Source organism: Episyrphus balteatus, chromosome 1 (assembly GCF_945859705.1).
Source record: "Episyrphus balteatus chromosome 1, idEpiBalt1.1, whole genome shotgun sequence".
Taxonomy (NCBI): domain Eukaryota; kingdom Metazoa; phylum Arthropoda; class Insecta; order Diptera; family Syrphidae; genus Episyrphus; species Episyrphus balteatus.
In genome coordinates, this window is record NC_079134.1 from 108,951,248 (window position 1) to 109,095,426 (window position 144,179).

The 144,179-nt window shown below is 33.4% G+C and overlaps 1 protein-coding gene across 2 annotated transcripts; it reads left to right on the forward strand.

Annotated features, from left to right (window-relative positions):
* The first annotated feature begins 1,991 nt into the window (after positions 1–1,991).
* LOC129906394 (CDK5 and ABL1 enzyme substrate 1) lies at positions 1,992–62,862 on the forward strand. Of its 2 annotated transcripts, XM_055982152.1 has the most exons (9): positions 1,992–2,287; positions 2,390–2,526; positions 36,333–36,674; positions 36,730–36,853; positions 36,914–37,059; positions 49,272–49,383; positions 62,138–62,331; positions 62,389–62,593; positions 62,653–62,862. In XM_055982152.1, exons 1-9 carry the CDS (start codon positions 2,138–2,140, stop codon positions 62,791–62,793), a joined length of 1,551 nt encoding a protein of 516 aa, XP_055838127.1. In that variant the 5' UTR covers positions 1,992–2,137; the 3' UTR covers positions 62,794–62,862. The 2 variants fall into 2 exon arrangements, with proteins under 2 accessions (XP_055838127.1, XP_055838126.1); XM_055982151.1 differs by having other exon boundaries at positions 1,992–2,526.
* The last annotated feature ends 81,317 nt before the right edge of the window (positions 62,863–144,179 follow it).

Below are 144,179 nucleotides of genomic sequence, written 5' to 3' on the forward strand. Positions count from 1 at the left end.
CTCGGAATGGAGATTTTCACCACACCAATACATATGCAATCGACTTCGCGATGATTATAATTTCCATACTAATTTGAGCCGCCTTCGAGGTCGGACTTGTTTGCTTGAAGGGGGTGAGCTGCCATCTGTCAAAAATAATTTTACTCTATTGTATTTTTATTTTGCAATGGGTCTAGGGTATAGCAAAAGTGCAAGACTGTTGTAAAAATTTAATCCGTATATTTTGTTGTTGTAGTGTTGTAAGATTTTACACTTTTGCACTTTTGCAATGATACAAGACCAGTTGCATCGGATCGTGAATACCCCTATTGTTTTTGACAGATGAAAGAGCTCTCCTCCACATCGCCCTTGATATACAGATTATCTTATTTATTCTAGCCTGGTACGCTGCTCGCGCTAAATTTTAGCTGAGATAAAATTCCCATACAAGTTATCGATAACTTGTATAGGATCCATTTTATCTCGGCTAAAAATTTTCGATAATTTGTATGGGAGCTAAAATTTAGCGCGAGCAGCGTACCAGGCTTCAAAAATGGAAAACAAAGAAGAAACAACAACTTTAATTCCGTTTTCCCAAAAGTAGCCGAATGTAACATACGACAATATTTTATTGAGGCGACGATTTTTAAAACGCTTTACAAAGTTAAACAACACAAAAAAAAAACAACACTCTTTAGGTCTTCACACAAATGATTTTTTATTTTTTTTTACTTTTTAGTGCACACAAAAATTTACTTACCTTAAATATTTAATAAATGTTACTTAAAATAAAAAAAATAAATTTAATTTAAACAAATATTATTTTACTTAACCACGTGACACAAGAAAAGCAAGGAGCTTTAAATTTTTTTTCTCTTGAAGCCTGGTACGCTGCTCGCGCTAAATTTTAGCCGAGATAAAATTCCCATACAAGCTATCGATAACTTGTATGGGATCCATTTTATCTCGGCTAAAAATTTTCGATAATTTGTATGGGAGCTAAAATTTAGCGCGAGCAGCGTACCAGGCTTGAACCAAGCTAATGTTTGTGAATCTGTGGAACGGTAAATACAATTGTTTTCTTGTTTTGTTTTTTTTTTTGCTATTCTATTGTCTGAGGTTTTACCTTTCATATGATACCAATTTTGTTGGATTTGAGAGACATATATTTTTCATTAAAGTACAGCTAGAAGCCTGGTACGTTGCTCGCGCTAAATTTTAGCTCCCATACAAATTATCGAAAATTTTTAGCCGAGATCCCATACAAGTTATCGATAACTTTGTATTTCAGCTAAAATTTAGCGCGAGCAGCGTACCAGGCTTAGATTGCGAAAATTGCACACTGTGCGCTGCTCGCGCTAAATTTTAGCTCCCATACAAATTATCGAAAAATTTTAGCTGGGCTAAAATGAATCCCATACAAACTATCGATAACTTGTCATTGAGGCGATTGGTTTTAACTATCGATACTATCGATAGACTATCGATACTATCGATGCTTAAGCAACCTCAGTTCAGCCAGCTCCAGCTCTTCTTCACTACACAGGTTTCTTATGTCGTTTTCCAAAATTCAAGGAGTGACACTCCTAGCTATATAATCACTCCAAAAGGAGTGATTTCAAATTCCAAAATTGAAAAAGGAGTGAATTTTTGGAGTGAATTCTTCACTCCCAAAATTTTGAAGGAGTGACGGAGTGATTACCAATACTTCTACATTTGACTTCATGGACTGCTTGTCAAATTGTTGGGTGGTTGTTTTAACTTTTTTTTGTGAAGGAAATTATATTTATTTACAAAAAAAATTCAATAAAGTATTGTAAAAATCACTAAAAGTGAATTTAAAAGATTGTGTTATTATTTTATTCATTATTTCGTATTACAAACACATGCAAAGCAAACGTCAAATCACTCCACTTGTCAAATTCTTCGTGAACAAATTCCAAAATTGCACGAAAAAGGAGTGATTCACTCCCATAATTTTGGAAAACGACATTACTTGTTATTTATTTTAACACTGAAATCCGTGAAAATAATCAAATATAATCGAATATAAGCAAGCACAAATAAAAATATTTGCTATTATACGCATAAGGAAGACACATTTTTTTAACAATTTATTCTCAGTAATATAAAGGTTAGAAGTTTTTAATCACATCCAATGACAAGTTCTGTAGATAAAACGAGATACAGGCGCAGACTTGCTGCTATTTCATTTTTATCAAATATTTCCCTTGATGGAACACAACGCGATATACGTATTGGATCTAATATCTGCGCTTTGCATAATGGATCTTCCTCCGCAGGAAAAGTTGAGTTTTGCACGCTTGAAACTTCACGATTCAAAGCGTCGGAAAGCCATAATAATAATAATAATACGCAAGAGAATGAATCTAAAAATTTGATAATTCAGTTGATTGCAGTTCAACCGGAAAAAGGAAAAGTAAAAATGCTTTTTGGCAAAAGTTCTGAAGGCTTATCGGAGAGTAGTGATTCGGATAGTGTTAAAATGCCGACGAAAGTTCCATCTGCAGTACATTATCGAGAAAGGTAACTTTATATCAAATTCGATAGGTATCTTAAATTTTATTATTAAATTAAAACCATCAACCCGACTATCGAAGTCGTTTTTATTTCGTCTTCCATTTGCCAATAGTGGGTTCACATTATATGTGTTCAACGACGCTGTTCTTGACTGTTCCGGACAGAAAAGAACAGCTTTTTGATGTTCATTGAGGTTTTTCTGTTCTGATGAAAATTCACACAACTTATAATTTGTTGTTTTTTTTTTTTTTTAATTTGACTGACGTTTAAATGACTGTTCTAACGGCTCGCGTACACCAAATCAGTCATCGGCCGAATTATGCTCGGGCGTTGTCGGCTGAATTCGGCCGATAGAACCAAGCACATAGAAAAAAAAAGAGAGTGCGTACACCAATGAAAGTGACATCGTCCGTTGACGTACGTTGACGCCCGATTATAACCGATCAACCCATGATACAACTAAACAGATAGCGCACTCGCGTTTATAATTTTGTTTCGTTCTGCGCATCTACGTCACAGACTCTCAAAGAGCTTGACATTTCTTCTTCAGCATAGGAATTCAAAGCAATACATGTCAGTATTTTGGTTTGCAGTTTTCTTTTTTATATTAAAATGTTAATATACATTTATTTTTTCATAAATGGATTTAAAAGTTTAAAAAATTGTTTTTTCTTGTCGATTAAAGCAATTTTATGTTGTTTTTATCAATTAAACGCACCTTAAAAGTAAATACTAAATGCAATACCAACAGGAATTAGAGTGAAATCGCGCCAAAAATACCTACTTGCCTCAACTCAGTGACGTCATCGACGAGCACAAAATTGTGAAAAGCAACACCAAACATGCGCAATGCCATATCTTTAGTAGTTGTATCATGCGATCAACCGGCATAATCGGAACTTGTTTGGATTTTTCGTCCGTTATCGGGTTGATTTATACATACAGTAGCGAGCAAAAAAATGCAAACGATAAAGGTTAAAAGAGTTTTACATGATAACTAAGTTATTTTACATCGTTATACTACCAAATTTGGCACACAATATTGAAAATGTTTTATTTTCACGAAACAGAGTCGATTTGTGGAATATCTTACTTCAAGACAATTATTTGGTCAAAAGTCTGCCTAAATATGCGTTTTTAGCCGAGCAAAAAAAATGCAAATGTGTAAAAAACAATAAAGTATAATGATTTATTCATATTTTTTGTTTATGTTTTTGGTTTTTTAGGTTCATATTTTATTAATATTTTGTTGGGAACCCTTTTTTTGGTATTGAGTCTATTAAAGACTATCATAAATTTTATGGTATTTGTTCACATTCTGATCAAATTTGCTCCATCATAACTGTGCATTTTGAATGTTTTCGCTTTCTCATCACCCGATCTACAAGATCCTACAAATTTTCTGTGGTATTGGGGTCGGGAGATCGCGTAAGACACTTCAGAACAGCAAAATTGGTCATTTTCAAAAAGCTTTTTTCTAACCGGCTGGTGTTTTTGGGGTCGTTATCTTGTGTTAAAGTTACGTAATAACATATTTCCAACTGAAAGGCCCAACCCACAGAATCCGTTGCGTCCGTTGCGCCGATGTTTTCAACTGACAGCTCGATAAAATACACACGTTCTTATGGGAAGCGACCCATAAGCGACGGATCGGACGGAGGCCGACGGATTCGACGGAAGAAGTAACCCAAATTTCTACTTTTTCATCCGTCGTATCCTTCGACATTGGTTGTCAAGAAGAAAATGTAATAAAAGTAACATTTAATGATATATCTAATAATGTATATCAATTAAATATCTAAATTCTGTTGTGGAGTTCAATTTTACAGTGCCACAGTCATACCTACAACTAATAATTTGTTCTTAAAAATTGTTTTTAATTGAAGAGGAAGTACCTACATGAAATCTAGTCGCGCATTTTATTTTATTAAAAAAAAGAACGACGATAATAGTTAACAATTTTTGCATCAGAACTTCCTTAGTGCACATTCAGAGATAAATTATCGAACACACCTTGGAATTTGAAGTGAGCTGTCATAAAGCAATCCGTCATACGACGTATTCTATGGGTCACCCCTTGCTGTCCCATCCTTCAACTTCAACGGATTGGTTGACGCAACGCACGCAACGGATTCTATGTGTTGGGGCCTTATGGGTATCCCCTTTCTGTCCCATCCGGCAACCTCAACGGATTGATTGACGCAACGGACGCAACAGATTCTATGGGTTGGGGCCTTCACCTCCATGATATGAGTTGAACACTCATGAGATTGTTGATGTGTCAAAGTGGATGTTTTGTTTACAAAACGAACACAAAGATTTTTTTCTTTTGAAATAAGCCTAAAAAATGAAAATAAAAAGAGATTTTTGTAATTTTATGATGCCAGAGAATTTATTTTGATTACAAAAACATAATTTTTTGTATTCTCAAAACAATTTTTTTTGATAGTTTGACAGTTTAACAATATCAAACAATAAATCGTTCTTAAATGATTTGTAAAAAACCGTACAATTTCTAACAATGATACATTAACAATATTTTTTGATATAACAACCATAGTTGACTATTTTTAGAAAAAGAACGCATCTCTGCTGTTCATAAACGTCATTTATGTCGTCAACGTTGCGTCGGGCAGATTGCGCGGAGCGCAGCCAAAATTTTATGACTGCAGAACTCGCGAAGAAGTTTATTTGGCTTTTGTTTTTATTGTTAATAAATGTAAATATTGTAAAAACAAAATGCAAAGCAAACATATTAATTAGGTTGGTGCAAAAAATGTTTCTTTTTTCATTTTTCGAAAAAATTTAGATTTTAATGATACAGACAATTTCTAAGTCGTGTTTTTTGATACAACGAGTTTAAATTGATTTTATTCGTATTAGGGTGACTAAAAAATTTTAACTTCTACAGTTTCTTGTGAAATTCGAACAAATTCGGCGTGGATATTATTTTGACCAAATTATCGAGGAAAAAAAATGTACATAAGGGTGGTTCATTTTTATTGAAAATAAAAATAATTTTCACTACATAGAAAGTTTTTAAGACATGGTTTATGAAATATAATGTAAAATTGAGTAGGCATTTTCGCATTAGGCAGCTCAGAAACATTTTTTTTTTATAATAAGCGCGCACTAAAGGGATTAATGCACCCTTAATATGGTGAACACAGTACGAGCATTAGGAAAATAGGGAGGGGTTTGAAAGGAGATACCGATGAAGTTTTGAAGTTTTGAGTTTTGAAATGGGTTGGGAAAACAGAGGCGGGTAACGCATTCCACATTCGTGTAGTGCGGCTGAAGAAAGAATCTCTGTATTTGACGGTACGTCGGAAGTTGGACTCTAGGGTAAACTGATGAGCATTCCTTGAAGCGCGAGTATTACGGTTGAATTGTTTCAGGGGAGGAATGCAACTAGCTATTTCATCGGAGCACTGCTTATAAAAATAACGATAGAACAACGTGAGACATGAGACGTTACGACGGTGCTCGAGAGACGTAATTGTATCAGTTATTGATCTATCACCTATCATTTTTATAGCTCTATTTTGTATTCTATCCAAGAAACTCAACGAGGTTATTGGAGCACCTGCCCAGATGTGGGAGTTATATTTAAGCTTTGGACGAATGTACGCCTTATAAATAATTGCTAGATCAAGGGGCAGAAAAATTTCTTGCATCTTCGGAGGAAACCTAAACATTTCGCAGCGGACTTAGCGGTGTCGAATATGTGTTCATTCCACAGTAGGTGGTTTGTAATACACATACCGAGGATGGAAAACTTTTCGGTTTCCTCGATGCAAGTACCACTCATGGATAGTGGCATGGGAGACATGTTCCGCTTTAATGATAGTAAGCAGCATTGAGTTTTGGAATCATTAAATTCCAAGCTATTTCTTATTTCCCATTGGACAATGCTATTAAGATCAGAATTTAATGAGCTTATCATATTTAGCCGTTCAAGATCCACTTCCGAAGAACTTGGGCGAAAATCAGGAAACGAATATGAAAAACTGAGAGTACTATTATCAGCAAAACAGTTGAGTGGATTAGAAGCTTCAGACAGGAGATCATTTATAAATATGAGAAAGAGAGTCGGAGACAGAACGGAGCCCTGTGGCACACCAGCATTTATTTTGTGGGTTTCAGACTTGAATCAATCCAATACGACTTGTATTGAACGGTTCGGAAGGTAATTTCTAATCCAACGAAGAAGAGACTCATCGACGCCAAAAGCACGCATTTTCGAAAGAAGAGCTTGATGCCAAACTCTATCAAATGCCTTTGAAAATTCAAGTGCAACAATCTTACTTTCTCCGAAACGATGTAAAGATTTGTTCCACTGCTCGGTGAGATAAACTATCAGATCACCAGTGAAGCTTTTGTTTCTCTAGATATTTCTTTAGTTGAAAATGAATCAACTTTTCCATGACCTTGGAAAGAAGGGATGTAAGTGCAATCGGTCTGTAATTTGAGGGTGAGGAAGATCGCTTTTTTTAAGGACAGGCTGGACAAATGCTGTTTTCCATCCACTCGGGAAGAGACCAGTAGAGTAGGACAGATGAAAAAGCTTACGCAGTGGTTTTGCCAGCGTAGAAGAACACCTCTTCAGAAATATGGGAGGGATACTATCCGGGCCAGCGGATTTGTGTATGTCAAGATCTTTGAGAACTCTTGCTACTGTACGAGTTCGAAAGAAGATTCGTCCCATGAATCCGATCAGATGAAAAAGCTTACGCAGTGGTTTTGCCAGCGTAGAAGAACACCTCTTCAGAAATATGGGAGGGATACTATCCGGGCCAGCGGATTTGTGTATGTCAAGATCTTTGAGAACTCTTGCTACTGTACGAGTTCGAAAGAAGATTCGTCCCATGAATCCGTTTACGCGCTCAAGTACTGGCGGAGTCATTACACTATCTGGCAATGTGGAGTTGGCAGCAAACTGCCTCGCAAGTAGGTTAGCTTTCTCCAGAGAGCTAGCAAAAGAAGTGTCATTGAAGACGAGCGTAGGAACTGACGACGAGGTAGTATTGCGTATGTTTTTTTGAAATGACCAACAATTTTTACTACCTTTGGGACATTGTAGTATTTTTTGTCTTAATTCTTGATCATGCAAAAATTTGGTTCGTCGAATATGGACGTTGCTGGCCTTTCTAGCTTGTTTGAACTTTTTTCGGTTTTCCTCAGTGGGATTGGCTTTATAACATCGAAAGCTTACCTCTTTAACCCTGATAACCTCTTTGCAGCTCTAATCAAACCATGCATTCTCTTTCGGTTTGATTGTTTTAACCCTATTCGGGATAAAATTTCTCATTCCGGAGAGAATTAAATTTGTTATTATATCAGCACATAGAAAGTTTTTAAGACATGGTTTATGAAATATAATGTAAAATTGAGTAGGCATTTTCGCATTAGGCAGCTCAGAAACATTTTTTTTTTAAAATAAGCGCGCATTAAAGGGATTAATGCACTCTTAATATGGTGAACACAGTACGAGCATTAGGAAAATAGGGAGGGGTTTGAAAGGAGATACCTATGAAGTTTTGAAGTTTTGAGTTTTGAAATGGGTTGGGAAAACAGAGGCGGGTAACGCGTTCCACATTCGTGTAGTGCGGCTGAAGAAAGAATCTCTGTATTTGACGGTACGTCCGAAGTTGGACTCTTGGGTAAACTGATGAGCATTCCTTGAAGCGCGAGTTTTACGATTGAATTGTTTCAGGGGAGGAATGCAACTAGCTATTTCATCGGAGCACTGCTTATAAAAATAACGATAGAACAACATGAGACATGAGACGTTACGACGGTGCTCGAGAGACGTAATTGTATCAGTTATTGATCTATCACCTATCATTTTTATACCTGCACAGATGTGGGAGTTATATTCAAGCTTTGGACGAATGTACGCCTTATAAATAATTGCTAGATCAAACGGGGAGAAAAATTTCTTCATCTTCGGAGGAAACCTAAACATTTCGCAGCGGATTTAGCGGTGTCGAAAATGTGTTCATTCCACAGTAGGTGGTTTGTAATGCACATACCGAGGATGGAAAACTTTTCGGTTTCCTCGATGCAAGTACCACTCATGGATAGTGGCATGGGAGACATGTTCCGCTTTAATGATAGTAAACAGCATTGAGTTTTGGAATCATTAAATTCCAAGCGATTTCTTATTTCCCATTGGACAATGCTATTAAGATCAGAATTTAATGAGCTTATCATATTTAGCCGTTCAAGATCCACGCTTATCATTCCATTAATTTGATAGAATACAGTACCTTGCCATATTATTAGGCCCAAGCGAAAAAAATACAATTTTTCGGTTCAGTTTTTGCTCAGTTTTTAAAGTTTTTGTCGAAATATCTTGAATTTTTTTGTCCCATTTACTTGCGCATATTATGTAGATACGGATTGACTTGAAAAAAGTTTAAAAATTCATACTTTTTGATAAAAATAACGAACAAAAGGGGATAAGCTCCAAAAAACGTACCCTGTGGAATTCACGCCCGGATAATTACCAAACCGGTCCAATACTTAATTTCTTGTACCGAGGAATAACGTGACATTCTTAACTTTATGGCAAGGACCCAATCTTGCATAAATATAGAAGCTTAGAGCCTCGAGCCTATTCCGAAATCGTAGAATCAAAACGTTCCCAAGCTCCTTTTTGTGTTGGTCTGCAGCTATGACGTTTTCCACAATATAAAAAGAACTTCATCCTATCCCTGAGATAGTACAACAGCCAATAATGACTAGAAGATGTTTTTTTATTGGAATAATGTACTTTGAATAGCTGTGCTCGTCTGGTCTTATGAAAAAGAAAAAAACTACCCCAAATCTAAGAACATTTTTTACTTTCCAGACGATCAGAGCTTCTATATTTATGCAAGATTGGGTCCTTGCCATAAAGTTAAGAATGTCACGTTATTCCTCGGTACAAGAAATTAAGTATTGGACCGGTCTGGTAATTATCCGGGCGTGAATTCCACAGGGTACGTATTTTGGGGCTTATCCCCTGTTGTACGTTATTTTTATCAAAAAGTATGAATTTTTAAACTTTTTTCAAGTCAATCCGTATCTACATGATATGTGCAAGTAAATGGGACAAAAAAATTCAAGATATTTCCACAAAAACTGTAAAAACTGAGCAAAAACTGAACCGAAAAATTGTATTTTTTTCGCTTGGGCCTAATAATATGGCAAGGTACTGTAGCTTCAAACCAGGTAGTAGAAAAGAAACCCCGCTCCATCATATTTCCTCCTCCATGCTTCATTGTTTTCAAGCAATAAGGTGATTTAAGAAATCTTCTAATGTAAGGTTTTTCACCAGTGCCCATGATATTAAGTTACGATTCATCGCTAAAACGGGCTATACTCCATTCCTCTACCTCTTTATCCCAAGGAAGATGTTTTTTGTAAACCTTATTGTTTTTTTTTCTGATTCCGAATTGAAAATATGGGTTTTTAGGAGGTTGATAAGTGCATAAATCAGCACCGGCTAGTCGAGTAGTTAAAGTTCTAGCACTTAGTGGTAGATGGAACTCTTGAACTTGTATCTTGTATCCAATTAATGGAATAATGGACCAATACGGTAATACTTTTGAAAGTTATTGTTGCACTTTGTGGAATGGGAAATGTCATATTGTTGGGTCTTTCAGCACGACATTTTGCCAAACACACAGTAAAAACACGTTTAATGATGACAATATTATAGTTATGGATTGCACACTGCTGTCACTCGATTCTAAGCCAAAAGAAAATCTGCAAGATCGTCAAACGCAAAATTAATCGAGAAAATGTTAGGACTGCAGAAGCCATTAACTATTTTACAAAATTTAATTGCGCCAATGCTTCGTCGCACAATGCGGCATTTCGGTCTAAGACCTGGCCAAAAATATTTTGGGACATTTTTCACATCAAATAAGTACCAAATGACTAAAAAGTTATTTGGAAGGAAAATTTTTCATTTTCTTGGTACAGTGAAACCCACTTAAGTGCTTACCTCCCGATTGGCCGTGAAAACGGACATTCCGGTGGCGCATGTGTTTCAAAATTTGTCAAAAAATGGCAAAATCATATTTTTACTATATTTTTTTCTTAAAAACTATTATTACTATTTCTTATAAACTATTTGTAAAATTATTATTTTTAGCAAATATGAATTTAAAATGAAGTTGACATAATCAGTGAAAGTCATGGAGTTGCTGAAGATTTAAAAATCTTTCAGTCAAGAACGCTTGGGCTTTTTATTATTCTCTTTGCCGCACAGTGGTGCCTTTGGTGTTTTTTGGCTTCAAAAATCATTTTTACGGCCATTTCTTGATGAAAAGTCAAGAAATTTATTACACTGAAGTATACAAGTATAAGAAATACGAAAAAGCTTCCAAATTTTGTTTTTTTTACTCAAAATGGTGGTCCCAAAATACCAGAAAGAATGGCGTTTATAGAATCTTCTTTTTCCAAACTTTTTACAAGCTAAAAATTTAGCTAAATTGATGTAAAACAGATGTTTCGACTTTTCAAAATGTGCCAAAGTAGTAAACCGCACTTTTGACCTTTTTTTGTGCTATTTTTGGATTTTTGTTTATAAAGGCCAATTTTTGACATCTTTACAATTTATTTTCATACAAAATTGACTATTTTGGTTTAATATAATTCACTACAAGCTACAACTATGTTTAAAAGTAGTTATTAAGAAAGATGAAAAAAAAAAACATGAAAAAATTGTGCCAACTTAAAAAAAAAAAAACAAAAAAAAAAAAAAATAAAAAAGGTCAAAAGTGCGGTTTACTACTTTGGCATTTTTTGAACCTTGTTTTAAAAATGTTTGAATTTTTTTTTAATTGAATATTAACAGTTGTACCTATTTCAATAGTCGAACATCTGTTTTACATAAATTTAGCTAGTAAGAAAAAAGGTTGGAATCTTTGTCGTATTTCTCTTATAGTACAGGTAAAATATGCATTTTAAAAATAAAAAATTGTTACACTCATGAAACATGACAAAAAGTTTGCTTTTGGCATAAGAACCAAGGACAAAAAAGTCTATAAAAAAGAGGGAGGGGTGAAGGTCAAAAATATAGTGAGCAAAATTGTTTGTGGAATATCATCATAATATCATATTATGAAACATGTTTTTAAGGTATTTTTTGATGCTGAATCTAATGACATACATACATACGATTGCTCTAAGAAAAGTTATAGCCGATTAAAAACAAGGGTGCTTGTTTTTTTACTTCAACAGGTATAATATAACCGAAACTCATGTGACAAACATGCTACACTGATGAAATTCGGGATGAAGGTTTAAAATAGAGCAGGGACAAAGAAAGTTCTTAACAAAATTTTTGGTGAAAGAGTGTTTTTTTTTAATGGGTTGAGTTGTGTGTGAAAAAGGTGTCATAACAGCATGCATACATTTTGTTAATTTTTTAAACTTGGTGAAGAAGTTATGTTTATTTTAAGAACAAAGAATCAACAGAGTCTACAAAATTATTCTGAGTTAGAGGGTTTTTTTTTTTTTTAAGAAACAATGAAATTCGGAATTAGTACCACAAAAACTGGGAAAAAATTGTTACACCAATGAAAATTGGTAAAAATGTTTCATTTATAACAGAAACCAAGAACCCAAGCAGTCTATGCAAATATTTTAGGTGAACGGGTGTTTTTTGGGGAAATAGGGAAAATCAGCGATAAGTCCGATCAAATCTTGTCCGCTAAAAAACACCCTTGCACCCAACTTTTTTGTATAGACTTTTTTTTGTGCTTGGTTCTTATCCCAAAAGCAAACTTTTTGCCATGTTTCATGAGTACAATTTTTGTTTTTTATTTGTTGATTTTATATAGGTACTATTTTACCTGTACTAATACTTATATACTTCAGTGTACTAAATTTCATCAAGAAATGGCCGTGAAAATAATTTTTGAAGCCAAAACACACCAAAGGCACCACTGTGCGGCAAAGAGAATAATAAAAAGCCAAAACGTTCTTGACCGAAAAATTTTTATATTTTCAGCGACTCCATGACTTTCACTGATTGTGTCAGTATCTTAAGAATATGATTTTTGCCATTTTTTGACAAATATTGAAACTCATGTGCCACCGGAAGTCCTTAACCAATTTAAAGCTATTTGTTTTCTACTTAATATACAGGGTGTCCCGTAATGAGATAAGAACATTTTGGGGGATGATTTTTTTGTACAGTGCGGTTCACATGGCTGGAAGATTAAGCATCAAGAAGTTATTTTTTAGTGATTTTCATTCAAAATCTGTTAAAAAAAGTTCTGAGCGCGAAAGAATAAGGGAAAAATGACGCGTTGGATTCCAAAGGTCTTTCCATAAGCCCCATTGCCAAAAAAATAGGATGAAGTGACTATTTTGAAAGAAATTATTTAAAAAACAGTGCCTCCTACGAAAAAAACTTCAAAGGAGGAACAATAGAAGCTTTAACATCTCAGGAAAAATGAAAATGTATGAAAAAAGCGTCGAAAACAGCTCTATCCCCGAGCAAAATTAAGGAAAAGGCTCGGCTAACGGGAAGAACATCAAATTTTCGGTGATTTTTTTTTAATGCTGAACATCCTAGATTAAAATTAAACTTAAAAATAGTTAATACTTATGATGATAGAAACTTCAGTAATGTCTTGATTTTTAGAAGAAATGCTATTCTTTGTTACTGCACTACTACAAAAATAAATTCATAATTCTTTGTCAAAAAACTACGTGTTGCAGGTTTTCCTAAATATCATAAAATGTTCGAGTTTTCTGGCAAACTTGTATGTGACTTTTTTGTTCATTATTGTTTTCTTGATAAGAATAAATTTATAAACAATATGTTTAACATGCATTTATCGAAGAAATTTGGCCCAAAAGTCAAAAATTATCATGGGTAAGAAAAAAAGAATTCCCTTTTAAAAATTAATATCTGAGCAATAAAAAAAGATAATAACATTTTTTAACAAAGAATAGCATTTCTTCTAAAAATCAAGACATTACTGAGATTCTGTTTAAAAAAAAAAGAACGAAAAAATTGCAATTTTTGAATGAGTACTTCAACCCCTCCGTTTGAAAAATAGAGTCGCATATACAATCATTTTTGTTTTTTGAATAAATACCTTTACTGTCAATATCCATACCAAAATTTTTCACCAAAATCACTTTTAAGTTATAAATTTTTAACGCCCCTCTTTTATTTGTGGGTCTTATGTCCAACCTAATTAAGCCCCACATTTAATTTGGAATTCACTCAAATGGGACTTAACATTCCATGGGCTTTATGCCCCTGTGCCAAGAATATGGCATTTCAATACCAAACTGCAGGTGTTTACATAGAAGTTTTTCCTAAGCTCCACTTAGCAGGATTTGCCTCCTTGAAAAAGAGAAATAATGCCAAATCGGCGTTATTTCACTTTGTCATTGTGAAATAAGGCCGAATGTTGAAGTTCGGTGTTATTTCGCTTTAAATAACGCGGAATTTTGGAATTCGGCGTTATTTCACCACAGGGGTTTCGGCCTTATTGCATTTGTCAAAGTGAAATAACGCCGAGTCCAAACTGAGAAATAAGGTCGAATGTTAGAAAAGTGAGCATAAAAGCAGACGCAAGCTAACCGGTATGTTAACCTTTTTTTTAATTTTCAGAGGCATACAAGGCCCAAATTTATTAAGGCACAATGGCCCAGTTTGGAACTTGTGTCTATCCCATCGAGGTATTGGTTCCAAAAAAGGTTTGGGTATTATGTGCCTCTTAATTATTCATTAACTTAGATTAGTTTCAAGAAGTGTTAAGAACGTGGCGCAGGGACATAACGCCCACTTTTTGTTTATGGGAGTGATGTTCCACTTGAGTGGGCCGACATTTAATTAAAGGCATTTAATCCTCGGCAACACTCGTTGTGAAAGTTTAGTCTCGTTAAATTAAGTTTTTCTCGTTGTGTCTCTGTTTATGTTGGTGTCCTACCTATTCAATCAAACAAAAAACAAAAATAAATAAATAAATATTAAATTAAAACCCATCCATCCATCTAAATTAAATTACTTAAACCCTACAAAAATCGCGCCGTGCAAAAAAAAAAAAAAAAATAAATAAATAATTACATTAAAGTGCAAGTGCCATATGTACAAGTGTATGTGTACAGCAAGATCATATCACCTCCATGCAAACAATATAAAAAAAAAATAAACCACTGCAATAAACAACAACAAACAACATTAAGCCACCACATCACTCTCCATCATCACACACAAAAAAAATAATATCAACAACAACAACATCCACCACTGCAATAACTGCTCATCAACAAGCAGCAAAAACAAATCATCCACCAGTGATCATGATGAAAAAAAAAATTGTGTCGCGATGTGTTAAATGGCAATGAGCACAGTGAGTAATCCTTTCTTTTTCCCTCCCCTTTCTTCTTTCACAATTAGTTTTTTTTTATAATAACTGTGGTATTGTGAGTAGAAACTCTTCTTGCAATGCCAGTGTTATTATAAATCTGACTCGGATATATTATTTATTTTTTTTACTAAATAGCCAACAGGGGCGGATCAGCTCAAATTGTCACTTAGGCATAACACTAGTGACAATTTGTTTTTGTGAAGTTTTAATTGGGATTTAGTTAATTAAATCATTATAGGTAATTGTCCGAATAGGTTTTAGATAGTTTTTTGAGTTTTGAAATGGTTTACGAATTCAGGGTCGACTATGCCAACGTTCGTGGGCTAAGATCCAATTTCTGTGACGTGTACATTTATACTGTACAAAACAGGCCAGCTGTTTTGGCATTGAGCGAAACACAAATAGGTGAAAATACGGATTATTCTGAATTTAACCTATTTGGGTATAGCTTGGTACCATTATTCTTCTCCCACCATGGTCTCGCCGTTTATATTAGGAATGATGTAGCATACCAACTTCAACCACAATACGGTCCATGTGTAAACACAAATTTTAATTTCATGTGGTTTAAATTCACAGTAAATAAGCGCATCATCCATACATGTTTTATTTATCGGAGCCCCAATTTGGACAGTAATTCAACTTCAAACGAACTTGACGCTCTGTCCGACTCCATTCAAAGGATTGTTTCCCTTTATCCTCGCACTGAAATCGTTGTTACGGGCGATTTCAATGTACACAATTCTTCGTGGCTTCGCTTTTCTGGCCAGACAACACCCGAAGGAAGGTATGCCGAGATCTTTGCTGAGTTAAACCACCTAACTCAGCTCGTTGACGAGCCGGCTCGAATATCGGACGTTAATGGTCGAGCTGAAAACACTCTAGACTTGTTTCTTACCTCTGACCCTGATAAGTACACAGTTAGTGTATTATCGCCTCTAGGTACATCAGACCATTGTGTCATATCTGCAAATTTCTCATGTCAAACAAACCCAGTTAAAGAAAAAGCACCCAAAAGAACTGTCTGGCAATATGAGGAAGCCAACTGGGAGGGAATCATTGAATTCTTCAAAAACTTTAACTGGTCGCTATGCTTCCTCGATAGTGACGTTGATTCCAGTGCAGATATCCCTTATTTTTGAAAAATGTGTCTATAATTCTTTGATTCCCAATATTCTCCCGTACTTAAATGACTGTCAGCATGGATTCGTTAGTGGTCGATCAACGGTGTCAAATCTTGCATCGTTTTCGCATATCGTAGCTGACGCATTAGACAAATGCAAACAAGTTGATGTAATTTACACCGACTTTTCTAAAGCCTTCGATAAAATAAGTCACACCACAATGATGATTAAGTTACGTAAGTTTGGATTTCACAAAAATCTTGTGATGTGGTTCGAAACTTATCTAACGTATAGAGAAAATACTGTTGTTTTAAATAAATGTTCATCAAGGCCATTCTTTCCAACTTCAGGGGTTCCACAAGGGTCAATTTTGGGCCCAATTTTATTTAACATTTATATTAATGATATAACCACTAATATAATATCTACTTCCCTAGCCTACGCTGATGATTTAAAAAATTTTCAAACAATAAATAATGTAAGGGATTGCGTTGTGCTTCAAAGAGATCTAAATACTTTATTTGAATGGTGTCTCAAAAATAATTTACATCTCAACATAAGCAAATGTTCAATAATGACCTACTCTAGAAAACTGAATACAATTAAATTCGATTATGCCATCAATACAAACTATTTGAAAAGAGTATCTGAACACAAAGACTTAGGAATATTATTTGACTCAAAATTCCTTTTAAAACCCCACTATGATTTTATCGTTAAAAAATCATCAAAAGCCATGGATTTCATTTTTAGAGTGGGTAAACATTTTAAAAAATCGGAAACCTTCATCCAACTCTTCAACTTGTTGTGCAGAAGTATCCTGGAATACGGGGCAGTTGTATGGTCTCCCATATATAGTACCCACTCACTGTCTATAGAATCTGTGCAACGAAAATTCACCAGATATTTACAATACAAATTATATCGCAATCACAGCAGCTATGAGGATAGATTAGATCTTTTTGAAATTTATGCTCTATCTCAACGCCGATTAATATTAATGGAAACATATTTAAGACAAATAATTGTAGGAAAGGTGCGATCGTCTTTACTGGCAAATGAAATATATATACGTTTTTCATCTCGACCTAGTAGACAGCCGCTGCAATCATTTTTACCACCTCGCGCTCGTACTAATATATACTTAAAGTCACCAATCGTAAGAATGCAAGTTTATCACAATCGCTACTTTTTCTCGTTTAATGTATTTGACATTGGTGTAAGTGATATTAATGTTAAATCCCAGTTATTGAGAATCGTACCACGTCATTCTTCCTCGACATCATTTCTCCACTTTTAGTTTGCCTTTGCTTTATTTTTCCTTTTTTACTTTCTCACAATTAATTTTTTCATATTTAATTTCTCATTTTTTCTTATTAAAAAAAAAAAAAAAAAAAAGTTACTTTTATAAAAATCAATATGAAGTAAACATATGTATTTAATGAAAATTCTTTTTGTACAAATTATAAGTATTATGCTTAGATAAATTTTTTCCTTAGTTTATTATTTGAATAATATTATTATTATTTTTTTTTTCTATTAAATTTACTGTGCTTAATTTATTGAATTTTAATGCATCTTATAATTGGTTTTATTAAACTGTTAGTTGCATATTATTATAAAAATAAAAATAAAAAATAAATAAAATAAGATATGATAACAAATGTAATTCTCTCCGGAATGAGAAATTTTATCCCGAATAGGGTTAAAACAATCAAACCGAAAGAGAATGCATGGTTTGATTCGAGCTGCAAAGAGGTTATCAGGGTTAAAGAGCCAAGCTTTCGATGTTATAATCGATGTTATATCCCACTGAGGAAAACCGAAAAAAGTTCAAACAAGCTAAAAAAGGCCAGCAACGCCCATATTCGACGAACCAAATTTTTGCATGATCAAGAATTAAGGCAAAAATACTACAATGTCCCAAAGGTAGTAAAAATGTTTGGTCATTTGTAAAAACTATTCGCAACACTACCTCGTCGTCGGTTCCAACGCTCATCTTCAATGACACTCCATTTGTAAGCTCTGTTGACAAAGCTAACCTACTTGCGAGGCAGTTCGCTGCCAACTCAACACTGCCTGATAGTGTCATGACTCCGCCAGTACTTGAGCGCGTAAACGGATTCATGGGACGAATCTTCTTTCGCCCTCGTACAGTAGCAAGAGTTCTTAAAGATCTTGACATTCACAAATCCGCTGGCCCGGATAGTATCCCCCCCATCGTTCTGAACAGGTGTTCTTCCACGCTGGCAAAACCACTGCGTAAGCTTTTTCATCTGTCCTATTTTACTGGTCTCTTCCCGAGTAGATGGAAAACAGCATTTGTCCAGCCTGTCCCTAAAAAAGGCGAATCTTCCTCACCCTCAAACTACCGACCGATTGCTCTTACGTCCCTTCTTTCCAAGGTCATGGAAACGTTGATTAACTTTCAACTTAAGAAATATCTTGAGGAACGGAAGCTTCTTAATGACCGGCAGTACGGCTTTCGTAGCAACAGGTCCACTGGTGATCTGATAGTTTGTCTCACCGAGCAGTGGAACAAATCTTTACATCGTTTCGGAGAAAGTAAGATTGTTGCACTTGATATTTCAAAGGCATTTGATAGAGTTTGGCATCAAGCTTCTCTTTCGAAAATGCGTACTTTTGGCGTCGATGAATCTCTTCTTCGTTGGATTAGAAATTACCTTTCGAACCGTTCAATACAAGTTGTTTTGGATGGATTCAAATCTGAAACCCACAAAATAAATGCTGGTGTGCCCCAGGGCTCCGTTTTGTCTCCGACTCTCTTTCTCATTTTTATAAATGATCTCCTGTCTGCAACTTCTAATCCACTCAACTGTTTTGCTGATGATAGTACTCTCAGTTTTTCATATTCGTTTCCTGATTCTCGCCCATCTTGAACGGCTTAATATGATAAGCTCATTAAATTCTGATCTTGATAGCATTGTCCAATGGGGAATAAAAAATCGCGTAGAATTTAATGCTTCAAAAACACAATGCTGTTTACTTTCATTAAAGGGAAACCTTCCTTCCATGCCACTTTCCATGAGTGGTACTTGCATCGAGGAAACCGAATAGCTTTCAGTTCTCGGTATGTGCATTACAAACCACCTTCTGTGGAATGAACACATATTTGACACCGCTAAATCTGCTGCGAAATGTTTAGGTTTCCTCCGAAGATGCAAGAAATTTTTCTCCCCGTCTGATCTAGCCATCATTTATAAGGCATATATTCGTCCAAAGCTCGAATATAACTCCCACATCTGGGCAGATGCTCCAATAACATCGTTGAATTTCTTGGATAGAATACAAAATAGAGCTATAAAAATGATAGGTGATAGATCAATAACTGATACAATTACGTCTCTCGAGCACCGTCGTAACGTCTCATGTCTCACGTTGTTCTATCGTTATTTTTATAAGCAGTGCTCCGATGAAATAGCTAGTTGCATTCCTCCCCTGAAACAATTCAACCGTAATACTCGCGCTTCAAGGAATGCTCATCAGTTTACCCTAGAGTCCAACTTCGGACGTACCGTCAAATACAGAGATTCTTTCTTCAGCCGCACTACACGAATGTGGAACGCGTTACCCATTTCAAAATCAAAACTTCAAAACTTCATCGGTATCTCCTTTCAAACCCCTCCCTATTTTCCTAATGCTCGTACTGTGTTCACCATATTAAGGGTAGACTAATCCCTTTAGTGCGCGCTTATTATATATCCCTTTTGAGTGGGACATAAGCTCCACATATTTTTTATTCAATTGGGACATAAGCCTCACAATGTTCATCAATTTCATCAAAACTACACTTATCAGCCTGATTCCTTAGTCTTATTAGAAATGTTGCATGCCTCTTAAAAATTTTACTTTGTTGGGGTAGAAAATATTCATCAAATTTCCTAATAGCTATTTCTGTATTTCATATACATTATTTTCATTAGTGGCATCAACATTTGTTGCCGGTGAACTATAAAAAATTTCTTAAATCCCCAATCCGCCATTAATAGTAAAACCGCTCTCTTTTTTGTATAAGATTCAATACCAGCTTCCAAGTATATGTTTAAAGCCCGTTTCAACTTTTCCCATCTAAGAACCAATGAAGGAGTTTCCCCTTCAACAACGAAACTCTCCAAAGATTTTAGATTTTTCTCCATTTCTGTAGCAAGAAATACGTAATAGTCCGGTCAATTTAGACATAAAAATAGTGGTCAAATAACAAAAACTGCCGGAAAGCCAAATTTTGTTGGAGAGCTAGGGTTTACCATTACAAACAAAGTTTTGAAAATCCCCATCGATCCTATGTGTGCAACAAAAGTTATTCGGGGTCAAAGGTCAAAATTTGTGTTTTTTTTTGTTTTTTTTTTCGAAAACGGTAAGTTGTATCAAACAGAAAACTTGAGCTAAAGTTGCACATCCTAACAAATGGTCTCTGTGATTTTTCCTTAAGAGTTACTATTCGTGAGATATCGCGATTCTTAGAGTCACATTATACAGCTTCGAGCAAAAAATAGCAGCGCATCGAAAAATATTTTAAATAATGCATTAACCATAAAAACAGCTTTGACTTTGGAAATTATTTTAAGTAAAACTCCTTAGGTTTCTTCTTTAATATTCCTCCAAAGATTGTTGCAGAGATCGAGGTCAAAACTATTCGCTTTTTCAATTGGTGCACACATAATTTTCTAGATTTATATATCTGTAAATGCCTAAAAGTTACATACTCCTGAAGACGTACTTTATAGAATTTACTACTTTGTAAACAAATTCCGGTACCTTGATTTTTTTAAAACGTTGGTCTAAAGAGTTCAATAATCCATATGTTACAAAATCCCTTTACATTACCTTTGTAATGTTAGAGTTTGATAATTTAATAACATTTATACTTGCTGTTTGTACTACTTTGCTAATTTATAATAATCGATTTATTGTTCATTTATATGTTTGTTTGTAAAACAAATTTTATTCCTAAATACAAATTCGTTCTCATCACATTCGAAAAGCCTTTTGATAAAGTCTTTTTGGTTATTGGCCCAAGACGTTTTGAATTAATAACGTTTTTAGTAATTTATCTTTGAAAAATGAATAATTCATGTTCATTAATTACAAAAACGGGTATTCCACTTTTCGATGGAACAAATTTTAATAACTGACGCCAGTTCTTAAACATCGCATCGAAATCGCTCTGGATGAAAAAAAATTGGGAATCTATGTACATTGAAGAAAATCTGGAAGAGCTAGTTGAGGCTGGAAAGGATGAAGCAGAAAAAACAAGAATTCGACAAGAAGAAAAGAGGTGCAAAAGTATAATTGTGCAAATTTTTTTAATTTTCAATTTTTATTACAAGCTTAGTACAAGCTACTTAAATCTATAAAAAATACATTAAGGTATATACAAAATTACTTAAATATTAATAGTTAAATATAAAGAAAATTAAATAAATAAATTATGAATAATATACTTATGACTAACATTCAAATTACTTAAGCCTAAATTAAAATTAAAATGGAAGTTAGGATGGTAAATTCATGAAGGCATTTTTTAAGGAAGATTTGGAAAGGTGTAGGTCAGTTATTTAACATTCTAGTGAGGGGTTCATTTTGGCCATATTCAGTGCGGTGAAAGGGAAGTCGAAAAAAAGATAAATTTCTCAGGCGACGAGGATTTGTATTAAATGAGATCTTTTCAAGCAAATATGGGCAGTCAATGTTACCAGTAAGTAACTGATGTACAAAGACTATGTCAGCATTATTACGGCGAGTGTGCCGATTTGTAAGTTTAAGGCGATTTTCGTATGGAGGAAGATTGAAGGGATCAACCCACCCCAAACCACGCAATGCGAAACGTAGAAATCTTCGTTGCACAGCTTCAATACGATTAATATGGACCTGCTGATACGGAGACCAGACCTGGGAAGAGTACTCAAGGAGAGGTCTAACAAAGGTTGTGTACAGGGACTTTGCTTTATTTATTATGCTATCAATGTGGGACAGAAAGTTGAGCTCTTTGTCACAAATGACTCCCAAATCACGTATGGAATCGACTAATGGCACGGTTTCGTCATTAATATAATATGGTCGGGGGGGGGAGGAACTATGCGCTTACGTGAAAAAGTGATGGTGTGACATTTACTTACGTTAAGCTCAAGTTTATTTTGTTTGCACCAGTAGGAAAATATATTGCGCGACTTTATTGCCTTGATCCATTGTTGAAAGTATATGAGAAGCGAAATCTACTAAGTGTCCGGTAGAAAATGGATAAGACTAAAATAGCTGATAGGTGCACTTTTGACTGTTCTGAAACCGAATAGAAAAAGTTTCTATCGCAACCAGTTTAGAAAATATTAGCTTTTTTTCGTTCAGTGTACTTTAAATTTCATCATCTTACGTTTTCTTTAACCACAACCACGAATGAATGAATTTTATAAATTTCTTATTTTTATAATTTTCTACAATAATTGGCTCACTACATAAGAAGTTAAAAGTTTTTAAAACTGTTGCATCTTTTCTTTTAAAAAATTTTGAAGTTAGTTTTTCGATGCAAAATGTAAAAAAAAATATTTTATGAAAATTTTCAAACACCTGTGGTATAAAAAAAATCCATAGGAACGTAGGTGGCCAACTTTTTTAAAAATATGCGCTTCCAAAGGGGATTGCAGAATGGTAAAAGTTTTTATCAAATCTGGAGTTACTAGCAAGTTATTGGGTGCCAAAGTGCAAAAAAAGTCTATTAATTTAATAAAGTATTTTCACTGTAAAATCTTAAGTTTTTCACATTGCTGCCACAAATGCATGGATTCCATCAGTTTTTTTAATCAGTCATATTTTACAATAATTCTTCTGTAGTGAGCCAATTATTGTAGAAAATTATAAAAATAAGAAATTTATAAAATTCATTCATTCGTGGTTGTGGTTAAAGAAAACGTAAGATGATGAAATTTAAAGTACACTGAACGAAAAAAAGCTAATATTTTCTAAACTGGTTTCGATAGAAACTTTTTCTATTCGGTTTCAGAACAGTCAAAAGTGCACCTATCAGCCATTTTAGGCTTATCCATTTTCTACCGGATACCCTGTATATAATTACTGTTCAATAAAAATATCGTTAAATCGTTAAAAATCGATCTGCCTGTGACAAAGCCGTGTTGAAGTGGGGATATAATAGGTTTGCAGTGGAAAGATATTGCGTCATATATAAAGGTTTCAAACAATTTAGGTATTCATGACCAGACAGTGCAAGCAAGCAAGTCAGTGCGAACGGACAACTTATCAAAACCACCGCCATTATTAAAATCAACCCCCAAAAAAGGGATTTAAATCCGGACTACCTGCCAAGTACCTGGACGGATTAGCCAAAAAAGGGATCACTACCCATACTAATTAACTTAATCCCTAATCGTAAAATATTTTACCGATTAGGATTATTTTAATAACTTTGTCAACAAGAGGATTACCGATCCATCATAAAAATGGGTAAGAAAGAAAAAAGGAAAAAGGAGCTGACCTTTTCACTTTAGTGCAAAAGGCCAAGCAAATAGTCCCAAGCAACTACGCAAGCCTGGACGATAAGGCAAAAACAGTAATAATTGGCCGTCTTATCTGCCAATTATGTATATAAAAACCATAAAAATTTTAACTTACAACGTAAACTCTATTTAATTCATAACCAGACGGGTTTCTTTAAACTTGTTTTTAAAGTCAAAGAAACCCGATATTCTTTTCTTACAGGAAACTAATTTACAGACGAGGAACAAATATCACCCAGAGGGATACCAAATCTTCAGAGAAGACAAAACCAGCAACGGAGGAAGAGGAACCGCCATACTACTGAGGAAGCTGTTTCAAGGGGAACAGTTGAAAATCAACGGACTCAACGCCACAGAAGCTACCTGCGTCATCATCAAGACATCGGAATCAGAAACCCTGATTCTGATGTCAATTTACATGAAGGGAGCATCTTCTAAAGGAAACATCGAGGAGGATCTTAGAAGACTAATGGACATCGCAGACTTCAACGCCAGGCACCCCAGATGGCAGGACAGCATCAGCTCACAGCAAGGAGAAACCATTGTGGACTGGCTGGACAACAATCCACACCGACACTCACTGGCCATCATTTCGCAACCAACACCCACCTTCCCGAGGACACCATCAACGCTGGACTTTTTCTTGGCATCAACGAGCATCATAAACATTCTCTCACAGTTCGAGAACTACCGCTGTGTGACACATCCATCGGATTCGGATCATCTTGCTGTGGAGCTTGATATTCGACTCAGACAGAGGATATTGGCACTCAACCTGATCCGGAGTTTCACATCAGGTATGATCGAGTCAACTGGAGACAATTCCGCGATGACACCGAGGCAAGACTTCCTGAAGTGACCAACATCACCAACTTAACAAACACCGAAATTGACGGAGCGATTCACGGATTGGAGATTGCAGTCAACATCGTCTTGGACAACCAGAAGACCCAGAAGACATCAAAGGATAGATTCTCGAACCTCCCAGAGAATATCATCGCCATCAACAACCACAGGAGAGGCTAAGGAAAAAGCTACAACGGATACTGCATCGGACCTACAACACGGAGAATGATGAATATAGAAGGACCTATTCGGAACTCAAATGCACCCAAGTTATGTTTGACCGGGCGGTTAAACATTTCCAGGACTCCCAGCTACAGAGAAGACTCCAAGATAACAAACCTGGACCAGACTGCTTCAAGAAGATCAACGCCATCGTAGGAAGAAGACGACAACTCCCAGATTCTATCAGCCATGGACAGACAACAGCACACACCCCAGCAGAAAAAGCCGAAGCGTTTGCAAACCACTTCGAGGGAAACTTCACGGTCAATCCACCAGTTCATCTCCCGGAATTCATGATGGAAGTAGAAGCAAGAGTGATTGAAGGACACCAGATATCACTAACTACATTCAGCGAAGAAAATCCTGCCCACAACCCCATCAACAACGACGTTTTCACCAACACCGAAGACATCCGTGAGACCATCATCACAGGAAATTCAAAGAAGTCAACAGGACCAGACGGCATTTCCAACTTTGTCTTGAAAAAGTTGCCGAACATCGCCCTCTTCCTGTTGACAGTCATCTTCAACAACTGCCTAAACAACGGCTATTTTCCGGCAGCATGGAAAACAGCAAGGATTGTTCCAGTACCAAAGAAGACCGACAGGAACACCGTGGAAGGATACAGGCCCATCTCACTACTTTGCTGTGTTAGCAAAGTACTTGAGAGTCTACTACTGAGAAAGGTAAAAAGTTTCTGCTTAGAAAGAAATATAATACCAAACTTCCAGTATGGATTCATGGGCAAGCACTCGACAATTCATCCTCTTCTTGGACTTCACAGCAACATCACCGTGGGATTGAACAAAAAGGAAACCACCGAAGCATGCCTGATAGACATCGAGAAGGCATTTGACAGCGTCTGGATCAAAGGACTCATCTTTAAGCTAATGGAATTTGGCTTTCCAGGATATCTGGTAAAAATTATCAACAATTTTCCTACTAATCGTCTCTTCTTTGTACAGGTTTCCAGCGACAAGTCAGGACTACGACCCATTAAGGCCGGAGTTCCGCAAGGGTCAAGATTAGGCCCTTTTCTCTTAAATATTTTTACAGCAGATCAACCCGAAAACCCGCCAGGCACGAGGACCAAACTGTACGCAGATGACTCCATCACATACTCAACATCATTATCACCGGAGATAGCAGCCCGTAGAGTGAAGGAGCACATCTACAATCACTGGAACTACTACCTCAAATGGGGATTGAAGATCAACGCCAGCAAGACGGAACTAATTTGCTTCAGACCACCACAGACAAGGACGAGGGCCCGTAGAAGGATCGCTGAAAGGAGTCGGAACATTACCATAGGATTTCCTGACAACACGGTAGTGACTACAAAGGACAAAGCCAAATACCTGGGAGTAAACTTCACCAACCGGATGAAGTTTAACAAACACGCTGCAGCCATCTTGACGCCAGTTTTTCGTTTCACCTGGTACATCCTCTACTTAGGAAGCAGTATGGACTCTCAAAGAAGACAAAACTACTCCTCTACAAGCAGCTCATCAGGCCCGTCATCACCTATGCCTGCCCGGTCTGGTTCACAATTTCACCATCAGCCATGAAGAAGATCAAATTCTTCGAGAGGAAAATACTCAGAGTTTGCACTGGACTATATCGGAACCCCCTAACGAGGAAGTACTGGCCAAATAAGAAGCTGTACAAGGCAGCTGACATCATCCCAATCGACCAGCATATGATGGAACTATCCAGCCGAATTTTGAGGAACCTCGAAGGACATCCAAACCCGGAAGTACAACAACTGCTACAGGACGAAATTCTCACCAGCCAAAGGTACCTACACCCAAGAGCGATAATCGATGCCAGATTCCAGGATGTACTCTTCAACGAAGGAAGACCATTCTACGAAAGAGCGGACAGCGGACACGACAGGGGATAAAAACCTTGAGTTATAATTAATTTTCTTATTTTATTTAACAAGATACTTTTTTTCAATTTAAAATTTCATGTATTAGATTAAGTTGACAAAAATATGTATTTATATTTTATAAAACCATCCTTTTAGCCAGTAGAAATAAGTTAGGCCCCTTCTGAGCCAACAATCTAGTAATAGTTAATTATAAGCCTAGTTTTAAGTCAATTGTATATATAAAACTTAAGCAAAATAAAAACAAACCTTAATCTAAAAAAAAATCTAATCTAGGTATTCATGACAGTTTTGCTATGGGACGATAGTTGGAGACATCATTTTTAGGTCCTTTCTTGTGAAAAGGAATTATATATGATACTTTCCATGACTCTGGAAAAATGCCGTGCTTTAAAGATAATCTGAACAGGGTGGTAAGCGGATGAACCAGGTGAGTTAAACAGTTTTTTAAGACTATGGATGGTATACCATCAGGTCCAGCAGAATAATCATCTTTCAGTTTGCATATTTTTTCACTGACCATGGTCGTATCGATGTTAATGTTTGTATAGGACGTTTGAGATGATTTTTTCAGATAGTGAAAATAATGGATATCGGGTTCAGAGTCACAATCAGTAAATGACTGTTCAAAAAAGCACCTTAAGAAGTTACTGATAACATCAGGATCTGAAGAAGTGGTGTCATTGAACGACAGAGAGGAAGGGTAACCATCGGATTTTCTTTTTAAATTTATGGATTCATAAAAACATTTAGGGTTCGGTTTGATCGAAAATTGCATGCGAGTAATATAGTTTTTATAGAGCTCTTCGCAGAGATTAGAGAACTGTGTAAAGGTGGTTGTAAAGATATGATAGTCATAACTTGATTTTGACTGTAACGCCATAGTTTATTTCTTTGGATACGAAGGGACTTTAGCTCTTTATTATACCATGGTGGGGAGGTGGAAAAGTTCTTACGAGGCAAAAGTGGGACAGAGTAAGCAAAACATTTGAAAATTTTAGTGTAGAAAATCGTAAGTGCATCGTCAATAGTTTTATTAGCGAAGTCAAAATCGGTGGCACTGAGAAGAGTATTAAGTTTCTGAAAGTCGGTTTTTCGAAAGTTAAAAAGTATTCGGGAGCTGTGGAAGTGTGGGATTGTTGATAAGAATAAGAGAAAAGTTGGAAAGGGTGAAAATTATCGAGATTAGAAGACAGTGATCACACTCGATCACAATTGAATTATCAGGATCAGAAGTAAAGATGAGATCCAATTGTCTTTGAAGACCGCTTACTTGAAATAGGCTTGAGTCTGCTATACAGTCTAAAAATATAATTTCTTTTTCTGTTTTGGCGTTTGTAGGGAAGTATGAGGTGCCTTCTTCAGTGGAGGTCCATTCAATGTGAGGGAGGTTGAAATCACCCATGCATATTATGTCGTCATCAGTACCAGCTGTATTGAATAACAAATCTATTGCGTTCACGGCAAGTTGATACGAACTTAACGGTTGGAAAGGGCGTATGTAACAACACATGATAAACAAGTTCCGAGATGCTAATTTGATTTTAACTGTGATAAATTCGAAATCTGTTGACTGTGAAGAATTGAACAAGGTGGTATCGAAACGATTATTAACAGACAGCAAAACATCACGACCAGACAAATTACTATCATTAATTTTACTATCAACACGAAAAGTAGTGTAATCAGATGGGAATAATTCGCTACTCAGAAAACTAGGAGTTAGATTTGTTTCGGTTAGGGCGAAAATGTCGTAAGGTAGTTTTTGTGAGTTAAGGAATACAAAAGATGTTTTAGTTCGAAGCCCCCTGACATTTTGATAATATATGGTGATTCAAGATGGGGGACTATTACTTCTTATCTCGGGTGAAATGGGGTTAAAGACGTAACAAATTATTGCGATTGGTGCGGCGTTGGTTGAAAGGAATGGTCTTTGATCTCACGTACGAACCATAGGCTAATAGATCTGGTGAGACCATCTGATTGGTGACGTTGAACACAACACAAACATACTCAGGTTTATCATAAAGGAAGGCCAAGTACAGTCGAACGTTATCATAAACACGACGATCCCTTAGTCTTGACATGGTGTAACGAGTTTCAGCTGAATTTGCGTTTTGAATGGTTAGCTTAACAGAAGGGGGGAAAAGAGGATCGATGAAACTGGAAACGTTAGGTGTGGTGTGAGCGTTATTAGGACTGGCATTCCTATTTTCTAGGTTTGAAGGAGTAGCAGATGATGCAAAGGAATTAGGATTACTGGGTATAGTAGCACCAGGGTTTAGAATATGTGAAAAAGTGAAATTGGGATATTTTGTATTAAATTTATTTTTTTTTCTTTTCTAAAGGGAGAATTTTCAGTGTGGAGGATTTGAGATTTAAGTTTAGTTTTGGGAAATGCTTAGAGTTATTGTTAGACTTAAATAAAGACTTATAATTAATAGATCCGGATAGATCAATCCAAGGAGTGATCGTCATTTTACTCTTGTGTAAGAAATGAGTAAGGTGAGAGAATAACCATTCATATGTTTCAGGCACGCAGATTTTGAAAGTTCCAATTTTAAGACGATTGCAAATTTTGAGATTTATTCGGTAAAATTTATTGAAATAGTGTCGAAGCCATGAATCATTAGCAAATCTAGGAGCATTGTTCACTAAGAAGTATACAGGTTGGTTACTTTTTAATCTTTCAAGGCGATTATTTCATTCTGTAAGTGTCCAGGTCGTACCGAATTTGACTATATATCGATTGGACTGTGAAGAGTTTGAAGGTGTAGGCGATGGATTTTCGTGGTTTTGTTCGGGGATAACTGGCTAAAAGCTGATGCAGGAATATCAAGATTCTGAAGTTCGTGCTGAAGGGATTTATTGTTAGTGTCTGAATGGTCTTGTGACGTTGGATTATGTGAAGCAGAAGTTGATGCGATACAATCACAACCGCATGTATTATTAGAGTTAGTTGTCTCTGCAAGATTAAGTTCTAACTGAAGTGAGATGTTGTTAGCAGAATCACACGCAATAAAATCAGCTTTACGAGATGCATTTTTCACTTCTTCTGATAATTCGGATATAGCTTGATGTAAAGCATTGGATTCTTTAATTAAGAACTTTGCAAGGATAACTGTGTTGCTACTAATTTTTTCGTATGTAGTATAGAAGCCCTTTTCAATTGATTTTATCATCATTGATTGTTCTGTCATGGACCCTGCTATCCTAGATATGTTATCCTCAATGGGGTTGAACGAGGAAGTTGATGGTTCAAGCGAAGTCTTCATGTTATTGATTAGTTTAAAAATTTTCTTGAACTCAGTGTTAAAAAGGTTTGGAATAACATTTGAGTTTTCAAAACACTCAGCCATTTTTTGTGGGGCAGACTTTAATGATAATTCAATTTTTGAGAGTCTTGATTTTAGTGACGTATGATTTGTTTCGATACATTTAGTGGTAGATTCATTGTTTTCATCCAATAAATCATTAATTTTAATAAAATTTCGACAAATACTATTCTTGAACTCAATAATATCATCGGACAGCAAATTAATGCGTTCATTTGTACATTTGACTGCCATCATTAAATGTGATAGAGTAATTGTTCTACATTCTTCACAGTAATAATTGAAATTATTAGAATATTCGGCCAGATGAGCCTTGGCGTATCTACTCAATCCAACACATATCGGATGAAAAGCCTTTCCACAAATACCCTTGCAAACTACCCATTCATAAGTTTTATCGCTAATGGTGCAGTTAATATTACCGCAAGTGATTTTAGTATCCATATTTAATGTACGCAATGTATATTTTATATGTGTTCCGATTTTTTATGATTGTTCTATTTTACAACTTGTTCTTTTTTTTTTTGTTTTTTATATTTTCATAACAAAATTGTTATATTTTATTTCTTTCAGTGTATTTAGAACTTTTCGTTTTGTGAACTTTTAGGTTGCGAAATTTAGTAAAGCTTAAAGATGGTTTGTGCATTCACTAACTATTGTGATTTGATCTCAAAAAAACGTCGAATGAAATTGTTTTTATAATTATTGGCGAGAAAGAGAACAAATATGTACTCAAATTACTATCACCTAGGCAACAAGAAATAAACAAAGCGTTGTAAACAAAAAATATTTTGTTTACATTTCTCCTTCCCTATTTCCAGGCAGTCGAAATTCAAACATATGATTTCGGTTTTTTCTCTTTATCCTTTTAAAAAGATGAAAGTACCTTTCTCCCTCTTACACACGTATTTTATTCCTTCATTCTACTTTCCAAAACTGGAATAAAGCTACCGCAGCGCACCCTAGTTCAAGGAAGCGGACCTAATAAATTCACATTCATGATAGTACTATAGTTTATATATATACAATGGTAGTATCGAAAAGCTATAGGCAGAACATATGCTAAAAGTTGATGTTGCTAATTGTAGATGTTGCAGACCAGCAAAAAGATTTTGTGTGGTATTATTTGCAGTAGTTTCAGGCAGCGAAGAAGATTGTTGATTTATTTTAATGAGCTTCCACAGCTTTCGATGAAATATAGTCCACAGAGTAGGCTCAGAATGAAATATAATAATTTGTTTTGATGTATGTAGTTTCAATGTTTTTGCTTCTTTTCGGCAGAACATATAAAAAAAATTGCACTCACCAAGGGAGACGAGGCAAAAGCGTTTACAAAACACTTTACACAGTGAGCGAGAGAGACCGATGAATGTAGGCGATGATCAAAGTCACTCAATCACAACAAAGAATGTTTGTAAGGAATTGTAATTTAATAAGATTTTTAATTTGCAAGATAATCGATCAAATTGAATCAAAAATCACTCGTGAGGAAAGAGTTAGTGATAAAATTTATTTATTGATGAGATGGAAAAACTTTTTGTATTAAAAGATACTTTATATGAAATAAAATCGGGAATTGCGGACGTATAAAAAAAACCATGCAGCTCAGGATCGGTGTTGCCGTCGTTCCAGCGTTCATGATAGCCAATTGGAAAACATCAAGGAGAAATCTTCAACTAAGGAGATGGTTAATGGATTGGCGAGTATATTTGAACGCAAAACGATTGCAGGTCGAATTATGTTAGAGCGTCAACTACATTCTATGTCTTATCGTGAGGGTGACGATATGAAGGATCATATCTTGTGTTTCGATCGATGGATCCGTGACCTCAAGAGCTCTGGAAAAGAGATGGGAGACATTGATATTGCGATTTCGTTGATGCTTACTTTGCCAAAATCCTACGATACCTTGGTTATAGCTATCGAGACCATTGAGAAGTCAAATTTAACATTAGACTTTGTGAAATGTCGATTGTTGGATGAGTACAACAAACGCAATTCAGGGTCTTCTGGTGTCAAATCAACATCAGTTGCAATGAATGCAAATATTCTTTGCTATGGTTGTGGTCAAGCGGGCCACATCAAGTCACAATGCAACAAGAAGACGAAAAAGAAGTTCAAGAAGAATTTCAAGAAAGAAGCACCGAATAAGGGTAGTGCGGATGCAACATCATCAAATGAAGCAGTCGTTTCGTTGAGTGCTGTGAGTGGAAGTAAACTTCGAACTGGTGATGATCAACTAGAAACATCTGTGAATGCAGCAATCAAAACAGATACAAAAAGTGCATCTGTAAAGTTTATTCTTGACTCAGGTGTCACAGAACACATGGCAAATAGTGAATCCTATTTTAATGAGCTGAGAGATATTGAAGAAATTGAGATATCCGTTGCTAAGAAGAATGCAAAGTTAATAGCCAAGCAACGAGGTGACATTCTGATTCAAACGTTCCATGATGGCGATTGTGACACAAAAGTTATCAGAGATGTGTTACTTGTGAAAGGTTTGCAGTGTAACTTGTTGTCAATTCGCAGTTTAACCAAGCGAGGATGTCATGTTGCTTTTGAAGGAGACTTAGCACACGTACATATCTTTGAATGGTAAAACGATTTTCATAGCTCGAAGCGCAGGAAAACTTTACGAGGTTGATTTCAAAATTGATAGAAGCGCATTTGCTGGGTTCACTGATGAAAATTCAAAGAATTCACTTCAAAATTTTTGGCATTAGTCATTTGAATTTTGGTGACATGAAGAAAATGATCAGTCGAAAAATGGTAAATGGCCTGGACAAATTGAAAATCAACACCGAAGATACATTTTGCGAGTCATGTATTCTTGGAAAGCAGTCAAGACTACCATTCGCAAAGAAAATGGAACCATGTTCGAATCGAATTCTAGAGCTAATTCACAGCGATGTTTGCGGACCGATGCCTGTCCCTGCGCATGATGGCTCAAGATATTTTGTTACTTTCACTGATGATTTCTCAAGAGCGACTACTCAAGAACCGTTGTCCAACAAGTGCTGTTGGAAAACAATTCTTCAATAAAACTCCAGCAGAAATATGGTTTGGAAATAAACCAAATCTATCGAATCTTCGGATATTTGGTGCATGGTGTTACAATCACATTCCGTCCGAGAAGCGATCTAAGTTTGACCAAAAATCTGTTAAGTGTATCATGATGGGATATGCGTCGAATGGTTACAGACTTTGGAATGTTGAAAACAATACATTGATTGTTGGCAGAAACGTGATTTTCAACGAAGTATCTGTGTTAGGTCGATACACGATCGTCGATACATCAGTTTCAGAGGGGGAAGAAGATTGTGCACCATCCAAGAATCAAATAGTTCCAGAAATGTCAAAACCAACTTTTGAAGAAGATGTCGACTTGAATAATTATGATATTGACCACAGTGCCGATACGGATGGCATTGGTGACAGCATACAAAACGAAGAAATCATGGATGACAATGAGCAGATGGGTTTGAAACGCAGCTCCAGAAATCGAAAACCAACTCAGCGATTTGGAGAGTGGGAGATGGATGCACATTTTGCATTGTCAGCTCAGCAATATGTCGATAATGATCCTCTAACAATAACTGAAGCGAGGCAGCGAAATGATTGGCATACGTGGGAGAAGGCTATCCAAGAAGAATACTCATCGTTAGTCAAAAACAAAACCTGGACTGAGTGTGATCTTCCAAAAGATAGAAAACCAGTGTCTTGCAAATGGGTGTTTAAATTGAAACGCAAGGTGGATGGCCAAATCGACAAATACAAGGCCCGCCTAATTGCAAGAGGTTTTTCGCAAGTTATTGGTTTTGAATACAGTGAAACTTGCTCCGATCGCCAAACTGAGAACACTCTTATCCATTGCAACAAACAACAACATGCATGTTCACCAAATGGATGTAAAGGGTGCTTTTCTGAACGGCGAGCTTTCAGAAACTATTTACATGAATTTGCCCGAAGGTTTCAAGAACGGAAACAAGGTATGTAAACTTAATAAAACACTTTATCGTTTAAAGCAGGCATCCCGAACATGGAATGCTAAGTTCAATCAGTTCATGTTGAAGATTGGCTTCAAACGATGTGCAGCAGATCAATGTTTGCACACCAAGAACGAAACTGGTGTCAGAAGTTTTGTTTTGTTATATCTGGATGATGCATCGATCAGCGAAAAATAACCATTATTAAGAATTAGCTGAAGAATGAATTCGAGATGACTGACATCGGAAAGGTTAACACGTTCTTAGGAATGCACATTGAACAAAATATCCAAGAAGCTACAATAACTCTGAGCCAAAAACAATACTTAAAAAATGTGCTTGAGAAGTTTGGCATGAGCAACTGTAAAGGTGTATCAACTCCAATGGAACCAGGATTGAATCTTGAGAAGGGAAATCCAAATGAACTTCCTGATGTTCCATACCGAGAGTTGATGGGATGTTTGACGTATGCAACACTTACAACAAGGCCAGATCTTTGTGCAGCAACAAACTACTTCAGTCGATTTCAAAGTTGTTATACTAATGACCTGAAGATGATTTTCACTAGAGATGAACAAGCTAATTTGTTAATTTGTTTCACTGATGCCGACTGGGCTGGCGACAACAATGATAGAAAGTCCATTTCCGGTTATGTGATGAAAGTTTTCAACAATACAGTAAGCTGGGCATCAAGAAAACAAGCTACTGTAAGCTTATCACCAACAGAGGCGGAGTATGTTGCTCTGGGAGAAGGCATCTGCGAGGCCAAGAGGATGCGAACTTTACTTTCTGAAATGGGTTTTAATGTAAGCTCACCGACTATTATTTATGAAGATAATTAGTCCTGTATCAAGGTGACAGAAGAGCCACGTGAGCACAAAAGAATGAAACACATCGATGTAAAATATAATTTCATTCGTGAAGCTATTTCAAATAAAGATATAAAATTGCAATACAAGGCAAGTGGTGACCAATTGGCAGATATAATGACTAAAGGTATCAGTCGAACATTATTTGAAAAACATCGTAAGAAATTTAATTTAAAGTAATGTTTTTTAATTGATTTAACTTTTCTAAATAAGTTTCGTTTTTTTGTTTTTTGAATGTAATCAATGTAATTATGTTAATTTAAATTAAGAGGCGGTGTTAGAGTTTGATAATTTAATAACATTTATACTTGCTGTTTGTACTACTTTGCTAAATTTATAATAATCGATTTATTGTTCATTTATATGTTTGTTTGTAAAGCAAATTATTTTTATTCCTAAATACAAATTGGTTCTCATCACATTCGAAAAGCCTTTTGATAAAGTCTTATGTAAGACCCCATATGCTTCCCAAGTTTGGTCACCTTTTAACGAATATCATTCGCATAGAATTGAGAACGTTCAAAGAAGATTTATTCGCTTCGCTTTATGTGCCCTTCCGTGGGAAGACAGATTCAACTTACCCCTTTACCGCAGCCGTCTGAATCTAATTGAATTGTAACCCTTAGCCCAGCGTCGCCAAATAGCCTCAATCAACCTAAATCCTCGAACACTTCGCTTTCCCCCGTTATTTTACCTTTCCCGTCATCGAACCAATTATGGCCACTTTGAACCTATGTCCAGAATGATAAGGCACTCGAACGAAGCGATTCCCTTCTTTGACTTCCATAGAACTTTGACTTCCATTTAGAACAAATCTGCGGAATACGGAATGCACTAATCGTTCCCATATAAACACCTCTATCCAAAACCCTTTAACTTCTCTTTTTTTTAAGCTTGATTTTTAATTTAGTTTTTGTTTTTTTTTTCATAAAACAACATTAATGTGGGTCTTAGGGCCCGGTCTTATTACAAAAAAAAACAACACATAAAAATAACCAACAAAAAAAGTTAGTTAGTTTAAGATAGTTTTAATTAATTTTTTAGTGATAGCTGGTACTAAGCTTAAATAAAATAAAAATTAAATAATACTTCCTACCGGTTTTCGTCATTAAAAATATCTAATAATAATGAAATTATTCTAAGGGCCAATTTTTCAATAGTCAGTTAAACAGTCAGTTAGTACTTATTCCTAAGGATAGAGAAAAAATCAATTTTTCAACAGGCAGATATTGCTTATTCCTAAGAATAAAACTATCTGCTTCTTTCAGAGACGAATAAAAATTATTCTAAGGAATAATCTCAACAAAAATATTGTGTCAGTTGTGAAAGCTGTTTTGAAAAATTTTTGAAAAAAGTACAGTGAAGCACAAGAAAACAAAAACAATCATGAATAAAAATGACGTTTAATTTTAAATATTTTTGAATTTGACAGTTTTATTTTGTTATTCTGCAGAATAAATTATTCTTGATTGAAAAATTCAATGTTTTTATCTGATTGTTTATGAGCCTAATAACTTTATTCGTCGAACAGTTAACTGACTGTTTATTAGAAGATTGAAAAATTGGCTCTAGTTAAATTATACTTTTATCGTTTGTTGACGTTTAAATATTTTTTCAGAACGTTTAGCTGTGGCGCTGGGGAAACATGTTTCCTTACAGAAAGACGAGCACGTTTAAATACAGCACCACTTAGATGCAGTATACCTAGTAACGGAAACAGACGAACCCTTACAAATTGTTCCAGTATAAGCCAAGTTACTGATGATAGTAGTACCGAAAGCCTCGCTCCAGGAGGTCGTATAAATAGTGTACAAATACCATATGCAAATGATTTAAAAATTTTAAAAACATATACTCATCAAAAACATTCATTCAAAGATGAACGAGTCATAATTGTATCGCGTAAAGTACCTTTTTTTGTATTCTCAGCGCTGCCTTACCACAGAGAAAAAAATGGAAGGTTAATAAATAACATGTAAAAGCCATTACATAAATTTTAAGCATATTTGTTTTAGAATTGAAGTACGAAAGGATGGACGTCGAAATAATACATCTGCTTCGAGGCCTCTATCAGCTATAAATGACGTACCATTTGATCCATTTGACCTGTTAGGAATCGAAAAGGGCGAACACGGTCAGGTAAATTGTATTCTTCGGCATCAAAAATATGCATTTTTATTGTTTTTTTTTTCGATTCAGGAAATATCATATGGACATCTTTTGGTTCCTTCCCGACAGTATAACAAAGAAAGTAAAAAAATACCAACAAATATAATTGCTGCTAACCTTGAAAACAGCGTAGAAATTACAAACACTCATGCACTCAAAAACCATGGAATCGCAAGGTTTGATATGTTTTATGTTTCTATTCTTCAACCCAATCGGATATCCATCGGTGGCTGTGTTTACTGATAAATACATATTGGCGGCCATATTTTTAAAGACAGTGTAGAGCTTATTTGTATTTATTGAAATACGACCTCATTCGATTGTAGCTGAACTCGAAAGTAATTTTATTTTTATTATTCATAAGTGACATTAAAATATTTAAGATTTCTTCTGTTGCCTAATATTAGAAAACTGTATTATTTGTTCAGATACTACAAACAGTAGGGGTATTCACGTTAACGCGGAAAACCTATAGAAACCGTAGAATTTTCTATCGGTAGAAATGAGCTGTCAAAATATGTATGGGAAGTTTATTCTGCAAATCATAGAAATTTACCCACTATTTTGAAGCAGAAACCGTAGAAAAAAAAATCTGATAAACTTTGGTTGTGTTGTGGAATATCTTTTTTGAACGCGATTTATGCCTTACTATTCAAATAACCACAAATAAATATGTTAATTTTGAAAAGAGAATATTATTTTATTTGAGCAAATTACATTTTTTTATTGTTGCATAGGTAGTATTTGCAAAATTAGCTTGACTTTATTTTTTTAATTGAACAAATTTTATGAGTTCAATTTGACGTTTAACAAACCGCTGTTTGTTTCCTTTGTTTACGCAATTATTTTCTTCTGGGGTGTTCATTTTAACCTTTTGCCACAGAATAAGAAGTACTTCTTATTCTTAGCCTTTGCGAATTTCTTATTTTTCTGTAGAGTAGAAAATTATCTCGTTACGTGAATACCATTGTATATATATTCTTATAGTACTCTCATGAAGTAGAATTTTCTATTTTGCGTCGCCACCGCTGGGATCGCTAGTTTATTTTATGTTTGAACCTTATGCAGAAAATTGAAGTGCAGATCTACCAAAAGGTGTCGCTAAAGTATTTTCATGGATTGATAGTACTATAGAAATATATATACAATGTGAATACCCTTAGTATAAACTTTTTAGAATTTTGTGAAAGATAGATGTTCGTCAACACGCACTAGCTCAAAAAATTAACGGAACAAAAAAATTCGTGATTTTTTTTTAGTGATTTTCGATAGGCTGTATCTCAGTAATGAATGATCGTATCATCACAAAACAATAAGAGCTCGTGAAAGCTACATTCTTCTAGTTTGAGGAAAATATGACTAAATATTTTATTTCTAATGGTAAAATAGCTGAATCGTTGAAACTGTTCACAAACCAAAATTTTCCAATTTTTGTTTTGTTTTAACTTTTCTCTTAAGAAAGTGGGACATTTTTTCTGATAGAATTACACTGGTCAACAAGGTTTTTGTTACAGACAGGTTTTTTGGGTGCTGAGCTCGAATCCGAATTCAGAACAATTCACGTTTTTGAGATAATCCCGTTAGAAAATCGAAAATGCCGCTTTTTACCAGTTTTCGAGATTATTTCTTAGCTTTTGGTTATTTGTTTTAAATAAATTTGTAACAGTTTCTAATAGAACTAAATCTGAACTAAATAAACTAAAATCTTGTCTTTCTAAATCCGTTTAAATCTTTAAAATATCTCTTTTCTTCTTTGAGAAATCTGAAATTGGAATCAACGTGTTTGGTATATCTCATGTTTATTTGCTTTTAATAGCAAATCTCGAAATGTTCTTTGCCAATCGCTTTCAAATTTTGACACAACGTTCCAATTAGAATCTTGCAAGTTTTTATATTTGCGAAGGTGGTGAATCGCGGTGAGATACATAATTACTAGTGAGAAAAATATATTTTTTTTCTTGTTAAAAACAAGATAAGAACTTACTGGAATTTTGCTTGCTTAGTATTCAGAGTCATACCACTTTATAGTCTTCAACGAGTTTTATAAGAAACCGCTGGCACTGGTCTGCCTGTCCGTAAGTGTGGCGAACTGTGTAAAATTTGTGATAAAGGTGTAAAAAATTACAAACTATTGAAGGTTATTGTTTAGTATTCACTGATATGCCATATGTTAAAGGACATCCCCAGGTATGTTACTGCAAAAAAAAAGTCGGTAGCCGTGCCAAAAACGGTCTGCAAAGCACTTGAATGTGAAAAAAACTTTAAAATTAAGAAATCGACCTTAAATAAAAAAAAAGTATTTAAAGACAACGGCAACACTAACAAAACTAAACTACTTTCTGATTTTTAAAAAAAATATTTTTCGGTGGATAGTTTTTGAAAAAAAAATTTCAAACACAAAATTTTGAAAAAAAAAAATTAAAACAGTTTTTATTCCAAAAAGTTTACCCAATTCAGTACTAATTTTTTTTCCAATTATTAATTATATTATATATTTTTCGTAAAGCACAGAAGTCAAAATCTCTTTTAGTTTTTGAGAAAAATGAAAAATACGAAATCTAATTTTTTTCACCAACGCCAACATTACAGTGTTTTATTTTTACACGATTTTCAAATTTTCTTCAAGAAACTATCTTAATCTATGCTAAATATGCCAGAAATAATTTTCATGTCAAAGTTAATATGAAATAAAACTGTCTTCCCGAATCAGATTTGAGTTGAACTTGACCTATTTATTTAACATAATTTTGAGCCCTTGCTCTTGTCATTGGATTTTAACGTAAGATTATAATACAATAATTGAAACAAAATAGCTACATAAATTGATTTCATTCCAAAAATATGTTAAACATATCGTTTTTCCACATCGTTATTTAGAGAGAGGGGGGCACAGATGATATCTTTTTTAAGACAATGACTAAGAAATGCTCTTAATTACAATGAATGTACAAAAACATGGGGAATAACGCTTAACGAATTTAAGTCAGTCCACGTGGACCTTGCGTATAACAAAATAAATAGACTAACTGTTTTTATTAATACTACTCAAGTCCCATTTGCAAATGAGGCAAAATATCTCGGTATGGAAAATAAATGTGATCAATTAAATATGATCAATTAAATTGAGAGAAATGTACTGGTTGCTCGGACAACAATGAATACAAATTATAGTTTTCAAGCAGGTACTTAACATATGGTATTCAACTCTGGGGCTGTACCCGTGGTACAAATTTAAATAGATTACAAACTTTTGAAAATAAATTATTAAGATCATTTGTAAATGCGCCGTGATATATAAGAAACGAAGATCTTCACAGAGATCTCGGAATCCCCACGGTTCGTGAAGAAATAAAAACATTCCCAAAAACATAGAAAACGGTTATTCGAACATACTATTAGAACAATACTAGAAATTCTCAGCAAAACAAACTTAGTACGACGTTTGCGAAGGACTAAACCTTCCGATTTGGTACAGTGAAATTTTTCAATTTAATTTCTTTATTTCAAAATATCGGCATTAATTAATATAAATTCGAATGTTTTTTTCTTATAACAAAATTTGAACCCTTTATTTTAGCCTTTTTTTTTAATATCAGTTGGAACTTTCTCCGGAAAGTTACCTACAACACTTAACTTAACTTTGAGGTAGATAAATTGCATCTGAACTTAGTTGCAATCGGGAGGAGGAGGTGGTTTTAGTGCGGTAAGAGTCCCACACATCTCTGAGCACGCGTTTTCAGGTCCCCAATGAGGTCCGGAAAGAAATTACGATCTGGAACGAAATTTATTTTATTTTTGATGAGATTTAAAAGATTTTAAAGTCATTCAAATATTTTACCGCCAGTGATAAAAGTTACAGAACATGGGCACAGGTTCCATGATCTTAGAGACATTGGATGAAAATTAGTTGCATCTTGCATTTGACTTACTTGGTCCCTTATAAGAATTTGAGCCAGAACGGGAGGTAAATTTCTCAAATACATCTCTGAGATTTTATTAAATTGACTGTAAACTTCATTGATTTTGGTAAAGCTAGTTTCAATTAAATTGATCATAAGGGTGTGTCAAAATGCTAAAGTATGGAGTATTCAAATGTAATAGCTTTTAAAAGTTGCATTGCTTATCAAAATTTAATTATCTTTGGCTCCTTCTTTAAACTTGTTCCCGACAAGTGTGTAAACAAAACAATTGTAGCTACATGTACTAAGTGTTCACAACAAAAACTAACCGAAATCAAGGGTTTTGAAAAAAAAAAACAACTTCAAACTCTGTGACTAATTTGAAAAGAAAACACGGTTCAGATACTTTTGAAGATTATAAAAAACCAAAGACCGATAACAAACTAAAACCCAAAAATGTGAATAGCGCTAGTGTGACGAATAATCACTCTACATCATTATCTAAGAACAAACAATCACTAATTATATCTCAAGAACAGTTTGAAAGTGATCTAGTGAAGTTTTTTATAAATTCTATGATACCTTTGAGAATAATTGAAGACCCATATTTTATAAAAACAATGGAAAATTTAAATATACAGCAATCTGGTCTTAAAATATTTGGGAGACGACCTCTTAGACACAAAATTTCGGAGCAATCCACAGTGGGTACCCTCCCATACAAAGTGCGGTCAAAAATATAATGACCATTTTTTTTTAATGAAACGCCTGTAATATGACTATATGATTTATTATTGCAAAATAATACATAAAGTCAATTTAAAAATTTTTTTGTTATTTGGAAGATAAATAAAAAAAAATTAAAAAAAAAAAGAAATGGTTAATGCAGGGAATCGAACCTGACTGTCAGTCGTGCACCTTGCCCTTACCCTCTAGGTCAGTTTTTATAAAAATAATAGTGCCAATAAGGCAATCTTGTAATTTTTTTCTTTCAGTGTAGGGGAATTTAAACTCGTATTACTCGAAAAGGGGAAAAAAACGCGCTATTATTTCGAAAGGTAGGACAGTATTCTTCATTTGAGAACTTAAATTGTAGAAGGCACTCGAAGGCAAACCAACTAAATCTCCAATTAACTGAAAACTAATCTAAATAAAAATGGTTAACCTTCTCCTTTAATATCCATAATAATTAAATATTGTTCTCAATTTTTTAACATCCGTTATCACTATCCCAAGTTCACACTGTACTTTTTTTTATATATTGACTTTGAATGGCTATTAAGAAATAAAATGCACGACTGGGGTCGCACGAACTTGCTCTTAGAGTTAAAGTTGCTTAAATTTTTAAGACTTTTTATATAGAAATTTGAAAAAAAAAAAATAAAATTCGTTTAAAAAAAAAAATAAAATAAAATCTGAAATTGAATTGCCCTCCAAAACAAGTATGCAGTTTTGATTGATATATTAACATGCATTTTTAGAAAAAAAAATTTCAAAATCGTTAGAGCCGTTTTTTTTTAAAACTAATTTTTTATAAATAATTTTTTGGAAAAAAAGTTTAAAGATAAAATTGTTATGCCATTTTGTAGAAATCACTAATCAACATCTAAAAACAAAATTTCAAAAAAATTCAATGTCCCGTTTTCGAAAATTTGATTTTTGAAAAAAAAATTTTCAAAATTTTTTTAAAAATCCAAAAACTATTTTTTTCAAAATTTTATTTTTGGCTTATATTTAAATTATATAAATGCTTCTTCACAAAAAGTTTCGTTGAAATCGAATAAGCAGTTTTGGAGATAATCGGATTTGAAAAAAACGGTTCTATGGCAGGTACCGTTAATAATGATTTTCAAAAAAAAAATTTTTCATTAAAAGATAGACCTTAACTTTAAACTATCACTTGAATTTTTTAAACAAAATCCTTAGAGCCGTTTTCGAGATTCTTCAATTTTACTAAAATCGGTATATGACAAGTACCGTTATTTTTGGTCCAAAAAAATTAATTCCAAAAACCCCTCTGGAGAGTCGCCAAATAACGCTGCATACCAGGTTTCACATCAATCGGTCCATCCGTTTAGGCTGTAGCTCCTTATACAGACAGACAGACAGACTGACAGACAGACTGACAGACTGACAGACTGACAGACTGACAGACTGACAGACTGACAGACTGACAGACTGACAGACTGACAGACTGACAGACTGACAGACTGACAGACTGACAGAGTGACAGACTGACAGACTGACAGACTGACAGACTGACAGACTGACAGACTGACAGACTGACAGACTGACAGACTGACAGACAGACGGACTTCCGGGACCCCCTTTTTTGGCATTGTCTACCATCGTAATGTCATGGAAAAATGTTATCTCAACTTTTTTTTTTTTGTACGAATGCATAACTTGATATATAGTACCTATATCGCAAGTAAAAATTAAGCTTGCAAGATTTGTTTGTACTAACGCAGATATTTGGTCTGGTAAAAAGCGGAGCTTTTTAGGCATTACTGCCCATTGGATTGATGCAGATTTTGATTACATCGAGGAATTCGTGCAGTGTGCTGATCTAGTAGCAAAAGCACTTGACCTACTTCAGGCTGATGAGTCCTTCTACGGAATTGTTATGCCATGTCTACTTGCTTTGAGACAAAAACTACAAAAACTTTCCAAACAAAGCTTTGAATATTGTAAGCCCTTGGCGAACAAATATTTAGAAAGACTTGAGTTCAGGTTTGAACAGTTTTAAGCTTTTCAAATGAGGCAGCGAAATATGCCGCAATTGCATCACTTTCCTATCCACGATTTAAAAACAAATGGTTTTCGTGCATTGATTCGGCTACGGAAAAAAAGTGCCTACTAGGATCAAATCAGCTTTGAGCAAGGAGCTATCTGAAAATCAATAAAACCAAGAAGACCAGCAAAACGACAAAGAGAACCCTGAGGAGAAGGATGATGACTATTTTGATTTTAACTCCGACTCAACTTCAAAAGAAAGGCAGACCTGATAATAAAGAACTATTTCACCGAAAAAGCCGTGACATATCCCTTTTGCTTCGTTATCCTGAGCTAAAAAGTGTTTTCATGAAATATAGCACACCGATGCTATAGGCAATATTTGTAGATAATTTTATGACAAACAATTTTTCCATAGACCCCTATTGGCCTCCGAGCAACGGGTCGCGAGATATATGCCAAAAACTGACTTTGGTGGCCTTTTGACCTCTATAACTTCTAACGCCGCCAGCACGATATCAATGTCGATTTTTCACATCTTCATTACAACGTCGGCGCCGTAACAAAGGTGTATAACAAAATTCAGGTCAATAGGAATTTTTTCGCAGATTGGGGTTAAAAATGCCTCAAATTACTGGAAAGGTGGTCGGTGGGCGAAAAAGTGGGGTGGGTGTTAAAAATCGTGGTTTTACAATTCTTGTCAAATGTAGACATCCGGCCGAAAAAAGTTTTGACTTATTAATGATCTCGTTTTAAGGAAATATTGAGATTTTCGGAATTGAGAGATAAAGAAGTCAAACAAACCTTTAAAAAAAAAAAACAAACAAAATAAACAATTTGCAAAACAAATTATTTAAAAGAATATTGCATGTACATCTTAAATATAGTTCTTAATGATTGTATATGTAATTTTAATTAATGTTTTAAAATCTATAAAATTATGTGTTTAATTTGGTTCGAGTAAGTACATTGTTCTCGTAGTTTATGTATTATAAAGCTCTTCCACCATATTACTTGTTCATTACTCTTTATTTATTTTTTTTTCTTTGTCCTACCGATCTATTAAGACTAATAATATAATTTCCCCACTTAACTATTTAAGCGATTTTTCATAAAAGCTTTCAATTTGTTCTATATACTTTTTTCCTATATTTTTTTATTTTATCATTTTATATTTTCCCTCACATTAAATTTAAATCTCATGATATTAAAAGCCTTTATTACCTTAGAGTTTGCTCATACCTAAACAAATTATTTGGTGGTTCAATGCATTTGCTCATCGATTGGTGATCTGAAGGTACCTAGTTCGAATCCAGGTTCAGGCCATCTCATCAATACTTTTTTTTATATATTTTTTTTTTATATTTTTTTTTTCTTATTGTTTTATAATAATTCAGTTTTTTAATTGTTTTTGTTGTTTTATTTTTTTAGTTTCCCCTTTTTCTTTAATTTGTTTCTTTATTACTACTTAATTTTTTTTTTAAACTACAAACAATGGCTTGTGGTCATCCCAGTAATACTCCCCTATTTCAATGTAATGAGCCTTGCGAAAAATTATTTCACCCCAAATGTGTTGGTGCTACTACTGCACTTATTGATAAAAACGTCTCCTCCGAGATAGGATTTTGGTATTTTGCCAACTGCAGAAAAATTTCTTTGTCAAACTTCTCTTTTAAAATGTCTGCTCTTAAAACCGAAATAATCAAAATCTCTAAGGTTTTTGATGAATTAAATAATAGCTTCTTAAAAATTGTTTCCACTGTTAATAACACGGTGTAAAACTCAAAATATACGCGGGCGGAGACCTATCAGGTTTTGTAGAGCTAGTCGCACTGAATACGAAACGGTATTTGAAAATCCCCTAACACCCCCAAAATCTGAAGTTACGGGCAAAAAACGGTTTTTTGGACCTTCACCCATTGAAAAATTCTAGCTTCGACAATTTTTTACCCATTTTCGATTTTTTTACAGTTTCTGATAGGAGATAAATATACCTTTTCAACAATGTATAAAACATGTAACTCGGTTAAACCACTTAGAATTTATAAGCTGTCAAATTTCAAAAATTCCATTTTTTTCGTCATTTTTCCAACTTCGGCATCAATTTAAAGTATATGTTTTTAAAACAACATGCTATTTAAAAAATATATTCTAAAACTATATCTATTTCTCAATCAATCGAGGTATTTTTTATGAAAATCACTTCAAAATTGGCTTAGAAAAAAAAATTTTTCGATTTCAACCCAGATACAGAAATTCGAACTTTAAGGTATAGAACAAAAATGTTGTTTCGGCACGTAGTAGGATAACTTGGGCGCCAGGATTTGATAACGGGTTCTTGTAGAGGAGCTCAATACAAACATTTTTTTCTTTGGGAGGGGGGTCTATCTCCCCCCGTTTAGGTGGGAGGGGCATTTTTCTAAAAGAAAATTATCAAAATAAAAAAAAATTATTAAAAAACAACGGCAACACTTACAGTAATAAATGATACCATTTCCGAAAGGAAAAATTGTACATATGATTCTAATTTTTAAATCAATATAATGTAACCAATAGTTTTTGAAAAAATTGAAAATGGGTAAAAAATTGTCGAAGCTAGAATTTTTTCAATGGGTGAAGGTCCAAAAAACCGTTTTTTGTCCGTAACTCCAGATTTTGGGGGTGTTAAGGGATTTTTAAATACCGTTTCGTAATCAGTGCGACTAGCTCTACAAAACCTGATAGGTCTCCGCCCGCGTATATTTTGAAACCTCATTTTTGTAACACCGTGTAATTTTTCTATTCCTATAAAATTAGTAGATAATTCAACATCAACAAGTTCCAATGAAATACCCGATGATCCTCTTTGTTCAGACTCCAGGAAGTCTAAACTTCCTAACTTTCTTCCCACTGGTTCTAAGAAAAGCAAGAAACGAGGGCGTGACCCTACTTCCTCTGCTAATAACGTAAGCCCCGAATCCAAAAGATCAAATTTAAGAAGCAATCAAGCTAAAATTAACTCAGAACCTCAATCTCATTCAATTAATAACGTGTCTTTATCAACTGATTTTGCTAATCGTAATGATATTATACCGATATCTCTTGATTCCACTGCTCCAAAACCCCTTGAACCAGCTCCCGATTCTCCAACACCCACAAGCAATAATAATAATAATCCTTCTCATAGTAGTTTAGAATCTGTTCCTAAACCGAAAACGATATTTATCTCCCGTCTTTTACATTGTCTAAGGATATAGTCAAACACTTAATTGCCGCCAGAGCCATTCCAAATGCTTCATGTATCAAATGTTCTAAAATAAGTAAGTCCGATAGTTTTGTTTCTTCGTTTAAAATTACTGCACCTAGTGCAATTTTTGATTTAATAATTAGCAGCCCTTGGCCATGTAACACTTTAGTTAACCATCCAAACAGAAATCAATTAAGAAACCTAAAAATAATAAAACTTCAAAAAACTTGGCAGGTTCTCCCTCTACTACCAAAACGTAAGAGGGCTCCGTAGTAAAACAACTCAAATTTATAATAACTCCCAAGCTTTTCCATATGACCTTCTCGCGATTTTAACCTCCCTAATATAGACTGGGTCCCATCAGAAGACGAATCCTACTTTGAAGCTTCTTCGACTTCATCTCAACAGGAGCTTCATTTGTTGGACAATATTATCTCTACAGACTCACAGCAAGTTAGCTGCATCAAAAATTTTAGAAATCGAATAATCGATTTAGTTTTTTCATCTGACGCTGTAATACGGTAGTGACAGAAGCTTCCACTGCCATATCTAACATAGACATTTACCACCCTCCCCTTGAAATTTTTTTGGATTTGGGCGATCATTTACTTGAAAATAGTAATCCTCAAGACACTTCGTATGCCTTTGACTTTCGTAAGGCTAATTATAAGCAGCTTTCCGACATTCTCAATACATCTGGTATTGAAAACTTACCCACTTCGGACGACATTGAGATAACTGTTTCTCACTTTTACCGTGTTTTAAACAATTGTATAAGCGAAATAGTCCCACAAAAAAGATCGAAATATTCAAACGTTTCTCATCCTTGGTATACAAAAGAGCTAAAGATTCTTCGAAATAATAGAAACAAAGCTTGGAAAAATTATGTAAGAACTATGTGCCCAAGAAATAAAGAAATTTATATCTCACTTTTTGAAGAGTTTAAAACCCTCTCTAATAACTTATATGCAGATTATCTTAGTTCTATGGAAAGTAATCTCAAGCAATATCCTAAATATTTTTGGAAATTTGTTAATATTGAAGAGTTTAAAACCCTCTCTAATAACTTATATGCAGATTATCTTAGTTCTATGGAAAGTAATCTCAAGCAATATCCTAAATATTTTTGGAAATTTGTTAATATGAAAAAGAAATCAGACTCCAGTCAATTTCAGTTATAAAAACATCATCTTAAAGAGTACTTCAGATATTTGCGATGCTTTCGCGACTAACTTCTGTCAATCTTTTATTGACATACCCGCCAATGTGGACGTAGATTACTTCCGTTATTTAAAAAATTGCCCACAAGTTACATTTAATAATATTCAAATTGATACTTGTAAAGTATCCCATTTTCTTTCATTACTACATGAAGATTATTCTGTCGGACCAGACGGTATTCCTGCAGCAGTTTTGAAAAATTGTAGGTCAATTTTATCTCTTCCACTTAAACTTATTTTTGAATTATATCTCAAATTAGGTAATTTTCCTAGCATTTGGAAACAAGCGTTTATTACTCCTGTTTTTAAAAAAGGAGATAAATCCAATATAGTCAATTACAGACCCATATCTAAGCTGTCTTGTATTCCAAAGCTTTTTGAGAAAGTTGTTTGCGATAGCTTGGCGTTCCACTGTAAAAGAATTATATGCATTCAACAGCATGGCCTTACGCAAAAACGATCGACGGTTACAAACTTGCTTACTTTTTTACATAAGTATTCAAATACGTTAGAAAGTGGACAGGAACTTGACTGTATCTATACGAACTATTCTAAGGCTTCTGACCAACTCTGCCATGACATTATCAAATTTAAATTAAAAACTCTAGGTTTCCCTTTAGGCTTCGTTAATTGGATTTCTTCTTATCTTGATAATAGATCTTTTCAAGTGAAGTTCAGAGACGCTCTCTCAAAATCATTCATCGTAAAATCAGGTGCTCCGCAAGGAAGTCATTTAGGACCTCTTCTTTGTATTCTAGCTATAAATGATGCCCCCATTATGTATTCACCATAGCGAAATTCTCATTTTTGCAGATGACATGAAAATTTATAAAAGTATCAAATCGGTTAATGTTCGGAGGCTTCTGCAAGAGGACATTAATCATTTTTCTATATGGTGTAGTTACAAAATGCATTGATTCTTTTTGAAAAAATTAGTTGAAATATGTTTTCAATTTATTTCATCAAAATTTTCCACAAAATATAAGATTAAAGTATTCAAAATAGCAAAACAAAATTTTTACTGATAGCCATAACTGAGCCCTTACTGAGCTCAAATCCATACCACTCGAAATAAATCTTACTGGAAAATTTTAAAAAGTTGAAATTTGTTGTGTTTATTCTCTGAAGATAAAAAAGAGGAGGATACATTTTTGACGCCTGAACATTTATCTTTTCACCTCAATAGTGTCAAACATTTTTCCTCGGCTAAATAATTAACCCAATTTACACACGCCTTAAACTGAAATATAGTTCATTGTATCTTTTCCCATTACATTGTTAATAATGTTTTTTTTTTCTGAATTTAGGTGCTATACTTTTGAAAATCACACGAACAACCGAAACAACGCATCAAGTCCAACGCCTGAAGTAAAATTTTTTGATTTGGATGATACCTTAGAAACAGCGCGAATTTTTCAGGTAATTAATTTGCACAATAAATCTGAAGTTTTGAAGTTTGCAGAAACGCTCAACTCATCGACATAAAGAAAATTTCAAATTGGAAGTGAAGGAGGGTAATTAGTAGTTACGAAAACCACAGGTCTTCGCGTCCGCATCCTGGCACGATTGGCGGGATAAAGTGCATTGTTCATCTCATAGAGTTAAAAAGGTGCTATTATCAGCTATCCAAATACATAGGTCTTCCGGGTGAAAGTCTGGCAGTTTTGTCATGCAGCCCGTTTTAAGGTTAAAAGCGGTAAACAAGAATTGTTGGCTAAATTCCTGGGGGTCATTCCGTATCTCGATTATCGTCAGACGTTAACGTTTGGACGATAGAGTTGCTTCACGTAAAATTGAAAATGTCAATCGTTTGAACGATCACGTTTTCGCTATAATTTTTTTTCTTCACAGAAGACGAAAATCGTCTAAACGTATACGCCAAAACGTTCACGTTTGAACGATAGCTAAATAGCTCACGTTTTCCATACGTTTATACCCTTTTTTATTTTTTCAAGGCTGTACTGTGACCAAATGCAATGTTATATTCAGTTTGTTTACTATTAAATGCAAAAAACATCAAATGATGGTTAATTTTTGGGGTTACTCTAAAAAAATTTAAATGACGAGTTTGTCCTAACAAACGTAATTGATGTATGTATTATACATACTTACATGTGCATATAAAATATATTAAATAATTGTTTTTGCAAGAAAAATGCAAACAAGAAACAAAAAAAAATTAAAATATTTATTTTGCATTTTTCTTCAATTCATATAACAACCCACCACCAAAAAAATGACAGGACACACAAATTAAACAACACAAATAACAAAACAACAACGCATCTTCTTCCTCTAATTCTGGAATCTTGCCTCTTAATATTCGTAGAAAGTTCTCTGGAGTTATGTTTATTCGTGATGTTTTAACTAATCATATTGATTGTTCGGAAATTTTGAGCTTAATTAACTTCAATGTTCCTGCGAGGATGCTTAGAAACCAAAATTTGTTTAACATTCCATTCCACAGCACAAATTATGCTGCTAATGAACCATTGACCAGGTGCTTAAAAGAATCCAATTCTGTTTGCGATATGATCGACTTTTGTCTTGGTAGATTTTCATTTGAAAACAATTTACTCGTTATTTTGAGAAACCTTAATGGTGGAAATGTTTAATATATATTTATTTATTTATTGTTTTTTATTCATTATTGATTTTGTACGTATATTATTATTATTTTGTTATCGAGTAATCACTAAAGTATTGTAACTTTGTTTGATGAAATAAACACTAAACTAAATTAATGACAGAGTCAGTATGATATTAAAAGCAGTTTGAGAATTTCTGAAAGCTCTCAAACTGCATAAAGAAATAAACGTAGACGAAACGTATTTCGTTTGGACGATAAACGTTTTGAAAATTACGGAATGACCCCCCTGTTTTTGGTGGTATTCGTGGACGAGTTAAGGAGTTTTATTGGTATCAAATCAAAGGTAAAACTAAGCACTTTCCCTGCATAGAAGTTTTTGACGTGATAACGTCTTATAAATCGATGAACCAGGGTAGCATCCACGAAAAAGTGACGCCATTTTCTCCCGTTTCACTTGAAATTTTTTGCAGTGCGGCAAAAATTTCAATTTAAAACTAGAAGTAAACTATAACGCCATATTATTCACTAGTTTGAAAAATACATCTGGATATTAAATTGTCAAATGTCAAAAATAAATACAAATCTAAAATAGTTATCCCGATTTAAACTATGAAAAAAGTTAAAAAATAGTTTAAAATCACAGTACACATAAAAAGGTAATATATTCCGAACTGACATTGGTCGCCAGATTGTCAAAACATGACACTTTGGCGACCAATGTCAGCTACCGAATTCTTAATTGTTTAAAATACCGACGAAAAACGCACAAAAACCGATAAACCACGCACACCACTAATTTTTAAACAATTATTTACCATTTTCCGCGATGAAACACGAAGAAAATTTGTTATTTTTCAATTTATAATATTTTTAAATGAAATTTTATAAATTAAAACAAAAACAAATTTCCTGTTTACTGCGATTGAAATATAAAAATTAAAGGCCGACCTGACAGATTGGTGCCCACTTTTGACAAACAAATTTTGACCACGTTCGGAATATATTACCTTATTATGTGTACTGTGGTTTAAAATGACTATATTTTTTCTATGTGTTATAGTGAATATTATGGATTTGCATTTATTTTTGACATTTCAATTTCTTTACATCCAGATGTATTTTTTAAACTAGTGAATAATATGGCCGTTAGAGATACAAAAATCATGGTTGCGCAAGTCTGACGAATGCAAAGCTTTCATTAATGCAAATGACAAAAGTCAGGTGTTCATAAATGTAGAACGCAAATATTTGCAGCGCAAATGTGCAAATATAAAATTTTACATGCATTCTTAATTTATATTTTAAAAAGCGACAAATATCATGTATATGACAATTTTAGTTTTCTTAATTGTTTCTATTTGCTAAAAGCCTTCAAAAAAAACTTGTGTAATCCATATCGCACGTTGAGAATGATAGTGTCACAACTCAAAAACACTATTTTTCAGGAGAATTAAAAATAAAATTCCTCTTTGAATTCGACTTAGTTCAAAATCAACACTTTTTGAGTTGTAACACATCTCCTCTTGCTCGAAAGATCATTTGAATATTCTCTACTGTAAGGTGGTCGCTAAAATAATTCGCCTGGCCAAGATTATAATATTATGACAGCTTGGAAAAAGTTTCCCTATGTAGTGAACTCTTTGCCTGTTCAATACTATCAGCTCTGTGTTTTGAGTGAAGCTGTTCGAGCAGGTCATCTCAAACTTATAGAAAATTGGTATTTTAAAATGGTTTTTGACTTAATAACGGGAAAAACATGTTTTTTGGTCCCAATTTGTTGACCGTTTTTTATTTTTATCTTTTTTTCTTCAACAGATATCTAAATGAATGAAATTTATACCGTAGATATATAATAGGCAGGGCTATATTTCAATCAATTTTGTAGTCACAGTTTTGAAATAACGGTAAAATACAGTCCTTTTTTTAAACACGTTCTTTCTTTTGATCTAGAACAGATAAAAATTTAACTTTATTGAACATGCTGATAATATTACCTTTCATTTGATGTATCACACATAAGGGTACTTTTTTGTACAAGCTACACGATGTTAAATTAAAAAACTTCAGAAATACCTCAAAACACCTGTGGAGATGTGTTGCCCATGACCAGCCACCAGTGTGGGAAGTAGGTACCTACGGTAGGCAGGGGGAAGGGTATAGCCCGACTCAGGACAACACGACTTTGTACACCCCGACTCACGACAGCCCGATTCAACCCATAGCCCGACTCAAGATAACCCGACTCATCGCTACTCGACTCAGGTCGATTTCTTACCTGAGTCGAGTTGCGATGAGTCGGGCTATCTTGAGTCGGGCTACGGGTTGAATCGGGCTGTCGTGAGTCGGGGTGTACAAAGTCGTGTTGTCCTGAGTCGGGGTCTGCTTCTACTGCAGACAGGAAGCATCGAAAGGTTGCACAAAAATGTCGACAAAAACTGCAAGTTGGGTTGTATTTGTTGATGATTATACGTGCAAAATCCCTTGGAATTGAAATCCTAGCTGCCCCTTTTCAAAAGTTATTCATATTTTTGTATTTCTAATCGGGACAATTTGGAATAAAAATCAAAAGTTCTTAGGCGACAAGAATTGATAACGGTATTTTGTAGAGGAGTTTAATACAATAATTTTTTACTATGGGAGGGGGGTCCATCTCCCCCCGTTTAGTCGGGAGGGGCAATTATCTAAAATATCACGTTAAATACAAAAAAAAAAAAATTATTAAAAAACAACGGCAACACTTACAGTTATGAATGATACCTTTTTCAAAAGCCAGAATTGTACACTTGATTCTTATTTTTAAATCAAATTATTGCAATTAATTGTTCTCGAAATAATCAACTTCAAAGTCAAAATTTGGAAAAAAAAGTAAAAAAAAAACATTAAATACTATTTTAATCAAGACTGTAAATTTAAATATGAAATAAATTAATGAAATAAACTGCCTCAATCAATTTCTTATCAAATACTGAAAACCATATGCTTCTATGCCTTATAATATCCGTGAAAATTGAAAATAAGAAAATTACCTTTTTATCAGATTTTTATTTTCTTAACTATTTTCGCTTATATTCTGAAGAAAATTTGCCTTCACCCAAACTCCTCACCCTTCCTAAATCCTATAAAAACGTGCCCAAGCTGGGGGGTTGCAAGGGGGCATACTGCTTGCAAGCATTATGTTTATGTAAACACGAAAACAGCTAAAAAATACAAATCCGATAAAAAGTAGTTTTTTTAATTTTCAATTTTCTCAAAAACTAGAAGGCATAGATGCATATAATTTTCAGAATTGGATTATAAATTAATTGAGGCAGTTTATTTCATCGATTTATTTCATATTTAAATTTACAGTATTGGTTAGAATAGTATTTAATGTGTTTTTTTTACTTTTTTTTTCCCAAATTTTGACTTTGAAGTTGATTATTTCGAGAACAATTATTAGCAATAATTCGATTTAAAAATTAGAATCAAGTGTACAATTCTAGCTTTTGAAAAAGGTATCATTCATAAGTGTAAGTGTTGCCGTTGTTTTTTAATAATTTTTTTTGTATTTAACGTGATATTTTAGAAAATTGCCCCTCCCGACTAAACGGAGGGAGATGGACCCCTCCCATAGTAAAAATTTATTGTATTAAACTCCTCTACAAAATACCGTTATCAATTCTTGTCGCCTAAGAACTTTTGATTTTTATTCCAAATTGTCCCGATTAGAAATACAAAAATATGAATAACTTTTGAAAAGGAGCAGCTAGGATTTCATTTCCAACGGATTTTGCACGTATAATCATCAACAAATACAACCCAACTTGCAGTTTTTGTCGACATTTTTGTGCAACCTATCGATGCTTCCTGCCCACCGTGCATGAATGTGCAATTTTTACTTGCTATATATGGCAAGTATTGGTTTCATGTCGAAAAAAAATTTGGTCTCACAATTCTGTCCGTGCGTCTGTGCTTATGTGCGTCCATATGTACACATTTCCACAGCCCAAACGCGTTGACGGATTTTCTTCAAATTTGGTACAGATGATTTTTATAGAATTCTGAAAGTTGGTTGGTTGCTTTTTTTTATATCTCACTTAGAAAATGTACCTACCATACAAATTTTTTAAGTTATATCAGATAACTCCAAACGGCTCTAACGGTTTTGATTAAACTTTGCAAACGTAATATTCAAAGCAATTGCAATGAAACTCCATTTTTAGTTTTTCTCAAAAAAGTCAAATAACACAAAAAAAAAATTAATTTAACAAAATTTTGGCCTTAATGTCTGCTCTTCCCCAACATCAAAAAAATTTCTATTTATACCTATAGAGGGAGCTCTTAAAATCTGCAAGTAAACTAACATAAAAGTGTTTTGAACTGCAAGTGCAAGACCCAGTCGTGCATTTGATTTTTTTTTATTTGCTCCCTTCATTGTTGTTCGAAATAAAAGTGGCGTAACTCAATTTTTTTAAAATGTGTTTTATGCTCATTGGTATCGTATTTGGTCAATATCCTTCAATATAAAAAGGAATCAACTCCAAATAAGCAATATACATAAATTTGATAGTTACTGTTTTTTGTTTTCATATAATATTGTGTGGTATTAGGGGAACTGGGGGCAAGATGGGGTACTTAAGCTTGAAACGTTAACAATATGAAAATTTATATAGTGAAACAATCAAATTTATTTTTTAATTAAAAGTTAATTATTATTATTATCCTAATACCTGGTGTCATTAGGAACTTTTGGTAACACATTTAAGAGAATAAAATTAAAATACAAAAAAAGGCTTTTCGCCCCGTCTTGCCCTATGGTGCGGGTAGGATGGGGTACCCCCCTGAGTTAAGATGTGGTGATGAGAACGATTACATAGAATGATGATTACTTGAGCTGGCAGAACTCCCAGCCATGGGTGGCTTCGTCATAACCATTATCTATTCCTGCACAACTATTATGAACCCATCTTGAACATTATGTGCAGGATATCCACTCTTCAATGGAAACGGAATATAATTTTTCCTAATCTTCTTCACTTTCATTTCTAAGATTCTTCGTCGTTTTGCTGTTTTCGTTGATTGGCTTTTTGACAATAACTCGGCTATCCGACGAGATACGAACATTTTACAAAGAGCTTTTTTGTAGCTTTAACCATGTTCTACAATTCATGCATACACATTTTTTGCGTATCATGAACCGTTTTTCAGATATCGATAAAAAAGTCAAACATTTAGGACATGCCAATTGTTTTTTGATATCTATTTTTTGGTAATGAATATCTCAAAAATCATTAAAATCAAATTTGTAGACCTTGTTCAGACCTAAAAATTCGTTTTTTTTTTTGTTGGACAATCAATAATTACGACCTCCAGCCGGCCGCAAAGTCGTTTAGTACGTTTTTTTAACCCAATTTGTATTAACCCAAATTTTGTTAATACAGTATACCTGCTTTTTGTGTCGAGTGTGCATTTTGCAATTTGCTTCAATCTCTATATTATTTTATTTATCAAAATTGCAAACCCTAACTCATTAAACTTCTTTAAAAAAAAACATAACTTTACATATCCAAGATTTGTTTGTATGAGCATTTACAGTAGCGAGCAAAAAAATTGCAAATCAGAGAGGTTTAAAGAGTTTTCAACAAGAACTAAGTTATTTAACATCGTATAACTACAAAATTTTGCATACAATTTTGAGACTGTTTTATTTTGATTAAACAGAGTCAATTTGTGGAATATTTTACTCAAACACAATATTTAAAGACTCATAAATTTGATGGTATTTGTTCCTATTCTCATTCTGATCGAGTTTTCTCCGCGATATCCGTGCAATTTGAATGCTTTCGCTTTCTAATCTCCCGATCTCCCGACAGTAAAAACACGCAAACCTAATAGTGATGAGCTTTGAGCATACCATTAAGCTGAAATACGACCGAATTTTCAAATTATTTCTTCACAGATTGATAGATCGTATCTCGAGGCATTGTTAAAAGTGGTAAAAATACACTCGATATATTAAAACAAAAACCTTCTTCCAAAACGAGCAGAATTGGTCAAGTCCAAATACCCAATATGATACTCTCCATTTTTGGACAATGAAGCATTTTTTAAAATTTTAATCAGGAAAACTAATGGTGCCATAATATAGAAAAATAATAAAACTAAAACGATTAAATTTATGTAATAAACACTAAGTTTGTAACCAACTTTTTTAAAAAAGGCAAAACGTTTGACCACTTTTGCTCGTCAAATTCGTTTTTACTTGCTCTATAGGGCAAGTATTGGTTTCGTGTCAACCAACATTACGATGATGGAGAATTCCGAAAAAGTGGGTCCCGCAATTCCGTCCGTGCGTCTGTGTGTCTGTGTGTCCATCTGTAAACATTTCCACAGCCTAAACGGGTGGATGGATTTTCTTCAAATTTGGTACAGATGATTTTTATGGAATTCTGAAAGTTGTTTTTTTTTTTGTTTTTTTATATCTCGTTTAGAACGTATTCCTCCCATACAAAAAAAATACGATATTACGAATTTCTCGAAAACGGCTTTAACGATTTTGATTAAACTTTGTATACGTAATATTTAAAGCAGTGGCAATAAAACTGCATTTTTATTTCTCAAAAAAGTCAAATAACAAAAAAAAAATTTTTCATTTAACAAAATTTTGTCCTAAATGTCGACTCTTCCCCAATATCAATTTTTTTTAAATTTAGATCCAGCTTTTAAAATCTACAAGTAGACTAACATAAAAGTGCTTTGAACTGCAAGAGCAAGTACGTGTGACCCCAGTCGTGCATTTTATTTTAAATTATAAAACAAAATCTGAAATCGAATTGCCCTCCAAAACAAGTATGCAGTTTTGATTGATATATTAACATATGTACATTTTAGAAAAAAAAATTCAAAATCGTTTGAGCCGTTGTTGGAAAAAAAGTTTTAAAAAAGTTTTGGTATGCCATTTTGTAGAGATCACCAATCAACATCTAAAAACAAAATTTCAAAAAAATATAATGCCTCTTTTCGAAAATTTGATTTTTCAAACAAAAATTTTCAATTTTTTTTTTTTTAAATCCAAAATTTGAATTTTTTAAACAAAATCATTGGAGCCGATTTTGAGCAATTTCAACTTAACTAAAATCGGTCTATCACAAGTACCGTTATTTTTGGTGCAAAAAAATTTTAAAAACCCCTCTGGAGAGTCTCCAAAAAATGCTAAATACCAAGTTTGAAGTCAATCGGTCCATCCGTTTAGGCTGTAGCTTCTTATACAGATAGACAGACTGTCAGACAGACAAACGGACTTCCGGGACCCACTTTTTTTAAATTCTCTACCATCGTAATGTCATGGAAAAATATTATCTCAACTTTTTTTTGTACGAATGCATAATTTGATATATAGTACCTATATCGCAAGTAAAAATGTTATAGCAACTGAAAAATATTTGCATTGAAAATAAAATTTTATTGCAAATAAAAACATTTTGAATTAAAAAAATAATTTAATGCAAATACAAAATTTTCTACATTGAAAAAAATCAATGCAAAATGTGTGCATTAAATATCACGGTATTGCCCAGTCTAGTGTGTCTAGTCTAGTGTGTGTACAATAGACTGATTCAAAAAAAAATGTTTTGTTCAGAGTAATACTGACAATATTGTTGGAAATGACGAAAAAAAATACTGTAAAAGTTTCAGCCCTTAATATTAACATAAAGTACCGCCGCATCGCAAATTTCTATTTCCCATATGATTTACAAGGGAAAGATTGTGTTTTTGAGTTTGGAATTTTATAACTTTTTAACGGTTCATCAAAAAGGCTAGATTTTATCATTTTCTTGAACAAAAAGCTCTTAATAATTTTATTGATAAACTGCCCCGTTTCAAAGTTATTCAAATTTAAAATGTAAAATGTAATTTTTTCTTCATTTTTTTTTTCAATTTTTCAAAAAAATTGGCAAATTTTACGAAAATTTGTATTCTATGTTGTGTTTTGGTTTCACAGATCCTTTTATATAACTCTCAAACCCCTGATACTATCATATTAGATTTTTTCAATAAATTCGAATTATTCATTTTTTCAAGTAAAAATTATTTTAATAAATTTTTCGCGTCGGTTTTTTTTTAAATTTTATAAAAACAATTTTGTAGAGCTGGGTTTCACAAGGCCACCACAACGAAACCCCTGGTTTGATGATGAATGCCGGCAAGCACATGCAGCTAAACAGAAAGCATGCAAAGCGGCGCACAGAAGGACCAGAGCTGCCAATGAGCTCTACAAGCGGAAAAGAACAGAGGAACATCCGCTTCTCAGGAGAAAAACGAGGCAACACGAGAAAGAAGTGGTCGTGGAAATAGAGGGATGCTGTAACAGGAATGAAGTTCGTAAGTTTTACCAGAAGGTAAAAAGAACATCTCAAGGTTATAAACCTAGAACTGAACAACAGGGAAACGTCGTAGTAGAGACGCAAGCTATGCTGAGAATATGGAAAGATCACTTCTGCAATCTCTACAATGGCGATGACGAAGTCAACCGCGCCCAAAGACAGATTGCACCATTCAATATCGACGATGAAGGCCAACATTTCCGTCCTCCCGACCTGGAAGAAGCGAAGGCAGTCATATCCAAGCTTAAGTCAAACAAAGCCGCTGGAGCTGAGAGCCTTGCTGTCGAGCTATTTAAAGCAGCAGGAGGTGACCTGGTTAGGAGTATGCACCAACTCATCTGCCGAATATGGTCGGAGGAAAGCATGTCCACAGAATGGAATTTCAGCATCGTATGCCCGATCCTTAAGAAAGGAGACCCTCTAACCTGCGCCAACTACAGAGGAATCAGCCTCCTTAACATCGCTTATAAGATCCTCTCTGCCGTACTATGTGAACGTCTGAAGCCGTTCGTCAACAATCTGATAGGTCCTTATCAGTGTGGCTTTAGACCAGGAAAGTCCACCATCGATCAAATATTCACATTACGGCAAATCTTGGAAAAAACCCAGAAACAACAAATCGATACCCAACACCTATTCATCGATTTTAAAGCCGCGTATGACAGTATCTATAGAGATGAACTGTAAAGAGCTATGTCTAGTTTTGGCATCCCTGCCAAGCTCGTCCGGCTGTGCAGGATGACGATGGAAAATGCACGCTGCTCCATCAGAGTCGGTAAAGACCTAACCGAAGCATTTGATTTCGAAAAAGGTTTTAGACAAGGCGACGCACGATGTTAAAGAAGTCATGCGTCAAACTCAAAAACACAATCTTTTCCATGTAAATCATATGGGAAATAGAAATTTGCGATTCGGTGGTACTTAATGTTAATATTAAAGGCTGAAACTCTTACAGTAGTTTTTTTCTTCATTTCCAACAATATTTTCGGTATTACTTTGTACAAAAAAAAATATTTTTTTTTGAATCAGTCTAGTGTACACATTAGAGTGACCGCAAGAAATCGATTTTAGAAATTTGGTCGATGGAACCCCATAAAATGTTCAGCCTTTGCAGATTTTTAAATAGCCAAAATTTAAGCTCCATTGGATAAGTCTAAATGGTGCCGACACTCGCTCAAAGTATCAAAAATCTCTGTTTTTTCACTGTTTTGCGAAGAAAATTAGCTGTACCTCCCAAACAGATGGAACCATTTTCACTTTTTATATATTATATTAAAAGAAGTGTTCTTACACATAATTCAGATGCTTAATTTATTTAGTCTTACTTACAAAGAAAATTTTGTGTTCAATTTAAATTTTCAGTAGGTACTGAGCTCAAAAAAGAGCTGAGGTGTAATATCTGTTAACAATGAAACTTTCTATGTTATAGATTGATGTAAGGTATCTGATCAAAATGTTTCTAGTATATAGGCCGGGAGCCAGCGTCATTATTCAATGTTAGAGATGCTAACACTTGAATTTTTTTTTTATCTGTAGTAATAGCAAAGTTAATCAACAACATCGATGCCTGCCACCTACCTCAACAGTGGTGAAAAAAGTGGCAAAAAATTGTTAAAGTTGCAAAAATAAGGAGGTCACATGTCTAACATGCTAACACCTGAAACCTGTCTAAAACGTTAGTTGGCATTGCCTTGAGAAAAAAAAACCATGCCTGCCACCTGTACAGTGGGGCGAAGTTATCCTGCCCCTGACCTAAAGTTGTAAAAAAAATCATAAAATTGTTATATGTGTTAATGGCTGAAATATGTTCAGATAGTTAGTTTGACATTTAAACTATAGGAAAAACTATGCCTGCCGCTTGCGTCGTGCGGAGAAGTCACCACCAGGATCCAAAATAGTCGCACACCTTCATACTGTATACACTCCAAAAACATTTTGTTTTTAGGTAGAAATCTGTGAGAGAGATGAATTTCGTAGACTTTTTGATAAAGAACGCCGAAAAAATAATTATATCAGCTCTAAAAGTCTTGTATCACTCAAAAAAAGGGACAAAGGGGGGAAAACACCTTTTTTCATCTATTAATTATTTAATTTTATCTAATCAGCTATAAAACTAAATGTATACAAGAATAAACATTTATTTTGCATAGAATAAAATCTTATAACAATAATATACGAAAAGGGACACAAAGAAGGGGAAAAGGGGGTAAATATACCTTTTTTATGGTTGCTTGATATACAGGGTTATTCAGAAGGAATGTGTCAAAAAGCTAGAGCGTGTAGATTGGTCGAGACAAGAAAAAAATCGTATGGGAGGGGGGTCTATTCCCCCTCGTTTAGCGGGGGAGGGGGCAATTTAAAAAAAATTGACTTAATTTGGAAAAAAATTAATACAAATCAACGGTTACACCTACAATAACGTGCTATCAAAACCCTCTCCTTTTACAATTTTTAATTTATGGCGTAGGTTTTAAACAATTAATTTTCAAAATCAAAATATTCAACAAAAAAAAAAATTGCGTTAAATAGTTAACACCGTGTAAAAATTTTGACACTATTGGGGTGAACAAAAAATTTTCAGCTGTATGGCTTTTTGTTTAATAATTTTCTGTCTCTTTTCTGCCTTGATACTGTAATAAAAAAAAAAAAAAACAAAACCATCTGCAAAAAAAAAATTAACTCAAACTTAACCAGGTCCCAGAGCCCAATAAATTTTTGACAGCTGAAAATTTTTTATTCACCTCAATAGTGTCAAAAATTTTACACTGTGTTAACTATTTAACGCAATTCACACACGGCCTAAATAGTTAACACTGTGTAAAATTGTTGATGCTTTTGAGGTGAACGGTCCAAGAAATAAATTTTTTTTCTTCACCACTTATTTTTTTTTATCAAAAAGAACTGCATACTAGACTTAAGCTTGAATTTCAATGATGACGGAGGAATACGTGTTTCTTATGAATTTTACTTACAGATAAATTTTATTTTTGTTTAACGAGCTTATCACCCGTATTGTGATTTATAGCTATCAATACATAGTCGATAAATATTGAAAATTGGTATTTTATTATGTATGGGTAAACTTGTCAACTTGTTAATGAATTTTTTCAATTAGATTTTAATTAATAACTGTTTGCACCATTCTGTTTTCAAAACTTCTGTAATAAGATATCGAAATTTAATTATAAATATTATATTTAGAAAATTTTAAAACTTTTAGCTTCAACATTATTCAGCAAATATTTTAGACGATCCTGAGTTGATAGCTGGCAAACATAGGACATTGCTTACCTTTACTTCATACATGACATCTGTCATTGATTACGTACGACCATCAGATTTGAAGAAAGAACTCAACGATAAATTCAAGGAAAAATTTCCACATATCCAGCTGACCTTGAGTAAACTAAGAAGGTAATATTACAAACATCTCCAAAGAAATTTGTTTTAAGTTTTCTTTTTAATGTTTAGTATCAAGCGAGAAATGCGCCGCATTAACAAGCTCGACCCGAGAATTGACCTTGTGACTGTATCCCAAGCGTATGTATATTTTGAAAAGTTGATTCTATCAAATTTAATAAACAAAAATAATCGTAAGCTAACTGCAGGAGCATGTTTGCTCTTGAGTGCTAAAATGAACGATGTTAAGGGCGAATTACTTAAAAGTCTTATAGAGGTAATATAATAATAAAAGAACAGTTTTAATAATACAATTTTTAATATTTTTTGTTTTAGAAAACTGAAAACGTTTTTAGATTGAGCCACAAGGAACTTATTGCATCAGAATTTGCTGTTCTTGTTGCCCTTGAATTTAGTTTACATGTTCCCAATAATGAGATTTTGCCGCACTACCAAAGGCTTCTATATGATTCATAAAAACTACTATTATAATAAATAAGAAGTAACACAAATGTAAATTTTTCAATAAACTATAGCTTAGATATACATCTATTTTACTTTCACAAATTCGCAATTCTGTATCCGCAAAAAGTTATGTCGATAAACGGTGCAAATGAAATCACATTAAAGTTGAGAGATTTTTCTTCTTATTTTAAAATCTGCATTTGAAGTGTTTTGCCAAGAAAAAAAATTACGATCATGGCGGATTGGCGGGGATCGAACATAAAGTCCCAACTACAAAAGGCATGATCTCGCATGGGCTTAAATCAAAATGGCATGAGTTGTGGAACACACACAATTCTTATGGGATAGCCACAGTTTCAACTTTTATTTAGGAACGACTAATGTTACATTTTGTTGATTTGTCGAAACAAAATTGTTTGATTTAAAGTTTCAGAAGAACAAATAAAACGTGATACTCCGACAGATTTAGAATAATATAAAATGATTAAAATACCTTAAATTGAGTTCACAATTAAAAGAAAATTTTATATTATTACCTAAATTTAAATTTACATATAATTGGATGCATTTCAACTAATTTTATTAGTCAACATCAGCAAAACGAAAAAGAACAAAAATAAAAACAAATAGAAAGGTACAAAGTGGTTGACTGAAACTTGTCACCGTAGGTGGAGTCTTCAGAGATATTTGAAGAGATCGGTTTCTATGTTGCCGTTTTCAATTTGTCATATTGCTATCGTCACTCTGAATATATAGTACGTCTCATAAGCATCTAGTCGGTTTGGGTCATTCACTTGTTTCAACAATTTCATGTTGTTTATAGAAAAATCAGAATGACTATTAGATACAAAATGATTAGCGAATGCCAATTTTTTTAGACACGTTCTGTCTTATAGATTCGTTATGTTCCTTGAAACATGTGCCGAGTGTTCTTCTAGTTTGTCCGTAATATTTAATTTTACAATTGCCAGAAATCAATTTTGGTCCTAGTCTTCAATTTTGTATTTGGTTGGTCCTAATAACACGGTATAACACTCAAAATATACGCGGGCGGAGACCTATCAGGTTTTGTAGAGCTAGTCGCACTGAATACGAAACGGTATTTGAAAATCCCCTAATACCCCCAAAATCTGAAGTTACGGGCAAAAAACGGTTTTTTGGACCTTCACCCATTGAAAAAATTCTAGCTTCGACAATTAATAAAAAAAATGTTTGTATTGAGCTCCTCTACAAAAACCCGTTATCAAATCCTGGCGCCCAGGTTATCCTACTACGTGCCGAAACAACATTTTTGTTCTAAAAGTTCCAATTTCTGTATCTGGGTTGAAATCGAAAATTTTTTTTTTTTCTAATTCAATTTTGGAGTGATTTTCATAAAAAACACCTCGATTGATTGGGAAATAGATATAGTTTATGAATATATTTTTTAAATAGCATGTTGTTTTGAAAACATATACTTTAAATTGATGCCCAAGTTGGGCAAATGACGAAAAAAATGGAATTTTTGAACTTTGACAGCTTATAAATTCTAAGTGGTTTAACCGAGTTACATGTTTTATACATCGTTGAAAAGGTATATTTATCTTCTATCAGAAAAAATCGAAAATGGGTAAAAAATTGTCGAAGCTAGAATTTTTTCAATGGGTGAAGGTCAAAAAAACCGTTTTTTGCCCGTAACTCCAGATTTTGAGGGTGTTAGGGGATTTTCAAATACCGTTTCGTAATAAGTGCGACTAGCTCTACAAAATCTGATAGGTCTCCGCCCGCGTATATTTTGAAACCTCATTTTTGTAACACCGTGTAATTGTTTAATTTTGTTTTGGCTAGAATAAACAGTTTTCATACCATTATTTTCACAGACATCCTTGAGACAGTTGGTTATTTCTGTTACACATAATAGATAAACCCTATTAAATCAATTGTTTTGACTATGTAATCAATGGTTTTGTGTATATAATGCTGATAATCTTACTCTTGTAATTTTTCTAGAATGTTTTTTATCATCTTATCAATCATTAAGTCATCATAACCGTTATAGGAAGCAATTTGTTTTATTCTTTCATATTCGGTTTTATAATTTGTAATAGACAGAGGGAGCGATGAACCATAGAATAGAAAAATGGAATGCTGCTTGTTTATTTTTGATCGCGGTCTGTGAAGAATTTGGTATGTACCGGATTGGGCTGGTGGGCTTATGATGGACTGTCATTAGCAAGAAAAACTTCAGCTGGAACAGGTGACAGAGAGTTGCCCATGCTGGTCCCTTGCTCGATTTTACAAAATTCGTTTTGATACTTGTTTACCCCCTACTGCATACGAAGCCAAATATGTTTTTTTCTGTTTATATTCTCTTTTCTCTTCTCTGTCACAAAAAAATGATCAAGATTCAACACGATCCTCTTCTTGGCAATAAAACTTATTTCGTATATTTGATTTCATCCTTTACTTTTCGTTCAAATAAACACACACTTTATTTTCTTTATTTTTATTATTTAGGTATGTATGTACTTAATTAATTTTATTATTCGCTCAAATAAACACACTTATTCAGAAGGTAGGTAGTTTCATATATATATTAAATGTGCGTTCACATGTCTACCTAGGGCAGAAGGGGGTACATTTGACATTGAGTTTTTAAAGGTTTGTATTTTCGAAAACTGCTGATGTTTTCCAATGTTTTGTTTTGTATTTGATTTATTGACTATTCAAAATTATACTAATAGTAAATTTTTTTTTACCACATTACAACATTTGAAAAAATTATGTTTTCTAAAAAAAGTAATTTTGCCAAAAGTGCTCCGGTACCGGGGCACATTTGACTTTAAAAGGGGTACTTTTGACAATGGTGTGCAATATCGTGTGCATTATATTTTTAAAACTATCAGCGGATCTTGGTCGTCTGTTGTTTAGTTAGAGAAAAAATAAATTTTTCGTTTTAAACAATCTACTAAACAATATAACGAAAAAAATAAATCAAAAAATTTATTTTCTAAAAAGAAGAAGAAAAAACAAAAAACCATAAAATATTTCAAAAATCCCTCCATTTAAATCTTAATCAACATTGATTGATGTCGATTTATTTTTTAATAATTTATTAAATATATAATTCCCCAAAATCAACGTAAAACTGTGTCCACATTGCAAAAGTCAAAGGTGCCCCGAAGGAGCCTCATAACTGTTTTTCTTTTTTTTTCAATAACTAATGCTATTTTTTTACAAAGCTGGTTTTAATTTACTTAACTTTAAGCATAGTGCTATCAAAATATTGATTCACCATTAAAGAAACTTTTTTATTAGGTTCAGAAATCGCTTACATACCGGTGGTCAAAAATTAGATCAGAAGTACAGAAAACACGTGGCACTCCGCAAAAAGTTAATGAAAGACTGCGAAATTTCACAAAATTTCTTTAAATCAAACTAAGCTTCTTTCTTCATCCAAACTATTGTTAATTAAGGGCACGATCATACCGAAAAACGCAAAGTCAAATGTGCCCCGGTGTCAAATGTATCCCCGCTTACCCTACGCAGTAATAAGTAGTGTGTTCAGACATTTATATTAAAAGTGGTTCAGTAATTCATCGTTACATTGCCCCCCTCTTAGAATTGTTCGTCCCGAACAACTCCATCGCTTCTTTCACCATTTTAACCATGTAGGCGATCACAATGAACAACCTTTAGTTTGCCTCTTGCCCCTCTCTGATACGGTAAACCAAGTCGTTGATTCTGGTTACTAAGCCTAGTACGCTGCTGATGCAAAACGAAATTTTTCGTCGGTGAGGTGTTTCTTTATTTTTTCCTAATATTCCAAAAACGTGGAACACGCCTATTTCGTTTTTTTTATTCCTCGGAATATTCCGGATAAACTTTTTGATTGTTTCTTTATCCATTCGGGAATATTTGGAATGCATTATTTTTTCTTTCTTTCCTTCACACATGCGCAGTTGTATGTAGGGGTAGTAGTGAGAAGCTCAGTTTTTCAACAAAAACAAAATTAAAATGTGCTTTGAAGCAATTCTTGCACATAAATTAATAAAAACTGTGGGTAAAAATAATTTATTAATAAAAAAATTTTGATTCTAATTTTTTTTATTTCTCCATCTTATTCATGTTAATAGAAATATAAGAAAAAATATAAAATGATTTTATATGTGTTTGTGTTTTAATTAAAAAATGTGGTTGAAATGTTGTTTCTTTATTTTTGCGTTCTGGATATTCTGGATAAAGCCAGAACTATAATTGGCGGATGGAGTCGGATGCCAATTATAGTTCTGGCTTAAACTATTTTATCTCGCCGTGGTGCGTTCTTTTATTCGACGATGTTAACTATTGTTAACAATTGTTAACTTTCATCGTTCCTAAATGAGAAAAAAGTTACAAAATGTAACAATGTGACGTCACAACATCGTTCCTAAATCCAATGTTGATGTGTCAAATAGTTACATTTTGTTACTTTCTTCAACTCAGTGGTCCGTTCTTTTATTGAACAATGTTAACTATTGTTGTTATGTCAAAAAAATCGTTGTATTTGTTTTTGTTACATTTTGTTACAAAATGTTAACTTTGATTTAGGAACGACTAAATGTTACATTTTGTTGATCTGTCAAAAGAAAAATTTTTGAGATTAATTTTATGAATGAATAAACAAGAAAAAATTAATTTGGTACTGAAATAATTCTTTTTAATTGAATTCTAAGCAAATTGAAACAAAAATATGCATTCAATAATTTCAAATATGGAAACAAACAAGAAATTCTCTTCTCACATCATCCCCTCTCTTCCCCATTTAGTTGTGTTTGACAGATTAACATTGAAACTCAAATCCAGAAGCTGAGTTGGAAAAAGTAACAAAATGTAACTATTTGACACTTCAACACTGGATTTAGGAACGATGTTGTGACGTCACGATGTTACACTTTGTAACTTTTTTCTCATTTAGGAACGATGAAAGTTAACTTTTGTTAACAATAGTTAACATCGTCGAATAAAAGAACGCATCACAGCTCCTGGACTTGAGTTTCAATGTTAATCTGTCAAACACAACTAAATGGGGAAGAGAGTGGATGATGTGAGAAGAGAATTTCTTGTTTGTTTCCGTATTTGAAATTATTGAATGCATATTTTTGTTTCAATTTGCTTAGAATTCAATTAAAAAGAATTATTTCAGTACGAAATTAATTTTTTCTTGTTTATTCATTCATAAAATTAATCTCAAAAATTTTTCTTTTGACAGATCAACAAAATGTAACATTAGTCGTTCCTAAATCAAAGTTGAAATTTTCTCATGGTATAAAAAGACAAGGTATGATCATTAGAGCCGCCATCTTACAAAATGGGGTAATAAGGCTTTGACGTTTGGCATTTGGCAAAGTCAAAAGCAACAACAATTTCCAAGACAAATTTGTTTACAACAACAATCTCAATCTGCTGGGCTGTCAAAACCTTAAGTAGCCATAAGTTTTGACAGTTCTCGATACTGACCCTTCAAGCAAGAAAACGGAGTCCAGAAAAGATAGTCCGACCTCCGACCGAGAAAAGCGGGGTTGCACTCACACACTTGCAACTTTTTGTATATGAACACAAAGTCTAAGAGAATCGTGGTGAAAACTGAGAAAAGGAAAAAAAAGTAGACAGACATAGCCAACAAGAGCAAAAGCGTCATTTTGTTATTTTTTGTTGAAGTGTTTAGTCGCGTCGTGTCTCGTGTCGTTGTTAATAAAATATAAGTGTAATAATTATAAACAATATATTAAACCATTAACAATATGGAAACAAAAAAAGGTATGTTGTATATATCGCTCAAAGTGTTTGGATTAAAATGATGTGTTTCTGTTTGTGTTGTAGATGTAATCTCTAATGATGAAGAAAAAGGCAGAAGGTGAAACATGCGATTGGGCATCTAAAGAAACACCAACAACAGCAGCAACAACAAATAAAATAAAATGAAAAAATGTATTCTATTTTATATTGTATATATTGTGATAATTTCGTTTGCCAAAATTAAATAAAAAAAAACAGTTTCAGTGAAAAAAAAAAAATCTAGTTCTTTTTTTGGTCGCAAATGCGAAGCGTCATCCCTTTTTTATTCCTCTTTCTGGTAGGTTTTCGCTGCTCCGACTCAGGTCCGCCTTCGGCTCCATTTTCTCGGAATGGAGATTTTCACCACACCAATACATATGCAATCGACTTCGCGGTGATTATAATTTCCATACTAATTTGAGCCGCCTTCGGACCAGTTTCTGATCCGAAGTCGGACTCAGCTCCGCCTCAGGCGGAGCGGATTCGGACCGAGGTCGGACCTGTTTGCTTGAAGGGGACCCTTCAAGCAAGAAAACGGAGTCCAGAAAAAATAGTCCGACCTCCGACCGAGAAAAGCGGGGTTGCACTCACACACTTGCAACTTTTTGTGTATGAACACAAAGTCTAAGAGAATCGTAGTGAAAACTGAGAAAAGGAAAAAAAAGTAGACAGACATAGCCAACAAGAGCAAAAGCGTCATTTTGTTATTTTTTGTTGAAGTGTTTAGTCGCGTCGTGTCTCGTGTCGTTGTTAATAGAATATAAGTATAATTATAAACAATTACATCAAACTATTAACAATATGGAAACAAAAAAAGGTATGTTGTATATATCGCTCAAAGTGTTTGGATTTAAGTGATGTGTTTTTGTTTGTGTTGTAGATGTAATCTCTAATGATGAAGAATAAGGCAGAAGGTGAAACATGCGATTGGACATCTAAAGAAACACCAACGCAACAACAAATAAAATAAAATGAAAAAAATGTATTGTATTTTATATTGTATATATTGTGAAAATTTCGTTTGCAAAAATTAAATTAAAAAAAAAACAGTTTCAGTGAAAAAAAAAATAAATCGTGTTCTTTTTTGGTCGCAAATGCGAAACGTCATCCCTTTTTTGTTCCTCTTTCTAGTAGGTTTTCGCTGCTCCGACTCAGGTCCGCCTTCGGCTCCATTTTCTCGGAATGGAGATTTTCACCACACCAATACATATGCAATCGACTTCGCGGTGATTATAATTTCCATACTAATTTGAGCCGCCTTCGGACCAGTTTCTGATCCGAAGTCGGACTCAGCTCCGCCTCAGGCGGAGCGGATTCGGACCGAGGTCGGACCTGTTTGCTTGAAGGGTGAGTTTTTTCTAATGATCATACCTTCTCTTTTTATACCATGAAATTTTCTAACAAAAACAAATACAACGATTTTTTTGACACAACAACCAAAGTTAACTATATTTAATTAAAGAACTGACCACCGAGGTGCGTTCTTTTTCTAACAATAGTTAACTATGATTAACTATGGTTAACTTTTGTCGTTCCTAAACTACAAAATAGTTACGATTTGTAACTATTTGACAGATGAACATCGTTCCTAAACTCGTTTTGAAGTGTCAAATAGTTACAAATCGTAACTATTTCCAACTCACCTCCATGATATGAGTTGAACACTCACGAGATTGTTGATGTGTCAAAGTGAATATTTTGTTTACAAAACGAACACAAACATTTTTTTTTCTTTTGAAATAAGCGGAAAAAATGAAAATAAAAAGAGAGTTTTGTAGTTTTTTGATGAAAGATAATTTATTTTGAATAAAAAACAATATTTTTTTGTTATAATAATGGAAATAAAAGTATTCTCAAAAGAAATTTAGCTGGTGGTTTGACAGTCTAACAATCTCTAACAATAAATCGTCCCTAAATGATTTGTAAAAAATCCAACGATTTCTAACAATGACACTTCAACAATATTTTTTGACATAACAACGATCGTTGACTATTGTTAGAAAAAGAACGCACCTCCGGTCTATTCTATAGGGAAGTTCGAACATTTGTCCTTGTCTTCTCTTTCTATTTACAGTTACCATTTTGACGTTTTAAACTCGGCGAAAATCAAAACAAACCAGCAAAAACAAACCAACAAAACAAAAAAGCAAAAAATACAGCATAGAAATATATTTTAAATTCCGTAATTTTTTCGATTTTTAGACACTAAATTAAGTCATAGTAGAACGTTACTACCAAAAAAACACTTGAAATCGATTTGTATGAGTTTTTTTTTACAAACAACAGTTCTTTAAAATTGCGCGCGTCCTTGAAAAATTTGGTTTGTTTTGATCTTCACCCAGTTTAGGAGATATTTTTTTCTATTTTCTTTTGTTCTTTTGGTACTGACAGATGAGCGAAATTCCGAATTCCTTCGGAAAAAATAAAGAAACACACTCAAAATAAATAATAAAAAAAAGCAAACACGCATCTCAGAGAGTCATGCAATGACAATATGAACAACAAAAACAAACAAAAAACTCAAATGTCATTTTTCCACACACAATTATGTAATATTCCCGGCAATTGTTTGTATGCGAAAAAATAAGTGGAGACTTTTCAATTTCGCTGTATCGAACAGCGTACTGCAGAACGAAAAGTTGAAGGAAATTTTTCGTTTACGATTTCGTTGTGTCATTTTTGTATGGGATTTTTCGTTTCACATCAGCAGCGTACTAGGCGTTACTGTGTAAGGGCCTTTCCAGTTTTGTTTAGCTTCGGTGATTGTCCCTTTTGTCGGTGGGGATTGTAAAACCACAAGTTCTCCATGAAACCCTGTTGCTGTCGCTCGTGCGTCATATCTTTTTTTCATCCTGTCACTACGCTTTTATATTTGTCCTTGAGCGTTGGTGAATATCAGCCAATGTTTCTTATAGGTTATCTACATACTTATCTATTTCATGTGGCTCGTTTGAAACACATCTGAATTTTATCTCACTTGGCAGACCTATTGTTAGGGGGGTTCACATTGACCAACTTACCGGACAGACCGGTTGTCATTTGGCCTGATGGCCGAATTATATTTTTCGTTCACACTCATCAGACAATTTTCATCAAAACCCATTTTTCAGCTTATTTTTAATGTATCTTTTGTCTATTCTGCTCTCAAATTAAAGAGAATTGATTATCACTGTCTGCCGGACAGACATGTCGTTTAATTGACTAACATGTCCGTCCAACCACCAAAAAATCAAAATTTTTTGAAAACCATCCGGCAAACCGGACAGTCCGTCGGATGGGTGATCACATTATCAAAACAGCATCAGATCAGACCAAATGGCGGCTGGTCTGTCCGGTAAGTTAGTCAATGTGAACCCCCCTGTTGAGCCAAATAGAACTTCCGATTTTATATATCTAGTGGAACTATGTGTTGCACTTCTATAAGCCATCAAGAATAGTGGAATATGTGGATCCTAGTCTCATTGATTAACATGGACTACTTTTGACTGGGGGGTCATTCCATAATTTTGAAAACGATAATCGAATAGACGATAACACTGTGATAGTTAAAAAAACCGACAGAGGGCTCTCATGTCTACTAAAGATAATTCGAGTATGCTGAACACGATGGCTTACTCAGTTTTTCTGGATTAGGTCAAATAAGAAAGATTTTTGCGTTTGAAATTTTGTTTGCACATGCCAAAAATGAGGGTATAAAACACCATATATTTTCCAATTTTTGATTTTGTATCGATGTAAAATGATGTAAAATCTATTTTTTGGAAGGATTATACGTAAAAGAAGTTATTTGAAAAAAAATCTGTCGAATGACATTTTAAATCATTATTTTATGGCAAAAGACGTCGACTTTTTTTTCACTTTTTCTTAAATTTTTTAACTATAAAGGTACAAATTTATACGAAAATTCAAAAATTTTTTTGTACACACCTTTTATGTGTTAGTACTCTGGAATATTATACATATGTAGATGTAGATATTTAATTACAAAATCAGGCATGGTATCAATATTTTTATTTAAATTTTTTTTAAGTTCAAAAACTATTTTTTTTCTTAAGGTTCATACCTTTGAGATTCACTCTTTGACAAAAAAATACTCTTGAATATCCAACTTTCATTATAAAAAAGAATAAGTTAAAAACTTTAACTATCTCACTGTTAAAAGTGCAACTTACTTTTAAAATAAACTGTAATGATTTGTTGAAAAATCACAAAAGTTGCCGTAACTTTTTCGGAGTTTCAAAAAAACTTGCTCATACTTTCAGACATGGCCGATCGTACCAAAAGCCCCTTTTTTCATATTGCAAGTTTTGCCAGTTTTATTTTTTTTTTGTCATACAACATAGTAAAAAAACGATTTTGCCCCCCACTTCCCCTACATATGTATTGCATTTAAACATTTTGTAATTTTTTTGTTTTATAAACTAAAAATTTGAGAAAAAATATGGTTTTACTGCTACTTTTTCACTCTCAAGCCATATTCTATCCCGAAACACAAGATCAAATCGTTGCCACCGAGTGCTGCATTTTAATTTAAGTAAAACGAAAAATACCAGAAAATTTGAAGAAAAATCGACGTTTTTTTGCCATAAAATAATGATTTCAAATGACATTCGACAGATTTTTTTTCGATAACTTCTTTTACGAATAATACTTCTCAAAAAATAGATTCTCCAGCATACTCGAATTATCTTTAGTAGACGTGAGAGCCCTCTGTCGGAAAAATAAAGTTCCATTTTCGAACACAGTGTAATCGTTTCACAGTTTGGGAATCTTTAAAACTATTTAAAATCATGTCCTATTCAATATTTCTAAAACAGTTTATATAAATAATAGTTTTCATATCCTTAGAAGTCGTATTAGTCTAGGTGAGCTAGTGATGCCTCTTAAGCGCAGGCATTTCCCCAGCCCGGACCTATCGCAAAATTAAAAAAAAAGAATGCCAAAGTTTTGTACAGCTTTGTGCTACCAAATTCGAGTTTTGTACAAGCTTCCAACGAAAGTTATAGCCAATTGAAAGTACCGGGCTGGGGAAACGTTTCCTTAGCCCGGACATTTTTTAAAATTGTATCAAAATAAAAAAAAAAAATCTAAAATTATCTACGAGTTTTTTACAGTTTTGTACAACAAAAATCGAGTTTTGTAAAGGCTTAGTTAAATAATTAGAGCTAATTTAAGTTTACACTGGGTACATACGTACCTAGCCAGCTATTTCTAAAACTTACAAAACTTAAATGCAAATTCCATCAAAGAGTTATGTACAGTATTGTACAGATAAAATGGTAAATCTAATTTGATTGCTGATATTAATATTAATTAAATTGATTCGTTCTTAAATAATAACAAAAAATAAAATCTACATTGTGTGTGTCCTTGAAACCATTGAATAATTACAATTGTAATTATTCAGTGATTGGAACTACTAATATTCTGGCTAACATCTTTCTGGTTTCTATGGGCGTAAGCTTTTTTGTGACGAATAATGTTCTTAAAGCACCATACGCCTTCCCTACTGCAGCATTTATATGGTCATTCCAAGTTAAAGTCCGATTAAGACAAACTCCTAAGTTTTTCGATTTATGAACAAACTCCACGGGAATATTATTCAGAAGCACTGTAGGAAATATGTATCAAGCGACTTCTTAGAGATGAGAAGGCACTTCGTTTTCGAGGGGTTAAGGACATGGACCATTCCAGAATTGCATTCATATCTTCGTTAATATTGTATACCTACACAATTTTCAATAAGACCTAGCTCAGTACTTTGGAGATACTGGATATTGTCGGCGAACATATGCACATATCCGTGCCTTATAAGATTAGGAATATCATTTACATAAGCAGAAAAAAAGAGTGGTTCTAAAATGGATCCTTGAGGAACGCCTCGAGACAAGGAAAGGAATTCAGATACCGTAGTTCCTGATGCCACTGCTTGGCCTACCACTTAAATAAGATGATATGAGATTAACTGCTTCGCGACTAAATCCAAAACGAGAACAGTTTTTGACGCAAGATGTTAATTTTGTTTTATCTTCAGGGAATTTTTATCGAAGTAATGCCAAGAAAAAAGTCCTATTTAACACATTTTAACCCAATTCGCACAGCAAAAAAATAAATTTGATCCCTTTTTTAACCAAACGTCAAAATTTAATCGTGGTAGAAAATTTAACCAACATTTTAACGCAATTCGCAAACGCCCTACCTCCCTAGTTCCAAACCAGAGATCCAAATGAGTATGTTCGAACCTGTTCGAACAATTTCAATTTTTTAAATTGATCGTTCGTGCTCGATCGTTTTCTCTCAATACTCGTAAATCATCTTACTCATAAACAAAAATACTCACAAACAAAACCATACAAATTGTTTGAACTCATGAGTATACTCAATCCTCAGTACCCACGGACAAAATTACTCGTAAACAGATCGACTGTTCATAAACACTAGGCTTTACTCGAAATGATTTAAAGTGATTGAAGTGATCGAACGTGATCGAAAAATCATGAACAGTTTGAACAATGAAAAAACCACTTCCAATTTCTACGCCCTGTTGCATATTTTTTTTTATTTAGGTTTTGATGGTTGGTTGTTTGCGGTACAACTTCAATTAAAGCAGTTTATTTTAATTTTACAATTGTGGTTTCAGAAAGGGTTTATCATTGACTGAGTAAATAAAAAAGTAATTAGTCGTTAGGTAACAATACAAATGTGGTTGTGGGGAATGCCCAGTTATTTTGTACAGGTAAGTGCGTAATAGAATCATATCCTTAAAAAATATGCAATAATGCGATTTGGGATGATTGTTTTTAAAACAAATAACTATTTTTTCGGGTAGGTATATTGGGGAAATTACAATTACAGCATGACAGGGTTACTGTAGAAGGCTCTGGAATGCAGGCATTTGTTAAAGAGTGTATAAAAATCGGTGGTAAATACGGAGAACATGTTAACGTGAAAGACATGCTTCCCAATATATTTGAGTTGTGTTGATTCTGTTTGTTCGAGATCGTTTTTTTCGAGTAAGTACTCGATGTTCGTAAACAATACTCGACTCGTTTGGTTCTCTGTTCCAAACCCAAAGTTGCCCAACTTGTGGTTTAATAAATACCCTAGGTTATTTTTGACAGTAAAGGGCCCAACCCATAGAATCCGTTGCGTCCGTTCCGTCGAAGTTTTCAACTGACAGCTCGATAAAATACAGACGTTCTTATGGGAAGCGACACATAAGCGACGGATCGGAAGGAGACGGACGGATTCGACGGAAGAAGTAGCCCAACTTTCTACTTTTTCATCCGTCGTATCCTTTGACATTGGTTGTCAACAATAGATCAGTTCGATTTTCTGTTTCTGAGTGCACACCGGGGAATTTCAGAACTGTTCTTTTCTTCTCCGATCTTATGAATTGTGAACTTTAATTGTATATTTGTGAAGAAATTTTAACATTTAATGATATATCTAATAAATTAAATCAATTAAATACTCAAATTCTGTTGTAGAGTTCAATTTAACTATGCCAAAGTCATACCTACAACTCATAATTTGTTATAAAAAAAAGTTTTTAACTGAAGAGAAAGTACCTACATGAAATCTAGTCGCGCATTTTATTTTATTAAAAAAAGAACAACAATAATAATTTCTTGCATCAGAACTTCCTTAGTGCACATTCAGCGATAAAATATCGAACACACCTCGGAATTTGAAGTGAGCTGTCAAAAAGCAATCCGTCGTAAGACTTATTCTATGGGTCACCCCGTTCTGTCCCATCATTCAACTTCAACGGATGGATTGACGGAACGGACGCAACGGATTCTATGGGTTGGGGCCTCAAGTAAAACAAACTGTCAATTTCGAATATTATTTTGAATGTCATTTCAATTGAAGTTTCATGTTTTTTTTTTAATTAAAGGTTTCATATGTTTATTAGTTTATTCAAACCAATATGATTATGAGGGAAACATATCATAGTAATCGGGTAGCCGAGGTTCGCCTCCCGAAAATGGAATTGTTTTTTCTTTGAAGTTTTCAAATGTCAAATACTAAATCTAGAGTTTATCAACTTTAATTTTTTTCAACTTTAGAAATTATCAGAAGTTTTCGAGCAAACTTGAGTTTTTACTCTCAAATTTCGTTTTTTATTATTATTTTTATTTCTTTTTCAAAACTTTGTTTAAATATCATAGCGAAAAAACTTTTTATTGGATAATACGACTTCTAAGGATATGAAAACTATTATTTAGTGGAGTAACTAAAGCAAATTATTAGGGAACCCGGCCGAACAGCTCTGATTTTGACGATTTATTTTTTCAAACGTAGGTAATTAAAAATACTTTAAAGTCTATAGATTAAAAATTGCCGATGTTGCCGCATTGTTTTTTAAGATTAAAATTAATTTTTTTTTGAACAAAACCATTTTTTTTGCTTAAATTTCATAAAACAAATGATAGAAAAAGATTCCCTAGGTAATTTAAGGAAAAAAAATATAGAGGAGTAAGGGACAATCTTCCATCGTTTTAGCGATAAATGCAATTTTCTAACATTCTGACCTCAAACACAAAAAATATATTTTGAAAACAACGGCAACACCTACAATATTTTAAAATACATTTTTTAAAAGCCAGAAGCTCATTCTTATCTCTTAAATTTAAATCCACTAAATTTTATTAAGAGTTTTTGAAAAAATGGTCCTCAAACTCAGAATTAAAAAAAAAAATGTTATTAAAAAAATTTAAAATGACTTTTTTCCAAACTTTTTATAATAAAATATGAATTATAATCTTTGAACAACAACAACATCTTGAAGGTGCTACCACCAAGTGTTTTATGGCTAGAGTTACAGTACTGTTTCACGGATGCCAACCCGATAATCAGACTCCTTTTTATTCCATTTCGTGTGTGGTGCTTGGTCTAGTAATTTTTTCATTTGAGTTGAAAAACTTCTTCCGTCACACTTGAGTATTGAACCTAGACCAAGCGAGTTCAGAAGCCAGTACACTACGCACTGCGCTACCTCACCCACGTGATTAGCTTCACCCAATTGCAGGTTTTCTTAGTTTATCAACATGCAAATGAATAGACTTAGCATTTTTACTAGCTCCTTCGAGTATGATTATTGTTGTTCGGCTCTTTCATGTTTTTCTCCATACTCTTAAGCATAGCAACAATTCGTTTGCATATACGAAAGTAGGAAAGTGATTAGAAAGATGTTAGGCGCGGGCTCTGATTATTTTTCATCATATTAAGTTTACAGTTTTTTCGTATGTTTCCATATTTTGCAGTGACTGCTTTTTGTTCCGTCAATTCCATTATAATCTTTGAACAACAACAACAACATCTTGAAGGTGCTACCACCAAGTGTTTTATGGCTAGAGTTACAGACAGTACTGTCTCGCGGATGCCAATCCGATCATCAGACTCCTTTTTATTCCATTTTGTGTGTGGTGCTTGGTCTAGTAATTTTTTCATTTGATTTGAAAAACTTCTTCCGTCACACTTGGGTATTGAAGCTAGACCAAGCGAGTTTAGAAGCGAGTACACTACGCACTGCGCTACCTCACCCACGTGATTAGCTTCACCCAATTGCAGGTTTTCTTAGTTTATCAACATGCAAATGAATAGACTTGGCATTTTTACTAGCTCCTTCAAGTATGATTATTGTTGTTCGGCTCTTTCATGTTTTTCTCCATACTCTTAAGCTAGCAACAATTCGTTTGCACCTTCAAGATGTTGTTGTTGTTGTTCAAAGATTATAATGGAATTGACGGAACAAAAAGCAGTCACTGCAAAGTATGGAAACATACGAAAAAACTGTAAAAAAAAAAGAAAAATATGAATTTATTTTAAAAAAATTTTTGGCCATAAATATTATCAGTTGAATTCCGAAGCAGAAAAGGTAATATATATCACACTTTTGAAAAAAAAAAAAATAAAAATTACTTTAATTTCAATGGGTTTTTTTTTTTTTTGATAAAAACTGAATTTTTGCATTGAAATAATTAATTTTCTCAAAGACTTTGGTAAATAAGAACTTTAAATTTTTTCTATTTAACTTTCAACCGTAAGGGTTATTAAATGAATAAAAAAAATGTATGTTTAGATGTTGAACTTAAAAAAAAATAAGTTACATTTTTTTTCAAAACTTTTATTTAAAAAAGTTCTTCGAAAATGAAATAGTTTTTAATTTTTTTCATAAACCGTAATACATATTGAGGTGTTGCCTTTGTGTTCTAATATTTTTTTTTTGTGTTTGAAGTCAATTAATAAGAAAATTGGATCTATCGCTTGAACGATGGAAGATTGTCCCTCACTCTCATATATTTTTTTTTCCTTGAATTTCCTAGACAATCTTTTGGCATCAATTAATTTATGAAATTTAAGAAAAATTTTTGAAAAAAAAAATTTTTGTTCACCAAAATCTACAATTAAATTTAAAAAATCAAAACGGCAACACCGGCATTTTTTTATCTATAGACTTTAAAGTATTTTTAATTACCGACGTTTGAAAATAAAGACCATCAAAATCTAAGCTGTTCGGCCGGGTTCCCTAATATTGCCAATTTTTGAGCTTTAGTTACTCTACTAATTTATATAAACTGGGTCGAAATATTGAATCAGGCATGATTTAAAATAGCTTTAAAGATTCTCAAACTGTGAAACGATTATCGTCTATTCGATTATGATTTTCAAAATTACGGAATGACCTGGGGAGGTCTTTAAGATAAAAAAAAATAATCACAATTATTTTTATTTTCAGTGGAGCGATTGAATATAATTCAATTTTAATGTTCAAGTGACCTCAACTCCAAAGCGTTTCGCCCAGATACGACAGTGGGCTCATCAGTTAGATCCAATTTTGAAGTTCAAGTGACCTCAACTCCAAAGCGTTTCGCCCAGGTACGACATGTCGCGACAGTGGGCTCATCAGTTAGATCTGTCGTACCCTTACTAAGACGCCCTATTTTGGTCGATGTTTACCGACACTTTATAAAACTCACAGCATGAATATACTGTGAACTTTGATATTCTAAGGGAATTTGTTTAGATTAGTGATGGGTAGGACACGAATTTAAAATGAGTTTGTATGAGGTACTCATTTTTCGAAATGAGGTGGTACTTTGTCCCACCTCAAATGTCCCATGGGACAAACCAATTTTAATGGACAATTTCAATAAAAAAAATTAAATATGAGAACAATTTTTTTTTTAATTGTATTCATTTATTATGTGAAAGTTAAAATTTTAGGGTTTATAACAAAAACAAAAAAGCTAAAAAAAACAGGTAAAAGCATAAATATATTTAAAGCAAAAAGAACAAGGTTTCAAATTTATTTTATGCAAAACCAAAATTAAGAGGTATAAGAAGAACAAAAGTCAAAGTGGAATTTTTTTAACAGAAATAAAATAGGTATAAGAATTAATTCAATTAATAAAATTTTATTTTAATAAGTATAACAATAAATACATAAAAAAAATTAAAAAACAAAAACAAGGTTCCAAATTAATTTTATGCAAAACCAAAATTAAGAGGTATAAGAAGAACAAAAGTCAAAGTGGAATTTTTTTAACAGAAATAAAATAGGTATAAGAATTAATTCAATTAATAAAATTTTATTTTAATAAGTATAACAATAAATAAATAAAAAAAATTAAAAAACAAAAACAAGGTTCCAAATTAATTTTATGCAAAACCAAAATTAAGAAGTATAAGAAGAACAAAAGTCAAAGTGGAATTTTTTTAACAGAAATAAAATAGGTATAAGAATTAATTCAATTAATAAAATTTTATTTTAATAAGTATAACAATAAATAAATAAAAAAAATTAAAAAACAAAAACAAGGTTCCAAATTAATTTTATGCAAAACCAAAATAAAAAGGTAAACAAAAAAAAAAAAAACAAAATTCAAAATAGAAAGTTTTTAACATAAATAAAATATATGATTAAATTGTTTTTAAGGAATGTTAAAATCAAAATTTCATTTAAATAACTTAAATATTTTAATAACAAACCTTTTTATCACATTTTAAAAAAATAAATAAATTCAAACTAGTAAAATAAGGAAGGGTAGATATATATAAAAATGAAACATTACATATTTGCATTTAAAAACAATATCTGAGATACTTTTTTCCCACTCAATCTATTTCTTCTTTCTGTCAAAACCTGTCCGGACTTTGAAAAAACTCGTTCGGAAGGAACAGAGGTCGCAACTATACAAAGTCTTTTTTTTACAACTTCGTAAAGCCTTGGGTAAATATCTTTTTTTGTATGCCACCATTTTAAAGGATCTTTGTCTTTTGGCAATGTTATTTCTGACAAGTACTTATCGACTTCTACAATGCCAATAGCTGTAGGATTTACATTTTTAAGTTCTCCAGCTACTTTTTTGTTTAGGTCTTCCCAGATCGAAAGAGCCTTTTTTGAAGTTGATGCTTGTGGTTCCTGAACTTCGACGGGCTCGGTGTGTTGCGTTCTTTGTATAGAACTTGCTTTTGCTTTTAAGCGATAGCAAGCATTTTGAAAGGCTGACTCATTTGTAAATCCGTACTTTTTAAAACGCGGATCCAAAAGAGTACTTTCTGCCAATACATCATTCAGTTCAACATCTTTGAGTTTTTTTTTTAATAACTCTAAAATTGTGTTTATCATTTTTTTGACACATTCATTTTGATCGGTCTCAATTAAACATTTTTCACAATGCCTTACCAGGCCGTTCGAAATGAGGATCACTTCAGAAATTGTTACTTGTTTTTCTGAACTTAATTCCTCAGTTAGGTACCTACTTCTTTAAAAATTGATAAGAATTTCACACTTGATGACAAAATATCAAAATCGGTTGTGTTTAGACTTTGAACGTCGGTGTAGTTGACGGCCAGTGTTGACAATAGACTATTTTTAACATCCAGCACTCTTTCAAACATGTCACAGGTCGAATTCCACCGAGTTACCACATCCTGCTTCAGCTTAAGTGTTTTTTCTCCCATTTGAATTTGCATTGCCTTCAGTCTATCACTTGCTAATGTGCTCCTTCGAAATAGCTCCACAATAGTTTTAACTTTAGTTTGAGTGGGCTTTATCTCTAGGAGCCCTTTTTGAACAACCAAATTCAATGTGTGCGCCATGCAAGGAATCGACTTCCAGTTCCATGTACTCAAGTTTATTGCCCCTTGAATATTATACGCGTTATCGGTGGTGACTGCAACAACTTTTTTTTCTATACCCCAGTCGAGGCACATTTTTTTCAGGATTTGGTGCAAGTTTTCAGAAGTGTGCCTTTCTGAAAATTGGTGACACTCTAACAGACATGTTGTCAACTCTGTTTTTTTATTTAAAAAATGTGCCGTCAAGCTGATGTAGCTTTCTGTCGAAGATGAACTCCAACAATCTGTAGTCAAGCTAACAAATTTTGCTTCATTTAGCAAATCTTCGACCTTAGATTTTGTTAAATTATAATAGTTTGTCAAGAGAGCGTTGGATAGAGTCTTACGGGAGGGAAGTTGGTAGTTCGGATTTAATTCTGTTAGAAATTTTTTAAGTTCTTTGGATTCTACTATTTGAAAGGGAAGGTATTGTTTTGTAATCAGTTCTATTAGGTATCTATTTAATAGTTCACTTTTTTTGGCAGATACAGGTTTATTTAGAAATTGGGTAATTTTTGTATTGTTTGGGTTCTTGTTTTTGATTGTGGCTATGGTGGAGTTTTGGTTGGTCGAAGAAGTTTGGCTTGTCGTGGCCAAAGAAGCAGCTGTATTTGTAAGCTCGACTGATGATGATGATGATGTCTTTGCTGTTGTCTCTTCGATGTTGGTGACATCAATCGGGACGTTTATGTTGTCTTCTCTGGACGTAGATGAAACTGCTGGAGATTGACGTCCTTCTAATATGGCAGTGTAAACAGTTGGATGTTGACCTTTTGTGTGCCTTATTAAGTTGTAGGGGCCACCACCTTTATAAGACAACACCTTGCCGCAAAAATTGCACTTGGCCTTATGGTCTGCGCTTTGTACATTTGTAAAATATTGCCAAGCTCCAGATTTTTTATTTTCGCCAGCCATTCTGTTGAAATCATAGTTGATTGTAATATTATTAAAACCAAAACTTTTTAAGGTTTGATATAAAATATTACTCATTTCAGTTTGATATTATTTAAATACACACTGCCATTATGACAAAAAAAAAAAAAAAACAGATCCTAAGCATCAGATTTCAAATGAGATGAAAGACTTAAAAAAGATTACATCCTTCCTAATGAATAATTTTAAATAATTGAACTTTCAAACGTAAATCAATGAAAATTTTATCCAAATGCGTTTCGCCCAAGTACGACCATTGGGCTCATCAATTGTCGTACTTGGGCGATCGCAAAAAAAAAATTATGATTTTTTCATTTTTTTAAAATTTTTTTGCATTGTTTACGTTTTTCTTCTCATTTCAAATGTAAGTAATTTGGTATTTTCTTTTCTTTTCTTGAAAATGTTATATATTTAATAAAAATAAAAAAAATATATACCTGATAATAAAGAAGGTTTAATACTTAATTTTCATTATTGCTAACAAAAATCAGCTTTAAAAAATATCTTATTTTTTGTTTGTAAAATTTGAAAATTCAAAAATAAACGGATTCTAATATCGCTAATGTCCCAGTCCCATATGAGTTATTATGGTTTACATCGAATTTTCTATCTATCAACTTGCTACTTCACACACTTTTACAACCACTAACACAAAAAGCACTTAGACTTGGAAAAAAAAAACAAAACATATTCTAAAAAAGCTATCTTAAGTGATGTCAAACTAAAAACTTAACTAAACACAATTATGAGGTACCTACAAAGCCTAATTAACTAAGCAGTGATGAAAGAGATAAAAAAATGAAAATATACACACCTTATCTGATTTCTCAGTTTCTGGAAACAATCACTTATTAATTAAAACCAACGACCAAGTGGAGTGTTAAAGTGGGTTGTGTTGAGGGAGTTGAATTACGGAAAGCAGGGAGTAAATTAACTAAATATAAATAAATAAAATGATCTGGACTCACTAATAAAGGCAATCAAAAAATCAATAAATCTATCACGCACGTACTTGCTTCCGAACTTGAACAAAAAACAAAACAAATGAATGAAAATTATTTTTTTTTTCTTTTCTCATCACAAAAACAAAAGAAGAAATGAATAAAGTTGAGTGTGTAAAAAAATCTCCTTCAAACAACAACAAACATCCTTCTCCTTCAACAAAAAACAATAACATTGTAATAATAACAAACCTCCTTCAATTTTCAACTCTTTCTTTTTCTTATTTTCTTTCTTTTCTTTCTTCTCTTTTTCATACTTTCATTATTTGTTTCATTTTAGTACATTTTCGTATGTCCTCCTCGTTTTCTTTCTAAAAAAAAAAAAAACAAACGTAGCTACTTCAAATATGAAATGTCACGTCCTCCTCCTCATCACTTCTAATTTTCTCCCCTCAAAATAACGTACGTACTACGTACCTACTTCAAATGTCCCATAACACAAAACCTCATACATTTCCTCATCACTTCTAATTTTCTCTCCTCAAAATAACGTACGTACTACGTACCTACTTCAAATGTCCCATAACACAAAACCTCATACATTTATTTATTTTTCATTTTAAAACATTGGTACTCTTTACTCTTCATGCATTTCTTCATACACATACATTATGTACACACATTTCGTGGCGCGGTACATTCATGGTTTTCCTTTTCCTCATACACTCAATTTCATTCCTCATCTGCTCATCATCATGAGAAGAGACAGAGAGAAATACAAATAAGAATAAGTTTTTTTCTGGAGACGAAAGAGTAAAGAGATATTTTTTTTGTTTTTGTGGTGAGGTGTGAGGTAATACATTTTTTTGCTTTGAGGTGATGGGACATTTCAGAGTGGTGTATGGGACATTTGTATTGCCTCATGTATGAGGTACCCATCACTAGTTTAGATTCAGACACTTAGAAAATGTATGCCCCGTGGTCAGGGTACGAAAACGACAGATCTAACTGACTGTCGTACCTGGTCAAAACGTTTTGGAGTTGAGGTCACATCTCTCGGAGAACAACATCAACCTTTAACTCAGGTACGACTAGCTGCTTTACATAGGATTTATCATGTGCGGGTTCCCACTTACGCCCTTCTTGGACATGAGCGAGTTCGATTGTGCCCAATATGGTTTGAGAATGGGGCTTTGGTCGGAGATGTCCACACATTCTGGTTTCTCTTGATGTTCCTTCCATGCAAGGACGAGTTCGATGTTGAACATTCCTGTTGAGCCATCCTGAGTTTTTGATCACTTTAGCTGCAAATGGGATCAGCTTTCGTTCGTTTAACAGTGTAACAGTGACAACTTCCGTTTCCTCTTGACGTGTGGAATGCTTACAGTCTTGCTTGTATGGGCGCCGAGATAATGCGTCTGCATCCGCATTTGAATGCAGCTTTCCTCTCCTATGTTGAATCTGACAGTCATACGTCTGAAGTCTCTCGATCCTTCTTGCTACTTGTCCCTCTGGATTTTTGAAGTTAAAGATGCACTTGTGGAAGTGCTTTGTTGACAATATCAGAACAAGAACTTCCCTCCTGGACCCTATAGCACCAACCATCAATTTAATTAATGTACCAGAATGTTGTTTTTTTCTGTTTTTATATATATTAGTAAATTTATTTTCAATGTTAATATGTGTATATTTTATTGTGATTAATTGACAATTATTACTCATATATTGAGTTTAAGTTTAATAATTCCATTGTTAGTATTTAAGTTTATTTCTAATGTTAGCATTTAACATATTAAATAAATAAACTAAACTAACCACTTTGCATTTTACAACTTTGTGCTCTACTGCTTTACTTTGCAAATTTTCAAATCAGGCAAAGTTCCATTTTTAGTTGGTGCAACGCCCGCACTTTTTGCTTTGCAAAAAAACATCAAAAATTGCAAAGTGCAATATAGGGAACTTTTAGTTTTTGGTGAAACAATTCACTCTTACTTTGCAGAATTCAGTTGCACCAAACTAATATTTGCAAAGAGGAAATAATTTTTTTGGAAAGTAAAACAAAAATTACTTCTTTGCTAATTTTGTTTCACCAACCACAAATTTGCAAAGTACAAAGTATTTTTTTTGCAAATGAATTGCTTTGAACGACTTTTTGAAGTTATTGAATAGTATAGTAATAGTAACGTGAGTGATGTAAAAATAAATTTTAAATTAAATTTAAATTTTTTAACTATTAAGAATATTTAACTATGGTTAGAATATGAAAACAAGTTGAAGTGGCATTGTTAGAATTTGTTGTATTCTTTTTAGAGCCGATTTTTCAATCTTCTAATAAACAGTCAGTTAACTGTTTGACGAATAAAGTTATTAGGCTCATAAACAATCAGATAACAATATTGAATTTTTCAATCAAGAATAATTTATTCTACAGAATAACAAAAAAAAAAATTGTCAAATTCAAAAATATTCAAAATTAAACGTAATTTTTATTAATAATTGTTTTTGTTTTCTTGTTTCCTCTGTATTTTTGTCAAAATTCTATCAAAGCAGCTTTGACAATTGACATAAAATTTTTGTTGAAATTATTCCTTAGAATAATTTTTATTCGTCTATGAAAGAATCAGATAGTTTTATTCCTAGGAATAGCTAAATCTGCCTGTTGAAAAAATGATTTTTGCTCTATCTGAGGTATTGGCTGGTGATCTTATCATAGAACCGGGAGCTTCTCTACAGTTTGTTTTTGACAATTGCGATTTCAACATAGAAACCATTGATGGTCATGGAACTTTCCATAATTTGTCTGGAATCAAATGTGTGACGCCAGCCGAGTGTGTGAAGACACCAACCAATGTGATATTAAAACAAGAACGTTTAAGAAATTCAACTTTGATTGAAAAGAAAGGTATAGTTGAAATCATTCCATTTAGTTCTGCACACTCATCTGGAATGGGTTAGGTTAGGTTAGGTTATATGGGCTGACAGTTGATTTTGTTACCGTCACACTTAGATCAATGTAGATCCATTGTGATACCCTGAAGTATTGTAACTTCATGAAAAAGTGTTAACCTATGAATGCTATGGTTGTTCGAGCCATTTGGAGGACTTGACAAAGTTCAGTAGGCTATTGCCTGAGAGTTCCGATAGTTCTTCTAATTCATTAAAAAAGCAGTTTCCTAAGGATTTTTTCCTAGTGCGACAGAGTGCTGGGCAGTGACAGAGGAAGTGAACAGTGTTTTCCTGTTCGTCCTCATTGGCGCAGCCTCTGCATAGATCATCCGTACTAAGCCCCATTTTCTTTTTGTGGTATCCTAGTAGGTTATGTCCCGTTAGGACGCCTATTAGGGATCTTAAGGAAGGTTTACTAAGTAGTAAGATCTTATTAGATTTTTTCTCGTCGAAGTTCGGCCATAGTTTCCTGGTGTGACCGCAGGTATCTAGGAGGTTCCATCTTTCATTGGTTTTTTGTGAAATATTGTTGACGATATTTCGCTTTATTTCACATTGTGGGATTCTGATGTTAAGGTCTATGAGAGAGGGATCAAGAACTGAGCCCTCCCTTGCAAGCTCATCCGCTTTTTCGTTGCCGAACACATTACTGTGGTCGGGAATCCAGCAGAGTCTTACATTATGCTGCATACCAAGAACCCTAAGCTCTTCGCGACAGCAAGAAACAAGCTTTGACTTGATTAAGGTGGCAGAAATCGCTTTTATTGCCGCTTGGCTATCAATGAAAATGGTGATGTCAGCAGGTGATATCGCCATCATGGATATTTGTTTAGCAGCATTTTTCACTGCCAATATCTCGGCTTGGAAGACACTGCTGTGATCGGGGAGCCTGAAAGAACTGGCAAGGTTGAGGTTTTCTGAGTAAAAACCTGCACCAGCCCCAGTGTTCATTTTCGAACCATCAGTAAAGATGGCGATAGTCGACTCATTTGAGAAAGGTACACTGTTTTCCCGATCTTGTCTGTTAGGGAAACTGACATTAAAAGACTTGTTGAAGTCTAAGTAAGGGGTCATGTAATCTGTACTTACGTTGTTGCCAACGTAGTTAGAAAGGATCGTAGTATGGCCGTTTTGACTAGTATTCCAAATGTTGGTTTGACTGAGTCATAGGGCGCCGTTTGCTGCTAATTCTTGTACAAATAGATCTAAGGGAGTGAGATTAAGGATTGCTTCCAGACCTGCGGTTGGAGTGGACCTCATCACCCCCGTAGTGCTAATGCATGCTGTTCTTTGTACTTTGGTTAGGGTCTTCAAGTTCGTGGATTTCTCCAGAGCTTGCCACCAGACTAAGCTGCCATAAGTCAGAATGGGTCTGACAATGGCGGTATACATCCACATGATTATTTTAGGATTTGGTCCCCAGTTTCTGCCAAGAATTCTATTACTTGAGTAAAGTGCAAACGTGACTTTATTATATCTTTCTTGAATGTTTGGACCCCAGTTAAGTTTCTTATCCAAGATCACTCCGAGATATTTCGCTTTATCCGAAATCTTAAGTGGGGTTCCATCAATTTTTGGCACTGCAAAAGGAGGAATTTTCCTTCTGTTTGTGAAAAGTACCAGTTCTGTTTTAAGGGGGTTTACTTTAAGACCGCATCTCCTGGTCCAGTTACTGACCTTGGATAATGCGCTTTCTAATTGTTCGCTTACAGTGGTTAGGTATTTACCTGTCGCTAGAAGAGCTAGATCGTCTGCGTAGGCTATAACCTTGACACCGCTGTTATTCAGTTTGATGAGAATCTCATTCATCACCAAAATCCAAAGAAGAGGTGATAGAATACCGTCTTGTGGGGTTCCTCTAGATGCGTACATTTTTATATGTGACCCACCTAATTCACTATTAATTGCATAGTGTAAAGCTGTCTCTACACTTCTACCTTTTGTGTATGCATGCTGAAAGGGTGATATAGTCTCCGGTCTTAAATAACTGCGGATATGTATATCGATTAACCTTTCTAGTGTTTTGAGTGTAAAAGAATTTAGACTGATAGGTCTGAAATCTTTGGGTTCTGTGTAACTGGATTTACCAGCTTTTGGTATAAAGACAACTTTGACTTCACGCCATGTTTTAGGGACATATCCCAATTGTAGGCTATTTTGGAATATTGTGATCAAGTATGGAATAATGAATTCACTACTTTTTTGCAGCATCAAGGGGAAGACGCCGTCTAGGCCTAGAGATTTATAAGGAGAGAAAGAGTTGATGGCCCAGATCAACTTTTCTTTCGTAATAATTTATCTAGGAATTTCACATATTGAGTGCAAAGAGTTTGTAGAATCATTTTCCAATTCAGAGTTACAACCTGGGAAGTGGGCTTCCACCAGGAGTTTTAGACTGTCTTGACAGGATTCTGTCCAACGATTATCAGGCCCTTTTAGGGACCCTATAGAAGTATTCGTCTTGGAGAGTATTCTCCTTAGTCTCGCCGAATGGTTAGTACATTCGATAGTACTACAGAAGTTTCTCCAAGAGCTACGTTTGGCTCGTTGAGTTTCTGTCTTGAACTTTCTCTGACTGGTTTTGTAAGATTCCCAGTCACTTTCTGCTCTAGTGCATTTAGCACGGTTGAACAGTTTTCTTGTTTCTTTTCTTATGCTAGTGAGCTCAACAGTCCACCAGGGTGGTTTGTTGTTTTTCTTCGCCGCGGTAATGAGATGACAGCTTTTGTCCAATGCATCGCGTAGAATTCCTGTGAATTCCTCTGTCAGTTTATCAAGACCATTAGTGTTTAGGTTATAGTCAATGTTTAAGTGACTAATGTTTTTTACTATTTCCCTATTGAAGACATGCCAATCGGTACGCCTATTATTCCTAAAAGGCTTATTGTGCCGGGCAGCATCAGGGATATAGAATTCTATTAGGCGATGGTCGGAAAAAGAGATTTCCTCTAAAACCTTCCATTGTTCTAATTGGCAACTAACTGAATTACTCGTCAAGGTAATATCAAGAACTTCTTTCCGTGTTTTTGTAACAAAGGTAGGGGTGTTGCCTCTATTAGCTACGAGCAAGTTTTTCTCGATAATAAATTCAAAAAGGGACTCGCCCCTGGTATTAGTGTCAGTGCTTCCCCATTGCATATGGTGTGAGTTAGAATCACAACCTAAAATAATATCAAATTTATTCTTACTTGCAAAAGATACCAACGTTTCAGTGATATCTGCTGGTGGTCGTACCGTCATACGGCATGTAGGTGGACGAGAGGATGAGCATTGGGAGCCCATCGCGCTCCAATTTTAACGTAGTCTGGTCAATGTTGCTGTAAGTAGTTAGAAGAAAAAGATTAAACTGTTTCTTAGCTACTATGCATGTTCTAGGGTTACTATTTTGACTGTCAAGATTTGACTTGTACAGCAGTAGTTCTTTAGAGTGTAGACCCTTGATATTCCCTCTTACAACCCAGGGTTCCTGTATCAGGGCTACGTCGTATTGTCTACTCTCCATGAGGTAGACAAGGTTAGCAGTTGCGGCTTTACTATGATGAAGATTGATTTGTAAGATTTTCAATTCCGTTTATATAATAAAGTTTAAGTTCATCGCTTTACTAACCTGTTTTCTATCGTTGCGAATCAACCTAAGTTTGCACCTAGTGATTCCAACGCGTACCTTGAAGTCAGCCTTGCTCAGGAGTGGTAGAGATTTGTGACTCAATCTCACCACTTTTTCGGTGCCATCATTCGTTCTTTCATTCTTGACCACTTCCCACTCTTTCTTCTTCGTCTTGTTAGGCGAAGAGTTGGTTGGTGAATCAGTCTCATTCCTAGCTCTTTTGGAGGAGCTAGGTGTGTCTTTGATTCCTTGCTCTGCCGCTGCATGCAAACGCTGTTGGGATTTGTCCAGTGCAATTCGCTCTTTTGCTGTAAGGGACTCTGGAGTCCTTTTGGCAAAGCGACGGACAATCTTTTCAGCGTTGCGGTTCTGACGGCGGCGTAACTCCATTTCGCTGATCGCTTTAGCCTTTCGCTGTCTGGTCCTTTTGTTGATGACCGTAGCTAGGCTATTAACCGTGGTGTTCGTTAGGTCTACGGGTTCAGATTCAGTGGAGGTGTTTTGGACAACCTGTGGACAGTGGCCTACCAAATTGTCCTCGCACCCTCCTTTATCCTTAACCGTAGTGCTGAACGTGCGGTCCTCGGGTTTGGATTCCATGGAAGTGTTTTGGATAACCTCTGGGCATTGGCCTACCAAATTATCCTTGCACCCCATATTGTCCTTACCCTTGGTGTTGAGAGTGTGGTTTGCGGGTTTAGACTCCGAAGAAGTGTTTTGGATATCCTGTGGGCATTGGTCTACCAAGTTATCCTTGCACCCCCCTTTATCTTTGCCCTCGTCAGTTGAGTCTTTCTCACCCGCTTGGTCAATCGTACCACTAGGTGTTACGATTGTTTTGGCTAATGAGATGCTCGGCACAACGACGTGTGTCCGCACTGTCAGACCCTCTTTGGACGATAGCTCGTCTGCCAATAACGAAACCTTAGCACTAGACGTCGATGGGATTTTCCCCTTACCTTGTTTTGAAACATTGGGAGTAGGAGGTCCCATCTCGGTCTTCTTACTCGGACCTTTAGAAGAGGGGGGGTTTGGAGCAAGACTAGCTTTCCCCAAGTCCTCCCTGTCCATAAAGGCCCGAGCGTTGTGTAGACTGATTCTTTCTTTATCGGACATCTGGCCCCAGTCCAGTTTGCCCAGTCTATGGATCGTCCTTTTACAGTTGGAGATTCTGCTCCGTCTGGACGAATTCGAAAAATTGGAGCTCACGATTGAGGAGAACTCACTGACGTCATCGTCGACGTCAATCGCGCTAGCTCCATCTTCCATGTCGAGTTTTGCAAAAGGGTGGAGGAGATTATACTCTTCCTCTTCGGTTAGCTCGTGATTGCTAGAGTTTGCTTTATTGTTCATTTTAATGTCTTCGCGCTGCTTATTTTGGATGTATCTTGGAAAAAATAAAAAGAAAAGAAAACAAAAAAGGAAAAAAGAAAAAGAATAAAGAAAAGGATTTAGATACATAAGCAGGAAAATAATAAATAAAAAGTATATATGAGAAAATTTTGTCACTGGCGACTTCTCCTCACGATATTGAGACCGTAAGGCAAAGCCGAAGCCGTGACTTCTTCCGACCGTTTAGCGTATATCCCCGCTATGGTTTTGTTCATTTTTGTTAAATCTTCCATATTTCATAGGGGTGGGCCTCTCTTAGTTTGCCCAAACCCTAGCCGGTAGTTGGGAAACTGCTCTAGAGCTAGAAACCGTGACTAGCCCGCTTGACTAGCCCCCTCACCCACGTCAAGACGGAGACCCGACGAGGGGGAATAGGTGACTTTGAGTTTGCCGATCTTGAAAAAATGTACTGTGCTTAAACGTATGATGACTTTCCTTCTTGTGTCGATGTAACATGGATGATTGCCAAATTTAAAGACATAAAAGGAACTCCAGGCTGGCATGGATTCCTGGAAAGAATAACTTGTTCAGAACACAGTGATATATGCAAAGTTGTACAGCTGCCGTTCATCATGGCACCACCATCTGTTCACAACACTATTTATACGGCTTTAACAATGGCAGTTACTGAAGGAGAAAAATTGGGACTACAAAATATTTTCGTAACTTTTGACCTACCCTTATTTATGAAGGCTGTAGATGTTGCTTTCTGCTCCTCCTGATTCGCCCTTGAAAAAAGTCATTCCAAGACTAGGAGGTTTTCATCTTATAATGTCTTTTCTAGGAACAATTGGATACATTATGGCTACGGTTACCATATTTCTAGAAGCGAAACCCGGGACAGATAAGAAATTCGTTGGATCGTTTTGAAAATATTGATTTTTCACAAAAATAAAAATAAAAATTTTATTTTTTTAAAATGAGTTTTGATAATTTCCTTATTTTGATACGATGATTTCTTAAACGATTTGATGGGAGCATTTTCATTGAAATCATTTAAGTCGATTTCAAAATCAAGAAAGCGGATTTATAATAGGTACCTAACTTCTAAAAAAATATTTTTTCAATAAAAAAAAAACTTTTCCTGATATAGCTTTTCAACTCGACAAATACAAGCTGGAACTAAACAAAATGACAAAAAAATTTTAAAACTAAAGCCTAGTCTTGAAGTGAAATTGAAAATTTTCATATAAAACCAGCACGACGAAATACGAAAATTTAGTTTTTCGATGCACATTTACGCAGCTTAACCACCGAAATTCTTTACTGTGTTAGAATATTTGGAGAGTTTTCAATCGTTTTTCACTGACATTTAACTGTCCAAGTAATTTTTCTTACTCTAAAAGAGTTTTTTTGACTTTGGAGACTTATAAGAAACACTTTTAATTTAAATCAACCAAAGACTGTTTTTTCTTGTTTTCCGTTCAAAGTTTTTAAAATTTTGAATAAATAATCATTTTTATCAAAAAAAAACCGACTTCCATGGATCGAAACTAGGTTTTATGGTTTTCTCATAGATTCTATAGCCAGAACTGGACCACACTGCAAGCACCAGCTTTCCAATACAAAAAGAATTATCAAAATTGGTTCACTCCGTCCAAAGTTATGAGTTAACAAACATAAAAAATAAATAAAAAAAAAATACAGACGAATTGAATACCTCCTCCTTTTTGGAAGTCGGTAAAAAAAAATCAGAAAATGTGCAAATACGGGATAATCACGTTACAAATTCCAAAATACGGGACACTTATACGTCCCGGGTTTCTTAAATAAAAACCCGGGACAAGCTGTTGAAATGCGGGACAGTCCCGGGTAAACCGGGACGGGTGGTCACCGTAATTATGGCTGACAGTGGTTTGCAGGAACTTTTATCAATGATATATGCTGAAAAACTCTACTAAGCATATTGTAACGATGAATTACTGAACTACTTTTAAGATAAAAGTCTGAACACACTACCTACTACTGCAAAGGTAGAAATGTGAACGGACCTTTAGTAATTAAGAAACTACCCTCTGAACACATCCCAAAATATTCCACTAGACTGGAAGTATGAAGCGCCCCTCCTGGAAAGGAAGTTTCGAGAAGCAAAGACGAGAACCTTCGAAGACATTCTCGAATCTCGAAATTCCGGTATAAAAGGGCAGCGTAGACATCGACCGGACACATTTTAATCTTGAAAGTGAAAGAGTACAGTAAAAAGTGAAATAATGTGTTGCGAATTGTTAGTAGTAAATAAAGTGATTTAAAAGTGTGTTTGTTTGAGCGAATAATAAAAGTAAGTTGAGTTGAAATAAAGTGTGTTCTTATTTGAACGGAAATATAAGTGGAAATTAAACAAGTTTTATTGTGAACCCGGAATAAAACATTACAATATTCTCAAGGGGCATGCCTACGCACGAGCAGTGCGTGCTCATAACATTGTTTCTACAGCTGTTAGTAAGATGGTTTTGAAAAATATTAACATTTTAGAAGAAGAATTCGCAACTGTGACCAAGTACCTCGAAGACATACATAACTGTCCTCCTATTAGGGAAACGATTACTGATAATACCCACATACGTAATCTTACTTCTAAATTCCGGTCACAACTAGAAGCAATTGAACAGAGAGGTCCAACTGCCAAACTGTGGACCCAGTACTTCAAGAAGTTTATAGAGGCCGAAAGAACAGGCAACTGGGAGCTGCATTTGTATACAGTGAAAATGATGATGCCATACTTTATTTCCAGTGGACATTTACATTATACAAAGGCAGGTAATATCTACCTACATTTAATGTCGGAACTGCCTCTCAAAATGGACCCACTGGAGTATGAAAAGCTTTTAAAAACTTTTTCCATAAGGCGGACAAACAAATTTTGCTCAGGAACCTGGACCGATATGGTCATACAACAAACAGCAAATCGTGACTTCAAAGTGGCGGGAGGAATAGTTAGAAGAGGATTTACTAATGACATTTTAAGCGCTCATGTTGTTACGAAACCAGCTGTTTCAGAAATAATTGAGGCTCTTGAAGAGTTTTGCAGTTCCCAGTTTTTTTCATCAGAACAACATAGAGATCTTCGCGAGAGTCGAATAAAACGAGACAATGAAGATGTAAATAAAATTCAAAACTGGTTAGAGCAACATAATCCGTTTAATGTAGACACAACTGTAGTTATGTCACTGGGAACTGGAGTAGCAGAGACAGAACGAATAAATTGTCACCTAACAAAGGAGCTTGGCGAACAGAGGTTGAAAGGTATTGTTGGTAAGATATATTGTTGGTAATTTATGAAGACAGAAATAAAACGCTCCGATAATGTTCGGCCTCTTTCAACAATTAACAATGCCATGAAAATTCCGGATAAAACTATAGATATCGATCCTCTAATTTTATACCAAAGAATGCTGGTCAGTAAGCCCCGAGTTGAAGAATTATCCACCTTCTTTAAGTATGAAATTGGAGCTCACGATTGAGGAGAACTCACTGACGTCATCGTCGACGTCAATCGCGCTAGCTCCATCTTCCATGTCGAGTTTTGCAAAAGGGTGGAGGAGATTATACTCTTCCTCTTCGGTTAGCTCGTGATTGCTAGAGTTTGCTTTATTGTTCATTTTAATGTCTTCGCGCTGCTTATTTTGGATGTATCTTGGAAAAAATAAAAAGAAAAGAAAACAAAAAAGGAAAAAAGAAAAAGAATAAAGAAAAGGATTTAGATACATAAGCAGGAAAATAATAAATAAAAAGTATATATGAGAAAATTTTGTCACTGGCGACTTCTCCTCACGATATTGAGACCGTAAGGCAAAGCCGAAGCCGTGACTTCTTCCGACCGTTTAGCGTATATCCCCGCTATGGTTTTGTTCATTTTTGTTAAATCTTCCATATTTCATAGGGGTGGGCCTCTCTTAGTTTGCCCAAACCCTAGCCGGTAGTTGGGAAACTGCTCTAGAGCTAGAAACCGTGACTAGCCCGCTTGACTAGCCCCCTCACCCACGTCAAGACGGAGACCCGACGAGGGGGAATAGGTGACTTTGAGTTTGCCGATCTTGAAAAAATGTACTGTGCTTAAACGTATGATGACTTTCCTTCTTGTGTCGATGTAACATGGATGATTGCCAAATTTAAAGACATAAAAGGAACTCCAGGCTGGCATGGATTCCTGGAAAGAATAACTTGTTCAGAACACAGTGATATATGCAAAGTTGTACAGCTGCCGTTCATCATGGCACCACCATCTGTTCACAACACTATTTATACGGCTTTAACAATGGCAGTTACTGAAGGAGAAAAATTGGGACTACAAAATGTTTTCGTAACTTTTGACCTACCCTTATTTATGAAGGCTGTAGATGTTGCTTTCTGCTCCTCCTGATTCGCCCTTGAAAAAAGTCATTCCAAGACTAGGAGGTTTTCATCTTATAATGTCTTTTCTAGGAACAATTGGATACATTATGGCTGACAGTGGTTTGCAGGAACTTTTATCAATGATATATGCTGAAAAACTCTACTAAGCATATTGTAACGATGAATTACTGAACTACTTTTAAGATAAAAGTCTGAACACACTACCTACTACTGCAAAGGTAGAAATGTGAACGGACCTTTAGTAATTAAGAAACTACCCTCTGAACACATCCCAAAATATTCCACTAGACTGGAAGTATGAAGCGCCCCTCCTGGAAAGGAAGTTTCGAGAAGCAAAGACGAGAACCTTCGAAGACATTCTCGAATCTCGAAATTCCGGTATAAAAGGGCAGCGTAGACATCGACCGGACACATTTTAATCTTGAAAGTGAAAGAGTACAGTAAAAAGTGAAATAATGTGTTGCGAATTGTTAGTAGTAAATAAAGTGATTTAAAAGTGTGTTTGTTTGAGCGAATAATAAAAGTAAGTTGAGTTGAAATAAAGTGTGTTCTTATTTGAACGGAAATATAAGTGGAAATTAAACAAGTTTTATTGTGAACCCGGAATAAAACATTACAATATTCTCAAGGGGCATGCCTACGCACGAGCATTGCGTGCTCATAACATTGTTTCTACAGCTGTTAGTAAGATGGTTTTGAAAAATATTAACATTTTAGAAGAAGAATTCGCAACTGTGACCAAGTACCTCGAAGACATACATAACTGTCCTCCTATTAGGGAAACGATTACTGATAATACCCACATACGTAATCTTACTTCTAAATTCCGGTCACAACTAGAAGCAATTGAACAGAGAGGTCCAACTGCCAAACTGTGGACCCAGTACTTCAAGAAGTTTATAGAGGCCGAAAGAACAGGCAACTGGGAGCTGCATTTGTATACAGTGAAAATGATGATGCCATACTTTATTTCCAGTGGACATTTACATTATACAAAGGCAGGTAATATCTACCTACATTTAATGTCGGAACTGCCTCTCAAAATGGACCCACTGGAGTATGAAAAGCTTTTAAAAACTTTTTCCATAAGGCGGACAAACAAATTTTGCTCAGGAACCTGGACCGATATGGTCATACAACAAACAGCAAATCGTGACTTCAAAGTGGCGGGAGGAATAGTTAGAAGAGGATTTACTGATGACATTTTAAGCGCTCATGTTGTTACGAAACCAGCTGTTTCAGAAATAATTGAGGCTCTTGAAGAGTTTTGCAGTTCCCAGTTTTTTTCATCAGAACAACATAGAGATCTTCGCGAGAGTCGAATAAAACGAGACAATGAAGATGTAAATAAAATTCAAAACTGGTTAGAGCAACATAATCCGTTTAATGTAGACACAACTGTAGTTATGTCACTGGGAACTGGAGTAGCAGAGACAGAACGAATAAATTGTCACCTAACAAAGGAGCTTGGCGAACAGAGGTTGAAAGGTATTGTTGGTAAGATATATTGTTGGTAATTTATGAAGACAGAAATAAAACGCTCCGATAATGTTCGGCCTCTTTCAACAATTAACAATGCCATGAAAATTCCGGATAAAACTATAAATATCGATCCTCTAATTTTATACCAAAGAATGCTGGTCAGTAAGCCCCGAGTTGAAGAATTATCCACCTTCTTTAAGTATGAAATGGCTCCATACCCACTTTCTCTTTTTAATAACACAGGGATGAGAAAAACAGTGAAGTCAGCGTTGTACCAGGAATTTAGCAGCGTCAGTGAAAATATTCTTGAAAATATCAACAACTTCATTATTGACGGAGCGTGACGTATGTGACCAATATGTAAGATAACTTAAAAATAATTACAAAGTTGCTGTTGTTGTATTCGATGGGTACGATGACAAGAATAGCATTTAATGTTCGGAACACTTACACCGATACAAGCATTTTTCACCTGATTATATGATAACGGAAAGTACACCTGTTCATCCCAACCAAGAGTGGTTTCTTTCCAATAAAGAAAACAAGAAGAAACTCATTAATATGCTAAAAACTTCACTCACCAAAAATAGTTTTGGAGTTGTTCAAGCTCGTGGTGATGCAGATGTATTACTTGTGAACACTGCAATTCAGAAAGCCGAGGAGGTGCAAACGGCAATTGTCAGTCAAGATACAGACATACTTGTGCTTTTGACTGCTCTTATTCCATTAAATAAAGAACTTTTTTTGCTGAAACCTAATATAGGACGCACAAAAAAAAAAACGAATCATTAGTTCCTGAGGAGTGGGGTTGGGTCCGCAATGATGGAGATTTGTTGTTGCCAACTAAAATGACCCTGGAAGCAGCTCCTAAAGAAATTTTAAAGTTGATCTCCTGTGCGTGCAAAGGCAATTGTTCAACAGCACAATGCAGTTGCAAAAAAAGTTCAATTGCATGTACATCATGCAAAAAATCGCGCGATTTTTTAAAATAAAACAACTAGTTTTGATTGCAAAATCGGTTGTTTTAATTTAAAAAATCGCGCGATTTTTTAAAATAAAACAACTAGTTTTGATTGCAAAATCGGGATAGTGAAAAATTAAAACAAATTAAAAATGAGATTTTTCAAAACTCATTTAGCTTATTATAACCTTTAACAAAAAATTTAATATATAAAAAAAATAAGAAAAAGTAAACAATGTAATATTAAAAAGAAATCAATTAACAAATTAATATTTACTTTAAAGTTTCAGAAGAACAATCAAATCGTGATAATCTCATAGATTTATAATAACTTAAAATGATTACACCTTAAATTAAGTACACACACAAAAGAAATTTCATTTAATATATATTCCATATATATTTTTTTTTTTTTTTTTTTTATAATTAACTAAAGGGAGTTAAATAACCTTAATATGTTAAACACAGTGCGAGCTTCAGGAAAATAGGGAGGGATTTAAAAGGAGAAACCGATGCACATTAGTTTTAAAGCTTTGGACATTAAAATGGCAGGGAAAAACAGAGGCGGGTAATATATTCCACATTCGTGTGGTGCGGCTAAAGAAAGAATCTCTGTATTTGACGGTACGTCCGAAGTTGGGCTCAAGGGTAAACTGATGAGCATTCCTAGAAGCGCGAGTATTACGGTTATATATAAAGCGAGCGCGAGTATTACGGTTATGTATGCATTTCAACAGTTTTGATATTTAATTAAATAAAATTTCTTTTACCTGTGAACTCAATTCAAGGTTTATATAAATATAAACATATATAAATATATTTCAACTTATATTTGTATGCATTTCAACAGTTTTGATATTTAATTAAATAAAATTTCTTTTGCCTGTGAACTCAATTCAAGGTTTTAATCATTTTATGTTGTTTTATAAAAGAAATACCGTTTCGTTTATGTGTTGTAGGTACATATTCTGTGGGCTTTACGATGCAAAATAATAAGTTTTACTAATTTTTTGTCTATTTCTTATGATTTTTTTTATTTATACATCAAGCATGTATTTTGTAAAAAAACGGGATTTTCGGGATTTGACGGGATTTCAAAATGCGGGATTTCAGAAGACGGGATTTCAAAAATCGGTATTTTAGTAGACGGGATTTTGAAACGTTTTTTTCGGGATTTTCGAAAAACGGGATTTTAAAAAGCGGGATTCCGATACGCTCCCATTTTGGAACCTGAGGACCTTATCGACATAATAAATTATCTACATCATCTACATCTACGCGCGATTTTTTAAAATAAAACAACTAGTTTTGATTGCAAAATCGGTTGTTTTAATTTAAAAAATCGCGCGATTTTTTAAAATAAAACAACTAGTTTTGATTGCAAAATCGGGATAGTGAAAAATTAAAACAAATTAAAAATGAGATTTTTCAAAACTCATTTAGCTTATTATAACCTTTAACAAAAAAATTTAATATATAAAAAAAAATAAGAAAAAGTAAACAATGTAATATTAAAAAGAAATCAATTAACAAATTAATATTTACTTTAAAGTTTCAGAAGAACAATCAAATCGTGATAATCTCATAGATTTATAATAACTTAAAATGATTACACCTTAAATTAAGTACACACACAAAAGAAATTTCATTTAATATATATTTCATATATATAAAAATAAACATATATAAATATATTTCAACTTATATTTGTATGCATTTCAACAGTTTTGATATTTAATTAAATAAAATTTCTTTTACCTGTGAACTCAATTCAAGGTTTTAATCATTTTATGTTTTTTTTATAAAAGAAATACCGTTTCGTTTATGTGTTGTAGGTACATATTCTGTGGGCTTTACGATGCAAAATAATTAGTTTTACTAATTTTTTGTCTATTTCTTATGATTTTTTTTATTTATACATCAAGCATGTATTTTGTAAAAAAACGGGATTTCAAAAAACGGTATTTTAGTAGACGGGATTTTGAAACGTTTTTTTCGGGATTTTCGAAAAACGGGATTTTAAAAAGCGGGATTCCGATACGCTCCCATTTTGGAACCTGAGGACCTTATCGACATAATAGATTAGAACTTTGTGTTTTTATGTGCGTATAGTTATTTGTTACAGTTTTAAATTTCTAACTTTTAATCGCTTCTAGAAAACAACCGGAGGACTAAATTTTCTCATAACAATAAATTAAGGATGTGAAATAATATACCTAATCAAGTGGAAAAGGTAAAGATGAAATAAAATAGAAACTTCTTATGAATAATATAAAATTTGATTTATTAAAGATCTCTACCCATTGAAGCTTTGGCCACTAAAATAAACACATCTCTTTATACATTTATTTGTATATAAATTCAACGTGGTGAACAAGGAACCCTGTTTGCAAAAGTTTGTTTAATATCAACTTTCAACACACCTTAACAAAAATAGCTGCCTACTTTTATTCAAAAAATACAAATCATATTTTACATCGCTCTCGCAATTAAGCTCCTGCTTCAAGTAAATGCTGAACAAAACAATGCAGAGGAAAACAAAAGAGCTGAGGAGCAAACTTGATTAATTATAATAAATTTAAAATATAGATTTTCACAGCGTGTTCATTTTTTTTTTTTCAATTCAATTTTTTCAATGGTGAACAAGGCTGCGATGGCATTATTTTTAATAGTTTAATATATTTAACATATATGTAGATGTAAATAGTTAATAGTTTCAATTATGTATAATTTGTTTGTTGTTGCAAAACCAATTAATATTTTTCAAAAACTTGTTTAATATAAACTCTCATGTTTTAATCGTGTTAAAATTAAAAGATTAATTGGTATAAAACACCGCTTTTTATTAAAAAAAATAGTATAGATTTCCTATTTTTAAACTTTTAGTTTAACCACCAAAATTATCTTGGTACTTCCCTAAAAAAAACTTTTTTTCCCAAGATATTAAAATGGTTTATTCAGATACTTGTATTTACCATAAATTTAACATTATAAGTGCATATTATTTTTTCACTTCATCTAAAAAAACACCCTTTCGCAAAAAAAAAATGTGAGGATCACAGTTAATGATTTCCATGGAAAATGCAACACATTTAAACATTTTCGCAAATGTATCAATGGTTTTTGGGGCTTTTAAAAAATATTCGATGTTTAAAAAAAAAAACACCCTTTGACAGAAAATTTTTATATAGACCATTAAGATTCTGGTTTTCTATATTAATTGAAACGTTTTTATCAATTTTCATAGGGGTATCATTTTTGGCATAGATTTGTTGGTACAAATGCTTACTTTCATGTTTTCGTTAAAAAAAAAACACCCTTTTATCCAATATATTTTCAAAAAGTCTTAAGATTCTTGGTTCTTATGCTTAGTGTTACATCATAAGTAGATTTAAGTCGGGTACCATATTTGTAATTGAGTTTTTTCAATAACCTTTTTTTTAATTTCAATAATATTTGTATAGACCCTTAAGATTCTTGGTCTCTGTGTTAATTAAAACATTTTAACCAATTTTCATAGGGGTTTGGCATAGATTTGATGGTAATAATTCAGAATTTTACATTTTCTTAAAAAAAAAACACCCTTTCACTCAATATAATTTTAAAGACTTTAGATTCTTAGTTCCTATATTATGTCGAACATTTTTACCAAGTTTTAAAAATAAAAAAAAATGTAAGTCAGCTGATATGTTACCTTTTCCAACCATAAATTGACCCCTTAAAAAAACACCCTTTTACCCAAAAAATTTTTAAAAACTTTATGTATTCTGTTTTCTTGGTTCATCTTAAACCTACATATTGAATTTCATCGCTGTATCATGTTTTTCACATGGTCTTAGGTAATATTTTACCTGTTGAAGTCGAAAATTGAGCACCCTTCTTTTTAGTCACCAATAACTTTTTTTAACGTCATCTTTTTGACTTGGCTTTGATGTCATTAGATTCAGCCTTAAAAAGTACCTTAAAAACATGTGTCATATGCTTATATTTGGCTAGCATTTTGTTTCTATGTTATGTTTACCATCACCTCCTCCCTATCCCCCCCCCCCTAAAAAACACCCTTCCACCCAAAAATTTTTTATAGACTTTTTTCCCCTTAATTCTTATAGCAAATGGCAACTTTTTGCCAAGTTTCATGCGTGTAACAATTTTTTTTTTTAAATGCCTATTTTATCTGTACTATGACTATTGAAAAATTGGCCCTTACAAAAATTATTTAGGAGCTATTTTTTAGGTAATGTTAAACTGTCAAACGACATTAACAGCCTTATTACGGTTGTCACAGATCAATTTATTGACAATTGAAAAAATTTGTCAATCAATTGATAAATTGGTATTATGAACGCGAGTTGACAAATTTTTGATCCATTGTGAACAAAGATCAAAAATTTATTGTGAATGGTGCAAATCGACTTTTGATTTTGACGTTTAATGTTTCAATTTTATGAATTAAATCATTTTCGTTTTTCCATCACACGTGCGTCGCCGCCGTCGTTGTTATTTTATTAAGCTTATTATATTGAAAAATGTGGATATTGAATACAAAATAAATGATGCCATTTATTTTAAGTGTTTTCTCAACGTAGGAGAAAGATTGTAATTGACAAAGGAATATTGAGACATGTGCAAATTTTAATACGCTTGCAATGGTGTTTTTTTTTTTATTGGTTTTAACTTTTCGTAAAGAGATATGTATCTAAAAATACATTAAGGAAGGCTTCCTTCGAAAGTCTTAAGTTTTTGATAAATCTAAAAAGTAAACCAAAATTTAATTAAAGTAATGAAAAAAAAACAAAAAAATTATTCATATGTTCTGCCAAATCCACCGGGTTTGAAGCATCGCGTAATTTTCTTCGAATCTTTGCTAGCTCCAAAGTATTTTCTTCATCAATTTCATTTTCACCGAAAAATAGACATGCTTCTGACTTTCGCGACTCATAAAAATATTTTATCAACAAGGAATTTGTGATTGACTGAAAAATTGACAAATACCAATTTTTTTGACAAACGTTATTCACAATAGTTCTTAAATCTGAAAACTTTTATCAAAAAAAATGATAGTTAACAACCATAATACCGATTTATCAATTTTGTTGATAATAGTCAAATATCGTATTGAAATTTGACAACCGTAATAAGGCTGTAAAATAAAAAACTCATGTTTTTAATCAAAATATATTTTCTACCATCATAAAATTTCAAAAATTTTATTTTAAATTAATTTTTCCGCTGATTAATAAAAGAAATAAAAATGTTTGAATTGTCTTGAAAACCAATTTCACAGATCAACACACTAAACTCAGATCATAGAAGTGAATTGGAAGTAGGTACGAATCCTGACTATTTGACACTTCAAAAGGAGTTTAGGAACGATGTTCAGCTGTCAAATAGTATTATAAACTATGTTAAAATAAACAAAGGCCCCAATCCATAGAATCCGTTGCGTCCGTTCCGTCAATCCATCCGTTGAAGTTGAAGGATGGGACAGAAAGGGGTGACCCATAGAATACGTCGTATGACGGATTGCTTTTTGACAGCTCACTTCAAAGTCCAAGGTGTGTTCGATATTTTATCGCTGAATGTGCACTAAGGAGGTTCTGATGCAAGAAATGTTTAACTATTATTGTTGTTCTTTTTTTTAATAAAATAAAATGAGCTACTAGATTTCCTGTAGGTACCTCCTCTTCAATTAAAAACAATTTTTTATAACAAATTATGAGTTGTAGGTATGACTTTGGCATAGTAAAATTGATCTCTACAACAGAATTTGAGTATTTAATTGATATTTTGATATACCTAATTTATTAGATATAGCATTAAATGTTACTTTTATTACATATTCTTCACAAATATACAATTAAAGTTCACAATTCATAAAATCAGAGAAGAAAAGAACACAGTTCTTAGTTCTGAAATTCCCCGGTGTGCACACAGAAACAGAAAATCGAACTGATCTATTGTTGACAACCAATGTCAAAGGATACGACGGATGAAAAAGTAGAAAGTTGGGCTACTTCTTCCGTCAAATCCGTCCGTCTCCTTCCGATCCGTCGCTTATGGATCGCTTCCCATAAGAACGTGTGTATTTTATCGAGCTGTCAGTTGAAAACTTCGACGGAACGGACGCAACGGATTCTATGGGTTGGGCCCTTAACGCACCTCTGCACTCTGCTTCATGGTCACATAGCCTTTTCTAGAATTGCCAACCACCTTATGCGTCATGATTGCAATCAGTGTTGCCAGAGCCGGCTATTTATCGCCAAACAGGCCCTTTGAACTTTTAACTCACTCCTTAAAATTTTGATTTTCGATTTATCGGATTTTGGCTATTTTAATTTTGAACTTGACGATTTGGCTCCTTAAAAAGTGTTTTACAGCAAAAATCCATCAAAAAGTGAGCAGACAACTAGGGTAAACTACCCAGTGACCGACACCCCTGCCAGTTACCGTCACCTTGCAGAGTTTTTTACGTTTTCCTAAGGTTTTGGTAAGGTGTATCGTACGGAAACTATTTTTAACGCGTTCAGGCATGTATATTCTATCAGAAAACACTTTACTTTATAGTTGGTAGTCATTGGTTTTGTTGTAATAAAAGGGGCAAGTTTCGAACCTCTGTGAAGTGCATGAAACTTGAGAAATTCTTAAGAAAGACGTAAGTACAAATCATTGTTTATAAAATATATCTGTATATTGTACAAAAGTGGAAATTGAATATTTTGGGAGAGAATTGCTCTCTAGATCTATTTCAATTTAAGTTATTTTAAAAATAATAAGATAATTTAATTTTACGTGGGGTGTTCATAACTAGAATATAATGTTCAACAAAATTCAGTGACCGACACTGGTGTCCATAACTGGCCCGATTAGACACGTTTGATGAAATTAGTTATGGACACCATTCTTTTTTTACCATTATTTTCAAACCACTTTTTGTTTGCTTCTAAGGCATAGTTTACAGTTCACCGTGTAAAAAAACAAAGATTCAAAGCGTTGCGTAGGGCTTTTAAATAAGTTTATTTAAAGTGGGTTTTCTATGACTGTGTAAAATCACTTAAAAAAGGTTTAAAAGTAATTTGAAAACGGTTTATTCGATTTATGCAAGGGTGTGTGTACATTGTTTGACAATCATTTTCAATTTTTCATGCACACGCTTAAAACTAAGCCCTTAAAGCTGAAACACAATCACGCTTTGCCGTCGATTTTGACAACTGCGAAAAGTTCAACTATAGGAAATCTGTGTATCCTCACACAATGACGCTTTTATTACGTACGCTTTTTTTGACAAACGTAAGGAAACGTAAGAAAGCGAGCAAAAGTTCAACCAGACTGAACTTTTGCTCGCTTTCTGACATTTAACAGACATAGTTACAGTCACCCACATTATTATTGCGCCAAATGTGAATAAAAAAAATAAATTATTGCAAAACTATGTGTGTTTTTTAATTTCTCTATATAGATTTTGCACAAAAAAACGACATCGAGATATTTTAAATCAAAACAATTTACGTATTAAGAACAAAAAAAATTTAATGATGTTTTAGACTGAGTTTTATTGTTAAAAACATTATATTTTGATTGGTTTTGTTTGTATAACTATAGGATTAAAGAATAAACAAATTTCTATGCATTTTTTAAACACATTAATATCCTTTTTCATTTTTCCACAATTAAATCAAGATAAAGACTTGGCCCAATAATTTTGTGAGTGACTGTGTTTTTTTAATTTGACAGCAGATTTTATGTTGCAATCAGCTGTTCAAAGTCAAAGTGACAGAAGCGCGCTTTGAGGATTTCTCAACGTAACGCAACGAAGCGACGCCCTGAAGCGTGATTGTGTTTCAGCTTTTAAGTTCAAACATCATCGGAGTTTTCATTCGACTTTTTCATTTTATCATTCCATATTTTTCTACTGATTAAATTAAAACTGCAATAGTCAAAGCGTTAACGCATGATTTTAATCGGCTGCCGTGATTGGAAATCTGACTCTCGTTTGTGCTGAATTTAGTGCTCAATTGTAAAAATATCATTTTTGACGTATAATTCTATGCCAACTTTTAATTTTCTTGTTTGGACAAAACAATTTCCTTTTTCCATCAAAGTTTATATCGATATATGTGCCCTTAATTATGAAAGTGAACTAAGTCGCTCCTAAAAATGGCCTCAAATCTAGCCTTAAAATAATTATTATTTAACGGGTAAAGTTAATTTGAAAGCGAAATTGCAGTAAATAAACTTCTTTATTGCTCCTCTAGTGATTTCATAAAAGAAATATAGTTAAATCGTTATAAGAAAATTATTATGTAAGTTTTTCTTTAAACAATACAAAAAGTGACTTAGTCCACTTTCATAATCATGGGCACATATATGTTGTTCAACGGTGGTATTGCTCGGCTGCTAATCTTTTTATATTTTTTGTAATCATGGCAGGTAGGTATTTCCGCGGTTTTCTTTTAAATTTTTTAAATTTTTTTTTAAACTAGCCGACCCAGCCCTCGAAATTCGAGTGCCCATTTCTTTACTTTTTTTTTATTTGCAACAAAATAATACCAAAATAGTTTCTTTATTTTTTATAGTATTTGTTGTTGTTTTCTTGCGATTAACTACACTTTTTACACAGGAATATATAATATACCTACTTTTTGATATATTGTAAGCCTGATTTAGATATTGTTGAACTACGCTCAACTACGTAAAAAAAGTATTGGAAAAGAAAATGCAAAGTGTAATCTCCTTAAGGGCATTGTGTTTGCACCTTTCATTTCAATTCAATTCAACCTGTTTCATGTTCCATTCGTTCAAATTCCATCCGTCAATCATTCAACCTCCACCAACTTCACTCAAAATTGTCATTCACACTTCATTTTTTTTTTCATTTATGTCGTTTTCCAAAATTCAAGGAGTGACACTCCTAGCTATATAATCACTCCAAAAGGAGTGATTTTAAATTCCAAAATTGAAAATGGAGTGAATTTTTGGAGTGAATTCTTCACTCTCAATATTTTGAAGGAGTGACGGAGTGATTACCAATACTTCTACATTTGACTTCATGGACTGCTTGTCAAATTGTTGGGTGGTTGTTTTAACTTTTTTTTGTGAAGGAAATTATATTTACTAGCCGACCCAGCCCTCGAAATTCGAGTGCCCATTTCTTTACTTTTTTTTTATTTGCAACAAAATAATACCAAAATAGTTTCTTTATTTTTTATAGTATTTGTTGTTGTTTTCTTGCGATTAACTACACTTTTTACACAGGAATATATAATATACCTACTTTTTGATATATTGTAAGCCTGATTTAGATATTGTTGAACTACGCTCAACTACGTAAAAAAAGTATTGGAAAAGAAAATGCAAAGTGTAATCTCCTTAAGGGCATTGTGTTTGCACCTTTCATTTCAATTCAATTCAACCTGTTTCATGTTCCATTCGTTCAAATTCCATCCGTCAATCATTCAACCTCCACCAACTTCACTCAAAATTGTCATTCACACTTCATTTTTTTTTTTTCATTTATGTCGTTTTCCAAAATTCAAGGAGTGACACTCCTAGCTATATAATCACTCCAAAAGGAGTGATTTTAAATTCCAAAATTGAAAATGGAGTGAATTTTTGGAGTAAATTCTTCACTCTCAATATTTTGAAGGAGTGACGGAGTGATTACCAATACTTCTACATTTGACTTCATGGACTGCTTGTCAAATTGTTGGGTGGTTGTTTTAACTTTTTTTTGTGAAGGAAATTATATTTATTTACAAAAAAAAATCAATAAAGTATTGTAAAAAATCACATAAAGTGAATTTAAAAGATTGTGTTATTATTTTATTCATTATTTCGTATTACAAACACATGCAAAGCAAACGTCAAATCACTCCACTTGTCAAATTCTTCGTGAACAAATTCCAAAATTGCACGAAAAAGGAGTGATTCACTCCCATAATTTTGGAAAACGACATTAGCTTGTAGGAACATGAAAACATGAATTCTTCACTCCAAAAATTTTGAAGGAGTGACGGAGTTATTACCAATACTTCTACATTTGACTTCATGAACTGCTTGTCAAATTGTTGGGTGGTTGTTTTAACTTTTTTTTTGAAGGAAATTATATTTATTTACAAAAAAAATTCAATAAAGTATTGTAAAAAATCACTAAAAGTGAATTTAAAAGATTGTGTTATTATTTTATTCATTATTTCGTATTACAAACACATGCAAAGCAAACGTCAAATCACTCCACTTGTCAAATTCTTCGTGAACAAATTCCAAAATTGCACGAAAAAGGAGTGATTCACTCCCATAATTTTGGAAAACGACATCAATCTGAAATCAAAACAACTTCTGCAAAATAAAACCAGAGATTTCTTTGATCAATAATTTTGTTTATTTTCTTCGGTAATATAAATTCAATTAAATCAAAATCAATAGGAAATTACAGATATTATTAAGATCTGAGTGAAGATGAAGTAAAAGGTTAATTATACTGTCGTTTTACAGAGAAAAAATATCCTGATGACAATCACGGGAAGAAAAGTCACAGTAATTTGACTTTTTCACAATAACTATGCCAGGAAAAAATATATTTTGATCGCAAATTGTTTTTTATTTATTTATTTTATATTTTTCCCCAATAAAAAAACGATATTCAATTAGAATTTACTCTTTATTTGAAGTTGGTGTTCTCAAATTAACAACACGAAGAAATCTTTCAGCTCGACGTTTTTAAAATGTCAAATCCTCCAAGTGTGTGTGCAAATCTGTGTAAATATCTCCAGGAAAATTTTAATGAATGCGTTCAGATACTTTTTAATGATTAAATATAGGTTCACATTTATTAAAGGTGCGTTCACAACAACGTCGCACAACAACGTTTTTTTCATGTTAAAGCCATAACTACAATGACCTAAAAAGTGAAAAAGTGGGAAATTTACAAAATTAATTTTTTTTTTATTTCTTTCTAGCAATATTTGTTTTTGTAAAAATTTTTGGAAAAAAAACTACCAAAAATTTTTTTGCAAACCAAAAAATAAGCTTTTTGCATCATTATTTTTTATTTTGTCGTCGTAAAAACTGTCATAAAATGAGTTTGAAATCTACCACTTTTTGACTTTTCGCAAAAAGTTGCCGTTGTAGTTATACTTTTGAAGCCTTAAGGCTTAACTACAATGACCTAAAAAGTGAAAAAGTGGGAAATTTACAAAAGTTAAAAAAATTTATTTCTTTCAAGCTCCATTTGTTTTTGAAAAAAAAAAACTACAAAAATTGTTTTTCAAAGCAAAAAATAAGCTTTCTGCATCATTATTTTTAATTTTTTGGTCGAAAAAACTATCACAAAATGAGTTTGAAAATGTTGACTTATTGACTTTTTGCATAAGATGGCTTTTAACTACATTGGCTCAAAAAGTGAAAATGTACAAAAGTGAAAATTTTCAAACGCATTTTTGTATGGTTTTTCGGGCTAGAAAATTAAAACAAAAAATGCGGAAACTATATTTTTTTTGTATAAAAACAATTTGTTAAAGGTATAACCACAATGGCCTAAAAAGTGAAAAAGTGGGAAATTTACAAAAGTAAAAAATTTTTATTCCTTTCTAGCGCTATTTTTTTTTTGGAAAAACTATAAAAATTGTTTTTTAAACCAAAAAATAAGCTTTCTGCTGGAAGGTATAAGGAAGAAAAACGACGTTTTTGTTAGTTTTCCCTGAACCTCATAAGAAAAACGCTTTGCCATGCGGCGATAAAGTGACTTTTATTCAAAAATGTAAACGTCTAAAAGTGAAAACTTGGTAAAATGGTAAAGGAACTGTCAAAGTCAGCTATTACATGAAGCCTCAAGAGACTTGACTCTTTTTTCGAATTTTCTTTTGATACACAGCCACACAAGAAAAAAATAAAAGTTCTGACCTGGGGTTGCGACTAAGTTTTTCATATAGTTTTTCAGTTTTTGGGTCGCTGAAACCTCAAAAAATGTCACGAAAACAAAAAAAAAATTTCTCTGATCTGGATGTGCGATTATGTAAAGCATATAGTTTTTGGGCCGTTGAATCCAGATTCGAAGTCAATTTTGCCCTATCACGTCAGGTTTCTGAGATATCCTCAAAAAAATGTCAAAGCCAAGAAAACTAAATTTCTTATCTAGGGTTGTGTCTAGGTTTTTCATATAGTTTTTGGGTTGCTTAAAGCGAATTCAAACTCTATTTTCCGTATCACGTCAGGTTTTTGAGATATCCTCAAAAAATGTCAGATTTTTTGAGTTTAGACATTTTTTGAGGATATTTCAAAAACCTGACGTGAGACTTCGGATTCGGTTTCAGCGACCCAAAAACTATATGAAAAATTTAGTCGCAACCCCAGATAAAAACTTTTGTTTTTTTTGGTTCTGACATTTTTTTTAGATATCCCAGAAACCTGACGTGATAGGGCGAAATTGACTTCGAATCTGGATTCAGTGATCCAAAAACTATATGATTAACATATTCGCACATCCAGATCAGAGAAACAAATTCTTTGTTTTCGTGACATTTTATGAGGTTATCTCGAAAACCTGACGTGATGGAGCAAAACGGACTTCGGATTCGGTTTCACGACCCAAAAACTATATGAAAAATTTAGTCGCAATCCCGGGTTAGAACTTTTATATTTTTTTGTGTGGCTGCCCTACTAACAATTTTTCTTCTATAATGCTTTAAAGAAGCAACAATTGCATCTGTAAAGCTTTATAGAACCAAAATTGGGTGTGTAATCATTCTGTGAGACGCGTACTATTACACGATGCTTCTTGAGTCAAGGACTCAAATTTCACATTTATCTTTTGAATTCAAATTTGTTGTTGTTGTATTGCACCAAGAAGCAAAAAGAAATGTGAGGGAATGTTGAAAAAAGAAAAAGTGGAAAAAGAAACGTCAAAAAAGATTTCTTATTCTTATTTCGGTTAAAAAAAAGTAAAAAAAAAAGTGATTCTGCACATCTACGCGTCATTCTCTTTCGTTCGGTGTATAATTTATGCCCCTTCGGTTTTTGGGGGCCCGGTAATTTGTACCACAAAAACCATGCTCGCCGTTTAATTATATGATTTACAAAAAAAAATCAATAAAGTATTGTAAAAAATCACATAAAGTGAATTTAAAAGATTGTGTTATTATTTTATTCATTATTTCGTATTACAAACACATGCAAAGCAAACGTCAAATCACTCCACTTGTCAAATTCTTCGTGAACAAATTCCAAAATTGCACGAAAAAGGAGTGATTCACTCCCATAATTTTGGAAAACGACATTAGCTTGTAGGAACATGAAAACATGAATTCTTCACTCCAAAAATTTTGAAGGAGTGACGGAGTTATTACCAATACTTCTACATTTGACTTCATGAACTGCTTGTCAAATTGTTGGGTGGTTGTTTTAACTTTTTTTTTGAAGGAAATTATATTTATTTACAAAAAAAATTCAATAAAGTATTGTAAAAAATCACTAAAAGTGAATTTAAAAGATTGTATTATTATTATATTCATTATTTCGTATTACAAACACATGCAAAGCAAACGTCAAATCACTCCACTTGTCAAATTCTTCGTGAACAAATTCCAAAATTGCACGAAAAAGGAGTGATTCACTCCCATAATTTTGGAAAACGACATCAATCTGAAATCAAAACAACTTCTGCAAAATAAAACCAGAGATTTCTTTGATCAATAATTTTGTTTATTTTCTTCGGTAATATAAATTCAATTAAATCAAAATCAATAGGAAATTACAGATATTATTAAGATCTGAGTGAAGATGAAGTAAAAGGTTAATTATACTGTCGTTTTACAGAGAAAAAATATCCTGATGACAATCACGGGAAGAAAAGTCACAGTAATTTGACTTTTTCACAATAACTATGCCAGGAAAAAATATATTTTGATCGCAAATTGTTTTTTATTTATTTATTTTATATTTTTCCCCAATAAAAAAACGATATTCAATTAGAATTTACTCTTTATTTGAAGTTGGTGTTCTCAAATTAACAACACGAAGAAATCTTTCAGCTCGACGTTTTTAAAATGTCAAATCCTCCAAGTGTGTGTGCAAATCTGTGTAAATATCTCCAGGAAAATTTTAATGAATGCGTTCAGATACTTTTTAATGATTAAATATAGGTTCACATTTATTAAAGGTGCGTTCACAACAACGTCGCACAACAACGTTTTTTTCATGTTAAAGCCATAACTACAATGACCTAAAAAGTGAAAAAGTGGGAAATTTACAAAATTAATTTTTTTTTTATTTCTTTCTAGCAATATTTGTTTTTGTAAAAATTTTTGGAAAAAAAACTACCAAAAATTTTTTTGCAAACCAAAAAATAAGCTTTTTGCATCATTATTTTTTATTTTGTCGTCGTAAAAACTGTCATAAAATGAGTTTGAAATCTACCACTTTTTGACTTTTCGCAAAAAGTTGCCGTTGTAGTTATACTTTTGAAGCCTTAAGGCTTAACTACAATGACCTAAAAAGTGAAAAAGTGGGAAATTTACAAAAGTTAAAAAAATTTATTTCTTTCAAGCTCCATTTGTTTTTGAAAAAAAAAAAATACAAAAATTGTTTTTCAAAGCAAAAAATAAGCTTTCTGCATCATTATTTTTAATTTTTTGGTCGAAAAAACTATCACAAAATGAGTTTGAAAATGTTGACTTATTGACTTTTTGCATAAGATGGCTTTTAACTACATTGGCTCAAAAAGTGAAAATGTACAAAAGTGAAAATTTTCAAACGAATTTTTGTATGGTTTTTCGGGCTAGAAAATTAAAACAAAAAATGCGGAAACTATATTTTTTTTGTATAAAAACAATTTGTTAAAGGTATAACCACAATGGCCTAAAAAGTGAAAAAGTGGGAAATTTACAAAAGTAAAAAATTTTTATTTCTTTCTAGCGCTATTTTTTTTTTGGAAAAACTATAAAAATTGTTTTTTAAACCAAAAAATAAGCTTTCTGCTGGAAGGTATAAGGAAGAAAAACGACGTTTTTGTTAGTTTTCCCTGAACCTCATAAGAAAAACGCTTTGCCATGCGGCGATAAAGTGACTTTTATTCAAAAATGTAAACGTCTAAAAGTGAAAACTTGGTAAAATGGTAAAGGAACTGTCAAAGTCAGCTATTACATGAAGCCTCAAGAGACTTGACTCTTTTTTCGAATTTTCTTTTGATACACAGCCACACAAGAAAAAAATAAAAGTTCTGACCTGGGGTTGCGACTAAGTTTTTCATATAGTTTTTCAGTTTTTGGGTCGCTGAAACCTCAAAAAATGTCACGAAAACAAAAAAAAAATTTCTCTGATCTGGATGTGCGATTATGTAAAGCATATAGTTTTTGGGCCGTTGAATCCAGATTCGAAGTCAATTTTGCCCTATCACGTCAGGTTTCTGAGATATCCTCAAAAAAATGTCAAAGCCAAGAAAACTAAATTTCTTATCTAGGGTTGTGTCTAGGTTTTTCATATAGTTTTTGGGTTGCTTAAAGCGAATTCAAACTCTATTTTCCGTATCACGTCAGGTTTTTGAGATATCCTCAAAAAATGTCAGATTTTTTGAGTTTAGACATTTTTTGAGGATATTTCAAAAACCTGACGTGAGACTTCGGATTCGGTTTCAGCGACCCAAAAACTATATGAAAAATTTAGTCGCAACCCCAGATAAAAACTTTTGTTTTTTTTGGTTCTGACATTTTTTTTAGATATCCCAGAAACCTGACGTGATAGGGCGAAATTGACTTCGAATCTGGATTCAGTGATCCAAAAACTATATGATTAACATATTCGCACATCCAGATCAGAGAAACAAATTCTTTGTTTTCGTGACATTTTATGAGGTTATCTCGAAAACCTGACGTGATGGAGCAAAACGGACTTCGGATTCGGTTTCACGACCCAAAAACTATATGAAAAATTTAGTCGCAATCCCGGGTTAGAACTTTTATATTTTTTTGTGTGGCTGCCCTACTAACAATTTTTCTTCTATAATGCTTTAAAGAAGCAACAATTGCATCTGTAAAGCTTTATAGAACCAAAATTGGGTGTGTAATCATTCTGTGAGACGCGTACTATTACACGATGCTTCTTGAGTCAAGGACTCAAATTTCACATTTATCTTTTGAATTCAAATTTGTTGTTGTTGTATTGCACCAAGAAGCAAAAAGAAATGTGAGGGAATGTTGAAAAAAGAAAAAGTGGAAAAAGAAACGTCAAAAAAGATTTCTTATTCTTATTTCGGTTAAAAAAAAGTAAAAAAAAAAGTGATTCTGCACATCTACGCGTCATTCTCTTTCGTTCGGTGTATAATTTATGCCCCTTCGGTTTTTGGGGGCCCGGTAATTTGTACCACAAAAACCATGCTCGCCGTTTAATTATATGATGTTGTTTAATTTCGTTATTTCGGTTAAAAAAAAGTAAAAAAAAAAGTGATTCTGCACATCTACGCGTCATTCTCTTTCGTTCGGTGTAGAATTTATGCCCCTTCGGCCCTGCAAACCAAACCTCAGTAGTTTAGGGGAAATTACAACCACCAACAAAGTCTATACTTTGTAGGTGTATGTGTTTCCTTATTTACCAAAATCTCTCCCCTCAAAATATTTACCCCGTTTGTATGACCGATTTAAAGATCGAATTGAAACTGAATCGAAATTTCGATCCAGGTATATGGAAGTACCAGATCGAGGAATCGAATTGAAATAGAATCGAAAGCACAATTTTTCTTTTAAATATATTTGCAGTAAAATAGAAAAATCTAACCAAAAACAAAGTGTATGTAAAACTAGATATCATAATACATACATACAGTAAAATTTGCAAATAAGAAGACAATCACACACAATTTCCACCATAAATTATATCTCGAGTATTCTATTCGTTTGGTATATATGCATATTTTCGATTCGATTCAGCTCCCCGAGTCGGATCGGATCGACAAATCCGGATTCAATTCGATTCAGGTATATATAGACCTAAATCCTGATTCAATTCGCATTCAAATCGCCTTACAAACGGGGTAATTAAACATTTCTGTGCTCCATTTGATAGATAAATAGAACGATTTAACTTAAAAAAATAAATAATTTTCTCAGTGTTATTTGTGAAAACTATTTTCTAAAAAAAACAATCTACCACACAAATTCTTCGGCACGCCACATAAATTCCACCACCATTTCCACCATCAAAATGCACAGCCTCAGCCTTGTGCATTTAGAAAAAAAATGACACAAAAACCACCACCAATTGATTTGGAAAATAAAGGTATGCTGATTATAAAATTGATAAATTATAAAGTTGTTGATTTTTCTGTCTTTTAGTGGCGATCAATTCCAGACATCATTGACTGAGTTTACAGCAGCTTCAGCCTTGAGCATTTAGAAAAAAAAATCAAACAAGATACAAAAACTACTACCAAAGTGCAGACTGCAGAGTATTTTTTTCTTTTTCATTTTTCTCAACTGGCCAGGCCACAGTCGCGTGCCCAAGGATCTTTTGTTTATGTATTTTGTTTTAAAAAAAAACTATTTTGTGTTTTTCCAATAAAATATTAAATAATAGTTGTTTAAAAGAATTGTTTGTTTGTTTTGAAGATTTTTTTATTTTCAGATGAAATTAAAATATGGATTTTAGCAGTACGGATATAAACCCTTGAAAGTGCTCCAAATAAGTACTTTAAAAGTACAAGTTTCAGTGCTTTTTCTGTAGGTAAAAAAGTACTGGAAAATGTACATCAGAACCACTTCCAGAAGTGCTTCGCTGATGCACTTTTGAAGTACATTTGTCTGTACTATTAACAGAGGGGAAATTTATTTCATCTTGCATGCACGAAAGAGATAGCTGCTTCACGTATTCTTATATACAGAAAGTATATAACTGAGTTTTTTCCCGAGCTCCTATCTTTTTTCAGTGGAAAAGAAGTACTTCTTTTACGTACATATTTCACCGGTTTTTTCTGTAGTTCTGCGTTTGCTGGGGGTTTTTGGGGGCCCGGTAATTTGTACCACAAAAACCATGCTCGCCGTTTAATTATATGATTATTGTTTGTTTTCGAAAAAAATTGGTTCTAATTGAATTTGTGGTGATGTTATTTATTGTTCTTTTCACAGAAAATATTTCGATTGGAAAATTATTTTCATGTGATACAATTTTGACTTTTATTTCCATGTTTCCACTGAATCAGAATCGCAAATTAGAACTTTTCGATGAAAACTATTTTCATCAAACTTTTTACAGAACAAGTAAAATAGAGAACTAGAGTCGAATCACGGCACACGTTCGTTAACGTATGGCCGCTATCTGTCCCTTCCTTTTTCTACGGATTAAATAGAGACGGCAATAGTCGAAACGTTAACGTATGATCGGAATCGAGTGCCGTGATCAGTAGGGTGGTCGGTATTTTTAAAAAGCTGGAATTTCTTTGCTCCCAAGAGCTTATATTGTTGAAAATAAATTAAAAAAAATATTCCCAAGGTTTCAAGTCTCTATCTTAATTCTAACCCGTGCCTCCAAGCGGTTGAAGTTTCTTATGGGAATTACATGGGGTTTTGGACCGATCAATTTTAAATTCCAGCCAAACTATTTGCTCTAAAAATCTGAAACACAAATTATGCCTTAAGGGTGTCGGTTTGATTTGACATTTTCATTTGATTTTCATTCAAAATTTAATTTTACGCATGAAAACCAGAATATGTATATAAAAAAAAACAAAAAAAATAATTATTTTTGAAGTCTGATAAGCAAAAGTTATTTGAAAATAAAAAAAAAAAATACTTTAAATCTCATGCCACAAAAATTGTTTGGGTTTTTTGGACAATTTTTGAAAGCGGCTATTTTTGGCTCCAAGATTTTTCAAAATCGGCTCCTTGCCTCGAAAATATTCTGGCAACACTGATTGCAATTTAAAGTTAAAATAATGAAACTATATTGATATTCAAAATTCTATTATTTTCTTCTTTTAACAAATTGCAGCAAAGCAACAGTCTAAGTAGCCATAACCAAAAAAATAACAAATGATATATGTATAAAATTTCGAAAGATAGTAAGTAAAAAAAGAAAGTTTCAAACTTTTTTAACAACGAAAACAAGTTGAAACTATCCCGAATAGCACAGATGGGTTTTAATTTGGCAGATATAACTCCAGTAAAACAATCAAATTGTTTTCCATTAATTTCAGAAACATATTCTTATACAATATTATAACCCAAACAGCCGCATTTCCCCTCTTGATTTGCAACAAATTTGTGGCAATTGTGTTTTATAAAGGTTAAATTTTGTTATTTCTTGGTCTTATTTGTGTTTTCTGAACTAAAAACTGTTTCATGAAAGTTAACCTAATAAGTGTGCAACTATGAATGAAGTCGAACATCAGCTTTGCTAATGTTGTAGAAATGTTAAAGAAAGTAGTGACTTTTATTATTTTTGTTAGGATTTGTTATAATTAAGGGGGGGTTTCCATAGCATTTTAATGGAAGATGGTTGACTAATTGTTGTATTACTTTTGCAGTTTATAAGATAATCTTATGAAACTTACTTTTTTGAAAAGGTAATAAACGTACGAATATTTTTGCATCATTTAAATTTTAGAAACATTTCTTGTGCGATTTTTATAAGGGTCGAAAATGATTTTTTTTTCCTGCAAATTTAGATTGAATCAGAATTTTGGTTGGGGCACCGTTGTTTATAAACTTTTTATTTATTTTTTTTTTGTTTTATAATGATCAAATGTGTTTTCATGCAGTACGCGAAACAGATTTTTTTTTATTAGAAAAAAAGCTTCGTTAATTTGTTGTAATTTCATGTTTTTTTACTCACTCTTCTTAGAATAACTTTACCGTTTATTAGTGTTTTTAGATGAAACAAAAAGAAAACAATAAAGGGAAATTAGGAGAATCCAATAAAATTTCTAAAATTTAATTTGAAGTTAGTTTGAACGGTTAATTTGAAGGAAAGGTGTCAAAATGCACTTTTTTAGCATTTTAGTCGTGGGGCAAAGCGTGATTATTTTTTAAAATGTTTTTGTATTTTTTAATGAGAAGTTAATAAAGTTGTTCATGCAACCCGTTTGCCAAAAAAAAATATTTTTTTTATTTACACACTAAAAATTTGATTTTAATAAACCAATATGTGCATTCTTTTTTTGAGGAAGGGGCAGTCAAAGCATCGACAATTTATTTTTATTATTTTTTTTTCATTATATTTCAAATCAGTTTTAAAAAAAAATATATACTTTTGCTCACAGTATTTTTAATATAAATTGTTGAAAAAGTGTCTATTTTAGCTTTTTTTACTTTGAAAATTCCATTGATCACGCACACACGCAAATTTAGTTCAAAAGAATGACACGCATAAGCTGGCGCTGATGAACTCTTTTTTTCTGTTCTTTTCTATTTATTGAAAAAAAAACTTGCTCTTGCGCTCTCATTTTCTCGTTATATTTTGTTTTTGTTTTTTGTGTTTACATAATACTTTTTTTTTGTTTCCTATTTCCTCACTCAGGCAGGCAGAAATCATTCATGAAATTATGAAGATGCTGCAGAGAGTAGGTAGATAGTAGATATTTTTTGCAAGATCATTATCTTTGGTTTTCAAAAAGGGTTGTTTTGTTCTTGTTGACTCTTAAGTTTTTCCTAACAATTTGACATGTGCTTGTGCACAATGATTGATTTCTATATTTAGGTTGATTTCTGGGTTGTATTGTTTATTATACTACACTCGCGCGTGCGTGCGGGGTTATATAATATAAATATGTCGTTTTGTTTTTCATTGTCTTTGTTTATATGTTGCGGATTCGGTTTTTTTTTGTAGGTATAATAGTTATATTTTCGCGGGGGAATGGGTAAAGGGTTATATAAGTGTATTTGTGGTTAGAATGCACTTGATGGTATTTATAGAAATAGTTTTGAATAGGTGAAGATGCTCAGTATGTTTCCTTAGCAAAAAAAAGTTTTTAAAATTACACCTACTGAGGAAACAAGCAAAAAAGTAGCTAATGCCTATCTGAATTTATAAATAAAATATCAGTTTGAAAAAATAGATCATTTTTTTTTTCAAAGTGTTGAGCTTGAAAATTATTTTTGAAAACTTCCCTAAACTTTGATTACATAATTGAAAAATTAATTTCAAGGTTTAAAAAGGTAACTTATTAGTTATTAATGCCGCCTTATTTTTGTTTCCTAATAATGTAGGTATAGGTAAATAAAAAACAAAATCGATTCAGTTACGAACTGAGTTCATTGCATTGCACAGTGGTTTGGGTTGTATGGAGAAGGCGTCATAATTCAATAACTTCTGAACTACTTGTTCAATAGGGATGAAACTTTCAAGCATGATATAAAGTCTCAAAAGAATTCACCACACCAAATTTTCGCCCACTGACACGCCCACTCACAAAATTTTTTTCTGTTTTTTTTTGTTTTATTAATTTTTTTTAATAGTATATTCAATTTTTATTTCAAAATCAAACTCGAAAAAGTAATTCTCATGTTAAAAAAAATACAATCAATTATTAAAAATACGAAATTTCAAAAAGTAAAAATTTAACCTTTTTTTCTGGAGAACTTATATTTTCTATGACGGAATTGAAATTTTGTAATTTTTTCTCAACTATATCGCCACTTTTTACTGCCCAAATGTCATAGACGTTTTTTACACACTACAGGCAAAAATAGATCGTACCTAAGGAAAATTAATATAAAAACAAAAAGCCAAAACGGCTCAAAAAGGCTCAAAACATACAACACTTAAACCTCAATTGCGCTACTTGTGGTCGATTGTGGGTGCTAAGATTATGTTTTTCTTAAAGCTGACACATCATTCTTTATAACAAACAACTTTTTTTGCTTAAGTTAGGTTAAGAACTATTTTAAAAGTTTACTTGAAGATTGACAAAAATAGAAAAAAACTCGTAAATGGTACATGACTCTACCCACATAAATATAAAATTAAGCGTTCAAATATGACAAAAAAAAATAAATAAAATAATCTACACACCTTCCTTTTGTAATTCCAATTCAAAAAAATATTGATAACTTCACTTTTATAAAAAATAAAAATACTTGAATTTTATCAAATTTATTAACACCTGTTTTCAACGAAAATTGAATAATCAGTTCACTTTGAAAGCTAAAACAAAATAGATATCACGTGACTTGTAAGAAAAAATGTATGCAGCAGTAAATATTGAACTATTATTTATTAGAATAAGTCACTTGGGACAGAAAATACGAACTTTATTTTTTTTATTTTTGTCATATGGGCGAAACCACAGTGCATTGGTGACTTTAAAAAAAATCTTTATTAAAAAGGTGTTGAAAGTAAATTGGATTGATATCGAGTCCATCCTCAAACAACATACACATAAGAACCTAAACATTCTATATATTGTATGTAAATACATTTCCATGTCAGCCGGCACGCGCTAGTGCGAGACAAAAAATTTCTCAACGAAGAACAACTCAAGATGAGCAAGAACCTAAAAATCAATCCTTCTGCGCATCTACTCATATTTTTATAGACACTTCACAAAGGATACTGTCAAGTATATTATATCAATGCACCCACATAACAAATCCTCTACCTGGACCTGCTTCTCCGCTGAACAACTATAATTATTATTATAATGCAAAAAATTTCTCTGATACACAAAAAACTCAAATGCCATCCACAACAGCAACATGAAAACAAGTTTCTTTTTCATTTCAAAAATAAATAGGTATACACTCCAGAAATCTTTCATGAAAATATTGAATTTCAAACCAGTTTTCGTCCACAAACACCATATCCATATAAAGATCTATGTAGTATACCTACATCCATTTGCATGTCACCCCGCACGCGTGAGTGCGATGGTGATCTCACAAAGAGACAATGAATGAAAACCATAACCAACATCCTGAGAGTAAAAAACCAGAGAATTCGATGGCGAGAGAGCGAAATACATTCACTAATACACACAAATGCTTTTACATGAGATTTGACTTTGCTGAAAAAGGGAACCCAGTCTTAAATGAAGTTTTTGTTTTCGAAAACATCTTAAAAGTTTCCGAAAAGTTATTATTCTAATTCTCATAAAATGTTTATGTCTTACGATGTTATAAAAAAGATAAAAGTCCAAAGTACAAAATTAATATAATACCTACGTATAATAATTATGATTGAAAATGAAGGTTTTAGTTGTTTATGAACGAAAATTGTAATGCAATTACTATTTTTATCATAAAGATTAATGTTTTACCTCTATAAAACTCACGCGCCACATAAATTAGTGAAATTAGAGAAATAAATTGAAAATTAACAAAAAATAATTTTTTGTATTTAAGTATAAATGCCGGGAAAAAACTAGGTAATGTTAAAAAATGGAAAATACATCCCTTTTCACTGAAATTTAATATGGAGACAGTAACAAGAATATGAAAAACCATTTTAAAATTCATCATATTAAATGAAATTCGTAGTTTGATGGAAGTCAAAATGGCGCTTGTTGCAAGAAACCACACTAAAACAAGATAATTTCAAATTAAAACTTCCATGTTATTAAACATATAACTTGAACAAAATAGAAACTTAATGTTATAAAACAATCCCTTTCAACCATTTAACAATTTTGGTGCAACAGAAAAATATGCTAGTTTATAAAAAAAATGTACACTCTGTTACTGAAACATAAGTTTTAGTACTAAGAAATCCCAGCAGCAACGAAACAGATTCATACGAAAAAATAAAATAAACATTTACTTTTAGTCTACTTTGTCAGGCTTGCCATGGATATTTTCTGTTAACATTTTTCTTATTTTGCACTTTAAGTGTGTTTTTATTTTAAGTCACATTAAACCTCCAAATGCTAATTGCCATTTTTTTAAAGCCATAAATATGAAATTAATAAAAAAAAATGGCTACAATCCCTTTTGATTAAAAAAATCCCTGACTTCTAGTCTATGTATCTATTGAAATATGGAACGAATTGTGAAAAAAAATTATAAAATTAGATATGACTTTTATATGTGAAAATTAAATTTTTTATTATGTTGGTACATATTTGTAATAATATTAAAATATGTTTGTTTGTCCATCCAGAAATCTACGATTTTTGTTTTTTTGGTCTATAAATTTGTTTTATTGTCTTAGGCAACTCTGGCATAATATCATTTCACTTTGCTTCCATGGATTTATGTACAACTAAGTACTACAACTAGCATCATCTGTCAAAATGAAATTAACAAAAACTAATATTCGAAGCTCCAGAAACATAACTATAATATCATTTGGAACTCGTTGTTGTTTCAACTTCAATACATGAAAAAATGTTGTAATTCTAGTTCTATATTTGTTAAACCAAACTTTCAAAAACTTAAGTGTAATAAAAACTCTTGAACGAAAAACAAAACAGTTGAGCTACAGGCAATGTCAGTAAAAAAATATTAACTTTTAAAGGCCCCAGCCCATAGAATCCGTTGCGTCCGTTCCGTCAATCCATCCGTTGAAGTTGAAGTTTGGGACAGAAAGGGGTGACCCATAGAATACGTCGTACGACGGATTGCTTTTTGACAGCTCACTTCAAATTCCGAGGTGTGTTCGATATTTTATTGCTGCATGTGCACTAAGGAAGTTCTGATGCAAGAAATTTTTAACTATAATTGTTGTTCTTTTTTTTAATAAAATAAAATGCGCGACTAGATTTCATGTAGGTACTTGATCTTCAGTTAAAAACAATTTTTAATAACAGATAATCATATTGTAGATATGACTTTGGCATAGTAAAATTGAACTCTACAACAGAATTTTAGTATTTAATATATAATTTATTAGATATATCATTAAATGTTACTTTTATTACATTTTCTTCACAAATAAACAATTAAAGTTCACAATTCATAAAATCGGAGAAGAAAAGAACGCAGTTCATTTAGTTCTGAAATTCCCCGGTGTGCACTCTCAAACAGAAAAATGAACAGATCTATTGTTGACAACCAATGCCAAACCATACGACGGATGAAAAAGTAGAAAGTTGGGCAACTTCTTCCGTCGAAACCGTCCGTCTCCGTCCGATCCGTCGCTTATGGGTCGCTTCCCATAAGAACGTGTGTATTTTATCGAGCTGTCAGTCAAAAACTTCGACGGAACGGACGCAACGGATTCTATGGGCTGGGGCCTTAAGTTACATTGTTGTTTTAATGTTATATCTAAATCAGTTCTTGATTTGGCATATGTTTAATGGGACTATTGGTAAACAAAAACAAAATTAATACATTTAAAAATGAAGTTATATACGCTAAATATTATGTTATAACAACTATTAAGCATTCAATAATTCGTTTATGTGTTGTATGTTGGTTGTTTTGTTTCATTTAAGTGTGGAATAATAACATTAACCAAAACAAATGAAAAACACCTCTTAAGAAGTGATATGCATGTATAGGTACGGGTGGATCGATTATATTTCTGTTTTTAATATTTTTGATATCAACCATTGATAGAATGTTATGAAAAATGTATGTTTAACTGAGTGTGAAACATCACATAACGCATTTGTTCAGATTTTTGATTTTAATTTTGTTTTATCTTCAGGGAATTTTTATCGAAGTGATGCCAAGAAAAAAGTCCCATTTAACACATTTAAACCCAATTCGCACAGCAAAAAAATAAATTTGATCCCTTTTTTAACCAAACGTCAAAATTTAATCGTTGTAGAAAATTTAACCAACATTTTAACGCAATTCGCAAACGCCCTACCTCCCTAGTTCCAAACCAGAGATCCAAATGAGTATGTTCGAACCTATTCGAACAATTTCAATTTTTTTAAGTGATCGTTCGTGCTCGATCGTTTTCTCTCTATACTCGTAAATCATCTTACTCATAAACAAAAATACTCACAAACAAAACCATACAAATTGTTTGAACTCATGAGTATACACAATCCTCAGTACCCAAGGACAAAATTACTCGTAAACAGATCGACTGTTCATAAACACTAGGCTTTACTCGAAATGATTTAAAGTGATTGAAGTGATCGAAAAATCATGAACAGTTTGAACAATGAAGAAACCACTTCCAATTTCTACGCCCTGTTGCATATTTTTTTTTATTTAGGTTTTGATGGTTGGTTGTTTGCGGTACAACTTCAATTAAAGCAGTTTATTTTAATTTTACAATTGTGGTTTCAGAAAGGGTTTATCATTGACTGAGTAAATAAAAAAGTAATTAGTCGTTAGGTAACAATACAAATGTGGTTGTGGGGAATGCCCAGTTATTTTGTACAGGTAAGTGCGTAATAGAATCATATCCTTAAAAAATATGCAATAATGCGATTTGGGATGATTGTTTTTAAAACAAATAACTATTTTTTCGGGTAGGTATATTGGGGAAATTACAATTACAGCATGACAGGGTTACTGTAGAAGGCTCTGGAATGCAGGCATTTGTTAAAGAGTGTATAAAAATCGGTGGTAAATACGGAGAACATGTTAACGTGAAAGACATGCTTCCCAATATATTTGAGTTGTGTTGATTCTGTTTGTTCGAGATCGTTTTTTTCGAGTAAGTACTCGATGTTCGTAAACAATACTCGACTCGTTTGGTTCTCTGTTCCAAACCCAAAGTTGCCCAACTTGTGGTTTAATAAATACCCTAGGTTATTTTTGACAGTAAAGGGCCCAACCCATAGAATCCGTTGCGTCCGTTCCGTCGAAGTTTTCAACTGACAGCTCGATAAAATACACACGTTCTTATGGGAAGCGACACATAAGCGACGGATCGGAAGGAGACGGACGGATTCGACGGAAGAAGTAGCCCAACTTTCTACTTTTTCATCCGTCGTATCCTTTGACATTGGTTGTCAACAATAGATCAGTTCGATTTTCTGTTTCTGAGTGCACACCGGGGAATTTCAGAACTGTTCTTTTCTTCTCCGATCTTATGAATTGTGAACTTTAATTGTATATTTGTGAAGAAATTTTAACATTTAATGATATATCTAATAAATTAAATCAATTAAATACTCAAATTCTGTTGTAGAGTTCAATTTAACTATGCCAAAGTCATACCTACAACTCATAATTTGTTATAAAAAAAAGTTTTTAACTGAAGAGAAAGTACCTACATGAAATCTAGTCGCGCATTTTATTTTATTAAAAAAAGAACAACAATAATAATTTCTTGCATCAGAACTTCCTTAGTGCACATTCAGCGATAAAATATCGAACACACCTCGGAATTTGAAGTGAGCTGTCAAAAAGCAATCCGTCGTAAGACTTATTCTATGGGTCACCCCGTTCTGTCCCATCATTCAACTTCAACGGATGGATTGACGGAACGGACGCAACGGATTCTATGGGTTGGGGCCTCAAGTAAAACAAACTGTCAATTTCGAATATTATTTTGAATGTCATTTCAATTGAAGTTTCATGTTTTTTTTTTAATTAAAGGTTTCATATGTTTATTAGTTTATTCAAACCAATATGATTATGAGGGAAACATATCATAGTAATCGGGTAGCCGAGGTTCGCCTCCCGAAAATGGAATTGTTTTTTCTTTGAAGTTTTCAAATGTCAAATACTAAATCTAGAGTTTATCAACTTTAATTTTTTTCAACTTTAGAAATTATCAGAAGTTTTCGAGCAAACTTGAGTTTTTACTCTCAAATTTCGTTTTTTATTATTATTTTTATTTCTTTTTCAAAACTTTGTTTAAATATCATAGCGAAAAAACTTTTTATTGGATAATACGACTTCTAAGGATATGAAAACTATTATTTAGTGGAGTAACTAAAGCAAATTATTAGGGAACCCGGCCGAACAGCTCTGATTTTGACGATTTATTTTTTCAAACGTAGGTAATTAAAAATACTTTAAAGTCTATAGATTAAAAATTGCCGATGTTGCCGCATTGTTTTTTAAGATTAAAATTAAATTTTTTTTGAACAAAACCATTTTTTTTGCTTAAATTTCATAAAACAAATGATAGAAAAAGATTCCCTAGGTAATTTAAGGAAAAAAAATATAGAGGAGTAAGGGACAATCTTCCATCGTTTTAGCGATAAATGCAATTTTCTAACATTCTGACCTCAAACACAAAAAATATATTTTGAAAACAACGGCAACACCTACAATATTTTAAAATACATTTTTTAAAAGCCAGAAGCTCATTCTTATCTCTTAAATTTAAATCCACTAAATTTTATTAAGAGTTTTTGAAAAAATGGTCCTCAAACTCAGAATTAAAAAAAAAAATGTTATTAAAAAAATTTAAAATGACTTTTTTCCAAACTTTTTATAATAAAATATGAATTATAATCTTTGAACAACAACAACATCTTGAAGGTGCTACCACCAAGTGTTTTATGGCTAGAGTTACAGTACTGTTTCACGGATGCCAACCCGATAATCAGACTCCTTTTTATTCCATTTCGTGTGTGGTGCTTGGTCTAGTAATTTTTTCATTTGAGTTGAAAAACTTCTTCCGTCACACTTGAGTATTGAACCTAGACCAAGCGAGTTCAGAAGCCAGTACACTACGCACTGCGCTACCTCACCCACGTGATTAGCTTCACCCAATTGCAGGTTTTCTTAGTTTATCAACATGCAAATGAATAGACTTAGCATTTTTACTAGCTCCTTCGAGTATGATTATTGTTGTTCGGCTCTTTCATGTTTTTCTCCATACTCTTAAGCATAGCAACAATTCGTTTGCATATACGAAAGTAGGAAAGTGATTAGAAAGATGTTAGGCGCGGGCTCTGATTATTTTTCATCATATTAAGTTTACAGTTTTTTCGTATGTTTCCATATTTTGCAGTGACTGCTTTTTGTTCCGTCAATTCCATTATAATCTTTGAACAACAACAACAACATCTTGAAGGTGCTACCACCAAGTGTTTTATGGCTAGAGTTACAGACAGTACTGTCTCGCGGATGCCAATCCGATCATCAGACTCCTTTTTATTCCATTTTGTGTGTGGTGCATGGTCTAGTAATTTTTTCATTTGATTTGAAAAACTTCTTCCGTCACACTTTGGTATTGAAGCTAGACCAAGCGAGTTTAGAAGCGAGTACACTACGCACTGCGCTACCTCACCCACGTGATTAGCTTCACCCAATTGCAGGTTTTCTTAGTTTATCAACATGCAAATGAATAGACTTAGCATTTTTACTAGCTCCTTCAAGTATGATTATTGTTGTTCGGCTCTTTCATGTTTTTCTCCATACTCTTAAGCTAGCAACAATTCGTTTGCACCTTCAAGATGTTGTTGTTGTTGTTCAAAGATTATAATGGAATTGACGGAACAAAAAGCAGTCACTGCAAAGTATGGAAACATACGAAAAAACTGTAAAAAAAAAAGAAAAATATGAATTTATTTTAAAAAAATTTTTGGCCATAAATATTATCAGTTGAATTCCGAAGCAGAAAAGGTAATATATATCACACTTTTGAAAAAAAAAAAAATAAAAATTACTTCAATTTCAATGGGTTTTTTTTTGATAAAAACTGAATTTTTGCATTGAAATAATTAATTTTCTCAAAGACTTTGGTAAATAAGAACTTTAAATTTTTGCTATTTAATTTTCAACCGTAAGGGTTATTAAATGAATAAAAAAAAATTTATGTTTAGATGTTGAACTTAAAAAAAAATAAGTTACATTTTTTTTCAAAACTTTTATTTAAAAAAGTTCTTCGAAAATGAAATAGTTTTTAATTTTTTTCATAAACCGTAATACATATTGAGGTGTTGCCTTTGTGTTCTAATATTTTTTTTTTGTGTTTGAAGTCAATTAATAAGAAAATTGGATCTATCGCTTGAACGATGGAAGATTGTCCCTCACTCTCATTTATTTTTTTTTCCTTGAATTTCCTAGACAATCTTTTGGCATCAATTAATTTATGAAATTTAAGAAAAATTTTTGTAAAAAAAATTTTTTGTTCACCATAATCTTCAATTAAATTTAAAAAATCAAAACGGCAACACCAGCATTTTTTTATCTATAGACTTTAAAGTATTTTTAATTACCGACGTTTGAAAATAAAGACCATCAAAATCTAAGCTGTTCGGCCGGGTTCCCTAATATTGCCAATTTTTGATCTTTAGTTACTCTACTAATTTATATAAACTGGGTCGAAATATTGAATCAGGCATGATCAGGGCCGTCTTTAACTATCCTGGGGCCCTTGGGCACACAAGAATTTGGGGGCCCTTTTGGAAAGTAAAATAAGAACAATGGTTGGCTTAAAGGCAATGGTTGGTTAAAAAGGGGTGCCAATGCCAATATATCGTTCCATATAAAGTACCTAGTGTCTTTATTATTGACAGGGGGTGCCAATAATACGTGCATTGTGACATCAATCGTTGCCACTGCCAATAATTGTATACTTTTTATACTGCCAATAATAACACCGGCACACAAAAAAAAAAAGTGTCATGTACCAGGAAGCAGACCTATCTTTCTATATGTTTTTGGACCCGCTGAATCCGAATTTCAAGTCCGTTTGGCCCTGTCACCCTCCAGTTTTGAGTAATATGCAAAAAACTCAAAAAAGGAAGTTTTTTTTTTGACTTTTTTGGGGTCTTTTTTACACTTTTCTCAAAACTGGAGGGTGACCGGGCAAAACGGACTTGAAATTCGGATTCAGCGGTCCCAAAAACATATAGAAAGATAGGTCTGGTTCCTGGTTCATACAACTTTTTTTTTGTGTGCTAGCGCTGTCGCGACATGTCGCTGTCATCCCCGGCACACAAAAAAAAAGTTTCATGTACCAGGAAGCAGACCTATCTTTCTATTTGTTTTTGGGCACGCTGAATTCGAATTTCAAGTCCGTTTTGCCCGGTCACCCTTCAGTTTTGAGAAAAATGCAAAAAACTCCAAAAAAGTCATAAAAATTCAAACAAAATGCACTCACAGCTCAAAACTGGAGGGTGATGGGGCCAAACGGAGTTCAAATTCGGATTCAGCGTGCCCAAAAACATATAGAAAGATAGGTCTGGTTCTTGGTACATGACACTTTTTTTTTTTGTGTGCCGGTGTAATTATACCCTGGTATCCGTTATAAGTTTCAGTTTGAAGAATTGGAAAAAAAGCTCAGACGGATTGATAAATTTGCTAAAAACTTGGTACAGACGATATGTACGTAATTTCCAAGAGTCGTTTTTTAAATTTTTTAATGTCTCCTTTTCAACGAATATCTCTAATATAAAGTTTTCGAGATATTGCAATTTTTTCAAAAACGGATAACGATTTTGCTTTGAAAAAAAAAAAACATGTAATGCTGCTCAGAAGGCCGCACTTTTGAAATAAGAAAAATATTTTTTGGACCGTTATTAACGGTACCTACTTTCCATAAAACCGATTTCTTAATGTAAACGACACAACCGATTTTAATGAAAATTTTGGCATAAAAATGTTTAAACTGATATTAAATTAAACTTTAAAAAAAAATTATTTTATTATTTTTGGATTACAAAAAAAAAATTAATTCTTTTTTGAAAAACAATTTTTTTTAAAGTTACTTATTTTAAATACGAGAGCAATTCGCAATGCAAATTAAAAAATGTTTGGATGTGCCAACCGTTGTAAAATGGCGTTTTCCATTGAACCAAAACATTGATGTACCGTCGACGAGCCGGCAATAGTTTTTTCTTAAACGTTTTCCAACGGAAAAAGTATTGATGTTTTTTTTGCCGACGAATTGATTCTTTTTTCGACTTTTAATACGATTCTACATATTATTTTCCCACTGATTTTAACACGCACTACAAATTTGACAGTTTTGAGAATTCGTTGTTTGTATTAATAAATAATAAATAATCTTACCTACAGTGGAAAAATATATATTTTTCTTGTTTTTTGAAAATATTATTGTCTAATTTGTTTTGAAAATTGAATCATTTATTTGCAAAACATGATAAGTCCACTTTTTTTCAAAATTCGTTTTTTTGACTAAATTTGTACTCCAGGGATAACCACGTCTGTCTTTAAAATATCAACTATCTACTCCATCTATATCCGATTTTACAGCTACGCGAAATATTTTTTTAGTATCAAAAACAGAATAAGTCCCGGACTTATCATCTTTTGAAAATAAACAACAGCTTCTTTTTGTGTAAATGGTATATTAGATTAATGGCTGAAAATCTTAAGTTTAAAGCTACTTTAAAGTTAAATTAGCAGTCCGGACATTGTATTTTATTCTCAAATACAATTGTTTGATAGACTGGGGCTAAAAGCAAAATTGCATATCCATTTAAAAACTAATTTGACATCCGTTTATTTGCAAAGTATGATAAGTCCAAAAGCGATTTTATTTTTTATCTTTTGAGCTATCGCTCCAAAAATTAAAAACGAAACGGTATTTTGTAGCTAGGCAAGAGTTCTACAGAATATATTTTTTATAAATTTTTCTACGCATATCAAAAGAAAATAGAACGTTTTTTTCTTCTCCTGAAAAATTTAAAATCATGGACTTATCATGTTTTGCAAATAAATGATTCAATTGAATTTGGGTTTGGTCTTTTGGATTTAAAATTTTGTCCGCATACAACGCCATATAATTTGTTTTCTTTTTGAAAACATATTTTTTCCGTATAGGTGAAGAAAAAAATTTATTTGATTGTTTGGTTGCCATATAAAAACTAAAATTTTTTGGTAGATGGTCTGCCCGACAAAAATGTTTTGAGAATACATGTGTGAGAGAAACTTTCGTTCCTTCGGGGCCCCCCTGAGAATGGGGGCCCTGGGCACGGGCCCCGTGTGCCCTTATGGTAAAGACGGCATTGGGCATGATTTAAAATAAACTGTGAAACGATTATCGTCTATTCGATTATGATTTTCAAAATTACTTCAACTGCCAATTCACACAACTGCAACTTTTCTTCAAATATTCAATTGTGAAAAAAATTATTTTGAAATAAATCATTTCGTGAAGCAAGCTCAAAATAATAACATATTCTTCAAATTTTTATTTTATTTTTCATGTTTTTAGCACTTTTATATCTGCATACCACCAAAAAAACAAACCAACAAAACAATAAGAAAGACAAAATAAAAGACAGATAAAGAAAACTGAGAAATGAATCCAAACTAATCAAATAACTTTTGCTTATTTCTGGATGGAAAACTTCAAAAATGATGCAGAAAACTTAAATTTTTGGTCCAAAAAATAATTAATATACTCTTTTTCACAAAAAACTTTGGCTAGCGAGAAAAAAAAATAACAAATGGAAAGAAAAATTTCACATAAGGGCGCCCGGCTGTTGCTGGGCCTTACCATCACCAAACAAAAATAAATACACCCCTGTTTGTGAGATTTTCAATTTGACAGCTGTGGATTGAAAAAATTCAAGAAAAAAGGACACTTTTATTTTAACAAATTTTATTATTTTTATGACTTAATTCTACCAGAAACCAATTCTTAATTAAGTACCTACTGATTTGTAGGAAATGTTCAATCCTCTTATAAGTGGGAACCATAAGTCGTACAAAAATTAGATAATTATAAATTGATTGTCTCTTCTTTTTAAGAAAGTATACAATTTGTTTTTGCTAAAAGAGCTCACTTTTGAAATAATACGACATAAACAGTTGTATGCTAAATAATTTTTTTGGTCAAATTCAGATTACTGACTTGTAAAAGCTTGTGGTAACACAGCAAACTAGGCTGAATATGAACAAGAAACGAGAATGCAAGAAAATTGTTCCTTCAACCTAAATATTGGAAACTTTCATTTTTAAACGATATATATTGACGTTTGGGTTGCATTTTTTCTGTAGATATTTATCACAAAGAGTCAAATTTTCTCAAGTGGGCCACCTAAAACCGACTTCTCGAATTTGATCCTGTTTTTTGCATATATTGGAAGATTTTTATGTTAAAAATAATATTCCAAAGTATTTTTGAAAAATCTCAATTTTGTTAAAAGTTATAAACAAATGAAATTTTTCAGGTCTTTTTGTTAAAATGGCTATATCTCAGTAATGAAATGATAAAAATAAATAAAAATTGGTACACATATTCAGCCCTATCGGCAATACTTTTTCCCTGGAAAAATTCCTCTAGTTCGAAAAATCGGTATCGGCAATACTTTTTGAATGGAACAATTTCCTAGGAAAAAAATCCCACACAAAAATACCTATCGGGAATGAACTTTCTCCCCCGAAGTATTTCCATCATATTTTTTATAGGGAACAGATTTTTTGAAGCCAATGTACGTGTTTTTCTTTCAAAATAGATATTCTGTAAAAAATATTAAATTATATACTTTCTTAAGGCAACAAAAAGCAAATGATATTGCAACTGGATAACGCAAAAAAAGAGTATATAAAAAATAACATATACATAAGAAAACCTTAAAAAATGCATGGAACTGGAGAAGACCATTCCGAGAGTATTCTGCTTTGGACGAAGAAATGATCAAAATCTGTGGAATGCCTCAATTTATTTTAGTTATTTGCTTATCACGTCAAAAAAAAAAAACAAAGCTTTAAGAAACCACAGATGAAGAGCTGTGATTCTTTAATTAAAATAACAAACACTAAACTAATTACATGTTCATCTGAAGAAACAAACAAAATAATAAGTTGGGCAAATAAAAAAAATTATTGAATAACAATCCACAAATCAACACCAAAGAAAAATATTATATAAATATTGACTATTAAACATTTTAATTGTTTTTGTGCATTAAATACAAATACAATCAAATTAGAGTTGTCAAAACTTTCGAAGAAATGTGTTCGAAAGTTTTTTTTTTTTTTTGTTAAGTTGGCTGTACTTCTTTCCCGAAAACGAAATTCCGATGGAGATTGCCGATAAGTCAGCTATTACATGAAGCCTCAAGAGGCTTGACTCTTTTTTCTAATTTTCTTTTGATAATCATTCTGTGAGGCGCGTACTATTACACGATGCCTCTTGAGTCAAAGACTCAAATTTGACATTTCTTTTTTGATTTCAGTATTGTTGTTGTTGTATTCCACCAAGAAGCAAAAAGAAATGAAAGGGAATGTTGAAAAAAGAAAGAGTGGAAAAAGAAACGTCAAAAAAGAGTCTCGGAATTTTGGCCCACGACTCTCCGGTCGGATAATTTTTTGTTTTATCTTCTTTCTCTTTTGCACTCATTGGTTTTGAAAAGAGGCGCGCCTCTTGAGGCTTCATGTAATAGCTGACTAAGGAGAAAAATTCCCGGGAGAGAAAACCTACTATCGGGGAAATTTCTCACGTGAGATTGCCAATAGGGCTGATTATAAATTGTACACACAATAATTTACTTTAAAAAAAATGTTCAAAAAAAAAAATTATTTATAAGTAATTGATTTTGTTATAAACAATTGCATTTTTTACTAACTTCTGGAGTATGTAGGAAAACCATTTTTCTAATATTCGATTTGAAATTTAATAAGCTTTCATTATCTGAAAGAAAATTTTTGTGCAATTCATAAGAAAAAAAGATATGCATGTTTAAACTTTGCCGAATATTTATTTTTAATAGCACTTTTCGACAAAATTGAACTTTTTTTGCCACAAGAACCAAAATATACTTTTCTAGAGGTTTTTGGGGTGCTGAACACGAATCCGAAGTCAGAAAAATTTGATTGGCCTCCGTTTTTAAAATATTTCCTGCCTCAATTAATTCCTTATCGAACAGTGAAAACTATATGTTTCTATGTCTTCTAGTTTTTGAGAAAATTGAAAAATAAAAACAAATAAAAACAAAAAATATTTTGAAAAAAGAAAAATCTGATAAAATAATTTTTCAATTTTCCCAAAAACTAGAAGACATAGAAACATATAGTTTTCACGGTTCGATAAGAAATTAATTGAGGCAGTTTTCTGTTTAAGTAATTTATTTACTAAAATTCACAGTCTGGACAAAAATAGTATAAAATGAGTTTTAAAAAAATTTGTTTCCCCTATTTTTAACTTTGAAATCGATTATTTCAAAAACTATTCGTCGCCCGAGAGTTGTTTTGTCGTAAACGCCAAAATGGACTTTTTTAAACTGGATATGTAGTAATAGGTTTTAGAACGTTCTCTTTTCATTTCTGTTATCAGATTTGTCCTATCGTTTACCGTTACTGAGATAATTAGTGTGCATTTTGTCGTATATCCACAAAATACGCATTGGATTAGCGTTGGTTTGTCGTAAGCGCCAACTTTTGGCGTTTACGACAAAAATTCTATGCATTTTTCAGCTTTTTTTTCTTCAGTATTGTTTTGTCGTACGTCGTACAAAACCGATACGGTAGAAAATTTCGAAAGAAATTTTAAAATTGTTTTTTCTTACATGTTTGTATATATCCGAAATAGAATATAAACAGATATAATATACCTACTAGAAAAGTATTTATTGAAAATAAGGACTTCATGTGCTATAGGGACAACGACTTTAAAAACTATGGGCTGCATTAAGCTCTGCGCTACTAGATGTTTTGCTTTATTCCTAGAGGTGCAAGGAAGAAAAAAGTGCATTTCAGAGACATCTCAAATGTTGTGTTTAATTAATGGTTCTTGTCGTTTGTTCCTGCCGCAAGTATCTTGACCTCATCTTCGGTCGCAAGAACCGATCTGACACAATATGGAAGTGGGTGTGGCTCATAAATATGTACACTTGTTGATCTTCTATCAAAAACCCAAGATCAACAAGTCGACCGTCGGTCGCGGGCGCCACTTCGTTCAAGCGCGCTGTCTTGAAAGAAGTGAAAAAAGGTTGCGGTTTTATTGTTTTATTTTTGTACACTTATTGATCTTGTCGCTTCGTTCACGAGCGCTGTCTTCAACGAAGTGAAGTGAAAAAAAAGGTCGCTGTTTTATTGTTTTATTGCTCTTGTATCGATCACACAAAATCAACAAGTCGACTGTAGTCATGGGCGCCTCGCCGTGGCGCCTCTTTGTTCACGCGCGCTGTCGTGAACGAAGCGAAAAAGGGTTACTGTGAGTTTTGTTATTGCACCCGCTCGCAAAAACACCTGCTGGTCGAAAATTATTTTTTTAAGGCGCCATTGTTCTTCGCGAAAAAAAGGTCGCTGTTTTATTGTTTTATTGCTGTACACTTATTGATCTCGTATCGAGCACAAAAGAACAACAAGTCGACCGTCGGTCGCGGGCGGCGCTTCGTTCTAGCGCGCTGTCTTGAAGTGAAAAAAGGTCGCGGTTTTATTGTTTTATTTGTTGTTTCTTTCATGTTTCATAGTCATAGAATGGCTTTTAGTTTTTGTTAAAAAAAAATTTTTTAAATTTTTTTTTCCATGTTTATGGTCATATTTATTGTTTTATTCTTTGTTTTTAATCTATTTATTTTACTACTATGTAATAAGAAACTATTTTTTAAATGTTTAATTAATAAATAAAAACGAACTGTGAAATTTGAAAATTTACTTTTTTATTTGTCTTGGTATTGGAATGTCGTACGTGCGCCTACTTTGTCGTACGTGTATGGGATGGAAAAAAAGTTGATTTTGGTGGCGTTTACGACAAACTGATTTTGGGTAAAAACCCCGATAATTTGAAAACCATACTAGATGTGACAATTTTGACAACACAAATATAAAGAAGATATTGCACAAAATATTCTATTAAAAATTGAAAAAAATCTATCGGCCAGTTTTTTTTTTTATAGAAGCTCAAACCTTAAAATGCGATTTCCCAAAATTCCAAAATTGGCGTATACGACAAAACAATTCTCAGGCGACGTATTGGGAATATTATATTGATTTAAAAATGAGAACCAAATGCACAATTTTGCCTTTTGGAAATGGTATCATTTATTACTGTAAGTGTTGCCGTTGTTTTTTAATATTTTTTTTTTTTATTTTGATAATTTTTTTTTAGAAAAATGCCCCTCCCACCTAAACGGGGGGAGATAGACCCCCCTCCCAAAAAAAAAATGTTTGTATTGAGCTCCTCTACAAAAACCCTTCATCAAATCCTGGCGCCCAACTTATCCTACTACGTGCCGAAACAACATTTTTGTTCTATACCTAAAAGTTCGAATTTCTGTATCTGGGTTGAAATCGAAAAATTTTTTTTTCTAAGCCAATTTTGAAGTGATTTTCATAAAAAATACCTCGATCAATTGGGAAATAGATATAATTTTAGAATATATTTTTTAAATAGCATGTTGTTTTGAAAACATATACTTTAAATTGATGCCGAAGTTGGGCAAATGACGAAAAAAATGGTATTTTTGAACTTTGACATCTTATAAATTCTAAGTGGTTTAACCAAGTTACATGTTTTATACATTGTTGAAAAGGTATATTAATCTTCTATCAGAAACTGTAAAAAAATCGAAAATGGGTAAAAAATTGTCGAAGCTAGAATATTTTCAATGGGTGAAGGTCCAAAAAACCGTTTTTTGCCCGTAACTCCAGATTTTGGGGGTGTTAGGGGATTTTCAAATACCGTTTCGTATTCAGTGCGACTAGCTCTACAAACCTGATAGGTCTCCGTCCGCGTATATTTTGAGTGTTACACCGTGTTATTTTTAACATAAAAATCTTCCAATATATGCAAAAAAAAAAGTATCAAATTCGAGAAGTCGGTTTTAGGTGGCCCACTTGAAATTTGACTCAAAAACTGATTATGTTTGTACTTTCTATACCTATCTATTTGAATCTTAACTTGCGTAAAAGTAAAAGCATTTTTGAAATATTTTGCTGAACTTAAGAAGTAGAGGTTACAACTCGATTTTTCAAATTCAGACTTGATATATAATTTATTTTACATTGACATTTAATAATAAATAATTTATAATCTACATAAATCTCATCAGAGAGAAAAATGCCCATCTGCTGGCAGTTAAAACCATTGATAACACTCCCCACCCCAACACACAAAAATTTTCCAGACCGTTGTTTATCAATTCTTACTAAATTTAGGGTGCTGATTCCAAGAATAACCTTTTTTTTTTCTAGCAGCTCTAGTTTTTAAATTATTCATACATGAAAAGGCATAGAAGTTCATACAATTTTTTTTGTTAAATTTTTTTTTATTTAAAAAAAATTTTGTTTGTACTTTTATTTAACTAACTGAATCGATTTACATTATTATTTTCCCCTTTTTGCAAAAAATACCAATTTTTCATAGATATGAATGTTTTTTTTATTGCATTTTTTTGATTCCTAATAATAATGGATATTAAATACTTCATGCAAAATTTGGTTCCTCTACCATAACTTTTAAGGGCTTTTCGGTAGTAAGTTTGCAACTGTTATAAAAATATGGGTTGACAGATGAAAAACTGGTATAACTTTTTTCAGAGACGTCAGATTGTCTTGATTTTAGATTTTTTGGCATCAGCATCATCAAAAATACCTCGAAGACATGTATCATAGTGTATATAATACCATTGTCAATTATTGCTTATTTTGAAAATCTCCTTTCGCGCTTTGATCTTGAAAATCGCGACTCGCGGACATTAGATTTTTCTAGACTTTTGAGGTATGTTATAGAATGCCAAAACGAAGATATTGAAGAAAAAAAATTTCTATCAGCATTCATTCCGAGGTGAAACCCTTATTTGACTGGATTAAATGTATTTCGATTCAGTTAGTTAAATGTGGAAAACTTATAGTAGGAGATCCCGCCATAGGACAACCTACCCTCATCGTTATACCAGTTGAGAGTTATATTTTCTGAAAGCTAGTGTCTAAGGAAATAAATTGCACATGGGTTGCCTAGCGATATCCTGTCAAGGCATAGGGTTGCCAGGCCTTAAAGTTCATTTTTGCAAATGTTTGAATACGCGACCCTGCTACCTATATGACAAGCCTAAGAGTTGTAAAAAAAATATAATGTCATAGGAAATGTAATTTAAAAATTTTTATTTTCAGGATTTTTTAAAATTTGAAGTTTGAGTAGGGTAACCCTTCAAGCAAACAAGTCCGACCTCGGTCCGGATCCGCTCCGCCTGCGGCGGAGCTGAGTCCGAATACGGATCAGAAACTGGTCCGAAGGCGGCTCAAATTAGTATGGAAATTATAATCACCGCGAAGTCGATTGCATATGTATTGCTGTGGTGAAAAGCCAAAGGGAAACACGGGCGCCCTACAGTGCAGGCGCTGCCAACAGTTCGGCCATCTCGCAAAGAATTGTGCAAACCAATACAGGTGCGTAAAATGCACCAATAACCACCAGCCCGGCGCCTGCACTGTGGAGAACAAGGGGGAGAGCAAGGCCACTTGCGTCAACTGCGGCTCAGACCACCCAGCTAACTTTAGAGGATGCGAGTCCTACAAAAAATATGACTCCAGAAGAAAACGCCTTCTGCAAGAAGCAAGTGCTAAAAAAGCTGACGCAAGAGGCCTCTCCCTCGCGATCTCCAGGGGTGCCCCTGTGGCACCGGGTATTTCTTATGCCAGCCATTTCAAAGCAACCCAAAATAACACCCCCCGAGTGGAACCCATGTTCCCGAACTACTCCAATAAAAAAACAGGACAATCCACTATTGATCAATTCATGTCACTGTCAAATGACCTTTTTGGCATTGGCATGAACACACTTATTTCGAATATTGAAAAGTTCATGTCTAACCTAAACAATTTCAGCTCCCTCGCGGAAAAAAGAATAGCGTACCTCGACCTGGTCAACCAACTCCTTTTCTGCTCCAAATGATGTGGTTAAAAATTCTACAATTCAACATTACGTCCTTAGTTTCACAAGCGCGGAGAATAGAACTTCAAAAAATTCTCCAAGCTAGCAATTGTTCTTTTGCGTTTATTCAAGAAACTCATTTCTCGAATAGACACAGAATACAAATACAAAACTATCACACTTTAAGAAATGACAACCACCAGGGGGTAGCCCTGCTCATCAAAAATAACATTGAATACGAGCTGGTGGACTATCACTCAACAAATTTTCCTTCGCTTTTCGTCACCATCAAACTGAAAATTGATAATTCACCCAAAACACTTCTACTAGGGTCGGTATACTTCCCCTCGAACACCCCCCCTGCACAATTTACCTCAGAACTCAACGCTATTGAAGCCCTCTCCAACAGATTTGATGGTTCAATTATAGGTGGTGACCTCAATGCTAGGAGTACCAATTGGGGGGACCACACCCATAACCTAAACGGTAAGACGCTTGAATCATGGTTACAAAACTTCAATCCATCCCTAGCCAACTTCACATCGGATACACCCACCTTTCCCAGAGGACCATCTTTTTTGGACCACTTTCTCATATCCAGTCATCTAATTAACCACTTCAATAAAAACTTCTCATTGAAAACCCTTCCCACCTTTACAGAGCACTGCCCCCTACTTCTGTGCATAAGTATTGGAGAAGCAAACATCTGCCTGCGTGAGGAGCACTCACTCAGATCATTTAAAAATACCAACTGGCAGTCCTTCAGAAACCAATTAGATAGCAACCTCCTTCAACTTTTTCCCCCAGCGACCTCCTGCCTACCCAATACCGACATTGATAAATACATATCACATTTTAATCAAACACTCATTACCACCCTAGAAAGAAACTCCACAAGCTCTTCCATCTCATTCAACAAGTACAAGAACTTACCCCCTGAAATCGAAAACCTCTATAAAGTCAAACACCAGTGGCAAAGGCGTTTAAAAAATATATTCCACAGATCCCTTAACAGAATCAGTCCAGCATATAGAGAGTTATCATCCCAGATCGCCTTATTAAACAACATTATTAAGCAAAAAGTAAACATCTGGTTAAACAAGGAACTAAGTGACAGACTTTCCAAAATTAAGCCTGGCCCATGGGCCTTTAAAGAGGCGTTCGGGATCTTGGGCAAAAAGAAAAAATTTCATTGCAATAAAGTGGTCGTTAATAATGAGACCTTCACCAGCGAAGCAAAAATCGTTGAATCTTTCGAAAAACACTTTACAGACGTGTACAAAGAAAGAGTGCCGCTATTCAACATAAACACCACGCAAAGAGCCCAAGAGTCCGCTAACTCAGTGGCTCTAAACACACCGGAACACATTTTCCTATTCAATTCCGAAAACTCTGCACTGAACCCTATTGCACCCCATATTTTTACTGACCCTGATTCTGTGAAGAACCTGCTTAAGCTTCTAAGACCAAAAAAATCGTCCGGGCCGGACAACATTTCTAATTACTTTCTGAAAAAAATTTCAAATCAAGCGGTTAACTTCCTAACAATTCTATACAATAATTGCATTAACAATGCCTACTTCCCCAGCCTCTGGAAAACAGCTAGGATCCTGCCTATAGTTAAAAAACAAAACAATTTTGACATTAACAATTATAGACCGATTTCCCTACTTTCCAACACCGGGAAAATACTCGAAAGAATAATCCTGAACAAAATGAATTGCCCGCTAGACAACCCCATAGACCCGATACCCGACTTCCAATTCGGGTTCCGCAGAGGACACTCCACCCTCCATGCGCTAACCAAATTTCAAAACGATATCATCTTAAATCTGAGAGAAAAAAGATGCACAGTCGCCTGCTCTCTCGATGTTGAAAAAGCCTTCGATAGCGTATGGAGGGTGGGGCTTATCTCTAAACTCGTATCAATTAATCTTCCTAGTTACATCTACAATATTCTGCACAGCTTTCTATCTAATAGAACTTTCTTCGTACAAATTCAAGGGACAAAGTCGAACCCCCGAAGCTGCGACAGTGGCGTCCCGCAAGGGTCAATATTGGGCCCACACCTATACAACATCTTTGTGCACGACTTCCCCCATACATGGTCAGAAAATAATTTGGTCTCAACCGGTCTCCTTTACGCCGACGACACCATCGCGTACTCCAACCACGAATATCCACTAGTAGCTCTACACCACCTCGAAAAACACATCGGGGTCATAAACGACTATTACAACACCTGGGGTATCAAGCTGAATGTCCCAAAATCAGAACTGATTTGCATCAGAAACGCGAGTGGTAAAGGTCCAATTGGAGTAGTAAGGGAAAGCAAACATCTCACACTAAACGTCAACGGTTGCCCAATCCAAGTTCAAAACAAGTTGAAATATTTAGGAATCAACTTCAACAATCTATTTAAATTTAATTATCATGCTAAACTCACCATTGAAAAGACCAGAAAAGTCTCTAACATGCTGATGCCCTTTTTCAGGCACAGAGCCTTAAACAAAAAATCCAAACTACTGTTTTATAAAACATTAGTTAGACCAGTAATGACATACGGGTTTCCAATATGGTTTACCATCTCTCCCTCGGTAGCCCAAAATATGGAAATCCTTGAAAGAAAACTTCTTAGGCTCTGTGCTGGTAAAAACTTTGAGACCCGGACCAAAAGATTCTCAAATAACTTTATTTACAGCGACACAAATACTGTCCCGCTGATGAGATACGTCTCGCTTCTCATGAAAAAAACAATTTCAAACTTTGAACAATCCGAAAACGACTTAATAATACATTCCTTAGCATCCCAGACTGGGTCCTCTTGGGACGGCGTTGGTTATCTGTCACCACTCGGAATACTCTCAGTGGATCTTGACGCTCCAGTGTTAGAACCTTTAGAGTTCTATAACAGGGCCATCCCAAATCAAAATCGCGGATAATTATCCATTCGCCACTTGCGTCCCGCGATTCACTACAGTGTACGTTGGGGGAACCCCTTTTCTACCTATAAAATTATTAAAAATAAGTTACCAAAATTCTCTAAAGATTGGCCGACAGTACTTACTTAAAAATACTAGAATAAGTATCATTTAGTTATCTTCTAATTGAAATAAAATACAATTCAAGTATTTATCAAACAATATATAACAGGTATTATTATAAAATAAATAATTACAAAATCACCAATGTAAAAGACAATTAAATGAACAACAAATCAAAAGTAAAAATATTTTATAAAACAAATAATTGTAATAATCAATGTTATCTGTCATTCATTATCTTCATTAATGAAGTTTCTTTTTTTTTCTTTTGTAACACCCTCTGTGTATCTATGTTTATCTCGTCTCGTACACAACAATCGAAGTATAAATGTGTTCCCCGATAAATGCCTTTTTCCTCCATGTTAATAATATTCACTAAAAAGGAAAAAAAAAACAAATAAATAATGAATCTAAGGGCGTACTCGCTCTTATAAACGAAAATGTTAACCTAACATACAATGTATTCACAAGAATCTGACTGAGCTCTCGCTCTAACAAAAAAAAAAAAAGAAAATGTATATTTGTATTCCGTACATACTATGTATATTCGTATCTCACAAACCTAACAAATGTTCAAGGCATTCTATCGTAGGGTTAGTTTGTAAGGTATCTGTAGTTTTTTTATTGTATATATGTATCCTAGTTTATAAGAGGGTGACAAAACGTCACACAGTTAACGTAAACAAAACTCTCTGTCATGAGCAAGAGTAGAAAAAAAGAAAAACATTTTACTGACCGCCATGAGGCAAACATTGTATTCATTTTCATTACAAAGCAACTGAAAGAGCAGGCAATACATTATAGCCGCCAGTTTAACTTAAGTAAAGTAGTAAAGAATTGTTATTTTTAGACTAAGACAGCAACTGTAACCTAAAAGACTCAATAAAGAAATTCAATTCAAAATGCTGTGGTGAAAATCTCCATTCCGAGAAAACGGAGCCGAAGTCGGACCCGAGTCGGAGCAGCGAAAACCTACTAGAAAGAGGAACAAAAAAGGGATGACGTTTCGCATTTGCGACCAAAAAAGAACAAGATTTATTTTTTTTTCAATGAAACTGTTTTTTTTTTATTTAATTTTGGCAAACGAAATTTTCACAATATAGATATACAATATAAAATACAATACATTTTTTTCATTTTATTTTATTTGTTGTTGCTGCTGTTGTTGGTGTTTCTTTAGATGCCCAATCGCATGTTTCACCTTCTGCCTTTTTCTTCATCATTAGAGATTACATCTACAACACAAACAGAAACACATCACTTTAATCATTGAATAATTATATATAGAAGTGACACCGATAGTTTCTAGCGCCACTCGATTTTATTTTTTTCGGCAATCAGATGTACTAAAAAATCCCCAGAGAGAATGGAGCTTGTCCTAGAAAAATTATGTTTCAAAAAATGTGTTTATAAAAAAGGAAATTTTACTAACACAAACATAAGGAAACAAATATCAAATAAAAATAAATCGTATCGACACGTCGACATCCTATAAATGAAAAAAGAAAATAAGGAAATTTTACTCATACATACAAAATTACACAAATATCAAACAAAAATAATATAAAAATTGAAATTTTGAAATGTTAGTTGAGATTATAAATGTATCCATAGTAACTCGAAACTAAAAACAAGAAATTTATTTATTAACAATGAGAATTTGAACAAAATTAAATATTATTGTTGTATATCCTAGGCACGTTATACCTTATAGGGCATAAAAGTTACCCTAATTTCAACAGCCCTATTAGCGTAGGTGACAAGGTGATTGCTCTTTAATTTTGCTTTCTGAGTTCGTATCCCCCCACAGATATTGCTATTTTTTTATATTATATTTTTTTTGGCAATAAATTATGAAATGCGTAACTATTAGAGCCGTTTTTTTGCTTAATCGAAACTTAAGCATTTAATTACAACATAAATCCTCATGTGACAGTTTAAGAAAAAGTAGAGCATACAAGTTAATGCTCAACATAATTTATTTAAGGTTCGTTTCAGCAAATGGCCTTTAAAGAAAAAAAGACAAGCGTTAAGAAAAACTCAACGCAATATTGTAAATCAGGTAAGAGCTCAAACCAATAAGTCGATTTGGCTCAAACTTTTTGTTTATTTTTGATTCCACGGAGGGGAAATTGAAATTTTTTAACGGTATAAACTAGAGATGCTGCGAATAATGATTCGGCTGAATACCGATCATTCGACCACACTTATACATTTACTTACTATTACGCTAACCTACACCTGAT

What these genes read in the sequence shown, in the direction of transcription:
- LOC129906394 (XM_055982151.1), top strand. Translation starts at nt 2,138, where the DNA reads ATGACAAGTTCTGTAGATAAAACGAGATACAGGCGCAGACTTGCTGCT. An exon ending in GCAGTACATTATCGAGAAAG is followed by an intron (nt 2,527 to 36,332) that starts GTAACTTTATAT and finishes ATATTTTTTCAG; the next exon opens with AACGTTTAGCTGTGGCGCTG. An exon ending in TACTTAAAAGTCTTATAGAG is followed by an intron (nt 62,594 to 62,652) that starts GTAATATAATAA and finishes TTTTTGTTTTAG; the next exon opens with AAAACTGAAAACGTTTTTAG.